We start from the raw sequence: 140,388 nt of genomic DNA, 5'->3' as shown, positions 1-140,388 counted from the left end.
AAATAAATAAACAAAACCTGGTTTTCATTGTGTTTGTCTTAAATCTGGCATTATAGTAGAGTGTTGGCTTCCTAGCCAGTAGTTCTGTGGTGAAATGACATGTATGTTGCCTTCCTTTGTAGAAAATACATTAGCATAGTATATACAGTGGTGTGAAAAACTATTTGCCCCCTTCCTGATTTCTTCTTCTTTTGCATGTTTGTCACACAAAATGTTTCTGATCATCAAACACATTTAACCATTAGTCAAATATAACACAAATAAACACAAAATGCAGTTTTTAAATGATGGTTTTTATTATTTAGGGAGAAAAAAAAAATCCAAACCTACATGGCCCTGTGTGAAAAAGTAATTGCCCCCTGAACCTAATAACTGGTTGGGCCACCCTTAGCAGCAATAACTGCAATCAAGCGTTTGCGATAACTTGCAATGAGTCTTTACAGCTCTGGAGGAATTTTGGCCCACTCATCTTTGCAGAATTGTTGTAATTCAGCTTTATTTGAGGGTTTTCTAGCATGAAGCGCCTTTTTAAGGTCATGCCATAGCATCTCAATTGGATTCAGGTCAGGACTTTGACTAGGCCACTCCAAAGTCTTCATTTTGTTTTTCTTCAGCCATTCAGAGGTGGATTTGCTGGTGTGTTTTGGGTCATTGTCCTGTTGCAGCACCTAAGATCGCTTCAGCTTGAGTTGACGAACAGATGGCCGGACATTCTCCTTCAGGATTTTTGGTAGACAGTAGAATTCATGGTTCCATCTATCACAGCAAGCCTTCCAGGTCCTGAAGCAGCAAAACAACCCCAGACCATCACACTACCACCACCATATTTTACTGTTGGTATGATGTTCTTTTTCTGAAATGCTGTGTTCCTTTTACGCCAGATGTAACGGGACATTTGCCTTCCAAAAGTTCAACTTTTGTCTCATCAGTCCACAAGGTATTTTCCCAAAAGTCTTGGCAATCATTGAGATGTTTCTTAGCAAAATTGAGACGAGCCCTAATGTTCTTTTGCTTAACAGTGGTTTGCGCCTTGGAAATCTGCCATGCAGGCCGTTTTTGCCCAGTCTCTTTCTTATGGTGGAGTCGTGAACACTGACCTTAATTGAGGCAAGTGAGGCCTGCAGTTCTTTAGACGTTGTCCTGGGGTCTTTGTGACCTCTCGGATGAGTCGCCTCTGCGCCTTGGGGTAATTTTGGTCGGCCGGCCACTCCTGGGAAGGTTCACCACTGTTCCATGTTTTTGCCATTTGTGGATAATGGCTCTCACTGTGGTTCGCTGGAGTCCCAAAGCTTTAGAAATGGCTTTATAACCTTTACCAGACTGATAGATCTCAATTACTTCTGTTCTCATTTGTTCCTGAATTTCTTTGGATCTTGGCATGATGTCTAGCTTTTGAGGTGCTTTTGGTCTACTTCTCTGTGTCAGGCAGCTCCTATTGAAGTGATTTCTTGATTGAAACAGGTGTGGCAGTAATCAGGAAACTGAACTCAGGTGTGATACACCACAGTTAGGTGATTTTTTAACAAGGGGGCAATTACTTTTCACACAGGGCCATGTAGGTTTGGATTTTTTTCTCCCTAAATAATAAAACCATCATTTAAAAACTGCATTTTGTGTTTACTTGTGTTATATTTGACTAATGGTTAAATGTGTTTGATGATCAGAAACATTTTGTGTGACAAACATGCAAAAGAAGAAGAAATCAGGAAGGGGGCAAATAGTTTTTCACACCACTGTACATACAGAGGAGTCGGAAGATTTAGAAACTGAGGAGTCGGAGCATTTATCTACCGACTCCACAGCCCTGCTTTTCTCAAGGTAAACTTGAAACAATTAACTAAGCGATAACTGAAGTTCCACACAATGCTTCTCTGTTTTAACCGTCTTGGCGTTAACCCCGAGTGTGACTTGGGCTCGGAATTTAATGTAATTACAGTTTAGACAGAATCCCACTCGGGGTGACGTGTGACGATGCGCTTTTAGAGTGTCAAGGCTGGACAACTCAAGACAGTATCCTGCTGCCATCTAGTGGATGAAAACAAAAAGTCATGCTGCAAAAAACAAATGCAGTACAATCCCTTCTTAACTGGCCTGTTAAAATAAAATAAACTTTTTTTAATCCCGAGTTCTTCTTTATATTATATGTACGCACTTCCTTCTTTCTTGGAAGGTGAGAGTTATTTTAAAACCAGCAAACAACAAAACAGTGTTCAAATTAAATAAAGTGCAGCGTATCAAAAGTCTCTCTATTATTAAAAAAAAATTTGGGGGCAGACTCAGGAAACGAGACGCGATCTTCTCAGAAGACAATCTCAAGTCCCGCGAGAGACACTTTAACTTGCTCCCAGCTCTTAAAACAATGACACGCACAACATGCAGCTCGCAGCAGATGATCCGACCGCTTCTCCTTACGTGTGTTCAGCCACCCTAACCGTTCACAACGCGAGCAGCAGACACACGAAGTGGCAAAAAGGACAGCGGCTGTGCAGGCTTTAAAATGATTGACGCTGCCCCCCCACCACCACGCGAGCAGCGTTATACGTCCTGCGAGAAACATGCAACCACACCCAGGGCCGGAAATCAAGGACAAGTATTGTTTCTACAAAAGTTTTTAAAGGAAAAGTGAAAATAATGCATATGTAACAATTCCCATGAGAACAATAATCTCTTTAAATTGCATATCCGGTAAACACGGGGGTGGGTGAGCGAAGCGAGCAGGGGGTGCAGCCCCCTAGTCTTCGATAAATAAATAATCCATTAACACGAGTGAATTAGTGGAGGTTAAAATCCATTAGTAAAAAAACACAAGTCCTTTCAAAACAACGCAAACGAGGTCAAAGCAATGGCTGGCAGCGGCCTCTTAAAATCCAAAGCACGGTGCCTTCTTCTTTCTACCTGGCGGCTCCCCTGCTTCTCCCATCGGGTTTCACAGCAGGGGGTTGTCGCCCTACCTGCAGGTGCAGCTGCCTTCCACACTGGTCCGGCAGCCCTCTGATCCCTGGACCGAGACTTGGGTTCTTTTCCCAGCGGCCAGGGCTCTCACGCTGGAGGCTAAACCAGCCCAAAGCCTCCACGACTGCCGCTGCCTTTCGACGGCCAGTCATCTTTAATACCCGTCACTCCAGCTCTGAGATCGCTCAGCTGGAGTGACCGCTTTCTTCAGCCCCACCGAGTGTCGGCCAAACACTCATCTGCAGGGGTTCACCTCCCAGCTGTGCCTGCTTTTGCTCCATCGAATCTGCTCTCTCGCTCTCCTCCACCTGCTTCCTTCTCCATTAACCTCCCGTTCTTTCCTGTTCTCCCCGTAGCCGCCTCGCGCTTCTATTTATCACCAGGAATGTGGATCAGATGTGGCAATTTGCAGTTCCCGAGAACAATTGTGGATGCGAGACTCCTCACCTGTGCACTTAAGCTAGGATCGCCCGCATCACGAATTCCGCAGGAACCAATCGGCTGCACATAACACGTCCCCTCGCTAAGCCGCAAGTGCGGCGGTTATTCATTTAAAAAGTGGCCTTTTTGACTGGAGCTGTGGACCCGCTACACCACACTGTCCAGTCGTTGTACGAGAAAAAAACCCGTGTGCGAAATCGTGGAAGAAGCCTTGTGGATATGGTTTCTTCAGGAACGTTGAGGAGGTGCAGCACATACCTTAGAAATATTTTTCTACATGAAAATAGGTACGCGTCGAATTAACCGGCCATGGGTCTGGTCCAGTCCCAAGGTGGCCGGTTAAGAGGGTCTGTACTGCACTTCAATGCTGTCTGTGCCTTTATGGCAGCTCATCAATATTCATGAGTCGGGCGGAGCCTCCAACATGAAACACAATGGCACACGAGAGGCTGTAAAGTCAGTTTTAGAACAAACTGAAACTCAAATCGAGTGACAGCGATGACAACGTGAACTGGTCATCAGCGGTTGACACGGACTGTAAAACTGATGCACACAGCACCACAGAGCCGAACCGCCATGATATGCCCAATGAATTCAATCCCATGAAGCTTCATTGTTTTGCGATAGTGGAGCTGCGCGACAAAAACACAAAATGGCTGCAATAAAGTGCAAGTTCAACCAAGAGGTTAGCCCCCTCCAAGTCCCAGACCCCCTAACCCCAAGTACTGCTCACAATGCAGCAAATGACAATGTTTGTGACAGGAGAAACACGGAAGTCACCAAGATTCGTGTTGAGGCAGCCTGCAATAACACAAGGAGCACAACGATTGTACAGATCAGGCACGGACATTCTACCCTGTCATGTGCAAGCAACAACAAATAAAATTAAGAATTTACAGAAAACATGCGCTATTAACCAACAGACAAGTTAAAAACTCACCAGTACCTTCTTTAAAATTTCAAAAATTGATGCATGGGATGTTATACTAGAGATCCATCCATCCATCATCCAACCCGCTATATCCTAACTACAGGGTCAAGGGGGTCTGCTGGAGCCAATCCCAGCCAACACAGGGAACGAGGCAGGAAACAAACCCCAGGCGGGGTGCCAGCCCACCGCAGTATACTAGAGATATATCACAATAAAAACCGAACATTCCCCAATAAATCTCCTTGAAGAGTACAGGCATTTTCACACTGGTGGTCCTCATCCTCTAAGAGACACTCCCAGACTGTTTGAAAAGGACAAATTTCACACAAAGTCTAAAATGATACCCACGGGCCTCTGGGATTGTGAATCTACGTTATTTTAGTAGAGGTGTAGCGCTCTACGGACTTCCATCGGGAAAGGAAAAATAAGGAAAGTTCCATCACAATTGAGAAGATTTAGGCATTAACCGTTTAAATTGCAGCACACAACTGAATGTTTCAAATATGTGAGGCAACTCTTCTTGATTAATATACAAGGAATTTGCATATGACGGGGGGGACAGATTATGCTAATGCAGGTTGGGCAGCAGGCACTGGTACACCCACCACACGATGAAACCGCTCAGGAAACCCAGTTGGCCTCTGCCAGGTGTTACGTGGGCGTCCCCTCGGCCTGGTCCAGCCACATCGGGTCCTCAATAATGAGGATCACCCTGGGGTAATGGTGCCACAAGGCCGTAGTGCCGTAACAATGCAGGTCATGTGCCTCATTCGGGACCCCGTGAGCAAGACAAAGTCAAACCAGTCACTCCCATCATCACTGGTCAGCATCCATGTCTTTAAACCATATATAGCAGTCTTACCTCAAGCAAAGGGAGAACATGAAACCTGCACACAGTGCCAAGGACTGCGCCAGAAAGTGAGCCCAAGTCCTTAAAGAGGTGCAGCAGACGCCCGAACCACTGATTTTGGTTTATCAGCCCCATTTGTCGTGCATTTAAAATCCTCGTCATGAGTTCACTTTTGGAAGAAAGAGGAGGAGGAGACCTGCGTGTACGAGACGAGTTCGGTCTTTCTTGATCCCTTCCTTCACAAAGCACAGGACCCTCCAGACTCACCACACAAACGGCGTCAACTTACTGTAAACTCCCCGCCATTCTTCAGAAGAGCAGACTTGAAAGAATCGAAGGTCGGGTTCTTCTCCGCCAGGCTTATCACAAACTCCGCTGTGGAAAAAAACAACATTTATTTCTATAGCACATTGTCATACAAACAGTAGCTCAAAGTGCTTTACATAAGAATAGAAAAATAAAAGACACAATAAGAAAACAAAATAAATCAACATTAATTAACATCGAATAAGAGGAAGGTCCAATGGCCAGGGGGGACAGAAAAAACAAAAAACTCCAGACGGCTGGAGAAAAAATAAACTCTGTAGGGATTCCAGACCATGAGACCGCCTGACCAGTCCCCTCTGGGCATTCTACCTAACATAAATGAAACATCTCGGACGTCACTTTAAATTGAACTTCTGCTTCACGTCCAATTCCGAGTTTATACCAACGTAAGTCACGGAGACCAAATACGAACTAAGAACCCGTATAGTGACAATCGAGGCTCGGCAAACAGATACGCGGGACCCGGTCGGATTCGCCAACTTACCCATATCTTTATCGTTAATCCCCAAGTGATTATCCAGCTCTGTGCACACCTTGGACACCAGCGACAAATACTCCAGCTTCTGGAGCTCATCAGCTCCTATGTCAGCCATAATTTACTCTTACTGTAAACCCCGATAATTAATAAATCCAAAAGAAAACTTGTTTAAAAAAACGAGACTCGGTTCCACAAGTCGTCACCTTCGAAGGCCCCGCACCAAAATGTCGCCTCAGTCAGCCGTAAACTCCACTGCAGAAACTGACCAACTAAAACCGCAAAACGTAGCCACTTCACAAAAATACAGAAATAAAAACAAGACAGCGACGATCTGCAATAGCGGCAGCCATCTTGGGAAAACACTCTGACCCTTGACCCCGCTGAAAATGACGTCATCTTCAACGCTTGTCTTTTTTATTATTTTTATTTGCATTAATAAAAAATCGATCTTACGTGACAAATCTTATAATCACGAAACTTCCATTTTCTGTTATTTTTATGCTTTGTGTTTATATTTACGCTTTTTTATTATCCCTTGCGAAATCACTCGTGCGTTTCCGACCAATCTCGGCTCATTTCGTATTCGGCGTATTGGCCGTTGAAAACTGTAGAGCGCTTGTCTGTAACAGCCGTGCAATTTATGATCCATGTAAAGGTTAGCTTTTTTTTTATTCACTTTTCATTCTCTCAGTGGCGCTCAGAATCAATCCATACAACCCCATCTGACACGGCTGTTTTCACTAAAGACGCTATAGCTCTGCAGTGTACCACGATGCATACTAACGCACAATCACCCACCCCCCCTCCCCCCCGGCCCCCCGGTTGGGACACACAAACGCTGGCGAAGCTGCCTTCTTCGTATCTCACCGTCACTTGCTTTTCGTTTTATTGAGTGTTCCTGCCAGTCCCCGCATGTTGCTGTATGCTTTTTCTTTTGTACTCCAGGACATGCAGAGGAGAGAATAGTAAAGAGCAGTAAGTTCGGCGCTATATGCAATCATCAGACACTCCCCATCTGCCCGTTGTTTTGTTATACTTTTCAATACTTTTATACTGCTCAAACGGGCATGCTCAAAAATACACGTGTAATGCCACGAAAAGTGCACGAGACACTTCATTTCGCAAACAAAACAAGTGCAAGACTATCTGTATAACCGAAGAAAAAAGCAAGTTACAGTAGGCGATTGATATGACAGCTTGCATGGTGCAATGCTAAGAAGTTCTGATTTTCATTCCGTGCTATATGAAATCATCACATTCAAATATTAACAGTTCCCACACACCCAAGGACCGTCCTTCCTACATTTACGACATGTGTAATTGTTGCAGTGCACACACCTCTCTGTGCTATGATTTCTATCACACTGAATGAGCACCTGACAGTGTACTTTCTTACACCAATATATGTTCCTGTGACGGTGAGATACGAAGAAGCAGCTCGCCAGCGTTTGTGTGTCAGAACCGGGGTGATTGTGCGTTAGTATGCATCGTGGTACACTGCAGAGCTATAGCGCGTCTTTAGTGAAAACAGCCGTGTCAGATGGGGTTGTATGGATTGATTCTGAACGCGACTGAGAGAGTGAAAAGTGAATAAAAAAAAAAGCTAACCTTTACATGGATCATAAATTGCACCGCTGTTACAGACTGAAATCAAATGTATGCTTTTATCTTAAAACAGTAAGAATAAGAGCAGTTTACTTCTCAAAACGGAGGGGCGCAGGATCGAACCGACCCCTTGATTCAAGCAGGCTGAGTCTATTGAGCCACAGAGTCAGTTACAGAAAACTGGTGTCAATGTCGCATGTTAAGGCGGCTTTTGTTTCTGCAGTTATATGTTTGAATAAAAGTGCAATTGTGTTATTCTTGTGAAAATGTTTCTTTGCTATTTGGACTTCAGGCTTCATACATTATATAGTTTATGCCTACATTTTGTCATCTACTACTAGAATATAAAAAACGTTTCTGTTTTAACAATGTGTTTACACAGATTACTGTAGAAACGGAACAGACATGAAATGCGTGTGTTCCAAACAACGATCTATTATTTCCACTCTAAAACTCCACTTCACTCCCAGATACTCAATCAAGGCATGAGCTGAGAGAAGTTCGTGCACGTTCTAAATTGGTGGGGGATGGAATAGCCGGCTTCTCTTTATCAGCACATTTAGAGAACAAAGGGCGCTGGCGGAGAGGTGTGAAGGGATTTAAAAAGCAGTTTAAGGTGGGACGGAATTACGAGTTTTTTCGTAGGCTCTGGTAATTCTAGTGTTAAAGAGGTGCAGCAGACGCCCGAACCACTGATTTTGGTTTATCAGCCCCATTTGTCGTGCATTTAAAATCCTCGTCATGAGTTCACTTTTGGAAGAAAGAGGAAGAGGAGACCTGCGTGTACGAGACGAGTTCGGTCTTTCTTGCTCCCTTCCTTCACAAAGCACAGGACCCTCCAGACTCACCACAGAATCACAACACAAACGGCGTCAACTTACTGTAAACTCCCCGCCATTCTTCAGAAGAGCAGACTTGAAAGAATCGAAGGTCGGGTTCTTCTCCGCCAGGCTTATCACAAACTCCGCTGTGGAAAAAAACAACAACATTTATTTCTATTGCACATTTTCATACAAACAGTAGCTCAAAGTGCTTTACATAAGAATAGAAAAATAAAAGACACAATAAGAAAACAAAATAAATCAACATTAATTAACATCGAATAAGAGGAAGGTCCAATGGCCAGGGGGGACAGAAAAAACAAAAAACTCCAGAAGGCTGGAGAAAAAATAAACTCTGTAGGGATTCCAGACCACGAGACCACCTGACCAGTCCCCTCTGGGCATTCTACCTAACATAAATGAAACATCTCGGACGTCACTTTAAATTGAACTTCTGCTTCACGTCCAATTCCGAGTTTATACCAACGTAAGTCACGGAGACCAAATACGAACTAAGAACCCGTATAGTGACAATCGAGGCTCGGCAAACAGATACGCGGGACCCGGTCGGATTCGCCAACTTACCCATATCTTTATCGTTAATCCCCAAGTGATTATCCAGCTCTGTGCACACCTTGGACACCAGCGACAAATACTCCAGCTTCTGGAGCTCATCAGCTCCTATGTCAGCCATAATTTACTCTTACTGTAAACCCCGATAATTAATAAATCCAAAAGAAAACTTGTTTAAAAAAACGAGACTCGGTTCCACAAGTCGTCACCTTCGAAGGTCCCGCACCAAAATGTCGCCTCAGTCAGCCGTAAACTCCACTGCAGAAACTGACCAACTAAAACCGCAAAACTTAGCCACTTCACAAAAATACAGAAATAAAAACAAGACAGCGACGATCTGCAATAGCGGCAGCCATCTTGGGAAAACACTCTGACCCTTGACCCCGCTGAAAATGACGTCATCTTCAACGCTTGTCTGTTTTATTATTTTTATTTGCATTAATAAAAAAACGATCTTACGTGATAAATCTTATAATCACGAAACTTCCATTTTCTGTTTTTTTATGCTTTGTGTTTATATTTACGCTTTTTTATTATCCCTTACGAAATCACTCGTGCGTTTCCGACCAACCTCGGCTCATTTCGTATTCGGCGTATTGGCCGTTGAAAACTGTAGAGCCGCTTGCGCTGATTATTATTATTTATTATTATTATTATTGTCATGAATATCTTATGATTTTAATTTCACTTTGATAGTTCATGAAGTTAGGTTAATATCACGTCCTGCACTTTAGCGCTACTGTTTTGTCCTCAGATCATTCATTTTCAAAACCCACTCGCCCGATTCAGTGGGGCGTCAGTCAGGACTGTCTTTAACACATGGGCACAGTGGGCAGTTGCCCCACGAGTCTAGGGGCCCACGTTTTTTCGGATGCCTATCTATATTTCTGTTTTGCTATCAAAACAGGGGTCCCAGTGCTCTACTTTGCCCGGGGGCCTATGATACTGTTAAGACGGCCCTAGTGTTGGTGCCAAATCGTCGAGCTCAAGGCAGAAGGCGCTATAATTAACACCCACTTGGGCACCCCCACCACCTGGCAAACGTAAAGCTGCCACTTAACAGGTCAGTCCGCCTTTGGGTTGTGAGATTAAAACCGCAGCCCCCAAAAGAAAACCTAGCAGAGGTAAAGTTTTTTAAGCACGAAACAAGAAATCAGGTTGAGTTTAGCTCCTTATTCTGCTGGCTATCAATTCACGCAGACCAGTTTACTTGTCATAATATAACACTCCCAAGATTCAATTAATCCACGAATAACCTATCTAAATAATCCATCCATCCATCCATCCATCCGTCCATCCATTATCCTAACTACAGGGTCACGGGGGTCTGCTGGAGCCAATCCCAGCTAACACAGGGCGCAAGGCAGGAAACAAACCCCAGCCCACCGCAGCCATCTAAATAATATAATTTAAAAAAAGTCTCGTTTTCCATGACAAGTCGCCATGTTCATTCTGTGTGGAAGTGGAGTTTAAGCACAGTGTAGTTGCAGCCCGCAATGCCCGTGAGGTCAGTGACTTTAAGACCACAACCCCAGTCACGAAATGACCACCAAATGCTCGCTTATGCTGTGCGTGTGTTTAGGATGTATGAGTGCAGGAAGGAGGGCGGGGTTATTTGACTCGGAAGGCATTCCGTCATCTTGTGGGCGTTCCCTGACTGATATCACACCAATTGCAGGCTGCAGGTAGCATAGACATATATGGTCCAGATCTAATTATACAATTGTCATTACGCTATAACTTATTAAGTTTATTACATAGTAAATCACCCGAAAAATCACAAACCATCGAGAAGTGTGCGAAATGACGACATGGAGATTCGTCTTCGCGCCAAACTGGAATCGTCTCCGCATACATCAAAGTCATGTAGACGATCTGGATCTGAATAATTAGATCTGGGCCACCCTGTATAGCTAGACGCTGCATTCATTGTGTTGCCCAGTCGACACGATATGTCAGCTCATCCTCCATATTGCAAGTGGCAAAAGTGCCTTTTAAACTAATACAGGTAGACGTGGAAACCGGGTTTTCTGATGAAAAAATAATAACGTTTAAAACAGTATCGTTTACGTACTACAGATTTTGGCGAATCGTTTAAATGCAATTATTTACAGATTTTGGCGAATCATTTAAAAGCAATTTCTTATATCCATTTATACACTAATAATAGTGATTATTAAATAATAATAATTATTATTATTAATAATAAATAATTCCTCCCATATAAGTAACATTTCTCGGACTGCCTTCTTCCATCTCCGAAACTTTTCCAGACTTCGTCCTGTTCTTACCCAACACAGTACTGAAGTATCAGTTAATGCCGGAGTCACCTCACGTATAGATTATTGTAATGCTATGTTGTCTGGCATCCCACAAAAACGTATCCATCGCTTATAACCTGCTGTTGTAAATCCACTGAACACGTCACACCGATTCTCTCTCACGTCACTGGCTCGCTGTTCACTACTGAATACGACACACAATCCCGCTCTGAACATTTAAAGCTCTCCACACCTCGCTGATCTCCTCCAGACTGGCACTCCTCTCACCCACTCAGATCCTCATCTGCAGCTCGACTTTCTGTGCCACACGTCAGACTCAGTGCTATGAGATCTCGAGCGTCTCTCCTGGTGCTCCTCAATTCTTGAATTCTCTTCCCTCTCGTATCCGTCAGCTCGATTCAATCACACATTTTAAAACTGCCCTCAAAACTTCTCTTTTCAAACTGGCATAACAATTGTGAATTTTGCACTGTTATTGCCAGTTATCGTTGTTTGTTTGCTAATTATTGCTTTTTGATTTATTCTCTTGTTTTAATTTTACTCATGTTGTTTAATTTTATTGTAAATTGACCTTAAGTGCTAAGAAAGGTGCCTATTAAATAAAATGTATTATTATTATTATTATTATTATTATTATTGAGACGAAAACTTGACCAATGTCTGAAAGTCAAGATAGTAAGACAGCAACTGGCCGTCCGGTCTTTCTTTTAACAGTGAAATGATCCACTCAATGACAAAAATCAACAATTTTATGTATGCAAATTGACTTAATAATTTCTGGAAACATTTCACTCCTTCCTCACTCAATCTCTCTCATGCACACACAAACACACAATGTGGTTAATTAAATATATACAGGATAGGATCTCAAATCCTTGACACAGAACAGTCTTCCATAGCTTTTTCCGTGTGCTGCCACTCTGTAATTTGAGAGGATTCAGTCTGTCAATGTGGTGCGGCCTTAGTTTGTGAAGACAGAGACGACTAAAGACTTGAATATAAAATGGTGGCTGTCAATTTCAAATGGTGTTTCCTCGATGTCTGAACCAATCTCAGCCCGAACAGACTGACTGATCAAAGATCCACTGACAGCTTGTCCTCATGTCGGCTGTCAGATAACACGCTCAGCTACTGTGACCACCTTGACTGGACCCTCCTTTGTTTTTCAATGTGAGCGAGTGGTAGCTTTGATCATATGACACCAGTACAACATCTGTTACCAAACTGGCATGGCACACGTCACAGGACAGCTTTCTCCAAATCCCGTCTAAGGGCTGCCTGACCTCCCTCTGCTTCCTGAGGTGGATTTCTTTGGGAAACCTTCAGAGTTTGAGAAATGTTAACAGCTAACAACATCTACATAGTCAGTGACTAAATACGTTTATCCAAGACGTTGTTTGGAGGCTCACTTGAGCACATACATACATAGCTTTGCTAGTTTAGCCTGGCGTAGCTAAAGTTAAGATTATAAAACGGGATTTTCTAATAGCCAGATATAACCACAATTATTCAGCCTTACCTATGGAATGTAATCCCCAGGATCTGGTTTGGCGCGTACAGCGGTTTGCACAATCCCAAGCAGTCCATGCGTGAGGCATCTTTATCCATCACTTTACTCCACAGCAGTGCCACTCGCAATATGGCGGCGACGTTGACGTACGGCGCTGCTAGTCATGCGGCATCTAGTAATTCTATGTCTATGGCAGGTAGAGCTATCTCGATTTCCTCCGATACCTCTCCTTTTCTCCCATATTCATGAAGCTCCGCGCGTTAAACCTAAAAGGAAAAAATCAGGGACACTGTAGGGGGCGCTCCAGCACCACAGATACGGAGAGCTGCGGCGTTAACACGTTGGAGGAAGGCATTTTCCTACCGGCAGATGGCGCCAAACCTTCCTTCCGTTGCGCTGTTTAATTTTCTTTTTCTTAAACTGCCACGTCTGACCCGGGAAGGCTGAACGAAAGCAAACTGTCCCAACAGCTTTTCCCCGATGGCCATTTCTGTCTCACGTGGCGATGACCTCTTGATCTTTATGACCTCTTGCTTGATTAAATCCATTGATGTTAATTAGGCGAGCAGAAGTAAAGGGCTCGGGGTCAGCGCGTCCATCAAAGTAACGGCCGGCGTTGTGTCACTTTTATTAGAGCAGGGAAAGAAGAAATAAACCAAAAGATCTTGGGGAGGGGGTTAGCGGGGCTGGATAGATATTTAAAGTTCTGTCCAAAGCAGAGGGGCACACAAGTATTGGGAATGTGGCTTTTTGGTAGCTAATTCAGTGTGTTAAAATCCATTCCAAACGAAACGTTCCCTTAAAACACACAAACAGAAGACCCCACATCACCCAGCAGCCCCTCACACAACGGGTGCCCTTTAATGTCTGCCCTGTGGCGTGTGGCTGACCTGGGTGCTGGAGACAGACCACCATGGACCTGCTTACTTGGTCTCATCAGGATCCCAAATGGGGACCTCACAAGACAGCAGAGGCCCAATGGGGCATCCAGTCAAGAAAGGACAATGTGAATGTGGGGTCAGGGGAGTGTAAGGGGGCAGTCTGACACTCCAGACCAGATAGTAAGAGGGGGGGCATCTGAAATACTGGGGGGGGATCCCAGAAATCAACCAAGTAACTGCATACCCAACAGTAGGGGGGGTGGGGGGCTTCGTCCAGGTAAATGACCCCCATGGAGCCAAGCCTGACTGGATGGCAGTGAGTGACAAGGTGCCAGCTGGTGAGGCCCCCAAACCATGCAGGGTCTCTCAAGTTCATTCCAATCACTAAACCATGTTGGGTAAGTATGCCAGGTGGAGTATGTATGGGTGGGGGGGGTCCCTATTTAATTGCCCCCCATTCTGGAGAAGGATCAAGCCTTGTCATTGTTCATCAAGAGATTATGCTGAGGGAGGTGACGTTTCATGTTACGATTGCCCACCTTTAATGAGGGGAGCAACCCTCCTTTTTTATTATAATTTAATATTTGTAAAGGAGACCCCGATGGAGGCCTTATGTAGCTCTACATTAAGTGGCTCCTCCGCGTCTTCCGCCTGGGGGGCTCTGTTTTGTTTCTCTTTATTGTGGGGGGATTGTTTTACAATTCCAGGTCTTCATCATGCAGTGTTCTTTTATTACATGGTAGCGTTTTATGTCTAATTGTTCAGTCCTCTGTGGGGGTGGGGGTGTCACTTTCATTAATTTCTTATTATTATGAGGGGGTGTCACCATTTCAGTTTCTTATATTTTCTTTAATACATGAAGGTTTTGACAAATTTATTTTCTCTTTAAAAAGGTGGTGGTGGGCTTCGTATTTAATATTCAAGGATGACATCATATAGCATCTCACATTATGAATAATTCATGAAGCAGGGAGGGGTCTGAAATCCGAGGGGGCCGGCGAGTGAAATTTTAGTTTAACTTTCATAACCAATGAAGAGAAAAGTGGCAACAAACACTTATTGTTATAATGGAGTATCACAGAACCAAATTCATTGATATTTTATTACCTTATTAATAATTTCTGTTCATTGAAAGTGTAATAAGCTCGTATTGGCCTCCCCGACACTCACCTTCTACAGCACATCCTCGGATGCTCAAGACAGCAGACCTAAACGGCGGATGGAGAAGGTCTGCAGACCCCTTCGCTTTCTGGACGCTTCAATGTGTTGAATTTTTAATTTTAAATCAGGAAAAATGTGCTGTTTTTGCCCCTCAATCTACACTCAATCTGCGTACGTTTCCTCCGACAGTCCAAGGACATGCAGATTAGGTGCATTGGTGATCCTAAATTGTCCCTACTGTGTGCTTGGTGTGTGGGTGTGGGTGCACCCTGTGGTGGGCTGGCGTCCTGCCCGGGGTTTGTTTCCTGCCTTGTGCCCTGTGTTAGCTGGGATTGGCTCCAGCAGACCCCCATGACCCTGTAGTTAGGATATAGCGGGTTGGATAATGGAGGGATGGATAGATCTACACTCGATATCCCATAATAACACACATGTGTTCAGAAGGTTTGCAGATTGACTCAGATTCAGATAAGTCTCTACAAGCTTGGCACTCCTGCGTTTCAGCAGTTGATGCCACTCTTCCTGGCAGATCTGCTCAAGCGCCATTAGATTGGAAGGGAAGCGTCTGTGAACTGCCATCTCCAGGTATCTCCATAGATGTTCTATGGGGTTTCAGTCTGGGCCACTCATGGACACTCCAGCATTGTCTAGTCAGTGAGCCATTGCCCTGGTCTGAAGTGGTGTGCAGTCTGGAGCAGGTTTTTATTACAAGGATCTCCCAGGATTTGGCTTCATTCACCCTTCCCTCCATTCTGACCAGTCTTTCTGTCTCCACAGCCTGAGGGTGCCACCCTCATGATTTACCATAGGGATGGTATTAGGGAGAAACTGAGCAGCTCCTGGTCTTCTCCAGACATGGTGCTTGGAATTCTGCTCAGAGAGTTCAAGTTACATCTCATCAGAGCACAGAATCTTTGTCCTCCACTTTAAATGTCTTTTCCTCAACAGTGGCTTCCATCTTGCTGCTCTACCAAGAACACCTGATTGATGGGGTGCTGCTGAGATGGCTGGCCTTCTGACAGGTTCTCCTATCTCAGCAGACCATTGGGTTCTTCATCACCTTCTTAACTAAGGCCCTTCTAGCCCAGTTACTCAGTATGGCAGGATGGCCAACTCAAGAAGAGTCCTGGGGGTCCCAAATTTCTTCCTTTTCTCAATTATTAAAGTCACTGTGCACATTGGGACATTCATGGCTTTAGAAATGGTTTGATCCCCTGGCCCTGATCTGCGCCTCATCACAGTTTGATCAGGAAGGTCTACAGGGAGTTCCTTGGTCTTCTTGGCCTGGTGTTTGTCCTGACATGCAGTGTGACTTGTGGGACCCTCAGCACACAGGCACACGGGTGCCATTCTAAATGACGTCCAGTCAACTCATTTGGCCACAGGTGGACTCCAGGTAAGTCCTAACATCTCAAGGAGAATGAAAATCAAACAGAATATGGCACCTGAGCACAATGTAGAGTGCCAGCACAAAGGGTCCGAATGCTTCTAGCAATGAGAGATTTCAGCTTTTGCTTTGTAATAAATGTCAGACCTTTATGATTGAGTGATGAATTGGATATCGAGCCTTTGAAATCTGATATCAACTTTGAGGATGTTGATATCAAATTTCAAAAGCGTGATATCAACTTTTAAAAACTTGATAACAAATTTCATAAGCAGGAAAATGGTTTAAATGTTAAAACAGCCTGCCATATTTTAGCATTTATGCTGTCTTTTTTGAAATTAAGCTTCAAAAGCACAATATCAAATTTTAAAAGCTTGATATCAAATTTAAAACTAACAATATCTGATATGAAGTAAAATGGATTAAATGTTAAAACAGCCTGCCATAGCACACCAACTCTGGTCTCCTTACTGCTTACCACTGCGCCACGGAGCTCACTCCACGCGCATACTAAACAGATGCAGACTCAAAACAACTCGGAACGAAAGTGAAATCCCAGCGAGCGCACGTCAGCCCTGAGCTGAGAAATGAGTGCCGAACATTCGTGGTAAACTACAAGTGCAGCCCGCGGCGCGCGGCCTTTAAATGCCAAACGGAGTGCGAGCTGGAGGGACGCGCGCTTTCTACTGCGCATGCGCTTCTCTTGTACCGGTCAGCGGTTGGCGTTTTTAATTGGCCGCTCATTGGGCGAACTGCACTTGAGGGCGCGAGTCTAATACGCGTATGGAGTTCGAAACTGAGCGGGCAGGTGGAGGGTGGGGGCATCACTTCTTAATTCATGCTTATTGTGGGGTCCCCTTATTTAGTTTGTCTTTACTATAACGGGGTGTATGCCTGTTTAAGTTCTCAGTTGTCTCCGTTGTTAGCGTAAGCTCCGCGGGTAGGGGGTACTCGGAGGTCACTTTGTATGAAATCATTTTAAACGTCGACTGAATTGGGTGCACCTTTTCATACTTTAATGTCACAGTCCTGATAGTTGCATGGGATCCCTGTTCTGAACAGTGGGGTCTTGCATTATTTAATTTCACAACTCTGTATTATTCAGGGGTGGCACGGTGGTGCAGTGGTAGTGCTGCTGCCTCGCAGTTAGGAGACCCAGGTTCACTTCCCAGGTCCTCCCTGCGTGGAGTTTGCATGTTCTCCCCGTGTCTGCGTGTGTTTCCTCCCACAGTCCAAAGACATGCAGGTTAGGTGGATTGGAGATTCTAAATTGGCCCTAGTGTGTCCTTGGTGTGTAGGTGGGTGTGCCCTGCGGTGGGTTGGCACCCTGCCCAGGATTGGTTCCTGCCCTGTGTTGGGTGGGATTGGCTCCCGTGACCCTGTGTTTGGATTCAGCGGGTTGGAAAATGGATGGGTGGATGGATGTGTTATTCAGTATCTCCTATGTAAATGTGCGGCGTTGTTTCCCAGCTTGGGGAGGGTGGGGGTCCCCATATTTAATTTCAGTTGATTTAATCTCTCATTTCATTTGTGCTGGGGTCTTCTTATTTCGTTTTGAACAATGGCCTACATCTGGAGGGCATCATTTATATTGAAATGCTCCCGTTTCCATGGCTCTTTATTGTGGGGGTCTCCCTCTTTAATTTTCCAGCTTTCTGTGGTGTGCGTTATGGTGGTGGGCAGGGGGGCATTTTTTGATTATTGTAATTTCCAAGTTCTTTATGGTGGTGGCTTTTCAGATTTCAAATTTCTTTTTTTCTTTATTGTGGTGGTCTTCCAATTTAAAATCCCATCTCTCTATGGGATGTACAGTGGTGACGGGTGGTGGTGTGGTCTTTTAATGTCATTTGTAACAGCTAATTACTTCAGGAGGGAATATTTACTATGATAATGTCCCAGTTCTGTATAACAGCAGTGACTTCCTATTTAATTTCTCTTTATTGGGGGTGTCTCTCTATTTAATTGCCCCTCCTACTATATTCTGTGTGTGTGTGTGTGTGTGTGGAGGGGGAAATCTTTTAATTTGATTTTTTAACAGTGGATTCTTCTCATACAATAATTGATTTTGAAGTTCTATATCATGGGGGGCTTTTCTTCTTTAGTTTTTGTTTATTCTAGAAGGGTCTCCATATTTCAAATCATCTTTTTGTTGGTGGGGTCTTTAATGTCACTTTTAACAACTGGTCATTTCAATTATAATGTCCCAGCTCTGTATGGTTGGGGGGGTCTCTGTATTTAATTTCCCCTCCCACACTGCTCTCCGTGTATGTGTGTGTGTGTAATTGAGGGAGTCTTGTTATTTGCGTTTTCAATAATACACTACGTCACTGGTTTCATTTCATAGTATAATTTATCATCTTTTTACGAAACGGGGGTCCTTTCTGAGCACTGCATATTTTTTAAGGGTGTCCTTATAATCGTCTCTTTTGTTTGAGCCTTCAACCCCCCCACCTCAATCACAATCAGATAATCACACAGCTGAGGTTCCAGTCCTGAGACTTCAGACCCCCACCCCCCACCCCCACTTCCACCCCCACCCTCACAGACGCCACAGCGCGTGAAGAGTTAAGCCCCACCCGCTGGCTCCCGCACCGCCGCACCGCACTGAAGCGGCCTGCTCCTCGGCCTCTGAAGGCGCCGCACCTCGGGGGACAAGGCTGTGAAGTTTGCCCGCAGTCCGCGTATCATTAACATACGTCACCATAGCAACGCCTTGCAGTTGAGACGCCTCAGGCTCGGGCACGCGCTCAGGCTCGCGCTTTCAAGACTGCAAAACATCTGCCGGCCTTCTTACTGAAACGGAGGAAGAAACGCGTGGGTCAGGGTCACCGGGGGCAACGTGATGTCCTTTCGGACTACTTGAATAAAGCCCCCCTAAACCAGACAAAGGGAAGAAAATGACATCCAGCCTTGTTGGCATACTGATTTCAAACTCCTCTTTACCCATCAGGTCACTAAGCACTAGAAGTGAGATTTTAACTACCAGGTTTGTGCGTTCAAAAAGTTTACCTGTCGAGACACACGTTGTCACGTCTTTTTATCTTGTTACTCATTTCCAGTAAACTGGGAGTGTCCTAAGCCTACAGGAACTCACTAGGCCACAGAGAAGCAGACTGAGGTGTAAGTCATGGGGGGAAACACCAGGATTAAAAAGGGACACTGGAGAGGTAAATGGAGGGATGGATGGAGGGAAGAGAGGATGCATGGTTAGTTGGATGTGCATAGATATACTGAACATATGGATGGATGGCTATTTGTGGAGAAGGGTGTTGATATATGGAGGGTTAGGTGGATACCTGGATGGAAACACAGAGAAGAAAAAATAGATAGGTGGCTGGATAGATACAGTAAATGGATACCTGCATGTATGGATGGGTGGGAAGTTAGAGAGAAAGGTGCAAAGACTGGAGGAAGATGGGTGGATGGACACATGGAAGGACTGATGAATAGATACCCGGACATCTATGGGAGGATAGATAGATAGATAGATAGATAGATAGATAGATAGATAGATAGATAAAGGTGAAAGTAGAGTGAAAGACACTATATGATAGATAGATAGAGTGAAAGACACTATATAATAGATAGATAGATAGATAGATAGATAGATAGATAGATAGGCACTAGATAGATAGATAGATAGATAGATAGAGTGAAAGCCACTATATGATACATAGATAGATAGATAGATAGATAGATAGATAGATAGATAGATAGATAGATAGATAGATAGATAGATAGATAGAGTGAAAGACACTATATAGATAGATAGATAGATAGATAGATAGATAGATAGATAGATAGATAGATAGATAGATGAAAGGCACTATATAATAGATAGATAGATAGATAGATAGATAGATAGATAGATAGATAGATAGATAGATAGAGTGAAAGACACTATATGATTGATAGATAGATAGATAGATAGATAGATAGATAGATAGATAGATAGATAGAGTGAAAGACACTATATGATTGATAGATAGATAGATAGATAGATAGATAGATAGATAGATAGATAGATAGATAGATAGATAGATAGATAGAGTGAAAGACACTATATGATAGATAGATAGATAGATAGATAGATAGATAGATAGATAGATAGATAGATAGATAGATAGATAGATAGATAGATAGATAGATAGATAGATGAATGAACATACAGATAGATAAGAAGATAAGTCAGTGGCTGGGTGGGTGGATTCATATGTAGATCGATAGATGAATGGATAGACAATTAATTCCTGGATGTATGGATGAACAGGTGGATGAGCTGATGGATGGAAATACGGATATATAGATGAATAGATGGATTCCTGGGTGTATGGATGTGCATTTACAGTTGATAGGTGGATAGAATGATGTGTGGATAGACAGATAGGTGGACAGATGTATAGGTATATGAATGGGTGGATGGATGGATTGGACTGACAGAGTATGTATAGATGCGGAAGTGGGTGGATAGAGAGACAGGAGTGACAGGTGGATGTGTGTATAGATGAGTAGGTAGATGGACTCATGCAGAGATGGACAGCTAGACGGGTGGATGGATGGATGTATTTGTGGAGAAATGGATGAATGGATAGATCAAAAATACTAGTTGGATGGGTGGATAGATGGACTCACTGTACATAGGGGGGGTAGATGAATGGATGGATGCCCGAATATATAGAAGCACTGGTGAATAGGAGAACATGTGGATGAATAGGTGGATGGATGCATGGATGCCTTAGTGGACAAATGGATAGATACCTGAATGTGTGGTTGGGCAGATGTCCGGATGTATCTATGGATGGATGAATGGATTGACATCTGGATATATTGTTGAACAGAAGGATGGATCAGTCATTGGAAAGATGGATGGATGCCTGTGTGTAATGATAAATAGGTGGACGGAAGGACACGTGGATAGCTATGTTGGTAAATGGACAGACAAATGGCTGGATGCCTCAGTGGACAGAGGAGCGAATGACTCGATGGACAGACAGGTGAAGTCCCAGTTGCTGTGCTCACCGTTTCATTCCCCCCACCCAGTAGAGCCCTTCACTCGACATGACATGAAACACAGTGAAGTCCACTGCAGTGACAGACATGACAATAAGAGAGGTCCATGTAATGACGTGACCCTGGCACAGTTTATGGGCCACAGCCAAGTGACACCCAACCCCCATCCCATGAATCATGGCTGAATAATTTAGTGCCATTGATCCCCCCAGACAGGTCGGCTTTACTGCCGTGTGATGAGATTCTGTCCTGTGCTGGTGGTCTGTGGATGAGGGGTTCATAGTTGGGGGCTTGATGCTTACTTCTCTGTCTTACTCGCACATATGCTGATGGGTAGGCAGGGTTCAAGTTGGGCATCGCACCTCTGGCGCCAGTGACACGCTGCCAGCACTGAGGGGTTTGTCTCTTTCTTTCTGCTGCTGTTGCTCCACAGGACATCTCCCACAGTTGACGCCATTCATTCTGTATGTGTACCACCCTCACCCTTCCAAACACCACACACACACGCACACTCAGAAGGCTGTCGCCATTTCCCCCCCTTTGTTTCTTAATGCCACTTATCCTAATCCTGACACCACTGATGGGGTCCCAGCTTTGTCGGTTGAGCTCGTGCTGACCCTTATGCCCCTAATCTACAGCTTTGGGACATGTTGACGATGACCCCCTCCAGTTCCATCCCCTTAAGCAATCTGAAATTTGCCTACAATGTTTTGAAATATCACAAAAAGATGTCACAATTAATGACAAAAGGGAACAAACGGCTGCGCCTGGGGCTCAATGGGACGGCCCCCCTTCTTTCACTGCACGTGTCCTTGGCAGCCCACCCCATCGTACCGAGTCTCATCTTTCACTGATGTGTTACTGGAAATCCCAGGTCGTCTGCTGAGAATTTTATGAGACCCTCCTGAGTGTGGTGAGGGGGCCGAGATCAAAAGCAGCTCATTACTGATGTGGCTGTGGGAGTCGGGCCCGCTGCTGATCCTGCCGATTCTTCATTGCCTCTGCTTTGTGTCACTTTGATGCCATTTCCCCAGCTAGGTGACGTGGCAGCATTAGAGCCAGATGTCCCCTGTAGTAATGCGGTGTGCCAAAGCCCTAGCACACACCCCCCCTGCCACCCTGTCTGTCTGTGTGAGGATGAAGATGAAGAGACAATGAGGACAGACAGACTTGGGGACACTGAAGAACATCTGAGAGTGACATGCTGACCCCAAGTGGTTAATTAGCTGCCCTGCAAAACCAAAGTGTCAGGTTCACTGACCTGTGTGAGTCACAAGTTTACCATGAAAGGCGCTATAAAGGAATAACAATTTTGTACTGAAATGTCAGAATGAGACTCATATAATAAGGACAAGATGGTGAATGGACAGACAGACAGATGGACCTATAGGCACTGATGAAAGAGAAGAACGTATGTGGACAGATGGACACAAATGAGGACAGAGAGAGCCCAACAGTGACAGTTACACATGGAGACAGAGGCTGAGGGCACAAGCACCAACAGGGGGATAGACTGGCATACAGGACCGTTTCATAACTCGCAAGTATGTGGAGAGCCTTGACAAACACGCACACAGACACAAGTGGGCATGTGCTGCCAGGTCCCCACCGTCCACTGGAAGCCACTTAGTTTGGGTCATCCCACTGACTCCGTACATGATGGAGTCCATACAGCTTCATAGTGGTGCGTCTTGGCAGGGAGAGGACACAGCACCTCCGTTTTGGTGCCACAGTGCCAGCCAGTTAACTCTGGTCATTGAGCACCAGCCCTCGGATGACTGACAGAAGGAACGTCATTCATCTTCTCTGTGGCTGGGGGGCTCCTAGTTCAGCCTCAATCAGCTCAACATGACGGAGCAACTTGCCCAGGCCAGGTAGGCATCAGGCATTTGGGTCCAGGTGAGGAGAGCTGGCTTTAAGTTACAGAGACTGGTTAGGTCTGCAGAGTCGGGTGACCTCGGGGGCTATGGCTGGTTTGTTACGCAGACCTCCTGGACCTCGTCGTCCTGTTAGAGAAATGGCTGGCAGTTTCGATTTAAGCAATCAGTCAGGCCAAGCAGGCTATGAGGAGTCTGCTCCCAGTACAGCCATGACAAGACCAGTTAGGCATTAGCCACACCAATAGGGGGTCTACTAGACCTCAACTGGGTGATATAGACCTGGGTCAATGGAAGGTAATGAACTCCAGGTCAGACCTCAGTCAGACCACTTAGAACTTTAACCAGTGGTCAGTCAGTTCAGAGCCACGGAGTGTGTGACCACAGTAAAGTCTTTTAAAAGGGTCATTTGTCCTTGGCCAGTAATGACCAGTGCACTTCAAAGACGAGTCCAATTCCATTGAGATTTCTTCAAAGCACTAAGCTGACCACCTGGTCGAGATCTGACTAGCAATCGGTTTTCTCATAACTGACCACACGGCACCAGCCGACTTCAATATTGGTGGGGGACTTCTCGTTTTTTTTTTTTACTGGCCCTACTGGTCATCTCCATATCTGACCATAACATTGAACTCAAGCACTGGTCAAGGGTTAAGTGGTCTGACTGAAAGCTGAAACTGGAAGCCCATTGTCTTGTCCTAAAACCACCTGCAGTGACCTGTAGGGGACCAAGTGGCCCATCATGAAGGGGGAGTGCATCCCACCTTAGAGGACATTTGGTCTTTAAGGCCTCAGCTAAAGTGGGCGGCTCAGGGACAATGGAGTGACTCAGTCAGGGGGGCTTTGGCCAGTGAAGTGGGATTAACACCATGGGACACTTTGGCCAGATCAGACAGTCCACTCAGCTGAACGAGATCTGTGTGACAATGACACCTTGACCAGACAGTCTGCTCAGAGCAGTGGCCAGTATAACATAAAGAGAGGCCAGTCCCATATTAGACCCCCACTGGTGGCCTGGTCAGTTCTAGCTGACTTCCTCTTTGGTCAGACCATTTAAGGTCTGAAGAAAACCAGTTAGGCCTCAGCCAGTAAGACAGCACACCACTAAGGTGAGTCCACTGAGATGGTCCATTTTGACCTCCACCAGAGACAAGATCCCATGTAGTGGTCAGTCAGACCATTTAAACTGTAAACATAACCTGCTGGTCAGCCTTGTGTTATTTTAGGACCACTAAGGCTTTGGTCACCAGGGTCAACATGAAGCTGAGGGGATTTTTCTCTTAGTCAGATCGTAGTCACCAGAGGCTGGTCAGCTAGGAGAGAACGGACCCCCAGGTAAACCCTGACCAGCGAGGTCAGCAGGGTGCTAATGGTGGTGTGGTCTCAGTTATGTCTTCACCAGACCCATTAGATATGAGAGACCCCAATCAGCCCCCCAGGTATTCCTCCTCCAGTTGGTCAACTCTGTGATTTAGCAGGTCTGTCCAGTGCATGCTAGTGGGATCTTGGCCAGTATTGGCCAGTACACTACTAGGAGAAGTCCACTGTTCATTTGGTCAGTTCCATTACAGCTGACCAGGAACCACTGGCTGAGGTCTAACTTCACGCCTTATAATGGCTGAGGCCACTGGTCAAGGTCTTAGTGGCCAAACTGGGGTCTTACTGGCAGGCACATCCCCCTGTTCTTGACCTGCATGTACCAGCTGAGGCCCAAATGTCCAGCTGCAGTCTTAACACGACATAAACTCTCCTCGGTGGTCATGGCGCCCTCCTGACCACTCTCTCGTTGTGGTCTTCCTCTGGGTAGACTCTAAAGAGCCTGCAGGTGACCAACCAGCTCCTTTCTGAATGAACAGACCCAGCTATCTATCTATCTATCTATCTATCTATCTATCTATCTATCTATCTATCTATCTATCTATCTATTATATAGTGCCTTTCACATCTATCTATCTATCTATCTATCTACCTATCTATCTATCTATCTATCTATTATATAGTGCCTTTCACATCTATCTATCTATCTATCTATCTATCTATCTATCTATCTATCTATCTATCTATCTATCTATCATTATATAGTGCCTTTCACTCTATCTATCTATCTATCTATTATATAGTGCCTTTCACATCTATCTATCTATCTATCTATCTATCTATCTATCTATCTATCTATCTATCTATCTATCTATCTATTATATAGTGCCTTTCACATGCCGTAATCTATTCTGCAGACCCTTTCCTGCCTGTACTTATAGCCCAGTGGTCCCATGCCTTCCAAGACTGAGATGTCCTCCTGTGTGATGTCTTCATGTTCTCCTGGTGTTCTTGCCACTTTTCTCCATGTGCGGGTCTTTCCTGCCCCATTCCAAAGATGTCCATGCCAGCTTGCCTGGTGACTCTGGGTGAGGTCAGCGCTATGTGAGTGAGGAGCCCTGGCATGCTGGCATGTTGTTCTCTTCATTGGCCACCCTTATGAACTTCTACACTGCAGCCAGCTTCTCCCTCTTGTACACCGCAGGGGGTGTCCTTGAGTGGCCCAAGACCTAACTAAAGGCAAAAAATGTATTTATTTTTTGTTTATTTATTTATTATTTTCAATAAGGAAAATACCAGAAAAGGTGAAAGACAAAATGGAACAAGAAAGGGGAAAAGGACCAAAGACCCTGAGCTCCACAGGACCTGTGACACGAGTGACATCCCCTTACTGCCACGAGGGCGGCTGGTCCACTGAAACTCTCTGCCCCCCCCATGTCCCATGTCTTCTCCTCCTCCCACCAGTTGACCCCCTGCTCATCCCCCGACTCCACACTGACTGGTTTAGAACTTAATGAAGCAGCTACTGGAACCGAAGAAGTCCTTCACTCTCAGGTCCAAAGATCTGACATCATGAGGAGGGGGCAGTTTACATGCGGGGGTCTTTCCTTCAGTATCTTCTGTATGCACTTTGTGTTTAGAACACCCAGACTTTTAAAATGTTTTCTTTCGACTATTCACGAAAGGCGCTATATTAATAATAGCCGCTGCTCAGGTGGCTCCTGCCTTGTGCTGAATGCTGCTGAGACAAAGCCCACCGCCCTCCCCACAACTCCATAAGGGATCATAAATGGATGAATGACTGAGAGCGGGAGAATCCCATAGGTCTGAACATTAAGGTGACACAAGGCCGGTCAGGGAGTCACCAGCTGAATGGGACCACCTGTGAAGTGACCTCAACCATAGGACAGACTGAGAGCTCCAAGCCACTCGAGCGGCGCCCTCACTCCGCCTGGCCAGCAGGTGGCACATTTCCACCGGGGTGGCAGGGCTGCAGTCTTGGCCCGCTTACTCACTTCGCTTATTGCTGTTTACCGCAGGAGGGCTGGCAGCCGCTGCACGATGAGCTCACCGTCTGTGGTGGGTGAGGCGCATCAAGACCCTCTGGGATGAGCCAGCTGCCCTGACCACTCCTCAGTACAAGCTGCTCTGTGGCTCCCCCTGCTGTTGAGCCCCACTCAGGATGCCGAGGCGAGCACTGGGGATGTCTCTAAGGGTCTTGTCAGACCTGTATCGGCGGTCCACGCCACTGTAAAGCCACAGCCAATAAGGAGGACGTGCTCAGCCTCTGCCGGCCCCCGCTCACAACGCCTCGTTGACCCCATTGAAGCTGAAGCAGAGCCAAAGAGGCGCAGCGCACCCCACTGAACGCGGTGGGCCTCCCGCCTTGGGCAGCAGCTGCGTCTCGCTGACAGCCCCTGGGAGTAAAAGACGACTCCACCGCCAGCGCTGAGTCAGCCGCTTAACTCATCCTGAGACGTCCTCGGCGATGAAAGGCCTCCTCACGGCCCGCTTGGCACACTCTGTAATCTGTGGGCTCCTTCGTGAGACAGGACTGTGAGAGGTGAGGGGGTATGGGGGCAACTGTGCATGACCAGAAGAGAAAAGACAGCACAGCAGAAATAATTACACTATGAGCACAGGGAGAGGCGCACAGACGACCCGACAAGGCCACGGTGTGTGGACACCCCTGTCTGTGGGGGTCCTCATCTGTGCACCCACTCTGGGGGCTCCCTACCCCTCTGCACCCACCTGTTCTCAGTGAGTTGGCAGCGCACCTCCACTGGTCACAGCCCCCTGCTGGAGAGATAATGAGGAGTTGGGAATATCCTGGGACTTGGGCGTAAAAAGGAAGATGGAGAAGAACCAGGAAAAGCGCTTGGGAGAGGAACAGGAAAAATCTGGAAAAAGGAAATTGGGGGGTGTGTGTGTGTGGTTTCGATGGTGGGTGTGGTCACGAGTGGGAGGAGCTGGCAAGTTGCCATGCAAAATGATAGCCAATGAAAAATCATAAAAAAGATGTAGCTTATTATGTCCATTCAGATGCCCTTCCTTCATACCCTGATACCCACCCTATTAAAATGCCACTGCTCGGTGCCTGCCTAAATGGCTCTTGAACCCCTGACTGTTAGGTGGGATGGCTCATCCACTTACCTACAGGTAGCGAGACTTAAACAGGAACAGCCAACGGTGACAAGAAGTGAAGAGGAGAGGTCTGACTGGTCACAAGACTGAGGGGCGCCACCTAAGTGACATACCAGCAGTGCCAGCTTGGCAAACAGACGGTGAGGCCAACTTCATCCATCCAGTTATCAACTCATTTAAATAGCAAGCACTGGCACAGCAGTCCCATCACACACTCACATATGCTCAAGCTGGCACAGCTGTCTCGAAGCCCATCTCTCCTGGTATGACTCTACCCAGCCAACTATACCAACATAAAGGGTCTTCAACGCATGATGACCCTGAGTTGGCACACCTGCCTCCAAACATAGAATGGTGTGTCCAGCTTCACACTTAACCTCAGTTTAATAACAAGTGTGGGCACAGCAGCCTGATCATTCACACACACACATAGCCCTGAGGTGGCACAGCAGACTGGTCACACAATTATGTATCCTTGAGCTGGCATACCTGGTCTAGTTCTACAAAGAGAGAGAGAAAAAGAGAGTCTTCAGTAGCTGGCAGGACAGCTGATCATGGGCACCCATATCCCTGAGTGGCACATGTACCTTAAAACATGGGATGGTGGGAACAGCTTTACCACCCTCTTACAACCTTGTTATTAGTTCAATACCAAGCACTGGCACAGCTGCCTGACCTCACCATTATGTACCCTTGGCATAACCAGTCCAATTCTACAAAGCCAGTTACCAAAGCATAGGAAACCTTCAATACAGGATGAAAGCTGGCATGCCAGCCTAACTACACACACACACACACATACACAGACACATAATGGTGGGTCCAGTTACACCCGTCCTTCATGACTTTATACCAAACCACATTGAAATAAAGAGTGCTGGCATAGCAGCCTGATCACACAGTCACGTATCTGTCAGCTGGCACACCTATTTGGAAAAGTATGCCACCTGGTCAGAGCTCTGCACAACCAAATCTAAGAATATCAGGAGCCTTTAGTAGATAAGAAGTGCCAGTATGGCAGCCTGATTTCAAGAAAATTAGGTGAGGTTAACCACATCAATCCAGGTACCAACTCATTTAAACAGCAAGGGTTGGCACCAGCAGCCTCATCACACACTCACATGTCCCCAAGCTGGTACAGCTGTCAGGAGGTTCATCCCTTCTGGTCCAATTCTACCCAGCCAGTTATAACACCATAGAGGGCCTTCAGTGCCTAATGAGTACTGGCATGAACACGCATGAGCCTGAGCCTGAGATGGCACACCTGCCACCAAGCACGTCATGGTGTGTTTAATGTTATACTGTACCTTGGTTCAATGCCAGGTGCTGGCACAGCTGCATGATCATTTACACACACATATTCCCCGAGTTGGCATGACAGCCTGGTCACAGAGCAGTGTATCCCTGAGTTGGCATAATCTGACTGAAAACTTAGTGCCACTGGACCAGCTTTACAAAGTCAAATATTCAATAACTGGCATGACATCTGGGCATGTCCCCTCAGTTGGCACACAAGTTTCAAACCATGGTGGGTTCAGCCTCACCTGCCCCTTTTTTACCTCATACTGACCCTCAGTTCAGTAACACGTGCTGGCACAGCTGCCTGATCATTCTCGCACGTATACCCCTGAGATGGCACAGTAGGCTGATCAAAGGCACCCTTCTTCTCTCCAGACCCGCACCTCCAAGTATGTGGGGATTTTCTGCTCCACTGATCTTCTGGCCAAACATCAGAATCTCATGCAGCATCTGGAGAGGCTTTCCAGGAGTGCCGGGCAACTGTGGAACCCCCTCTTGTGGGTGGCTGGGTGTCCTTGCACCCCTGAGCCTTCCTTTGCCCTTCGTTGTGTGATGGAGTGCCAAACATAACAAACGGACGTTAGGCCTCCAAAAGGACCATGAAGACAGGGCAACAACTTAACCAGCCTACCCAGGAAGGCTCACTCCAAATTCAGTACGTCCTACAACTGCTACCTGCAGGCTTCAACCCCAGCAAGGCCCAAACACAGAGAGCTGTCAAAATGACCCAAAATACATCAAAACCCCAAAAGAGTGAGGATGACCACACACCCCTTGCCCAACTTGAACAATGAAGTATTCAACAAAGAATGTTTATGAAGTGAAAGTTTTATTAGCAGAAGTCAAAAGGCAAAAATCTGATCGTAAATAAACATCAAAGCACAATCCGTACACGACATCCTTAAAACAAAAGAGAAACAGCAAAACTAACACAATGAACTCCCAACCTGAGCTCACGCTGCTCCAGCCTTAAATAGTGAGTGGGAGGGGTCAGGAGTGGTGATGTCACCAGCGTGGCCACACACCCCTTGGGGATCCACCCAAAAATCACAAGGCATAGTGAGAGGCTCATTTAAATGGACAGCAGATAATAAAAGAAAACGAACTGAAATATGACACATAATACCTCAACAAAGTGCATAATACCCGTAACGGGCTGGGCACCCGAGGCAGCTAAGCCACCTCCTCTGGCATTAGGTTGGCAGAGACCCCTTTGGCTATTCCTGTGGCCTTTCTTCTTTAGCCCAGAGCTGAGTTGCTTGCCCCCTAGTGTCCTGGGCTAAGACTGCATGGTGCCATCCATGTGGCATCGTCCTGCCTCTACCTACTGTCCTTCAATAGATAACCACCGAACCACGTACACACAGGTCATACTGCCCCCTACAGGCCACTGTAACTCACACCTCCAGTGTGGCAGCCTCTTATGCATAAAAGTTTCCTGGAGCATTGAACTCTGCCCAGTGCCATTCGGATTGTGCCAGCTGGGCATTCCTACATACTTGCCATGTAAAAGAGAGTTGAGCTTTTCTTCAAAGTTGGCCCCCTGTGAAAGGCGCTATATAAAATGTACACCGAGTGGCCTGCACCTCTGATATGGTCCCTTCACTGAATTTGCCCTCACATCCTACCAGCTGTCTTTGTATTTCCAGCCCATTGCACTTTGACAATGAAAGGCGCTATATTCAGTTAAAGATTTAGCATTTTTTGGGAGGGGGTGGTCTGGTATCAGTAAAAGGAGGCATCCTGCTAGATGAAAGGAAGTCTGGGGCCCTGGCACCCTGTCACCTCAGCATCTGCTGCCCAGCGAGGGTGCCATCAGATGAACACACGGTGACATGTGAGGGGAAGTGCATCAGATATGGCGGCCAACTGTGTGTGTGCGTGAGTGTGAGAGAGGGGGGGGAGGCGAGGCAGATGAAAGGATCAGCTGACTGCCCCCAACCCCCCCCAGAATGCGTGTGTCACTTTGTTGTCCTTTCTCCTCCATTCTGATTTATGTGTGCAGCTCAGCATTTCCTGTGCTATAAAAGAGTGGCACGATTTAGGAGCACAACTGGCCATTTCCTCTTCTTGCCAAATGTGAAAGGCACTATAAAAACGAGAGTAATGATCTGACAGCAGATAAAGCTCCTGGCATCATGATGGCTGGCCTGAAGCTTCTGTGGAGGCTGGTGCTCTGTCTTAGAAGGCCTGCTACCCCTTGCTCGTGACACCCATATCTGGTCACCCCCCCTGGGCAGCACCCCACACCTTCCCAATTTTCGTGTCTGGCTGCTTCTCTCACCTTGCTGCTCCCCACCCTGCGGTCCTCCTCCACTGACCATGGCAGAACTTCACGACGGTTTGGCACCATCTGCAAAACAGTCCTCAAAGGGTTAATGAGTCAGAGGGCGCACTGCGGATCGGGGAGACGCACAAGTAGGTCACTGCGAGGACAGTCTGCTGTCACCTTCATACTCAGCAGGCTAACATGTCCCGACTGCCAGACAAATGCCCCAGAAATGCTGCCAAGTGGAAATAAAAGCCCGCAGTAACCAGGCTGGGGACCTGCCACCTTCAATCAGAGGTGCCCTCTCTGATGGGCCCTGTCAACCAATCACGCAGCCTATAGGGTTCAGATTGGCCACGTCACCTGGGTGATCATGAACATCCCGTCACATACAAGTGACCACGGACAAGAGATATGGATGTGGCAAGTGAGCTGAAAACACTTGGGGAGCTGGTGCTGAGCAGGCAGCCTGATCATACCCGCACACTTGTGCTGGCAAACCTATCTGGAAATACATCCCACCGAGTACAACTTTCAAAAGTCAACATTGGGAGCCCTCAGTATATGATGAGTTCCTGAACTTATTTAAATAACAAGCGCTGGCACCAAGAGCCTCATCACACGCTCACATATTCTCAAGTTGGCACAACTGTCCAGAAGTGCATCTCTCCTGGTCCAACTCTGTCTGGCCAAGTATATCAACTTAAAGGACCTTCAAAGTGTGATGAGGGAAGGCATGAACACACATGAATCTGAGCTGGCACACCTACCCCCATACATGTAAGGGTATGTCCAACCTTCTTACTTTATACCAAACCTTGGTTCAATGCCAAGTGCTGGCACAGTTGCCTGATCATTCCCACACAAATCCCTGGGTTGGCACAGAAGACTGATCACGCAGTCAGTATCCTTGAGCTGGCATAGCTGATTGAAAACTCTGCAAAACCAAATATTACAATATAAAGAACCCTTAATAGCTGGCATGACCTCTGGGCATGAGCACTCATATCCCAAAGCTGGCGCATGCACCTTCAAATACCTCAAGGTGGGTCCACCTTTACCAGCACTGTTCTCCTTTTCACAGTGCTTTAGCTATGTACCAACTGCCATGCACACATAAACCATAGTTGGCATACCTGTCTCAGGCCAAGAAACTAAGCCCAAACCTATCCACTCAATGGCCAAATTCTGCAGAAGTCTGATAAAATAACAAATGGTGGCACATCCACGTGCCCACAAACTCACAAACACCTAAGCTGGCACACCTGTCTGGAAGTGCAACCCTCCTGGTCCACCTCACAGAAAAAGCCTGCAGTACAGGATAAGAGCGGGCATGGAAGCCGCACCACAATCATCTGATTCTGAGCTGGCACACCTGCTTGAAAACCTCACCAGTCCCTTTGTCCCACTTACTGAACCTCCATTAATAACAGGTGCTGGCACAGCCCATGGTCTCACCCTCTCATATCCTTGAACTGGTACATCTGTCTTAAATGGCATCCCAACTCAACCCACCAAGTCATTACAACAAAGAGGGTCTTCGGTACCTGGCATGGCAACCTAGCCACACTCGTGTATGAATCACCAAGTAGTGTGGTGGACAGTGAGACCCCTCAGATGTTCAAAACTTGACTTGATGTTGTGTTGGAGGAATTAGGTGGGTACGACTGGCGAGCTTCATTGGGCTAAATGGCCTGTTCTTATCAAACATTTTTCTAATGTGATCCAAAGCTGGCACACTCACCTCGTCACACGTAATGGTGGGTCCAACATCGCTGGCTCCTCCTTTTCTCCCTTTTACAGAGCCTCCATGAATTAACAAGTGCTGGCACAGCCCCCTGAGCTGGCACACCTGTCTGCAAATGTGCCCCACTTGGTCCAACTCAAAGCACCAGTTATTCCAATAGAGTGAGTTTTCAGAATAGCTTTTCATGCTGGCATGAACGCCATCCACACACACACACCCTGAGTGGGCACATCTGCCTCCAAACATATAAAGGTTTGTCTGACATTACAGGCCCATTATAACCTTGCAGTGCCCACTGTTTTAATAACAAGTGCTGGCACTGCTGCCTGATCATTCATACACACCCACCCCTGAGTTGGCACAGCAGGATGATCACACAACCACATATCCCTGAGCTGGCACACCTGACTAAAAGTTTATTGCACCTGGTCAAACTCTACAAAACCAAATTTTGCAATACAGAGAGCCTTCAATAGCTGGCATCCTGATGTTGGCACACACCTCACCAGCCCCAATCTACAAATGGGATACGTGGGCCTTGAAAGCCCAGTTGGACAGCACTTAGCTGCAGACAGATTACACCACCTAAATGCCAGAAGAATGGCCTGGTCACCCACAGGCGTTCAAGTTGGCATCTAGAATGTGTGCAACCAGCTTGGCTTGCTTTGTACAACAGGGCCGACCCTGGACATGTAGGGCGCCAGCTGAATTTGGATGTCAGCCAATTTGTGAGTACAACTGTGATGGCAGATTCAGTTAAATTCATCTCGACGGGTCATTCCTGCGTGTAGAACTTGAAGGAGGTAATGAGCTCCCATGTGCCAGCCTGACCACATCCACATGTATTTATAGACACAATACCCCAATCCGTAATGCCCGCTGACAGCCACGCCTGATCCGTTCCTCTTGTTTGCTTGTGCAGGCCCACCTGTCTGGAAACAGACCCCTCTTGCTCTAATTATTAACTTGTATCAGAGCTCCACTAAGTAAGGAGGTCTGGCATGCCAACCTGACCACACGCCCATCTTCAGCATTATTGGCAGCCTCTTCAAAAATAATTGGAACGGGGCGAACTATCAATCATCAGATGGGATGTCCAAAGTTATATAAGAAAAGAAAACAAGATGTCTACTGGCATGTAAAAAATGACAGCTGGCATGACACCCCTTGGCTGTGATGGTGGCCGACAGACGTCACCCATCTGCTTCTAGAAGCTTCCTGCACCCTCTCTCTCTCTCTCTCTCTGTTTCTTCCGCTCTTCAACGTTTGCAGGATTCCTTTCCAAAATGGCAGCCTTGAGCTCCTTCCAAAGGTTTACAGTCACCCTGACATCGGGACCCCCATGCTGATCAGTATAACACGGACCATTTCATCCTTTTGGATGGCAGTTCAGGGTCCTTGCCCTGCTGGAGGACCTCCTGATCTTTGACTGCTAAAATAATTTTCAGACCCTGGGTAGCCCGCTCATTTCATGATGCACTTCAAGGCCCCAGGGCCATCTTAACAGCATCATAGCCCCCCGGGCGAAGCAGAGCTCTGGGACCCCTGTTTTGATAGAAAAACAGAAACATAAATGTGCGTCTCTATGCTTGTGGGGCCTGCGGGCAACTACCCAGCATGCCCATGCATTACAATGGCCCTGCAAAGCCCCCCTCAGTACCAGAGGTGGCAAAACAAACCGCCCCCCCCCTCCACCATCTTTAAGTGGAGCTCAGCTGTTCTTCTCCATTGAGTTAAAGAAGTCGCTAGCCAAGGACCCCTGCATTGGTTTCATTCTTCCACAGAGATGTTTCTCTCCAGGAGCCGGTGGGGGACCCCACAACCCTCTGAGAGAAGGTGGAACCCCCAAAACAGGTGTGCAGGGCCCCCAAACAGCTTGGAAACAGCCCTGATGCTTTCTCAGGTTCTTGTCTCAGAAGACCACCTTCACTCCTTGTTCCACTTCCTGATTACTGAGATCCGCGATTTGTTTCCTGCCTCCATCTTCAGCTCTCCTGGGACCAGCGCCATTGTAACGCATGGGCACACTGGGCAGTTGCCCGGGGGTCCCGTGCTAATCTGTGTATATTGTGACTTGCTGAGTGGTTGTGTAGGTAGGGGTCCCAGTGCACTGCTTTGCCCGGGTGGTCTGTAATGTTGTTAAGACAGCCCTGCCCCTTGAGACGGGACCCTCACTGATCTCCATGTTCTTCTCTCTCTCTTTTTCCAGCTCCATATCCAAGTCCCAGGAGGCTAACAGTTTGGTTTAATTAAACAGGCTCTGCTGGAGGACAAGAGGTGACTAAAGGTGGGGGTCCGTTGAGTGGTAAGCATGCTGATCAGTCAACAGATAGGTGCCAAGGTGGGCTCTGCTTACCTTGAGGTGCTTGTTGGTAAACAGAAACTAAAATAATAAGGAAGCCTTCAGTGAAGGGGAGGATGTGGGGGGGCCTGTGAGTGAAAATCACACCAGCTGGCAAATCCTGTAAGTGCCACCTGTCATCACCCCCAGGCCAGGAGGTCAGCCAATCAGATGACCAGAAACAAACAAAGAAATAGGACAAGCATGGGGGTCCACCATGGGGTCTTCACAACAAACCTGTGATGACCCTAATGGGCGACCCTGTTGTTTCAACGTAAAGCGTCCACAAAGGGCACTTGACCCGCTGCGGTTCATTGTATGCTGCTAGACGAGTTCATACCGGAAAAACGGGAAACTGTCGGCCCCGATCCACACGTACGCGCAGCGCTCGCCGACTTCACACCCGATGAGCGTTTCCAGCGCTTTGATCGCAGAAGCCCAGTTTCTCAAATGCTGTGCAATTCCGCGAGGATTCTGCTCGGTTCGAGAAACAGACGTCGATTTCTCAGCAAGTAACCCGTGTCGGCCCTCAGCCGCGCTACCCGTAAGGAATTCGGTTCGAGAAACAGACGTCGATTTCTCAGCAAGTAACCCGTGTCGGCCCTCAGCCGCGCTACCCGTAAGGAATTCACAGTCGGCGCGTGTCCGCTGCACTCTGCCAGCTCTGCTCTCACTTCTAGCAGGGACGGGGAGACGGGAGGAAGACGATGGAAGTGTCCAAAAAACCCATCTGCCTCGATATGTCAGAAGTGACTACATTCGTGTTGATGAGACGTACGTACCCTGCGAAGCTTGGGGGACGCGGACCCCGTGTTTGTTTTCAGGATCATAGCGGCCATTAGCGAGGTGTTTTATATTTTTGACATCGGAGTGTTTCGCTAAAGGAGACCCCAGAGGTGGACGTGCGTGCGTAAAGCGTGGACTCCGGGCCTTCGCCTTATTCTGGTGATGTGTGTGGGCGCCATAACAAGGGCTTTCCTATCATCTCTGTTGTGCCAGCAGGGGGCGTCAGACAGACTGTACCCGGCACGTCGTTACCTTCATCAACAGGGGGGCACTTCACACTGCCTGGCACGGCCATTGCATTACCTTATGCGACTTTGTGCAGTAATCCATTACCATTAACGCCAGCAGGTGGCGCTTCATTCTAGAGATGAATCACCCATATGTTAACGAGCTGAATGCCAACTTCACCACCATAGCAGGGCTTTCTTAACACCTCTATTGTGCCAGCAGTGGGCATCACACAAATTGTACCCCTGTGTGCATTGTAATTTCATTAGTGGGGCGCACGGCACGCTGTTGACTTTCCTGATGTGACTTTGACTGATGGTCATTACTGTTAGCGCCAGCAGGGGGCACATCACTGCACTGAAGGGCTGAATGACCTTTCAATTAGCCCACTGAATGCCACCTTCACCACCATAGCAGGGCTTTCCTATCACTTCTGTTGTGTTGGCAGGTGGCATCACACAGCACATGGTGATCTTCAGGCACTTTCTGCTGCTTGGCACAGGCTCCTGACTTACCTCATGTGACATTGGGTGGGCAGTCATTACCACTATCACCAGCAGGGGGCACTTGACATTTCACTTCAGCAGAGCTGCCTGGCATCAGGGTGGTCACACTTGTGCAGCGTCTCCTTTTTAGGACAGACTGTGCCCGGTGTTCTTTTAATAGACCTCGGCTCCAGCCCTGCTTTGTGTCCTCAGTGTGACTTTGACGGCCAGGAGGAGGCGCCATGGGTGCTGATCATCTCTTCTGCTGTGGGAGTGCCAAGAGCTGCCCTGCCGGGGGACACGATGGTGCCTGCTGCTCAGGTTTAGGACCCCCCCAAACCCCCAGCTTTCTTGGGCAGTGCCAATGAAGGAACATCAGAATCAAGTCAGACAAAATGAGGAGGAATGAGGCAGACCGCCTGGTGCCCCTCGAGGTGCCCACCCCCTGCCCGCACCACCACATTACTCACGGCGCTGTGTGCAGCTGTTTAGAACTTACTCACCTCCAGCCCCCCCGCACACCCCACCCACGGATGAAAGGGCCCATTGTGAAATGCTGCGGGAAAGCAAGCAGCAGACTCCGGGGCGTCTGGTGAAGTGAGGGACGCACCAGCCTTGAAAGTGGGCGTGTCAAATAACAAGGCAGCGCTGATACCCAAATGCCAATTAAAGGGTGGTCCCACACCCCAAAATGGCACAGCTGTTGCTCTCCAACTCACATTGAGCAACACGCTGAGGAGAAGCAGAGAATGCCAGGCTGTCAGTCTTCCTTCACCCAACTTGAAGGGCATTGTGCCACATCACTCTGCAAATAAGGAAAAAAAATGTGCTTCTCTATAAACTGTTGCCCACCCCGTGACTGTGTCCTCTGCACCCTCTGATTCAACTTACTGCTAAATAATCTGGGCACTCAATGGCAGTCACCCAGCAGGCACATTCATGGTAGAAATAAGTTGGGCACTAATGGGATGGCACAGACATGACACAAGCCCACATTAGGATGGTGAGCTGGGCAGCACCAGACCCACCAGATGGCAGCCTTGGCAAGCCTGGCAGTTGAAGGACTGCAGCATGGCACCTTACTGGATTTTGTGCCAACTCCTAAGGGAGCCTTTCAAACTCAGCAGAAATTTATAATCCCAGTTAAAATGCACTTCAATAATTCGAGCTGAGAGCTCACCATACCAATGATGGAGCACGCCCACTTAGGTGCCCACTGCACAGCTGCACTCACCATGTGGGGCCAACAACTTCAAACTGCATGGCACTGGTTATCAGCATGAGCCACATCACTCAATAACCATCTGCCTGTGGTGCCAATGTGCCTATAGTGCCTGTGGTGCCCGTGGTCTAAGCACCAGTCCTGTCCTGGTCACTATGCTGACCTTTATTGTGCCCAGCTTTTGGGAATGCAATCAGCATGATATGATGGGCATGACTTGGGAGACCCAGACTGGGCAGAGATCAATCCCAGGTCATGCCACCTACTGCTATACTGCCAACTCACTGAGATCAGCTGACCCAAGGCAGGTTGACTGGTCACTACAAATGTGGCAGCAGGTGAGGCAATTCAGTGCCACATCAAGGACATCACAGGAAAAAAATAGAGGGTACCAGCCAGGTTTTAAAGGTTGGGCACCCAGAGGTGCCCACTGCACAAATACTAAAGGCAATTCACTGAGGGCAGGTTGGCCATTAAAAAAGAAAGAAGTCAAGGGACAGTGCCACATTAAGTGTCACCAGACTTGTGAAAGTGCCAGATGGCAGGCATAGTGGACCTTGGGCAGCCGGGATGGCATCACCAAGGCCAAGAGGTCAGAATGGCATAGAGGGCAAGAATAGTCAATAGATTTACTGCCAGAGGGGCCGGAGACGTCAGTGTGGAATGGCAGGCTGAGTGACCCCCAAAGTCACAGTCACATGACAAGTGGGTGGACACAACAATTGGGAGAGGTCAGGGGTCATCAGGGTTAGGAAGTCTATTTCACATTGAGAGGGGGATGGGCACTAAGGTCACAGGGCAGTTGTTGTGGTCCCTGAAAAGTGGGGGTTGGGTCACCAAGGTCAGTGTCACATATTGTGACCACGGAGCCTGCCATTCACACATCTCAATGTCCTCCTCTCTGCTCTCTCAGCCCTGAATGACCAGTGACCTGATCTTTCTAGAAGCTTCTAGGCATTCATTCAAATCATGACTTGCAAGGCACTCTTATTTTCAGATCCTGAGGGCATTTGAACCTTAGGGGCACCGTGCCAGGGGCATCTGAACCAAAGACCTCAAGTGTCACCAAAGCATTTGAGAAAGATGTCCACCTGAGCTTCTGATAGCCAGGTGAGAGGACCCCCAGCCCTGCCGCTTTCAGCTGGCACTTGGAGGTCACCTCGTAGGCTCCTCATTGCCACCCTTGTGCCATTTGTGCACACACAGAGTCAGTAGAACTTGGGCATGTCCTATGCTACACATGACATTTAAGGAGCTTTCAGAAATTACCACCTGAAAGGAACTATATAACATCATGCTTTGTGGAGTTTGGCATCAGCCAGAGGTGGGCACACCTCTACGGGGCAGCACATCATTTAAACTTGATATCAAGGCAGTGCCAGGCTGAGATAACAGGATTCATTCCAACTGCCCCTCCCTCTCCAGGCTGTGCCCGCCTCACGCTGTGCAAAACAACAAACGTCACCACCGCGGGGAGTCAAGCTGCCAGCCGAGTGGGCCATGTGCCAATGCTAACTGTATCTGAGCTGGAAATGAAGCAGGCAGCAAAGACCCCAGTGCATTCCTTTTGGAAGTCCACACCACAGCCCACCTTAATGGCTCTTGTTCAACCCCCCCACCCCCACCCCAATGTCCCCAAGGCTTTGAAATGGCATCTTGATTGAACATGTGACACGCCGACCCCAGCACTCCTCAGCATCAGAGACAGCGCCACACCCTCAGCCAAGGTGGGGCCCCTCACTGCAGACCCCACAAGTAAGAATCGCGCTGCCCTCTGTGCACCTGCCCTCCCACCCTAATACACCCAGCTGAATGGTGACGTGAATCGCGAGTTAAAGTGAAATTAGCTATGATGTCCCCGCCCGCCTGCATATTTGACTCTGAGTGACTGACGCTTCCAGAGAATTGCGTGGAGAGCAGCGAGCCGCACCCAAACCCCCCCGCCTGCTAAGTAACCCAGTTACATAACTGCAGTAATTGGGATTCCCTGCTGCTCCCCTTCCTTTTATTTATTTGGATTTCCTTATTTTTGCCTCCCCTGCAGGTCTTGCTTGACTGCATTTCTCTCCTTCATCTGCTCCTGTTGTGTAATACACTGGAGCTTCGTCCATCCTGGGGGCTTCACAGGACACCCTCTGTTCTTTCAAGCACACCAGTAGACCCTGGAATGGGATGGTGGGCTTTGCACAGGGTGGACGGAGATGGATGAGGCTCTCAAGGGACGTCCAAAACATTTGGATTTCTGGGAAATGCCAGGGTGCCCACCCCCCTACAACAGTTGGTGAGATCATTCCTTGGTCCATAGGGGTGCGTCCACAATGACCACCACATCCTCGACCAGAAATGACACTTTACAGAAAGCAGCGCCCACCCCCAGCACCATCACTCTACTGGTGGGGTATCCATGAAGCCCCCCAACCCCAACTGTCCAGTGTCTTCAGTTCTTTCAGAGAATTCCACGTGGATGTCTCTCCACTCTGCCTTTTTTGCACTTCTGCCATCTTCAGTGAGCCTGGCATCGTGAGACTCTAATGAGGAAAATAATAAAGTTAACATACCAGGGAGGCATTGCCCGCTGGGCACAAGGGGCATGGTGCCCAGAATCTAGAAACAAATTACAACTAAGGAAGGATGACAAGGGAATGGCGTCTGGCACATTAAGAGGGCTCTGCTGGCAAAGTGACAGAACCAACTAGCCAGTGCTGAAGGGGCCAGAAATACGGACCCTGCTGGTTCACTGGTAAGTTTGTGGGCACACGACTGGACTGAAACTAGATGGTGGCACAATATGACATTCATGTCAAGTAACTTTATTGCCATACACCACATTGCAGCATACAGGGACATTAAATAACAGGACCCCCGTGGTGCAGAAACACAGGACAAGTGCAACACGGGTGAAGAACGACACCCCCATAAAAACAGATAAATGAATACATAAATAAATAAACAAACAAACAAACATATAAATAAATAAATTGCAGGTAAGTAAATAAAAAAGAAAGAAAAGGTAAGGAAACAGAAAGACATCACAGATGAGACGGGCACACGGGCACGAGGAGACACCAGGGCTGTGACAGGTGGGCACACCAAGCTGCTATAATACATACGGCCAATCTAGAGTGACACTATAAGGTGTCACATGCAGCCACAAAAGGTGGGCAATCACCCACAATATCAGACGGGGCACCCATGCCAAACCCAGGAGATGGCACCGATGACCTGCTATGGACATGTTACATTATAGCCATAATAAGAGAGAGGCGTCCACAGTAAGATGGCAAGGGGGCATATGAAACACTGGTGGGAGAAACTTGGTGTGTTCATGGGGGGCTCGGCATTATATTTGGAGGACTAAATGACTCCCTAGAGTCGGGTCTGAGGCGCTGGTTCCTGCTCATGGGGACAAATACCAAGCTTTTATTTTGCCAACCTCCAGTGACCAGCATGAGACCCCAAGGTGCTGTAAGAGAACACAGCTGGTCCGCATGCCATGTGGACGGGGGGTTCACACGTATGACTTACAATTGGAGTCACCCAGTCAGGGTCCCCTCGGGGGTCAGAGACGTGATGCTGAGCTGTGGTATCGACTGTCTTGCCCGAAGGCTCAGACGGAGGGTCAGGGACCTGAGGACTTAGAGAAGTCTGAAGATGAAGTGGACACCCAAGGGGGGCCACATTCCTAAATGACCGCTAGTGTCTTTATGTCGATGACGCGCCACAGATTGTCCCCTATGCAAACACAATGTTCTAAGTGGGACCAACTGGAATGGGGGGTGAGGACCCACTGGATGGAGATGGAGATGCCAGCCCTGCCAGTCACTGGGCTCCATTCTGAAGACACATATCTGTGGGCCTCAGCTTCTTCATCTTCATCCTCAGTGCAGAGTGCAGTTTATAGCGCCTTACATCATATCCTGCTGCAGTGTCAGACTCACCAGTGGAGACATTCAAAAGAGCTACTTTGACTGGGAGGCGCCCAGTCATTTTGATGACTTTAGGTTCAAGTGTAGGATGGCATGGAGGCACTGTGGTTGGCACCGCAACCTCACCAATCCAAAGCCCTGGGTTTGCAGGCTGCCTCTGCTCCTGTGCAGGTTGCACTCCTCGCTTTCCTGTCCAGATGCCCAAAGATCACAAGCAGACCTACCATGAGGGTGCCCTGCATGTGTGCCCAGGGGGCCAGGATAGCATGTGGGCTTTGATTAGGCACAGTAGGCATTGCTCATTGCCAACTCATATACATTTGATCCTAATAATGGAATGCAAATCTCTGAGGGGTTACCATGGGTCCATCCACCTGCACCCCCTTCCAGCTTGTATAATATACAAGTGACCATGTGCTCGAATGTCCGCAGGGGATACCAAGACCCACCCACCCCTTCCACTTATTATAATGTATGAGTGACCGTACGCTCAAGTCTCCACAAGGGTCAACGGGACCACACACCTATCACCCCCCCACTCCCCACATTCTATAAAGTGCCATCCATATCCCTTAAAGTGCCCTTAATACTCTTTATAGCACCCTTCATTTCCTTTATAGCGCCCCCCATATTCTTCCTTTGCCTCAGTTCTGGCCTGAGCCTTTAATTGCCGCCATTTTATGTTTCTCAGCCCCCTTTCACTCGTTTTTTTCTGGGTGCTCTTTGTCTTTTGGAGTTGATCTTCTGGTTTTTGGACACTTTGCTAATTCTTTGGTTTGCTTTTGCGTTTCATCTTTCGTAAAGTACTGAGGAACAGAACACTGACGTGGGCATTTATATGAGAGAGGGCACACTGCCAGCTCACTGCCACCCACTCAAACAGAGAACCGTGATGCAGTCTGGGACCCTGGAACCCCCAATTGGCTACAAAGGGTGACAGGACAGGGTGACTCAAAACAACTGGCTTTCTCTAATCTGCCTTTGCACGACCACCTACAATGGGCACACGTTATGCCCCAATATCCGCATTCCACACACACAGCAGGAAGTAACTGCAGAGAAATGCAGCACAGGTTGATTTTATATAGTGCCTTTTGGGCACCAGAGCCACCAAGGGCAGGCAGGGTCACACAGCAATACTTAACAAGCAGTGGGCAGCAAATGGCCTCCCCCAGGGATATGGTGGGCATGAAAAGCAGCTCAACTCAGATGAACTGTGCTGGGCATGCCAGTCAAGTGTGAAAACCCAAGAGATGCCCAGCAGGACGCAGAAAGTGAAGTAGCATCAGTGAGCTGTCTGGCAGCAGAACACATGCACTGGACCAGAGCCACGGACATCACCTCTACCATGACGCGAGGTGCCAAAAAGCTCAGAGTGCCACAGAATGGGGGATTACACGTGACGACCGATAAGAAGATTGGCGCTGATCCTCAAAACATGTGACAGCCGGAGGGAATCCACCAGCCGTGTGTCACTTTCCAATAAGGGCCCTTTGACACGCGTATATAGTGCCTTTCATTTCAAAGACCTATGGGTGGTGATGGTGGGCACAGTGACACCCAGCTACTGAAGTGGCTGACCTCAGAGGCAGCTGGCATGAAACCCCTCAAGATGGCAACAGCGCTTCATCCAGCCCGAGTGCCAGGATCAAAGACATAAGCAGGGCAGGGTGTGCCATACCACAGTGACCAGGGCAGGTGGCACAGGCGTTGGGACCCCCTCAGCTCTTTGATTTTTTTATTTCTTAATCCCCCCAATCCCCCCATTTCCTTTTTTCTGCAGGTTGGTACCTGATTTGCTTTGTTTTTGTTTTCTGTGCCCCCATTGGTTGGCACTGTCTTGGTGATAGGGATGGATTATGAACATGTACACCTGGGGGGGGTGGGGGGTTTAGGGGGTTGCATTCTTTCTAGATGAGCTGCATTCCACAGCCTGACCACAGGGGGCGCCAGCGTCTGCTTGATGATCCCCTGGATATGCAGACAAACAGCAGGGGTGCCAACACACGCTAAGGGCACGTTATAGGGCAGTAACACTGTGGCACAGGGTGGCACTGAAGACTGGCACAATGACAAACAGCAGTCACAGATGAAACTTCACAAACATACATGAGCATCAACACGCATGCACCAAAACATGTGGGACCTCAACCACACGTGACACACATTTGTCACACTTGGGTTTCCCTGGCTGGCACACTCACAAGCAACATGTCTGCCCAAACACACACACACAGCTGACTGGCAAATTGTGGGTACAGTATATGATTATGCCCTACAATGGACTGGCATCCCATCCATGCCCATCCTGTTTTGCACCGGGATTGGCCTCCATGACCCTGAATTGGCACTAAGCAGGGTAGCCTGGGTGACTAATGCAACGCCATGCCCCAGGTGGCACTTGCATAACGAGACACGTAAAGCCATTTTGGCACAGCTTTTTATTTCCTTCACGCTGTGCTTCACCTCTGCTCGATGTTTGGGTTCTCAGGAGGGCACACACACACACACACACACACACACACACACACACACACTTTGCCACATCAGTGCCTGTGCTGACTCAGGTTTCCAGGCCATCCATCAACACATGTGCCACGCCAGCTGGCTGCAGGGTGGTGAGTCAGCAGGCTGGATTCAGACAACATGCCACAGATTATGCCACTCTTGCTCTGGGCACACCCACACTGGGTGTGAGCATACAGAACCTGCGCCAACTCAGCATGGCATGTCAAGAGATGTCAGGAGGAACAGCACTACCAGGTTCAAAGAGCAGCCCTATCTATCTACAAGCCTTGAGTCACGGGCGGTGTGCTGCTAAGGTGCCACCCTGGCACGTGTGTCTGCCCTCCGCTGTTGTGGATTCCCCAAGCAGAAGCAGGCATGGTGTGGCTAGAAGAGGTGCTGTGCCAACGCAGACGCGTTTAACCGTCAATTATTAGTAGATTGGTCACATATTTACTGCTTACTGTGACAGGCGTTATATAATAATAGGAAGTCAAAGAGCTGAGATTGGCTGGTGCCCTGATATGCCCTGACAATGCCAGGATAAGCTCCCTGTGTTTTGTTGTAGAAAGAAAAATCAAGACAACCCGCTTTATAAAGTGCCCTGCAGTGCCGCTTGGTGCAAAAGGCACTATATAATGCCAAGAATGGCAGAGTGAGCAAGAAGCTCCGCGTTTGACTGGCATTTCTGCACAATGGCGCTGCACCAATGGATGTCTGGTAAAGTGGCACCGCAGCACAAAATGGTGGCCAAGCTATTTCATATATATATATGTATATATAGCGCCTTTCAGAGTGTGCCATCACAGAGCACAGTCCTTGGGTGATATAGCGCCTTGCTCCCGCTGGCATTAATTGCCTTTGAGGTTTCTGTGGTGAGTTGTCCCATCCCAGGTTGGCTCCCAAACTGGACAGGCCTCGCTTATTCTGTTTAGCGCCTTTCATTAAAGTCTAAACTTGGACACACTAGAACGGTGAGCCTTACTCTATATAGCGCCTTTCATAGGCGAGATGAACAAAACCATGAGCCTGCGTTCTTTATAAAGCTTAACAACCCATCCACTCTCCTCTGCCATGCCTGCCACAAAATCCATATAGCGCCTTTCACAGCTTCTGTCTTTGATGCTCTGAACTACATTAGGTGGCACAGTAAGACAGATCAGGCTGCTGAAGGGCACAGATGCCCATAATGCTTAGCCTGGCATGTGTGGAGCCTGGTGACAGGGCAGCTGTGCCATGTCTGTTCTTAGCAATGGCACCACTCCCAGAGTGCATGGCTGAACAAGATGGCTCCTGTGTAGAGTGCCAGGCGCATACAGACTGGCAGACCTCAGTTTACTTTCAGGGTGCCAGCCTTGCTTCAGCAGTCACAATATGGAGACCCTAGGAGACTGAGCCTTACAGTGTGGCACAGCATGCTGGATGCCAGTCATTGATGGGGCACAAACCCACCAGCAGGAGTAACTACTTTGGCAATCACTGACCTTTCTGCTCCACCTGTGCCCACTTGGGTGAGGCATAAAAAATAACCCACTGGCATTTGACGTTCATGCAGCTGGAAGCGCCACATTCCTCCCCTTGGGTGGCGGAGCGAAAGAGAAAAGAAGGCGCGGTGCCCGTTGTGCGTAAGCAGCTCACCGGGTTTAGCAGGATGCTCTGGCATTCGCACGCATGTGGCAGCCCAAAAATGAAAAGCCTGTTTTGGGACGCAAAGGGGCAAAAACAAATGTGGCAAGGAAACAAAGTCCAATGATAGCAGGAAGGCCAAATATGGCTCACTAAAGAGGGCACGATGAGGTCACAGTGGGCTTGTTGGCACCTCAGAACTGCTCTGTGTGAGTGGCTCTTGCTGTTTGCACCCAATGCTGCCAGGATAGGCACTGCCATCATGAGACCATAAACTGGCATAGTTGTTGTGCCCAGTAAACAGATGACAAGAAAAGGAAAGCCTGGCCATAGCAGTGGCACAACTCAGGAATGCAGCACCAAGGAATGCCTTTATGTGGATGCTGCCCATCCCCCGATCCCCCCCACCTAGTCGTCTCACACCCACCAGAGGAATTTGTCACCTTTGTGCCACTAGGCTGATCAGAGGGACCCTGGGGCGCTGCAACACCTTCAGGCTCATTAAGTGCCTCTAATTAGACGAGAAAGGAAAACGGTCACCAGGGGAGCCATAGGGTGGGCACTGCCAGGAGCAGAGTTAGGGGTCCTAGGCAGACACACAACTGACCCATATGGGTGCCAGGGAGCCATTGTGCGCGCACACAGACAGACATACACAGATGAAAGTGAGCCGGGGACAAAACAGCTCCAAGCCCCCCAGCCTCAAGGCCTGAGCAGCCTGCAATTCCAGTCAGACCCCCACTGTGCCCTGGAGGCCCACCACCACCTCAACGCAGGCAAAGTGGGCTGAGAGTAAAGAAGACCATTAGGGACAATAAAACAACAGACAGGCCATATCACCTGGGGGGGGTGGCAGCATCAGGAGAGTCATACAAGAATTAACTGGACGGGGGCAACGCAAGTGACTGGCAAGTCCACTAGGGAGTGGCACAAGAGGCGGCAGGCACAAGGAGAGCAGTGCACTACCACTAGGGGGCAGCACAATAGAAAGGCCATAACACTGGGCACTCAGGAGCAGCCAGACAGGCATGCATGACCACGGGGGGCAATCCAAGAGGCAGGCAACAGGAGAGGAGACAACACCTGCCAACTGAAGCACCCTGAGGAGATGTAGAGGTTAATATTGGGGGTCCACGTAGCCAGCGGCCAATCCCCCTCCACCCCCCGCTTGCTTGCAGACGTGGAGCCGTGCAGCGCCATAATTGCTGCGTGTGGACGTCTTGGGTGGGTCCGACGTCTTCCTCTAATTACTGTTTACCGAGTGCGGGCACAGCTGCCAAGACGCCCTTAAAGAGACAGGCAGACAAGTCACTGGCATCCCCAAAGGGGACCCCAAAAAATACTCTGAAGGACCCCATCACTGCACTAAAGCAGAAAATTGACCCTCCCAGTCAAAAGATGGCACAAAACCCAAAGCCCCTCAACACTACAGTGCAAGCCCCCAAAAGCAGCTTTAGTTTGTGATAAAAAAAAAAGCCAAACCTCCCCACTGCCGAAACTGGCAAGAAGAGGTGCCCCCTAGTGGCTGTGGCACAAGTCACTGGTGTTTCACCTCACCACCCTCAGTGAGACCCTCAGTAAGAGGCGAGTCCCCTGACATTGGACAACCAACTCGTGCCATGCTCTGTGAAAGGCGCTTTATAAATGAAAATCCCCTTAATAATTAAAACACAAACCCCCCACTACCCCCTCTAACCCGAGAGCAGCACACCTCTCAGCTCCTAACTGGGTACCCGCCTCGCTTTCAGAGGGCATCAAAGTGGGATTCCACCAACCACAGGGCACAACATGATCAGCTTGGACCCCCAAGTACTAAGGAACGAGGGGGAGGCCGGAGGGCACAAAATGCCAGAACAGTCACCAACAGGACTCCCGGATGGACGGCGGGCACCTACCATGACACGAATGCAGCGTGCCACTTCTTGAGAAAGGCGCTATATGAAGTACACTGCTCACAGGTGGACTTCTCTCAGGATTTGTGAAATTTCCAAATAATTTATTTAAACATGAGCATTACAAAAAAAAAAAAAATATCATCCAAACAAAATAAAAAGAAACGGGGGTAAAAAAAAATAAAATCCACGGGGGACACGCTAGTCCCAGCGAGCGCCCACCAGCCCCCCAGGGGGCTGCGAGCCTTGTATACTCCATATGGGAATAGGACCCAGTCCCAGGCTCAAGTGCCCCCCCAGTTCAGGTGGTCCTTGAGGGAAGAGTGAGTGCCAAGCAATCCAGCGAGCCACCAAGTGGCCGCCATCCCTGTGCCAGTGTGCCAGTCACTGGGCTCATCTCTTCCGTTTGCTGTGCCGCTGCATTTTCTTCCTTTTCAGGATCATCTCGTAAAGCTTCTCGAGTCCCGGCTGGAGCCCCTGACCGTCCAGGGCACTGCAGCCTTGAGCGTGGTGCAGGGTGGACGAGCAAAGTTCATGCAGTGCCAGCACCTTCTCGACCTCGGCCACGGACAGGGCGCCTGGCAGGTCCTGCTTGTTGGCCAGTATCAGCACGGGCACGCCCTGGTTCTCCGACGTGCGGGTGATCTTGTGCAGCTCCACCTTGGCTTCCTCCATGCGCTCCACTTCGGTCGAGTCCACCACAAAGACCATGCCGTCCGTCCGGCGGGTATATGATTTCCACAGTGGCCGCAGCTTCTCCTGGCCGCCCACGTCCCACACCTGGAAGGTGATGCACCGTGACGTGCCCATCGCCACCTTGATCTTCTCCATGTTGAAGCCCTTGGTGGGGATGGTCTTGACAAACTCGCGCAGCTTCATCCTGTACAGCAGGGAGGTCTTGCCCGCCAAGTCCAATCCGATGACCACCACGTGAACCGACTGGAAGGTGGGAAGAAAGGAGGTGTTGGGGGCCATTTCTGTCAGCTGGTTTCCCATGGCCCCCTTAGAGTCGCATGTCCTGAAGGGGGCAGTCGGGGTGAACCTGGACAGGAGAAAGAAAAAAGACAGAGGGTGATGAGAATGAGAGTGGACAGGATGGCTGGACCACAATGTTGGAGATGACCAGTCTGAGGAAATCTGGGCCACCAGGGGAGAGCAAAGCCAGAAAGTGGACGACATGACCTCACCATCAGCCCCTCTTTAGCTTTCACCTCCTCAATGCCATCATGGGCAGAAAAAAACCCGGGGGCAGTGGGACTGACCACTGGATGAGCACTAAGGTAGTGAGTGGACTGAATACAGCCCTGTATCAAATACAGCTGGACCACCTCCTGACCCTCCATTCAGTGGGCTGAATAAAGCGCTGTATGAAATACAGAATGACCAATTGATGACCATCCACTTAAGGGTCTGGACATGGCACTATATAACATAAAGACTGACCACTTGGTGACTATCAAGTTAATGGACTGGGCACAGAACCATGTGACATGAGAAACTGGCCAGTGGACGACACTCCAGGTAAAGAGCTGTGTCAAATACTGACTGACCAACTGAGGACTGCACCATTGGTGGAGTGGACATGGCGCTATATAACATTAAATAAATCATAATAACATAAAGTCCGACCAATTGATGACCATCCAGTTAGTGGACTGAATAAAGACCCTCATGACATGTAAACTGACTTAGGGGACTGGACATGGCACTATATATCCCATACCAACTGACCATTTGAACACCACTTGACCTTTTCTCCCCTCATTCAAGACAGACTGACCACCCGATCGATGTGAAGTTAATACTGGACCCCGACTGACGGCTCTGCCCCCTAGCGCTAACCTCAGAGCTGTGTTTCTTATAGCGCCTTTCACCTTCCCAAGGTGCTTTGTTCAATACCGTGGTGGCCACTTGACTGCCCCAATAAGCGACGCTCCTCATTGGTTCCCCCCTTCCTTCTCTTGCACCTAATCTGCATATAAAGCTCACAAGGCCACGCCCCTCGACATTAAGCCCCTAACACGTTCGCCAGCGTTTCGGCTCTTCGGCTCTCCTCGCGTACTCTTTGTTTGTTTGCCATCTTTATCGCCACATTTTTGTCTTTTTTTATTTGTTACTTTTTTTTTAATTGTTTTAAACGAACCCCCACACACACACACACACTACGTTTCCTTGAACTTCTCTCAGTGCTCTCGCATTCAGCTGCAGCCGTAAATCTCCTCGTGCCCTTAATAAAGGCGCTATATAAAGACCGACTCACAACTTCACTTGTGTGCTTAGTGACGAATCAAAGCGACTTGGATGACGTGCTATAACAAATACAACGTGCCGATGAAATCGGAGCAATGGCGCACATATTGGCCAGTACAATAACAAAGCCCAGATGACCGACACTTCGGATTAGGTGACCAGTCGCTAAAGAGAACACAGGCGGCTCGTAGCTGCTGGTGCCCCCCGGACCCCCGTCTGGCTGGCTGACTAATCCCAACTTCTCCTCCATCTGCTCCATTATAACACTGGGGATGGGGGGGTCGCGCTTTCTGCTACTTCGATGCCACCCACATGATAAGAGAACGTGACTTTAAAGAGCCGCTCGTCGTGCACCCTAACAGAGCGAGCGTGGGAGGCGGGTGCGCGCACAGTACTCAGTCTGGCGTACGCCAGCACCTACGGCTCGGCTCGACTTGGCTTGGCCCGCTGCGCTTCGCTTCTTCGCCGTCTATTTGCCTTTAAAGTTGCCCGACCTTCTCTTACGGTGATAGAGTTTCAAATGTCGCCGTGCCAGCGTCTCCCTGGGGGCCCTATTACCATCACCTACTGTGCCCTCCTCACCGAGCGCGTCTCCCTTCCGTATCGCCGCTCCTTCTGTCTCTCACATTCGCTCGCACTCACACACACACCGCAGCCCCTCTCTGCGTCGAGCGCGCGTCTCCCACCCAAATCTTCAGCCTTTTCCTTACCTGGGATGTCGTTCAAGCCCGCCGGCCCTGCTTGCCGCAGGTGAGCTCCGAGCGATCGCGTTTTCGTCCTGAAGCCCGAGCCGAGTGCGCCCTGTTCTGCGGTCCGCTGCGGCTGCTTCTGCGCTGAGCCTCCGAGGGCGCGCCTGCCTTCTGCTCTCCCCCGCCCCCCCGCGTGACGCGCTCGCAGGCGTCCTAAACAAACGTTGGCTTTATGTGCAACTAAAAATAGAGCGGGCGGAGGAGGAGGGTCACTCACACCCCCTGCAGGCGCCTCCTGCCCCGTCCCCCGAGGGAGCGACCGAGTGGCGTGGCGTGGCGAGGTGAATCTCAACATCCAGGACAACACGCGTTAGTTACAGCGGGATTAGCCGTCCGGACGCACTAATGCGGCTTTGGACTGTCATAAATACCGGCGAGTGACACCGAGGAGGTGAGTGAGGAGCCGCAGTGCAGGGCGCGCAAAAACGCATAATGGTGATCAGTTTTAAACTGCACGCCATGCTTCTTCCTCCAGTTCTGAAAACAAGAAAGTGTTATATAGCGCCTTTCGCGTATTAGGCGCCGTCCTCGATAAATAACACAGGGGTCGGATTTTAAAAATGATTCATAAATTATGCACATCATTTTTCCTTTAGTATTAAAATGAACAATTGGTATATAGCGCCTTTCACACATTACGCACTGGTCATACAAAATTACGCACAACTTTACAAAGATTCTTTCCTTTTCAGCTTTACCTAAAGTCCACTACAGAGCCCTTAACTTTACAAAACAAGAATGCTTATATAGCTCAGACAGCACTGCAAAGAAGTTTACAAAGACAGGAAGATGATATAGCGCCTTGAATCTGCAACTGTATCTAAGGTTCTGAACAAGGTATTTAACTGTAGAAAAAGAAAGAATTCGGACTTCATTAAACGCGCTGTTCAGACCGCATTATAAAGAGCAAGGATATATAGCGCCTTTTACACCAACAGTCGCGCTTTAATATCGAACAATATCTGACATTCACAGCATGGCAGTTCCATCCATCCATCCATTTTCCAACCCGCTGAATCCGAGCACTGGGTCGCGGGGGTCTGCTGGAGCCAATCCCAGCCAACACAGGGCACAAGGCACCTGGCATTTCATTTTACACAAAAAGAAAGAATAATATAGCGCCTTTCATAAAAGCGCTGTTCGAGCCGAACTACAAAGACTAAAAAGAGAAAGACTTATAGAACCTTTTAATATCGAACAAGAATGCGCTACACTTACGCAAAACCTTATATAGCGCCTTTCATAAATGCAACACTGTTCAAATAACACTGCCAAGATCTTCACCTTACAAAGATAGAATGACTGCATATAGCGCCTTTACATCCACCATTCACTAAGAATCATTTAAGGTTACAAAAAAGAAAGAATGCCTCTATAGCGCCTTTCAATATAAGCGCTGTTCAAATCGCACCACGAAGAACGAAGCCCTCCAAGAAGAGAACCGTAAGCCGTTCGTATCAAACGCCTTCTGATGCCCACCATAAAGTATTTCCGTTTGCAAAAAGAAGCTTATATAGCGCCTTTTGTTTACTTGCAATAACATAACAAGGTGAAGGGAAAATATAGCGCCTTTCATATCGATGACTTTACCTCGTGCGGATCCGCTCTCTCGTCGTTCTGTCGCGGCCACTTCTTGCCTCCGCCCCGGTGGGTTTTTGTCACGCCGCTCACGTGTCGCTCAGTCCAGTAGGTTGCGCTTTTCAGCTCCGCCAAGTCCGCCGCCTGGTCTGATTAACGAGATGTCGGGGGGATGCGCCCACCCTCACTAAGCCGCCTCGGTTTTTAACACCTCGAGAGACAACGTGACAGGAGAACAAAGGGCGCCATTGTCACCTGCCCCGTGGAGGGCGCTATATTAGATTTTCAGATTAATTTAATCCTTTTTCACAGCTTTGGCTTTGCGCGGCCGGCGCTATCAGCTTTAACAATGGAGGGGCAGCCGCGGCGATGAGATAGAGCGCCTCACGTACTCGTCTTCAAAGCTCTCAAAGTTTCAGATGGCGACCTGACTGCGCTGAGGCGCAGGGGTGCGTAATGGAAATGCGGGAATGTCGGCCATTTGGAATTTCACAGACAACAAACGCCGCCTTTATGAGTCCGCGAGTTTCAACGGAAAGTCCGCGTGGCGCATCGGAAAAAAAAAAGAAAAAAAGTGACGGGAGGAGGAGCAGTGGAGACAAAAAAAAAAAAACGGTATGGAAATGAAGAGCCGCCACCAGAAGTCACACAGGAGCCAGTTCTATAGCGCCTTTCACGGAGCCCCCCACATTAAGTCGTCAGACCCCCTGACTCTCTAAACTCTTTACTGTCCTGTAGATTTCATTATTTTTGGATACATTTGCCATTTTTGCTACACTCGAACACCCAGAATGACAAAGTGACAACTTATGTTCATCCTCGAAGTAGTCAGACCCTTCACTCAGTACTTGCTTAGAAGCCCCTTTGGCAGCCATTCCAGGTTAAAGTCTTCTTGGAGAAGTCTCTGCAAGCTTGGTACTCCTGGATTTGGGCTGCTGATCTCATTTCTCCTGGCACATCCTTCCAGGCTCCATTAGATTGGATGGCAAGTGTCTGTGAACTGCCAACTTCAGGTCTGCCCAAGTTTGGGCCACTCATGGACACTCCTGCCCTGCCCTGGTCTGAAGTGGTGTGCACTATGGGGCAGGTCTTCTTGAAGGACCACTTTGGCTTTGGCTGCCTTCACAATTCCCTTTCTTGTCACCAGTCCTCCTGTCCCCATAGCATAACATGGCCACCATCTTGTTTCACCATATTGATGGCATTAGGAAGGGGATGAGCAGCGCCTGGTCTTCTCCATATATGGTCCTTGGAGTTCTGCTCTAAGAGTTCAATTTCTGTCTCATCGGACCACCAGATCTTTTCCTCCTCTCTCTCTCAGAGTCCTTTACACGCCTTTTACACAACAGTGGCTGCCATCGAGCTGCTTTGCCATAACGGGAGTGCTGCAGAGATGGCCGTCCTTCCACCAGGTTCTCCCATCTCACCAGTTGACTTCTGAAGCTCTGTTAGGGGGTCCTCGGTCACCCTTCAGACCCAAGGCACCTCTTTACCCAGTTACTCAGTTTGGTCAGACGGTCAACTCCAGGAAAAGCCCTGGTGGTCCCAAACATCTTCTGTTTCACAATTCTGGAGGCCACTGTGCTCCTGGGATCACTCAGAGCTTCAGAAATTGTCTTGATCGATGGCCCACCATGGAGGTCTACAGGGAGTTCCTTGGATTCCATGGCTTGGTGTTTGTCCTGACATGCAGTGTGACATGTGGGACCCTCTACACACAGGGACACGGGTGCCTTTCTAAATGATGCCCAGTCAACTCAACTGGCCATCGGTGGACTTGCAATGAAGTTCTAGAAACTTCTCAAGGAGCATCAAAGCAGACAGGAGGCACCTGAGCACAATGTGGAGGGCCACAGCAGAGGGTCCGAGTACTCCCATGAAGGAGAGATTTCAGGTTTTGATTTTTAATGAATTTACAAACCTTTCTGGTTTCGTGTCTTCACTTTGTCCTTCTGGGGATGTGAGTGTAGCTTGGTGGGCAAAGATGGCAGATGAATCCATTAACAATGAAATCTACACCACAGTAAAGTGTGCAGAAGTTGGGGGCTCAATAGTTTGTGACTCCACCGTATATTTAATTCCATCTTGGACTGGGCCAGACCCTGCTTTGAACCCTGCGTTCAACTCATTAATGACACAGTCAAGGTGCGGACCCCCATGTTCTCTCTGTGCCCGTGTGTGTCCCACACCAATTACTAAGCCAGGAGTTGATCTCAGGAGGATGAGAAGGTCCAGGAATTTAGAATTCCATCAACGGTGAAGCACTTGGCACTGCCATTCAGTAGATTTCAGTGGGGGGGCTCAGACTTGAAATCCCCCCGATTACGCCAATGCCCAAAGATTCCTTCATTAGGTTGCCTAACACATCTCAGTTGACTCAGGCGTCCCAGCTAGGGTTGGGTTCAGTCCTGGGCCTGAGACCTCAGCTGGTACAGCTGGCATGGAGTTCACATTTGGTCACTGGTGGTCCCGACTCTGGTGATGCGTCTGAAGGAGGGCAGCATGAGAGAAAGTGGCAGCGTCACCCCAAACAATACAATTCATACAAAGAAAATCAGTGACATGGGGTGGTCGTCTTCATCCAGGTGTTCCCAAACTTCAGGGTCCAAGCTGCACCTTACCCTCTTAGACTCGCCATGTGGTGCCTGATGCCACAGAAGGCCACTGCCAGCTCCACATTCACATGGCACATCACTGCCTGGCACCTTCCAAAGCCTCATTGCACCCTTGCTGACAAGGCGTGAGGATCTCAAGGGGACACCCCACCCATGGTGCCCACTCTTCCGGCATTCACCGTGTCCCATTATGTCATTAGAATTAAGAGCTGGCTGTCCCACAAACGGGTTCGACAACATGCCAGTCTGTCCACTCTCATAGTGTTGGCACTGCTGGTTCGACTTGTTAGCGACAGAAGGCGCGTCTTGACGTGAAAGGCACTATAAAGAGTGCAGGCTGACCCCTCTATTGGCTGGATTAGGATTTGCGACCTGGCCAGCTGGGTCACACGTGTCACTTCCCCGAGTTCTACCAGGTCACATGGCTCAGTCGTCACTCCGTCTCCTGCTAATTATGGCCGACCTTTTAATTTGCCGGCTAATCTTGAGCTCCTTATCGGCTTTGGCGCTGCAGAGGAGCCCAGCTGCTCTGGTGGGGGGGCTGTAAGGGCACAAGGCTGCCAGTTCAATCACTCGCTCTCTGTGGGACCCCCCAGCGCCTCACTTCACTTCACTTCACTGGCTGTAGATGTGAACGGCTGTCCTGTAGTCTTCAGGCCAGTAGGGGGGAGCAGAGAGCTTGCTGTATATGACAATGGGCTTTGTGTGGACATTTTATCAAAAAGTGGGGTTCAGCTGGTCTTTAGGTGGGCAGTCTGAGGGCATCAACATGGCATTCCTGATCCTGGAAGTGAGCTGGTGGTCTCCCTGAAGTCATCAGTCCAGTCAGCTTAGAGTTGGGAGGACAGGGGAAGTTGACCTGGTGGGCGGATCAGAGGTTGGAGGGGATGAAGAGGCAAAGGCGTACATGTGATGGGCACCCACAGTGACCCCCGAAGCAGGGACGGGATTTGCTGCTTAACATCATTCATGCCTGCCGTGGTCATTGGTGTAATAACACCATAAATACATTTTCAAAAATGCTTATCCTAAGCCAGCATCAAGGGGGTACAAGGCAGAAACACCACCTGGGCAGGGTGCCAGTCCATCACAAGGCAAACTCACATACCAGGGGTCAGGGTAGCAATGCCCATCTATCATGTCCTTGGATTGTGGGAGGAACCCCACTGGGACATGGGGAGAACATGCCAACTCCACTCAGAGGGCACTTGGGGCATGGACCCTGGTCTCCTTGTTGTGTGCCAGTAGCGCCAACACTGTGCCACAATGCCATGCATATAATACAAACACTTCTTAAATTTCCCAGGTCTCGCAGATATAGTCAAGAGTGCCCCCTACAGGATGCCCTGTATGTTTGCTGTCACCTCGCCAGCCTGGACTCCATTTGAACAAATAATGTCAGCCTGAAAGACGCCTTCTAACATCATGTCATGTGTGTTTTAGGGTGACACGACTCACGGCCCTACAAACCCGGGTTCAGTTCCTGGTCTCGGCCATCAGCTTTATGTACATAATTGTCATGTTCTCCCCGTGTCCCCAGGGGTTTTATAATCCCACATCTCAAAGATGTTCAGGTTAATTAGTGTAGGTGAGTGTGTCCTGACATGGGACTGGCGTCCCGTCCAAGGATGGGGTCTGCCCTTTCACCTGAGGCTGACAGATTAGGCCCTGGCTCTCTGTAAGCCTTAATAATACACACGACTGCAGACAATGGATGGAGGGACGCGAAAGCACAGAAAGCCCTGGCAGTCCTGCTATTCAGGGACCGAAAAATGGAAACTGCGCTGCAATGAAGACGCAGGCCGCCCCGAGGCTCTCTGACTGGCAAGAACAGGTTCGTTTGTACAGAGCGCCCCCTGGCGTCACTGTGTTAAAAATACTCTGTTCAAACGTCCAGGCAAAAGGGCGGAGAACAAAAAAAAAAATAAAAAAATAAAGTTAAAGTCGCTGACGTTTATTAGGTGGACCGCGGAGATCGGCAAACGACCATCAGGCTGCGTTCACGACGGCACCTCGGCGCTCCCTGGCGCTCAGTTTCATTGGAATCGTTTAGTCGGAGCGGACGAAATGACAGCAACGGGGACAAAAAGGGCGCAGTGGCGACAGTTTGAGAAATGAGGCTGTGCGGTGGATTCGGATGAAGAGAGCAACGGAGGATAGGGGGTTCTGTTGTTTGTCATAATATCAATTAATGAATTTACTGAGCGTTTATAAAAGAGAACATTTGCTCTGGGAACAAAGCGCCAACTATCTATCTATCATTATATAGCGCCTTTCAGATAGATAGATAGATAGATAGATAGATAGATAGATAGATAGATAGATAGATAGATGTGAAAATCGGTATATAATAAATAGAGTGAAAGGTAGATAAGGAAAATAAAATGAAACGCACTGTATAGTAGATCTATCTGTCTAGACGAATATAGTGCCTTTCATTTATTTATCTCTGTAGCAATGTAGACTTATATAGTGCTTTTCATATCATATATTTATCTAGACTTACTTTCATATCCATTTACCTATGTATCTAGACTTACACAATGCCTTTCAGCTGTCTATCATTCTGTTTATCTAGACATATATAGCGCCTTTCACATCTATCTATCTATCTATCTAACTGCCTACCTAAGAAAAGGACCGGACTGGTAGAAACCTGGAACTGGAAGACGGAACCTGGCATATTCTTTCCAAATTCCGGGCCAGCACTCAAAATAATGCAAATCCAAGCGGTCAGGATTGAGGCGGAGGCGCATGCGCGTTGCCAGCGCAAGCCCCCACAGCCCGCATGAATATTCATGAGCGAGTGAGCGCGCTAATGCCATCAGCAGCCTGCTGATCCATCGGACTGCTCATTAAGGGTCATTAGCAGACTGAATGTCTCCGCCGAGGCTTTACTTGTTTGAAGAAGGGCGCGATGAAGGTGTGAATTTAGTCAGCCAAAGGAAACAATAACTAAACAAAGAGAGCCGGCAACCAGATTAGATTATGTCGTCCATCCATTCGAGTTAACCCGATTTCTCCATTACAGCCCAATAATGGCAGCTTCTGGCGCAAGGACATTCATTAAAGGTGACAAAGTGCTTCTTCAGAGTGGTGGCGTCATTGATCCATTTTTGTTCCCAATTAATTAATTACAGTGTAATTGCAGGTTTCTAGCTATTTATAGCGCTTTACGCAGACAGTGGGGAGCCACTTGACCACCACCCGGATGAAGCCACACCAGCCATTCTTGGGTCGGTACGCTCGCCACCCCTTAGCTATTCGAATTGTCCACCTGAGAACTTTTTTTTCTTTAAATTTGTGGCAGCAGATTTTTGAAATGCCACCGGGCTCCTAATTTTCAAAGGGCTCTTGACGCATACACGAAGTCGAGCTACGTTCAGGTTTTCTTGACCTGTCATTGTCCCCTTAGGTCACCTATTAGAGACTTTTGCATTGTCCACCTCATATTCAGAACCTTTTCAAAGATCCAAATTTAGCCTCCACAGAATGAACGGTTCTTTGTTAGGCAAGGAGGACACACAGCACAGTGACGTGCCAAGAAGCAGGATTTTGAAAGGCTGGAGGGTGACAGTCTTGGAGGGGACACTAGAAATGACCAGATGAGAGCCAGAGCCGACTCACCGGACAGTTAATATATTTCCTTAACGGTGGCCATCAGCTCTGGCCGGTGACCTAAAGAGCGCAAATCCCAGGTTAAGGCTGGTTGACCCCGAGGAGTGTTCAGGCTTTGAACCGCAAAACAGAGCCCACTGCTGCTCGGCATTGAGGGGTGCCAGGAGGACTTGCGCGGGCATGCGGTGAGCGCCCCCATCTGGAAAGGTCCACTGGTATTCAAACTGGAACTTCTCTCTCTCTCGCAGGTCAAGAAGACAAAAAACACAAAAGCGTGCTAAAGTGGCCCGACATAAAACACCTTCACTTAAAAAAACCTAACAGTGAATCCTCAACCAGCCTGACCCAAAGTCGGCTTCACCAGAGACGGTAACAAACTGTGGACTGGGGGGGCGCCAGCCATGGCAGACCACAATCACCGACCTGCGTTCAAGTTACTGGACCTGCGAAGAAGCAGCACTGCGCCATCGTGCGGCCATCGTCGTGTCCTTAGCAACCTGCATGCTGAGCCGCTTTAGCTGCAGGGGTGACTACCGAATTAACATGATTTGTCACTTAATGTCATTTATCCGGCGGCGTCAGTTCTTTGTGATCGCGTGATGGCAGCTCGCACTCGCGCCCCCTACAGCCCAAAGCTATGCAGCCGTTAAAGCAAGAATAGCGAATGTACGCGACAGGACAACGGATGGACATTTCTGAAGCCACGCGGTCATCTGCGGACAGTGAGACAAGCGAGGCCTCACCTGTGCGCTACTGTTTGCCCTTCGTTGGCTTCGAATTTCTAGGGTACATGGAGAGCTGGCTCGCTCACGTCCTTCCATTTCGTGATCATTTCATGATAGGCGCGCACCCTGAGGGCCACAATCTAATCGAGCTCGTGCCCGAGGCCGTGAGGCCAGCTGGACCGCGTGCCTGTCTCTGGGGAGCCGCCTCCGCTTGTCTTGTTACCTAGCAACGCGTGTGCTGAACTGGAGGAGCGCCGCGAGACTCGGGACACTTGACGAGTGAACTTTGCGTGCGGTGGTAAGTGTCCTGCGCCGATGACATATGCAAAGACGTCGCTAGCCTTCGTTAACGTCCTCTTGGCTGGTTGAATATGGCACTGGTCGTGCTTAGGCCGCTTTTGCCTGCGCCCGACTGGCAGGCTGGCACCCCGGCTGGCGCGTACATGTGACGTCTCGCTCTGAACTTTTCTCCTTGACTTTTCCAATGGGATCTCGCTGCAGACTTCGGGGTGATGAGGAACAGAATACACATTCACATTCTGCAGCGAGACCCTTCTAGATGTTTCCACGGGTGTTTTGCGGGCTAAAGCGTGATAGTGACCGCAACAACATCAAATCAAACTAAACCGGGGGTCCAGCTTCACGCTCGGAATGTCAGCTTAGTTGAAAGAGAAAGCTGCCGTCATTCGAGATGGCCGGTACCCGGGGGGTACGTAGACCCCTAAAATTAAGAAAGAGGCGCAATCGAGGAAAACGAACCGCCGCCTGCGTGCGAGAACGTGGACTGACCTCCGTTTGGGTGCACGCCATGGTCCGGGGGGCGACGTTGCTTTTTCTTTTTAGTTATTCTTCATTTCATCTGTTACACTTATTTATCTTCTATAAAAAGCTAAAGGTCTATCTGTCTCTCATATAGCGGATTTCATATCTATATATCTATCTATGGTATAGTGCCTTTTATCATTTTGTAATATAGTGATTTTATATATATTATTGTATTTAAAATAATGTAGCATAGTGCCCTATATCTGCCGTATAGCTCCTTCCACGTCTATCAATTAGTGCCTTCTATGTATCTATCTATTATATAGCACCTTTCATCTATCTATCTATCAAACATCTACTGTATACTGCCTTGCACTTTTGTTTATTATATAGCGCCTTTATAGTTTATATGTCTACCCAGCGAGGTAATTAGTTACTATAGTGCCTTTGGATAGTTTCATTTACCAAGCTAGTTACCTAATTTATCTATCATATAGTGCCTTTACAATCTACCTAGTGAGCTAGTCAGCTACTGTATAGTGTCTTTCACATATGTACCTTTCTGCATTTATATAGTGCCTTTGATCTATTTATCTAGTTTTATATAGTGTCTCTCAGCTACTTAATCTTATATTGTGCCTTTCATATAAGTATCTACTATGATAGTGCATTTCGTCTATGTAGTTGTATATAATGCCTACTCTTTATATAGTGCCTTACATCTATCTACCTTTCATATTGTGCCTTTCATCTGCTTATAAGTTTTGAATAGCTTCTTTCTTTCTTTTCTAGTGCAATGACTGTGTGAACCCCAAAGAAAACAGAACCTGCCGACTTTACTGTGCCCCTGTATTGCTCAAGCAGGTTATGATGGGTGACGTTTAGCCGCCGATGCCCGCCACATTGTGTTACTCTCCGTGCGCATTTGCGCGATGCCGCCAGCTGCCGTGTGCGCGCATTTTTTTCTGCTCGCAGGTCGAGTTTCTCCTCCGTGAGTCGCAGGCGCAGTTGTGCCGCAGTGGCTTCTTGTTCAAAGTCCAGGGCTTTCACTCAGTAAGCCACACGTAACGTGCAGGCAAAGCTTGCCAGGGGTGATTTGGGTGGGCGAGGTTTAATGTGTTGGTCGAGAAGCGTGTTGTGCGCTTTATTTAATCCTAGGCTGACCCGCCTTTTAAGTTGACCACTTCTTAAGGCACTTCAATATGTAGATCAATTTGATATTTTATACAAACTCATTCATTTGGTTATATTGCATTTGAGCGGTATTACTTTAATACTCGTAGTTTCTGTTATTTTTGTGATGAAATTTAAACTTTTTTTCTATATTGAGGTCGCCCTTTGGAACCCCTCTGATATTTACTACGCGGTGAGGCATTTGTGCTCCATCAACATTAATTATTTCCAGAGACATAATTGTGTCCATTTTTCCAGCGCATCGCGCACAAAAGCAAGGGAACGATTGGAGCACCAGAACTCTACTCACATCATGTCGCTTCGTACCGCAAGCTGCAAGTAGTAAGTCTGTGATAAGCGGAATACCGCTACACTTTCCACTCACGGGACGGAAGGACAATCCTGACCGCTTTTATATAGAAAGAAAGAAGAAGAAGATATCGCACAGTCTGGAGTAGAAAATCATCTTTTACCTGGAAAAACGAAACTACAAATCCCATCGTGCATTGCAAAATGGACGGGGCGTGTGTGAAACTCTGCGCCTGCGTAGCACTCACGGGACGACAGGACAATCCCGACCGCTTTTATATAGAAGGAATCATAATTTGAAGTGAAGCACCGAGAACTAAATACAGCGATGGACTCCAGCGATGACGCCAGTAATGGTCAACGATCGCTGGTCAGCTGCTGCGCGGCCCTCACCTGTGTGGTTTCCTCGTGGGTTTGACGTTTCAATAGTTCACCTTTTGTGAGAAATTAAAACGATTGTTATTGAGGAGACCGCAGTCCGGGTGCCCCCTGCGTGGCGTTTGCATGTTCTCTTTGTGTCTTTCTTGTATCGGTCTCACATTTTATTGCAATGGCGACACACGCGCTTTCCTTGATGCATCTTTTATAAACTCCAAAGCCATAATCAGCTGAGTGCTTCGGCCGTGAAACAGGAAACGAAAGCGCCATGTCAAATGTGACTGACACGGCCTGTCTTAGGACCCCCCGGGTGCCACCTCGATGAACCTGCTTGAACCTTTGCCTTCTTTGCTTAATACTTTATTTATTGACAGATCTGGACGAAGCGGCTCAAGCATCCTTGTCTTACAGATTAGATCAGCGGTTTGAGATCTTTATTGTCACCTGCACTGCAGGAGCACAGCGCAATAGTCGTGTCACAGCTGTGGTGAAGTATAGATCTATAAAGGAAATAACTAAGAGTAGAAAAAGACAAACAAATAAATAAACACAGCAGGGCGCAGTGGCTCAGACTTTGGACTTCAACCCCTAAGGCTGTGAGCTCAGCCCCTGCCACTGACACTGCGTGTGTGACCCTGAGCAGGTTACGTCACCTGCCTGCATCTCCTCCAACGAGGGAGAAAGCAAACTGAAGGGTAACCAGCTGTACCTGAGATGTTGGATAAAAACGTCAGCCACATAATAAGTAACCAGCCGTGCTACCCACCAAGATGGGTTTAAATCTGAGAAATCACAGAAGACCTCAGCATTAACGTTTGCAGTGCACCACCTGCTGGAATTCATTGTGTAATGCCTGTAGTAATAAAACACTTTGCAATTCAACAGATGGCGCATCACAAACACCCTCCTTAATAAAAATATACTCGTCTGTGTAACCGGTTGCTATGTCTCCGTCATTCCAAAAGAGTCAAGCACTCCAGAATCAGCTGTAGTCATAAGATGGGTTGCAATTGTAATTCCAGCAGGTGGCGCATCACAAACATTTTTAGTAATAAAGTGCACTGCCTTTGTCATTCCAGCTGATGGTGCATCACAAACATTTGTAGCAATGCATTTTATTACTACAAATGTTTGTGATGCGCCACCTGCTGGAATGAGAAACACAATTCATTTTATTACCATAAGCATTACAGAATAACATTCCAATAGATGCTGCGCTGCAAATGTAAGCACTGAGGTCTGCATCCATTATTTAGATTTCAACCAGTCTTAGACGGGCAGCATAGCAAGTTTGTAGCAATAAAATGCATTACTGCAAATATTTGTGATGCGCCATCTGTTGGAATAAAAAGCGCAATGCATCTTATTACAACGCATGTTTGATCCGCCATCTGCTGAAATGACAAACACAATGCGTCTTATTAGCATGAGTATTACAAAATATATTCCAATAGATGGTCTGCGTTGATTACTTAGACTTCAACCCGTCTTAGATGGGCAGCACAGCTAGTTTGTAGTAATAAAGGGCACTACTACAAATGTTTGTGATGCGCCAGCTGTTGGAATGGCATTTTATTACTACAAATGTTTGTGATGCGCCAGCTGTTGGAATGGCATTTTATTACTACAAATGTTTGTGATGCGCCAGCTGTTGGAATGACTGCGACACAGCAACCGGATGGAGACACAGCCACACAGGCACCAACACACACTTTCATGACGGCGGATCCAAGAAAGCCTCAAACACAATTTATTATTTCTCTAAGAAGTTGGGTTAGTGGACATGATGAGAGGCTTGGGCTTAGTTAGTGCTTTTATGAAGTGAAAGTGGGCAGAGATTTCTAATTATGTGTTACTCGCGCAGACCAACCAGCGGAGCCGACTGCTAATCAGTGAATTTTTCAAATGTACAGCAGCGGGCTGTGACAAGGACCCCCTGATTGTGACGTTTGCCTTCCTTCGTGTCCTACACTCTTTATAACAGAAGGTGCCAGGGTGGTTCTCCAAAGCGGCGCCACACGGGACCCATTCTTGGTTTGCAGAAGAAGAGACCCCATGACGCTTCCAGAAAGTTCCTCTACTTTCTAGACGAGTAGCGAGCTCCCTAAACAACTGTGAACAGATAACAGCAGATTTCTAAAATGCCAGGGGGTCCCTGATTGTAAAGGACTTTGTCTGCTCGCACTCACGGGCTCAGTTCAGGTGTTCATATTCTGCCCGCTCGCCTGTTCGACATTAAAGATTTCAGTTTTGTCCGCACATCCTGAAGCTTTTCACTGCCCAAAGACCACCTTCACATGCAAAGACCCCTCCGCAGCGACGGCACAGCACAGACTGGTAAACGGCATTATAGACACATCAGCTGGGGGGCGATCATGAATCAGAATAGAGCGACGCTGGCACTGCCCACCCAAGAAACACGATGGGATTAAACATGAAGAGCCCACGTGACGGGCATCTGCGGGCGCCATATGGACTCCGAGGCGTGTAATCAACACGAGTTCCTCTTTTCAGACGCCAGCGATGTCCTCGTTACGGGGTCAGCAGTTCTCAGGTTTCAAAAGTAAATTAGCGCAACATAAAACACGTTCATTCTAAGAGGATGTCACTCATCAAGTAAAACTGGTCCTTAGGATCAGCCCGGCCCGCCTTGCCATCCTCTGTTCACCCTTTGTCCTGTAGTTGTTGTCACCTCATGTCACACAAAGCCACCCTTCTGTTCTCATTGCAGGAACCTGGAAGAGACCACCAGAGAATCATTGCGATCGAATGTCGGCCCTGCACTGGGAGGCTCGCCGTAGACAGGCCATACTGGACAGGAGGCTGGCCAGCAGGAGGGAGGTAGGGGGACTGCCCATGTTTAGATAATGGGGGACTTTGTGGAGCCGTGTATGGCTGGGAAGCCACTGTGGTCACTTAACGTGCCATCAAACCGTCACAACACCTCCCAGCATAACAAAAGCGCACAAAGGATTCACAAAGTCCTCAAAGCCTTTCAGGTCCTGCATGCGTCATCGTGAAACGGAGCCCACCGATCTGCACTCAGTAACTTGAGAGGTTTGGAAACGGATTCAAAAATCAAAAGTTGAAATCACAGAAGTATTCGGACCCTTCGTTCAGTACTTTGCAGAAGCCCCTGTGCCAGTCTTCATGGCTAAGTCTCTACAAGCTTGGCACTCCTGGATTTGGGCAGTTGACCCCAGTCCCCCTGGCAGATCCTCTCAAGCTCCATTAAACTGGAGGGGTCGTGTCTGTCAACCGTCATCGTCAGGTCTCTCCAAAGACGTTCAATGGGGTTTAAGTCTGGACCACCCGAGGACACTCAGGGATGGGTCCCAAAGCCACTCCAGGTCATTGAACCTTCGGCCCACTCTGGGGTGATGTGCACGGAGGACCAGCAGGTGTTATTCAAGGACCCCCTCCTGAATTTGGCTGGATTCATCCCTCCCTCCCTGTCCCTGGACCCCCACAGATTGATGCGGCCCCCCAGACAGATGCCAAGCAGTGCCTGGCCTTCTCCAGATGTCGTGTTTGCAGTTCTGCCCAAAGACGTCCAATTTGGTCTCGTCAGATCACAGAATCTCCTCGTCATCCTCTCGAGTCCTTTAGATGGCTCTTCCTCAGAGGGGCTTCCGTCCAGCTGCTGTGCCATATTGTCGGAGGGCCCGCTGAGATGGCCATCCCTCTGGAGCTCTGATTGAGTGACCATTGGGTTTGTGGTCATCCCCCTGACCAACACCTTCTTTGCCCAGTTACTCAGCTTAGCCCAGATGGTCAACTATAGGACGTGTCCTGGTGGTACCAAACATCTTCCATTTCACAGTGATGGAGGCCACTGAGCTCCTGGGACCACTCAAAGTCTTCCAAATGGTTTGATCCTGATGTCCTGATCTTTGCCTCACCACATTTTGCTCATGGTGGTCTACAGAGAGATCCTTGGACTTAATGGCTTGGTTTTTGTCTGGAGATGCAGTGTGAATTATGGGACCCTCTAATACTGTACATAGGGGCCCGGGTGTCTTCTTAAAAGACAGCCACTCAATTCAGGTGGCCACCAGTCACGTTCTAGAAACATCTCAAGGAGAGTGAAAGCCAACAGGACGAGGCACCTGAGCACAATGTGGAGGTCAGAATATTTCTAGAAGTGCGAGATTTCAGGTTTTGATTTTTTAATAAATTTGCAAGCCTTTCTGCACACGGATTTTCACTTTTTCATTACGGGTTCTTGATGGTCAATAATGGCAGATTAAACCAATAAAAATGAAAACTACAAGAAAAGACCATAATAAAGTGTGCAGAGAGTGAAGGACGCTGATGACTTTCTGCATCCAATCTAAATCGCTTTGTGCAAAAGTAAGAAATCTAAATTCGATCTAAAAAAAAAAAATGAAGCCCCCGTCCTGCTTTCTGCCCAGTGCTTCTAGGATAGGCTTCAGCTTCCTGGATAACCAGGATAACAACATGGACGGACGGATGAGGACACTTCTAGCGGTGGCCATCTTGGCTCCTTCTGGGTGTGAAAGCTCAAACTGCACAGTGTCGCCCCCTAGTGGCTCAAGCGGCTCTCACTTCAGTGCCCATTTCTCCGTCTGCGGCCCACTTTGATACAAATCGCCGGAGGTTTTCTAAGTGAAAAGGCTTGGCTGACTATATTGAGAAATGACTCCATGAATATAAACCCGGACCTTGTTTTTATTTTTGTTTCATTTCTCACCGTGTGCCATCGGTCCATCTATTGAACCCAAGCTTAAAGTGCCATGAGAGAGAAAGAGAGAAAGGTTGGTTGCTTCACCCACCTGGATTGGGACCCAAGTGCAGCAGGTGGCACTTCATAGCCACACTGGAACAGTGGGAGGCTTTTATGGTGACAGGAGTGCCAATCCTGCCACCAACCCCCAAGTTTTTTTCCCTGACGCAAATTAACTGTCACAACCTGCCATTGATCCACCCTGGGTAAGGGCGTCAATTGCCAGCCAGATCCCTAATCCGATAGAAAGCCCCTCGAGATGGCACTCGCCGGTCACATCAAGTGCCAGCCTCTCTCCATTAACGCCTGGCCGAAGGATACCATGACCCAGATTGCCCACACCACCCTCCCCAGCTTAGCTGGCCCTTCTATCTCCGTAGTGCTCTGGCTGCCCAGCCTGGCACACTGGGTAAGCCGCGACTGGGTGAATGTGCGGGAGAAGCCCTGCACCCCAGCTCAGGGGGCTCTGGTTCGAGCGCCGCACTTTTTATTGTCAGACGCCTTTGCTTTTCTTTTCATTTCTCAGTTTTCAATTAGTGATAAGAACGGCAGATTAAAGACCTCCGCTTGATCCGCGAAACACAGCAGCGGCTCGTTCTCCTCCGCAAAGTGAGCCGTGAGCGGATTTGCATTGATCGTGCCGAAAAATCGAGGTCAGGCCAGTCAAGGAGAAGAAAAGCGAATTGTCTTTCATGTTGGCACGAGCCGGCGTCATTCCCGAGAGAAGCCAGCCGCCCTCCTGCGAGGCGCTAAGCCGTCTTTGGTGACACGTTTGAAAAGGCGCTCTGTGCAGACGGAGGACGCGCTTTATGGAAGATTCAAAGCAGCTGCTGAGAGACGAGTCGAGGGGTGGTTGACGGGGAGAAACTGGGGGGGTCCTGATTTCTTTTTTTTTATCCCCACTGCAGATGGAGAGGCAGTCAGCTGTGCAGATGGCAGGAGACGGGCTGAAAGAGCGAAGCTGCGTGAAATCTCAAAGCGTAGGTATGTGGCAAGGTTTGGGCATTGGGGGGCATCCGAGTCCACCTGCCCCATCTTACTGTCAGTTGAGGCGCAGGGTGAAGGCACCCATGGATGGGCTCATCCTTGACTACGCCCCCTTTTTGCCGGCGGTATTTCTTGTTGCCAGGCTACGCCATACCCTTTACACCCAAATGTAACTCGTTTGCCCTCAAGTTTTCTATGGCTGCCCTTTGCCATCTTTGATAATCCCAGTGTCTAAAGTGGGGGTTCTTTCTCATCTAGACACTTGCCCCCCTTTTTTTGGACCCCCTTTGTGCCCAGTGGTCTCTCAGCCTGTAATGACTTGCATTCAGATTTTTCATTTGCTGCAGGTTCTCCTCACTGACTACTGTCCTCCGCTACTTGTTCCCAGGTGGCCTTTTGTGGATTCGATTAAATACATTTTGATAATCACAAGGGTGTCGCGCTGTGTTAGCCATTATGAATGTAGTGCGAAGTCACGCAAAATGACACATTTTATTGGTTAACTAAAAAAGATTACAATATTGCAAACTTTCGAGGCAACCAGACACTGATAGGCCCGGGGTCTCAGCAAAGGTGGTCGTCATTCACTTCTTCTCCTTCGTTTCCATTTAACAATGTCCATTTTGTGATCCTACAATGCCGTTCCTTAAAATGCTTCCCGATTTCAAACATCTGACTTGTGTCCGGCTCTGCTATGGCTGCGACAAGACATGGGGTACTTTGCAGAATCCGTTTTCTTTTTTGGCACTGAATTCGGGCGAGCTCGTTTCCAAGGACGCACAATACCTACAACAGTGACCCCTGCTGGATAATTACACTTCTGACTGTTGATATAAACTCGGCAGATCAAAGGAGATAATTAGACCCTCGCTCTGTGCTCAGGTGACAAGACATTAGGCCGCAGGTGACGCTGCTGTCAAGGCTCCGCCCCTCGCCGGGCCTCACTGTCCGGTAATAAAAGCTGCTAGAAGCTTCTCCTCATATGGCAGCCCGCGGCTTTGGTGAAAATCCCGAGGATTTATGGTGCACTTTGTTGTGGTATTTCAGGTTTTGCTCGAAGCCGTTTTCAACCTGCCAGGCCCACTTCTGATGCCCCCCCACGTCTGCTAGCGGTGCATGCCTTGTATTTCAATTTGGCTTTTATTGTACTGCTAAGTAATTGTATATGGCAGGGGTCGGCAACCTTTCAGTGGTGCCATGCCGAACCTATGTTACAATGTTATTCCGCGTGCCGAAATAATTCTACCCAGTTTGTTATATATGGTATCAAAGTTGGTCCGGTTATGATGGGATAACCGGATCTTATATTATTGCTCATTCAATATTTTAAAACAAATAGGATAACGTGGAAATAATGTCAATTTTTTTTTATAACTACATTCGGTGGCTTTATTTTTGGTTCCAATTATTTGACTAAAATACGTAGTTTGTTTCTTAAAGCTTCACTTCTCTCAGAGGTTTTTTAAACGTGGACTGATGTTTAGTTTGATGATGGATGTCTTTGTACATTTGACGTAAGACACACGACACTTTCACAGTATAACGAACGCACACACGATCTTTTTGTTGTACAAACCCACATTCATTCGTACAAGAGTCTTGAAAAGAGCGAACGTCAAGTTTTTGTCTTTTATGAGTCATTTTAGGGCATTAGATTACTAATAACAACGAGGTTTGTTTTAACGTTTCACGGCCTGCACTGAACACATGGTTTCCATTTATATAGGAGTCGCATACGCAAAACGTATAGGTGAGGGCGCGAATGCGTGCGCCGTAATTGGATATGAATTATATTTTATTATATTAATTATATATACAGGGTGGTTCAGATCTAATTATGCAGATCCAGATCGTCTGGATGACTTTGATTTATGCGGGGACGATTCCAGTTCGGCGCGATGACGATTCTTCATGTCGTCAGTTCGGACACTTCTCGATGGTCCGGGATTTTTCGGGTGATTTTCTATGTAATAAACTTAATAACAACATAATAAAGTTATAGCGTAATGAAAATTGCATAATTAGATCTGGATCACCCCCCCTCTCTCTCTATTTTATATATTACTATATTTCCAATTCAAATCGTTCCGCATGCTACTGTACTCCTCTTAGCCCTGTAAGGCACTTTGTGACGGTGCAGGTCGTGCCTGGCGTTTTATAATGCAAAGGAGAATTAAACTGTGTTTGGAGATGCAGGCTGTTTCAAATTTGAAGCATCGAAAAAAAAAAAAAAACTGAATCGGCCCAACGAAATACGAGGCGTTTCGAAAGGACTGTTGAGGGACACGTCGGAGGTTCAGTTTTACGCACGCAGGTCAGTTCAGAGGGCCGCCTGTGCAAAGGCAGGGATCGGATATAATCGTGCTGGTACGTAAACGTTTGTATAAATGACACTCGTTTTTAAATTAAAATCAAACCGACACCTCGGATGTACATTTTTTTTTTAAATGTCACCGTCCCTATGAGCTGATGTTGTACCATTATACCCTGCTGATTAAAACAAGCCAGTCAAAAGCTCATTTGTTTATGACTAAACTACGTTATTCATATTTTTTTATATCACAAAATGTGCAGCAAACCCTTTTCTAGCAAAAGATGCTTTTTTTCAGACTAAATCAAATAGTTTGTACAGGCAGGACAAAGTAACAGGATAAAATGACAGGACAAACTCATTACCAGGGTGCCCACTGCTGGACATCAATGGTAACAGCTTGAAACATGCTGCTCGTATAACTGGCACAATACGGTTTGAAAGGTGCCCTCCCTGTCTGGAGCCAAGACAATCTTTCAAAACTCCCTCTTGTGTGTTTCAGATGCGGCGCCCGCTCCGCAGACTACATGCACGCCGCCTTGGCAGGACAATTACACAGCCAAGATAGACAACCGATACACAGTAAGTATGGGCAAAAAGGCTGGCAATACTCACCCAATCTTATTAATGGAGTTTCAAAGACTGAGGGTGGGCCACTTTTCGGTTTGGGAATGGAAGTAAATACCATTTTTGCCCCATTATTCCCAATTCCCTCTAAAGTCAGCAGATTTCTTTTCACCTCTTTCTGTACATTAAGAGTATTTTAATATTCTGGGTGTCTTTTTGACAAGACTGTGTTACCTTTTATTTTTCTATACACTTTATGGCCACAATTCTGTAGACACCCCTCCACATGACTGAGTTCAGGCGCTTCTGCTGCACCCATCGCCAGGAGGTGCCCAAATCAAGCACGCGGTCCCGTAATCTCCATTGACAAACACTGGCGTACTGAAGAGCTCAGTGACTTTAAACATACAGTAGCACTGTCATAGGGTGGCACCTTAGCCACAAGTCCGTGCATGAAATGTCCACCCTGCTAGATCTGAAGTGGAAGTGTGGAGAAGCAACAGCGGCTAAGCTCCAAAGCGGCAGACCACACAAATTGACACAGTGGGACCACCAGGTGGTGAAGCACATAAAAGTGGCCTGTCCTCTGTTCCACTAACTCACAACAGTGTCCCAAACGTCCTCTGGAAGTAACATCAGTATGAGAACGGAGCGTCAGGAAATTCATGAAATGGGCTTCCAGGGCCCAACAGCTGCAGGCGAGCCCCAGATCACCATGGGCAACGCCACGTGGCCCCCAGATCACCATGGGCAACGCCAGTGGCAGCCCCAGATCACCATGGGCAACGCCAAGTGGCAGCTGGAGTGGCGTGAAGGACGACAAAGGGCCCGCTTTACCACTGCAATGGAAGGAGTGCTCATTTAGCCAAGGGGCAGAACGGGTGGCTCAGTAATCCGAGTTCAATCCCCACTGCCGCGGCTGAGCGGGGTGGCATCTCCCCGACACCCCACATCTACTCAGGTTACCAGTTTTACTGGGGGAGCCCCAGCATGGAAAGTGCGCACCCCTTCTTTAAGGCAGGAGGAAACCCAAGCTCTTATAATGAAGTTGTGAGGGAAAAGGATGGATCATGAAGGTGGATTTATTCACGTTTTTATGTTTGGTACCAAAGGGTGCCCGAGTCAAGGAGGACCAGCCTGTCAGCAGACACCTTAGAGCCCCATGAACGACAGCCTGCAGGGTTTATGGAGGTCCTTGTTGCTCTTTTCGAGTCAGGTGACTAAACTAAAGCATTTACAGTACAGGCACAAACGTAAGGTAAGGTAATCAATCCAAGGTTACAAGCGTTGAGCCGTCCGGTACCTCAGTCAGCCTGGCTGCTCCCCAGCAGGTCCTTCCTTCTCCAGCTCAGCCTTACTGTTCCTTCTCTTTTCCTCCTCAGTCCCTGCAGTATTCTCAGCAGTGGTGACGGACCTACAAGACAAACAGAGGACATCCAGACACGAGAGCCCCCCCTTCACACATGGGCTGCCTTAGAGCAACTGGAGACCCGACAGACTGACAGGTTCTAACTTTCGATGAAATAAACTGACATGGAGACTCTCGACTTTGGTGCTTTACTGGGTCTGTTGGTGTCTCAGACAGCACTGGTGAGGAGAAGCTGATGGAGCCTCCTCTGGGCACCTCCGCGTTTCCGGGTTCTGCTCCTCTTGATTTACACACTCGCACTTCTTTTTATTTCCTGAGTATCATTGGCACGGCTGCCTCACAGCTTCACAGTCCCTGTCCCTGGCATTGCCTGCACAAAGTGTACAAGTTCTCCCAGTGCCTGTGTGGCTGTGTGAGTGGGCTTAATGGGCATCGCTAAATTGGCCCACCAGAGAGTGTAAATGGACCCTGTGGTGGATGAACAGCCTGTCCAGAATGTGTGCGTGCCTGGCACCCAATACCGCTGGGGTGGGCTGCAGCTGCCCATATTTCAGAACTGGATAAGTGGGTTAAAAAAGGGTGAACAATCGGGCATTTAAACAACTGGAACCTTAATACAGGGTGCCTACACGTCCAGGGCTTTAATACCAAGTAATATTTAATTATCTAACAGGCAATCCGTTAGAAAAGTACCGACAGTTATACGAGGAGAGAACACGATAATGTAAAGAACAGGCAGCAGGGTTTGATCAGAGGAGGAGAAACCCACAAAAACAAAGAAGAGGCTGCTGGAGGAGCTGAAAGAAAGACAAGCATTCAACATCATCGACTCTGCCTTTTATTGGAAGCGGGCTGCACCGTCCTTCACTATAAAGTCAGCGTAAAGGAGCGGAGCCACACCAGTGTGAACGCGCCCAATCCAGTACTTTGATGGGGAGCCCGCCTGGGAACCCCGAGTGCTGTAAGCGCTTAGCCATTACCGTTGTACTCGACCTGGGCATCAGGGTATGGCTGGGAAACGCATTTACGGCCTTTCTACTTTGGCTCCACCGTCCTTCACTATACACTGCGTGCACAATTATTAGGCAAGTTGCACTTGTGGGATTCATTTTAATAAGAAACAAATGCAGTGCCATCAGTCAGTCCAAAGTGTTAATAAACCTGAACGGGATGCAAAGAGAATGTGAGCGTGAACATCATCAGGGGAACACACGTGTGGGCACAACTATTGGGCAACTAAATCAAAAAGACAGCATTTCCCGATCTCCCTTGTTTATTTTCATCCGTTAAAGTGAGAATAATAAACCTTTCTGACATCAGTGCCTATTATGGCGCCCCTTCTTTTCAGTAACAGTAACAAGTCTGTTAGTCTCTTGATCTGCTGCTGATCAACTTTATGTGCAGCCAGACGCTCTTCAGAGAGGTGAGCTGTGGATCCTCCCTGTAAATCTCCCGTTTCAGAAGAGCCCACAAGTTCTCATTAGGACTTTAGGTCAGGTGAGGAAGGGGAGCCATGTCATTATTCTGCCATCTTTAAGGCCTTTACTGGCTGGCCACGCAGTGGAGTACTTTGGTGCATGTTATGGAGCGTTGTCCTGCATAAAGATCACGGTCTTCTGGAAAGATGCAGACTTTTTCCTGTACCACTGCTTGAAGAAAATGTCTTCTAAAAACTGGCTGTAAGTTTGGGAGTTGAATTTGAGTTCATCTTAAACCTGAAAAGGTCCAACTAGGGTTGACCATACCAGTACCCCCAGCTTCATCTTATTGGCGTCTGAGTCGAAGTGGAGCTCTGTGCCAGCCACGGGCCCATCCATCAAGTGTCCCTCTCATCTCATCAGTCCATAAAACCTTTGAAGAGTCTGTCTTGAGCTACTCCTTGGCCCAGTCTTGACGTTTCAGTTTACAGTCCCTGACACAAGTCCTGTCGCTTCTCTATTTTGTAGAAACTCCTGCTATTAACCTGACTTTTAATGAATCGACTGGCATTAGAAAATCGCTCACATGAAAAGCTAAAGCCCCCCAAATGATGTTTAATGCACTGAAATAAATGAGTTTCACTGAAAAAAGATTTCTCATTTCATCAAGACAGAAAGGTCCAATTTGGGCAAGACAAAAGTTTTGTCGCCCGTACAGAAAATGAACAACTTTACTGCAAATCCAAAAATATGTCAGCAAATTAAGTAGTGGTGCTGTGAGATCCAAATTTAATATCTTGTATGACTTCCATGAGCTTGAAGGACAGCATCCATCCATTCATCCAATTTATTGATGAAGTCATCAGGAATAGCCAAGACAACAGTCATGCATGCCTCCCAGAGCTCATCAATGTCCTTTGGTTTCCTCTTTCATCCTACCCCACATATGCTCAATGATGTTCATGTCTGGTGACTGGGCTGGCCAATCCTGGAGCATCTTGATCTTCTTCGCTTTAAGGAACTTTGATGTGGAGATGGAAGTATGCGATGGAGGACCATCCTGCTGCCGAATTTGGCCTTTTTTATGGTTGGCAATATAAGAGGTAGCTAAGATTTCTTGATATCTTAGACTACTGGCGTTGCCTTCCACCCTGCAGATCCCTCGCATACCCCATACTGGATGTAACCCCAGACCATGATTTTGCCTCCACCAAACTTGACTGTTTTCTGGGTAAATCCATGCGGGTTCCAGTAGGTCTCCTGCAATATTTGCGGTGACTGTGGTGTAATTCAACAGAAGACCTTCTGCCACTTTTCCAGCGTCCATCCTTTTAGCAGGCTGTGGGCCTTGGCAAATGCCACACGGTTTTTCAATTGTCTTTTGTTTAGTGCTGGCTTATGGGCACGGATTCGACCATGGAGGCCATTTCGAGACAGAATCCGACAAACTGTTCTGGTTGACACAGGGACTTCAGGTGACCAGGTCTCGTGGAGCTCTGCTGGCCTTGGATTTTCGAGCCAACAAACGGTCCTCTCGAGCAGTTGTCTTGCGGGGGTCTTCCTGACGTGGGCTTGTCAAAAACGTCTCCAGTCTCTTCAGATCTTTTTTTTTTATCCTCTGAACTTGACGCTGAGACACACTGAAGTTGTTTGCCACATCAGCCTCTTGATGATCAGCACTTTAGTCTCCGGGTGAGTCTTAGGCCTGTTTGCGGAGCTCTAGTTGCAGTTGATGTGAAGGTCTAGTGTGCTGGGGTTCTTGTTATACACACCTGAGACCTCAGTGATCCATTATTAGTCACAGGTGAAGCTCCTATGACAAAGCGACAACACTTACGTCTGGACTCAATGGGCTTTACCAAGCTGTGAATATTAGAATACTTTTTGTCAGTTTCGTTTTGCACTGAAACATTATTACAAAAGCTGATGGGATTGAAATGAGCCATTTCTTGTAACAAAATCTTGATTAGAAATCTATTTTAGCGGCACTTCAGGTCAATTTGTACACAAGCGACAAGACTTTTGTCAGGGACTGTATGTGTCTTGTTCATTGGTGGTCGGGTTTCAGCCTTCCTTACCTTGAGCACCGAACACCTCGTACTTCTGGGCCCTCCATATAAGTTGCAGTTCTAGAATATCACAGCACTGGAGGATAACGGGTTCCTGGTTGCTTCAAGTTTGATTCTTTTCAAATCTGTGGCAGTTCATTTGCGTCTGTTTTTCTCAACACATTTCTTGCGGCCCTGTTGACTATTTGCAACAAAACGTTTGATGGTTCTGTGCTCACGCTCCAATATCTGCATCCCCCCGAAAGACTTTTTACAATTTCTGACTTTTCAGAGTCACTTAAATCTCTTGTTTGGCCCATTGATTGTGCCCGAGGAAAACAAGCTGCCTAATAATTCTGCACACCTTGATAGAGCGTGTTGGTCTCCTTAGGCCACACCCTCCCTCATTACACAAATGCACGTCACCTGACGTGCTTAAATCCAATAAGCATTCGAGTCTGTACAGCTCAGAATCGGAATACATAAGTAACAATGATGATATGGTCAAAGTCCTCACTTGCCTACTAATTGTGCGCACAGTGTATAGTCAGCGTAAAGGAGCGGAGCCTTCATTTACAGCCGCACCAGTGAAAAAGCACCAAGGATCAGATCTGAAATGGGAAACCATTGGCATCAGAGGAGACGTGAAAAGCGCTGCTGGATCAGCAGGAGGCAAAGAGCACAGATAAGAGGTGAACGGGGTGAGGACATCAGTGGGGTCCCTCAGGGTCCCGTCGCGCCTTTTCTTCTTTATGCTAATAGCACCGACTCCTGATTAGCAGTCAACTTGAGACATTTGCAGGTGGTACTTAAATTTGAAGAACAGCACATGACACATCCGTTATCCAACCCGCTCTATCCTAACATCAGGGTCACTTGGGGGGTCTGCTGGAGCCAATCCCAGCCAACACAGGGCGCAAGGCAGGAAAATTAAAAAAAAAAAAAACCTGGACAAACACTTGAAAAACGAAGAGTTTACTATAGAAAAGTGCAAAGTGCCACACGTGGGCAAAGGAAACACTAATTAGAAACGTAAAATGAGGGATGCTAGTAAACAAGAAAAGGATTAAAGTATTCTCATCGTGTAAATAATGTTAGGTTAAATTGTTAAACTGCTGAATATTACATTCAAGGCACATTACACTGAGACTGTAGGTGGCGCTAGTGAGACTGTGTGCAGGTCTGGTCACCATTCTACCAAAAAGACTCAAAAAAGGCGCCTGAAGGGTTGAAGAGAGCAGCGAAGTGCATCATGGGACTAAAGGGGGCGTGTCCTACTGTGACCCTCAACCCGTGTGTGGACACCCAGTTCAGGTCTTCAGACTTCTCAGAGACGCTGATCAAGTTAAATTCGGCAGAATTCCTTCAACTGAACTGCAAATTCGTGTACTTGAGGTCGCCACTGGAACTTGACGGGAGGCGCATTTAAGGCTGAAACAAGGAGGCTTTTCTTCCCTCAGCGACTTGTGGGAACTGAAAACAAAAACTGCCAAGTCATGTACAGTAGTGGAAGCAGAAATCCTGACAACTTTCCGAAAAGGGATCTGGGCAACCGAGCCATTAGCCGAACAAGCGAGCAATGCATGGACTGAATGGACTCCTTCTGCTTGTCAGAGTTTGTAGGTTCTTATAGCGCCTTTGAACATTCATCAGCGATTTCACAGGCTAAGCTACTGATGGCACTTACAGAATTTTTCAGTTGTTATGTTGTCTGTCCTCAATCAGCTTCAAAGAGGAGTCACTGGTCCAGAGGTGTAGAAAGATCACAGTTAGCCCAAGACATGGCGGGACTGGACTGAGGGAGAGTCACAGAGTCGACATTCCTGTTGTTTTTCTTTTGGAAACAATAAACGCTAATTTCAATAAAATTACAGCAGACATCATGGAGGACTGGGCAACACATTTTATTGAACATGTTTCTTGCTTCCATCTCTATACATAAAAGCATCCCAAACTCTCTTTGCTGAAGACTACTTCTAAAGCATCGCACACCTTCATCATGCCAGCTGGGAATTGAAGATGTGCTGCCCACTTGATCACAGATAAATCCGTACGGATCTCACCGCCAAGGTGGCAAAATGCAGAAAATAAAATGAGCTTGGTACGTCTCCGCTCCTGCTCTGCTAACTACAGTGCGATATGATGGGCTGTCACGTAGCATGAAGCATGTGATTAATATACAACAGGTCGCTAGACTTCGTGAAACATGTGACCAAAGAAACCAAAGTGAGTGTAGGCAGGTGAAGACGCAGTCAACCATCTAAAGACAGAGCAGGGGTCCACATGGTGCCAGCACCCAAGGGATCACAACAGATACCAACCACTTAGCAGGGGCACTTCAGGGATGAGGAGGCAAGAGGGTTGTTATTAAGACTGGGACATCATCTGCCACAGTTTAATAACGCAAAGACAAGGAGACGAGTCAAGTGCATGATGGGTACGACACGGCAGGTACGATCGCTGAAACAGCTACACGACTCGCCTGCAGTGCTAGCCCACCGACGCCTGCACTTCCTGATCCTAGAGGTGTGCGGTGCGTGTTTAGTACTGAATACACAATCAGTAAGGGCCCGGACATGACAAGACACTGGGACTTTACGTGCAGCTCTGGCCTTTGAGGGCCACCGCACTTTTTATTTCGGGGATGGCACTCTAATACTGTGAACGACAGCAGAATAACGAGAAGGTGATTCCACTCCATTTCTGCTCCATTAAGATTTTGAAATGAATATATTGTTTAACACAGGTGAACACCAGAAAATGTGCAAAAGGCTCGATAATACGATCCTTTTGGTGACTACAATGGCGTACGATCAACAGGAAGGAAGACCTCTGCAGTGCTCAAAGACTGGGGTTTGCCATTTCCAACAAACGTCCTAAAATAATTAAGAATAGTAATAAAAATACACACATCCCACGTAGCGTAGAGCAGCTCACCGCAGGACTAAAAGCTTAGATGGGCGTCACAAAACTGTCCGTGTCACATTAGAGTTGCAATTTCAGGAAGCACAAGGCCTCAACGGCTCGTGCATCATCAGCGAGTTCAACGTTTAAAGACCAGGAGAACCATAAAGCGTCGAGGCTAAGACCCCCTAAACCAGCGATACACAGCCAACTGGCTCGCCTTAGCGACTTTCGGCACAGCCACACAGGATGCACTCGGTAGCCATTGAAACAAGGGTCCCCACTGGTGGTCACCCAAAACCAGTAGGGTATACCTTTCTGTCAGACACTGTGGAGTTTTTAACTGCCAGTTGAGTTAATACAAATCACAACAGTAATTGGAAGAGAGGAAAAAAAAAAACAATAAAAAACAGAGCGTCGCTTCAGAATGAGAACTTCAGAGATTGGCCATCACTTGCAGACGAGTCCCTTTCGTCACAGCTCACGAGAGAAACACAAAGTCAACGTGAGGTGTGGTGGTGTTCGCTCCACAATCGATATACTGGTACGTTTCGAGTGGCAGTTCTTCTGTGCGGGTCACGTAGTTGGCAGTCATTGAGCCCCTGTGCAAAACACAATTAGGAATGTTTGACATAAGTGGGCAGAGTAGGACAGGCTTTAAAAATAATCAAGCAAGGCAACGCAGCCAAAGCAGGCTAACCAACCCTCTAAGGTGAGCAGTACGTTGAAAAGATTACAGTAAACTCCCACTGCCCCATTCTTACCAACCTGCCTTCGCTTTTCAGTTGCGCAAAATAAGTCCGATCTCCGAGGGAAGAAGCAGAAATAATGAAATCTGCTAGCACTGCCATTTCACCGAGCAGGCGGTACGGGAAGTGGGGTCGTTATCTGTTATGTCAAGGGTCTCGTGACGACACTCATTTTGAAATGGCTGTTTAAGGGATTAGCATCTTTGCCAGGTTCACAGTGGGCAGGACTATTCCAGGATCACTAAAGCCGGAATGGTCTAAGCTGGTATCCCGAAGGTTGCCGGTTCGAATTCCCATCACTGCCAAAAGAGATCCTACTCTGCTGGGCCCTTGAGCAAGACCCTTAACCTGTAATTGCTGTACAATGGCTGACCCTGTGCTCTGACCCCAAGGGGCATGCGAAAACGAACCAATTCCTAATACAAGAAATTGTACAAGGCAAAATAAAGAACCAAAAAAAAATAAATAAATAAGCCCCCAGTTCTCCTCCACCCTGCCAAATACTCTGCATGAACGAGTGATTGTCTGCATCACGCTGTGGTATCTTAAGATCCCTTAAACCGCGGGTGTCGAACTCCAGCCCTGGGGGGCCACAGTGGCTGCAGGTTTTCATTCTAACCATCTTCTTCATTAGTTTTTGCTGCTAATCAACTTCACTCAGGTCCCTTAGTTGTCTCTTTTTTCTTAATTAGCAGCCAAACAATAATGGGACACAAAACAAGCCGCCACGTGACCAGCTCACCTGTGCCCGTCACACAATATGTGAAAATAAAGAAAGGTGATGGTCACGGTAAGGCCGATCAACTCTCAGGTCACCAAAACATTTTCACAATGTTCTTACAAAAATCAGCTGTTTGGGAAATGTCTGCTGTGGCAGAATGAGAGCAGCAACAAGCCATGGAATTAAATAACGGCTTTAATTAACGGCAAGAATCAGCTTCTCATTAAGAGACTGGTTGGAGTTTGAACTCCCAGTTGAGCTGGTCATCTGTTGTCTCGTTTCACATCTCATTTCTGTTTGGCTGTCATTTACTGAAGAAAGGAATCAATTTAGAGGACCAAATCCCTTCAAAACAGAGCTATTTAAATGAAGGGAAAAGAAGTCAATCAGCAATGAAAACTGGGCACGGATTAGGAAAAGGGTCAGAATGAAAACCTGAAGGCACTGCGGCCCTCCAGGCCTGGAGTTCGACACCCCTGCCTTAAACACTTCTAACAGAAGGCACCGATACAAGGACTGGTTTACACTGGAACACTCTCCTCCATAACTGGCCCTCTATTTGATGACCCTGATGAATACAATGACTAACAAACCAAAGGGTCAGAGGTCTCCAAGTTGCAGCACTGTGTACACATCAGCCAGTCCCCCAACGCTGTCGTGTAACATCAACTGTAGTGAAACGTCAAGCAAAATGACACTTTTATTGGCTAACTAAAAAGATTACGATACGCAAGAAGGGGCCTGAGTTGCCTCAAAAGCTGCCATATTGTAATCTTTTTTGTTAGCCAATAAAAGGTGTCATTTTGCTTGACTTTTCACTACATTCATGATGGCTAACATGGCACAACACCCTGGTAATACAAACATCAACTGTGAAACAGCACGTCTGCAGGATTAACTTCACAAGCTTAAAAAGGTGGCTTAACAGCTCAGGCCTGAAGTGAAGGTAAACGCTGACTGGCCAGAGTGTGGGCACAAGGCAGCAAGTGACACGTCACATAACTAATCTTTAGCTGGCCAGCTGTTTACTTCATCCTGCTGCCTCAATGTGCTCCATTACGCATTTTCTTCACGTTTTCCTCTTTGGAAAGCTGCTGAACGACTGTTTTCATTGCATTCAATTAAAGGAATTCATACAGATTTTCCATCACTTTTTGAAGCGTCCCGTTCCACAGAACTGCTCCCTTTTTGTGTGATAGTGATTACCCAGGCGCACGCTGCACGAGGAGCGCCAATTGCTGGCATTGCTGCATAGCATGATGGTGCTGAGCAAAGTTTAAACTGGCACATCAAACATTTCCAGTCTTGCTCTCATCTAAATTCCAGTCAAGACTGCACATAACCATTATGCCCAGTGTGTGTGTGTGTGGAACACAGTGCTGTGAAAAAGTATTTGCCCCCAACTGATTTCCTCCGTTATAAATTTGTGACACGTCATTTTCCACAGCAAAGTTCAGTGTTTATCGCTCAGCAATCACAAGGACACTTCGGGGTTGGTGGGAGAATTGGGTTTCACTCAGAGGAGCAAAACAGACACCACTACTCACCAACTCTCATTCAACAGCAGGAGTTTTCAGGAGAAAGCCTTATGGATAGAGGAGACAAATTTGAATCATTTAGGACAAAATGGGCCCTGTTAAGTCTTACATAAAGCAAACAAACCATTTGGCAGCAGCGATACACTACCAATAGTCAAATATGGCGATGGTTTAAGTGTCATGGTGTAGGGATGCCTTGCTGCCTCAGGACCTGGATGATGGACAGAACCAGGAATTCTGGTAACAGAATATGCATAAGGAGAATGTCTGATCATCTATCTGCACATGATCTGAAGCTTAAGCAGAGTTGGTTTGTGAAGCAAGACGATGACCCTAAGCACAAAATAATTTCCACAAAAAAAAGACAAAATTAAAAATGAAACCCAATACATATGTTATGTCAGGGCCTGAAACAAGCTGCTCATACTTGAAAACCTATCAAGTGTCCATCCATCCATCCGTTATCCAACCCGCTATATCCTAACTACAGGGTCACGGGGGTCTGCTAGAGCCAATCCCAGCCAACACAGGGCGCAAGGCAGGAAACAAACACCCTGGGCAGGGCGCCAGCCCACCGCAGGGCGCACACACACACCCACACACACACTAGGGCCAATTTAGGATCGCCAATACACCTAACCTGCATGTCTTTGGACTGTGGGAGGAAACCCACGCAGACACGGGGAGAACATGCAAACTCCACACAGGGAGGACCCGGGAAGTGAACCAAGACGGGTCTCCTAACTGCGAGGCAGCAGTGCTACCCACTGCGCCACCGTGCCGCCCACCAACCAGTGTTTCATAGTTAAAGCAGTTCTACAAGGAAGAAGGGGGACCCGAGTTGCCTCGAAAGCTTGCAAACTGTAATCATTTTAGTTAGCCAATAAAAGGGGTCATTTTTCTTGACCTCTCACTACAAGGAAGAGGAAGCAAAGTGAAAGACTGCAGTTGAATTATAGGAAGTCATTCAGTCATTGCAGCTAAAGATGGCATAACCAGTTATAAAGTGTAGAGCAGGCTTACCTTGTTCACACCATACTGACGTCGGGTAAGCGATCATTCAATAAATGACGTAAATGAAATAATAAGACGTTACTCTGGTAACCTGTTAGCTCAGGTCCCCTTTAATCTAATATTTGATTTTGGGTGATGATCTAAAAAAAAGCCAAGTGCCAAAAATTTGTAATAATTAAGAACACGAAGAATGGGCAAACAGTTTTTCATGGCACTGTATATGGATTTTGAACAAACAATTACACGGAGAGTCCCATTTAACCCTCGCGGACATGACCTTCAGCTGTGTGCCTCCTGGCACCTGATGGTAAACAGTAAGTAACGCCTGCTATCCCTCAGCTGCCTTTTATACACTGAACATTGTGCGCTGCACGCCACTGCCAGTATTCCCAGCTGACTCTATGCACAACCGTCAATAGGTACACAGTGATTGATGACCAGGGCACAGACAAAGTCAGTTTTTAAGAGATTTTAACCTTTAGATGGAAAGAGTAAGTCTACAGGGCAGATCACTTCAGAAGATCAACATTTTACCCAAAAACACAGCAGTTGCACTCCAGAATGCATTTGGTTTAAATGCTGACAAAAAGAAGTGTTACTTACTGGATATGGAAAACCACCATGTGAATTTTAATAGCCTGCATGGTGCAGAAGTGGCTAGAAATGAAGGGGGAAAAAAAAAAGCAAAATTAATAAAATGCAAAACATTGTTTTAACTACAGAGACACTGAAAAAAGAAGTTCACTGTGGTGGAGATGAAGGTGCTGGAGACCAAAATGAGAGCTGAAGATGACATGAATGGAAGTCACGCATGATATCTGAGACTTCTTTTCTATCATAAGAATGGCCAGAAGCACAAGTTGCGGGGTGACACCTGGGTAAGCCCATCCAAAGGCCGCTTATCTAACCTCTTGTAAGATGACCTCTGAGGTCGGTCCATCCATCCGTCCACCGCTTAACCGAGGTCGTGTCACGGGGGCAGCAGCCTAAGCAGGGAAGCCCAGACCACCCTCTCCCCAGCCACCTCCTCCAGGAGGACCCTGAGGCGTTTCCAGGCCAGCGTGTCCCGGGTCTGTCCTGTGGCCTTCACCCAGTGGGACATGCCCGGAACAGTCAGCCTGCTAATTGACGACCCTCAGCTTTGAGATTGGTTACCTCTGAAGCACAAGTTTAAAAATCATTGTAATTCAGTCAGTCTCATATTCTCATACCCGCTTAATCCAGATTGGCAGGAAACAGTAATGGGGACCTTGATAAACTAAATATTAACTGGAAAAATTCTAAAAATAGTAGAACTTAACAACAGGACGTCATCAAACTATGACTGAGGACACCCAACACAGTGTGTCATAACAACAATAAAAACAGATGGCAGTCTCTATTATTCTACCATAATCAGGATAGAGTTTAAGGGGTAGAAGGCGATCTAACCATTAGGATGTAGTGATCATAATATAACTTTCACAGTACAAAAGCCTGTATTCAAAAACAAAAAAGTGTTAAATGTGTCTACAAGGCAAATATTGAGCTTACAGTAACATCTTGTTTATCCGTCACGCCAGCGCCTACCTATTACTGCACTAATACTGCCGTGTGGTGGGCTGCGAGGCTCTCCCTTCTGCTAGCGCGTTGTTTTGTCCCCAGCACCACGTGTCAGGTCACATTTTGAAATCACAGTCACTTTTGATAGCCTTTTATAGCTTTTCTCTTTTATTATAATTGAACTACTACACCGTATCTCACAAAAGTGAGTACAACCCTCACATTTTTGTAAATATTTTATTATTATCTTTTCATGGGACAGCACTGAAGATGTGACACTTTGATCCAACGTCAAGTAGTCCGCGTACAGCTTGTGTCACCGTGTCAATCTGCTGTCCCCCACACAGCCATTGATGTCTAAACTGCCGGCAACAAAAGCGAGTCCACCCCTAAGTGACAAATGTCCAAATTGTGCCCAAAGTGTCAATATTTTGTGTGGCTGCCCACCATTATTTTCCAGCACTGCTTTAACTCTCTTGGGCATGAAGGTCACTGGAGCTTCACAGGTTGCCACTGGAATTTTCTTCCTCTCCTCCATGACGACATCACAGAGCTGGTAGATGTTAAGAGACCTTGCGCTCCTCCACCTTCCCCACAGATGCTCAATGGGGTTTAGGTCTGCAGACATGCTTGGCCAGTCCAGCACCTTTACCCTCAGTTATCGCCTTGGAGGTGTGTTTGGGGTCGTTATCATGTTGGCATACTGCCCTGCGGCCCAGGCAGGGGATCATGCCCTGCTTCACTATGTCACAGCACATGCTGGCATTCATGGTTCCCTCAAACAACTGTAGCTCCCCAGTGCCAGCAGCACTCCAAACCATGACATTCCCACCACCACGCTTGACTGTAGGCAGACACTTGTCTTTGTAGTCCTCACCTGGTTGGCGCCACACACGCTTGACACCATCTGAACCAAATAAGTTGATTTTGGTCTCCTTAGTTCCAGTAATCCGTGTCCTTAGTCTGCTTGTCGTTCTTGTGCATCATCTTTAGAAGAGGCTTCCTTCTGGGACAACAGTCATGCCAACCAATTTGATGCCATGTGTGACGGGCGTATGGCCTGAGCACTGCCAGGCTGACCCCCCCACCCTCCTTCAACCTCTGCAGCAATGCTGGCAGCACTCGTACGTCTATCTTCAAAAGACCACCTCTGGATATGACGCTGAGCACGGGCACCATGGCGAGGCCTGTTCTGAGTGGCACCTGTCCTGTTAAGCCTGTCGCTGTGTGGTCTCGGCCACCGTGCTGCAGCACAGTTTCAGGGTGTTGGCCATCTTCTTATAGCCTCGGCCATCTTTATGTGGAGTAACAATTCTTTTTCTTAGATCCTCAGAGAGTTCTTTGCCATGAGGTGCCATGTTGAACTTCCAGTGACCAGTATGAGAGAGAGGACACCAACTTTAACACACCTGAGACCTTGTAACACTAACGAGTCACATGACATCGGGGAGGGAAAATGGCTGATTGGGGACAGTTTAGACATTTGTCACTTTGGTTGCTGCCACCGGTTTAGACATTAATGGCTGTGTGGGGGACAGCAGATTGACACGGTGACACAAGCTGTACGCAGACTACTTGACTTTGGATCAAAGTGTCACATCTTCAGTGCTGTTCCATGAAAAGATAAAATAAAATATTTAGAAAAATGTGAGGGCTGTAGTCACTTTTGAGAGATACTGTACATTGCTATGGCTGATAAACACAAGCATGTGGTGTTGGAATTGTCGCAGAATACTGAAATTATTAAACATTTACAAAATGACAAGTGCTTCAAGTATTGCTTCAATGTACAGAGTACGAAGAACAACAGTGAACGTTATAGTGTGTGACACCGACAAAATTGAAAAACGGGTCGAAAATGGAAACCACCGACAGTAATGTTAATGTATTAATGTTAATGGTCTCCTGTATTGTAATTTTCTTTTTACATTCTGTTATATCATTTTTTGTTAATATATTGTGACGTGCAGGCAGCTTGTGATGTGTATAAAGAAATCGTTAAGTATAAGTCAGGGCGAAGGACTTCTGTCCTGTAAGGGGCGGACACGTCTGTCAGGAGAGGAGTGAAAAAGGAAGGTGCGGTGGAAGGAGTTTTGAGTTGACAGTCAGGAGACAATAAGCAGGAGAGAAAAAAAAAAGAATACGAGTGGCAGGAGATAAAGTGATTGGTAGGGAAAGCTTTATTGTTTTCGAGGTGAGCTCCATAACCCAGATAACGGCATATAAGATTCATAACAGGAGGTGCCCAAACACAGGCTCCAAGTAAAGCGCACACAACTCCAGTATCTCTGAGTTGTGTTTCCTTATCACACTGGTCATTACAATATTATATAGTATAAGTTAGTTCATTTTGTTAATATACATTATATTTTGTTTTGTAAATAAATGACTATTTGCTAATCTACAGTATATCATTTTTAAAGTTGCTGTTCTGTTATCCGTCATGGCTTCAGTCCCAACCCCTGATGGATAATCGAGGTTTTACTGTACAACAATAAACTGAGACCAAGTTTTTCAAGCGAGGAGACAGTCGATGAGCAATGGAGCAGGTTTAAAGGCTTTTTATATACAAAACAGGATAAGCTGATCCTAAAATGTCGAACTTTAAACAAACTAAAGAGGACTCCACAACATGCAAATAAGGAGCAAAAAAGAAAAGGCAAAGGGAAAAAAAAAAGTATACAAGACAACTAACTACCAGTAGTGCCAACCTTGGGGCTTACGACAGCACAGCAGCAACAGTTTAAAGAACATCAGGAAAGCTAAACGCCAGCTAGAGAAAATATTGTAGAAAACGTGAAAGCTGACCAAAGAGATCGTCGTGCCATTTTTTAGTCCTGGGTTAGGCAGAGTGGTGGCTCTGAGGCGAAGGATCCGCACTGCAAATGCCAAACGTGATTCCTAACCTCTCTCTCTCTCTTAGTCCTGAACAGGATCAAGGGGGGTGATGGAGTCTAACCCAGCTAGCAAAGGGCACAAGGCAGGAACAAACCCTGGACAGGGCGCCAGGGAGAACACACTCCAAGGGGCACCACTCCACCTAACGTACACGTCTTTGGGTAATTGTAGGAAAACAGAGCACCTGCAGGAAACCCAATAGACACAAGGAGAACATGCAAACTTCATGCAGGGAGGACCCGAGACGCACACCCTGGTCTCCTTACTGCAAGGCAGCAGCGCTACCACTGCACCACCGTGCCGCCCCCCCAGAGAGATTCCGTTAGCATTTTAGTAGTAAAAGAACAACTGAAGACGTGGACAAAGTTAAATATACAGATCATGAAGCATTACTATGTTCTAAACACACACACACTTTAAGTTTCACATACACAGAGGGGCCAATAACTTCACAGCAGCTACAGAGATTATTAATGATGTACTCGGTCATTCAGAAATTGTGGGCTGTTTAGGGTCTGAAATCAAATCGTCAGGAGTAGGTAATGTTGACGAAGTGAGTAGAGATATAAACTCTTAAAATGTATTATATAAAGATCACTGCATACTGGGGCGATCACTAAAGATTAGAAGAGAAAGAGCATAGTTCCCGTTTTATTTAAAAAAAAAAAAAAATGTAATTGGGCCAGTTAAAGTAACCATTAGCCAAGAAGCTCAGCATGCATCACAGGTAAATTGATGGAAGAAACTCTTAAGGAAAAGATCAAGCATGAGGTGAATTAGCGCACAGCCTTTGAATAATTTGCTGCAATTCTATGAGAAGAAACAAAAAGGATACAATCCAAAAGATACGTGTGACTATTTCTGATAAAGTGCCACATGAAAGGCTTGTGATCAAAGTGAAAGAAGTGGGAGTTCACAGCACAGCGTGTGTGTGTGGATGGGAGCAAAAGAGGCTGAAAAACAGGAAGAAAAGGCAGGGTGGGTTTTTTTTTTGTCAGATTACAAAAAACAAAACACAGCAACACTTGAGAAAGTCAAGAAAAGAACAACAAGAATGACTCTAGGACAGCAAAACAGGAACTAGGAGGGAAGACAAAGAGGTGAATGAAGGCAAATGGAGAATAAAGACGGATTTACACTACTGTATTCAGCCTACTTCTTTAATGACCTCTTGGGCACGGCCATCAGCAGTGTGTCGGTCTGCGGTGAGAGTGTCGACCTTGTTGAGAGGTTTACCTGCCTTGGCAGTGACATTCATGACACTGGTGACTCTTCCTATGAAGTCAGTAGACGGACTGGGAGAGCATGGGGGGTCATGAGGTCACAGGAAAGGGGTGTGTGGCGCTCCCGATATCTCAGGTCCAAGACTTTAGAGTCCTGGTGCTTCCTGTCTTGCTATATGGTTGAGAAACATGGATGCCATCCAGTGACCTGAGACCAAGACTGGACTCCTTTAAAACTGCGTTGGTTTGACTTCGTGTTGCTCATGGAGTCCCAAATGAGGCACATTACCTGCATTGTGAGGGAGCATCAGTTATGGCACTACAGCCAGGTGGCACGTTTACCCGAGAGTGATCCGGCTCGTAAGATCCTCATTGTTGGGGACCCAAGTGGCTGGACCAGGCCAAGGGGGTCGCCCACGAAACACCTGGCTGCGGCAGATGGAGGGTAGGACTGGACCCACGTGTCTGCCTGGGGGGTTGCCTACCAGGATCCCGAGTTGTTTCGCCGTGTAGTGGATGCGGCAGCGCTCTGTACCAGTGCAATGCTTCCCAACTTGACTTGTTGAGCCTACTTCTGTATTGCGCCGCCCTGGAGGCACATGTCTGAACACTAGCTGGTGGAGTTTGTAAGCACACAAGAAAAGTCAACGATCCATTAAAATGCAGGCGGTTTTTACCCTCCAGGAACACTGGCTCCTCGTGTTGTATATACAGTACATTTTCTTCCACAGGCGAACGTCTTTGTTCCTCATATTTTTGCACTTCTTCAAACTTCCAAATCAATGTTAGATGATATTTTATGCCACCAACTTGTCGCCATCTGATTGTCTTTGTAGTGTTATGAGTTACCACATAAATGTGCATCTTTTCTAACTTATTCAACCTACTCCATGTTCATTTAGAATAGCAGCAAAGACCACAAATGTGTTTCAGAAAATACAGTTATCGAACTGGCCAATCAGAGTCACAGAGGTCTGCTTAACGTCCGCCCTGACGTCACGCAGAGTCACAATTTTGTAGAGGTGGACATCAGGCTATCCTGTAGTTACGCCACTGGTACAACGCAGACGAATAAATCAGCCATAAGAGGTGAAATCACAGAAGTGTTCACAACTAGGAAGGCAAAACTTTACAGTGGATCCTGAAATAACTTCTGCAAGAACAGGGGGAAACCGATGAAGGGTACATTCCTCAAGAGAAATTTCACACAGAGAATCACAAGATAGATGGAAAAAGTTAAGCAATACTGTGGTAGAAACCTGTCCTTCAAATCTCAACAATCATTTTCGTAAGAAGTTTGGAAAGCAGAAACTGGAAAGCTGTGTTGAGCTAAATGGCCTGTTCTCGTCATCTTCATTGTTCTAACGTCAAGCAAGGTTACCTGGGCTTGTGCACAAACTACAAAAAGCCATAAAGCTATGAGGTAAATCAGGTAAAACATCACCACATAAAGCAGACTCCCATTAACGGTTGTGAAGCAATCATAAGAGACTCAAGAGATGACAAATCAAGGCTTACGATCATCTCATGCAAGGTTGTTATTTGTTGGGGAATCGAACATTTTACCAAATGTTGACGTGAGCTGCGCAGTCACAAGTACAGGAGTGAACACGTTCAGGGAGCAGTGAAACAGGGGGTTTAAAGAGACCGTCTGGTGGGCCATAATCCAAAGTGTCAAAATGTAATAGCATTAAATCTTCACCGCCTTATTGCTTCACATTTGAATCTAATGATTTTCATATTCCCATCCATAGACTTGTCATTGTCTTTATAATTTAAATTAGTACGCAATAAATAAATTACTTATGACCTTTTTCATATCTCTCAGGATCTTAATACTCAGGATTGAATGTGATTAATGCCTTTGGTCTGGGAAAATAATTGGGTCATTCTTGCACTTACAAATGAACAAATCCCAGTAAATTCCTTTTAAGATTAATACAGGAATTTTCTAGGATCCAATTGTGGAGTCAGAATTGTATGGCATTAAATGTACAAGAGGCTATAGGCAGAAAGTAAAATAAAACACCATGAAAAAGCTACCACTCCACTTAGAAGACATTTCCAATCCTCTCCACAAGTTCATAATGAATCAGGCAAAGAATGTTAGGCAAAGCCACCTTCACGTTAACATTTTGTTTTTACTCGAAACGCACATCTCTGTACCCGTCTTAATGCCCATCATCATCAAGCTTCTCTCGTATGCACCTCACTGTCTAGGATTTTGTCTCAAGTTTCTTTCTCACCTGAAGAAGGGGCCCGAGTGGCCTCGAGAGCTTGCATGTGGTAATCTTCTGAGTTTGCCAATAAAAGGTGTCATTCTGCTTGACTTCTCGCCACATTCATTGCTTAATAAACAGTTATTTGTATCCCATTACTACATACTTCAGCATACTGTGAAATGTAAAACAATGTCCGACTGGGATACTTACAACATTCCTGGGTCATTTATAACGATGTCCACTTTGTAATCAAGCTGTCAAAACACGAAGAAAGGCAAGTAAGCAAAGAGAGCACAATAACGTAACAACTGAACTATCAGCAAGACTCCACAGATGAAGAAAGATTATTTTGCTACACAAGATATAAAAACATACAGTAATTAGGGGGTCTTTTTCCGACCTCAAGTAAACAAAATAATGTTATGTCACTGTTACAAGCAAGAGATGTTGACATTTATTCAAACTTTGGTTTACTTACACTTACAGTTGCTATCTGGGACTACAGTCATTTGGTTGACTAGAGATTATTTCTGTACATATTTGCTCTGCAAGTCTTGGCATTTTCGTATGAATAATAAAACTGTGTAAAAAAGGGAAACTTAGAAATGCAAATGATGTGGTAGGTGTCTGCGGTGGGTTGGCACCCTGCCCAGGATTGGTTGCTGCCTCGTGCCCTGTGTTGGCTGGTATTGGCTCCAGCAGACCCCCATGACCGTGTGTTCGGATTCAGCGGCTTGTAAAATGGATGGATAGGTGGATGGTAGGCGTTGTATAAGAATATCGATATTTAATGAGATAAAAGAAAGACCAACAATTGACAATGAAGAAATGTAAGTTAAACACCAAGGTGTGTGTGTGTGTGTGTGTGTGTGTGTGTAGGAGTGTAACAGTTACTGCTAAGGTTTGATTTTGATTTTTTTTTATTCATTTTGTTTTAATTTTGTTTCTGGAGGTTTCTTGTTGCATGATTAACTGACGATCCAGACTGCATTGTCCTTATTACAGTATGAATGCAGGGAATTCTTCACTTGAATGATGCCAGACACACAGAGCACAACCCATTAACACACTTCATATGCAACTTAAGCCCTATTTCCATTCCTTTCTGCAAGTGGCTCGAGTACTTTGGCTCATCGCTGTTGTGACTGTATTACAGACCAACATACAATCAGTTGAAAAGCCGATTCGACCCCCTAGACAAAGTTTAAATTTCATGTAATATTTTTCTTTGAAAATGCATCTTTAGTTTCATACTGTTAGATAGAAATGAGGGCCTCTTGGGCAATAAACTTTCATTAAAAAAATCTAATTATGCTGCAACGATAAAGAAATGTGCTGTTGAGTAAGTATTCGAGCCCTAATAGCTTGCCGACTGTATGATTGTTAACAATGCAATAAGGGTAATGAAAACAGGCGTAAACAATCAAGCAATTCATCCTCTAGCTGGATGACTGGTCTATATGTAATTATTTAGGTCGGTTCTTACGAACATACAACTGAGAAATCACTACAAGTGGCTTATTTGGTGAAACCTCAAAAACTGACAAAATGAAGGGCGCTTTCTAATGAATGGAGACTCACTGTGATTAAGAAGTTTAAAGATGGCAATGGTGCCAAGAAGACTGCCAGGCTCCTTAGCCTCAGTGTGTCCACTGGGAAGGCCATCTGCACAGAGAGGGGCAGTACGGCAGTGTTGCCAGAAAAAAAGCCACTACTAAAAAAAAAATGGCCTCTGAAAGCTCAATTAAAATTCGATAACGGACATCTTGACAAGAGTCCTGCACTCTGGAGTCACGGACATTGGTCTGATGAGACCAAAATTGAACTTTTTTGGCCTCAATACAAAGGTGTTTGTCTGCCAAAGATACAGTGTAATAAGAATATAAGTTTAATGTAATTGTGCTCTGTACAATAATTATTTTATAAATCAACTCACATGTACAGGCCAGGCCAAAGTTAGCACACAGGGGCTCTCAGCATTTAGAACTGCTAGGCAAGCATTTGAGGAGAGAAGGTACTACTACGAAAATGGGCCTTGTACTTTTTCTGTATGTTAGAGATGACATGGAATCCTCTCATTCCCTTGTTTGGGACCTTAGTAAGGGCCTGCACATGGAGAAAATAGGATAAAAAGACATGGACAGCAGCCAATCACTTTGAAGCCGACGGACGGATGGGTTATATATCGTCATCCGTCCTGAAAAGCCTTCCAGCGCAGCGAAGAAAAATGGCAGACTGTATAGATCAAGATTCCACCTCGATATTGTCTTGCTATAGGCTTCCTGTCTGTAATGCCGCGTAAATCGTCAGTAAAGAACGCCAAGTTATTTTCTCCTATGTGATTTTTACCGCTGTATCACTATGGGAGGGATATCGCCTTTTTTACATTATATTGATATAGTTTTGGGTGGTGCTGGGCGATATGACGATATATATCGTGGGGACGATAGAAAAGTGTCTATCGTCCTATTTCTCTTCTATCGTTTCTAACCTAATTTTATCAATTACTAAAGAAAATATTGCATTAAATAGGCTATGACAAATGAATGATAATGTCTTGTCGCTATGCAATGCATACTCTACCCTTTATATAAGTGATAATCAAGAATAAAAATAAACTTTTTCGCAAAGAAACTCCCATCTTGTGGTTTTGTGACAGTTCAGTTAAATGTCACTTCAAAATAAAGTTGCAAAAAAAAGTATGCAATGATATTTTTGTCAAACTTTTCAGAGAATAACTGGAAACGTACTTTATTGTGGGTGGTATATCGTGATATATATCGTTATTGTGATATAAAATAATCCATATCGTGATATATGATTTTTCCATATCGCCCAGCACTAGTTTCAGGTTACTTAAAACGCCGCAATTACAAAAGAACTTGTTCCAACTAGGGAGCTAGCGCCCCCAAAAGGAACATACGACAAACACCATACCTACCATCAAGTACGGTGGGGGTAGCATGATGCTTGGGGGCTGCTTCTCTAGGGCAGGCACTGGGGTCCCTTGTCCATATTGAAGGAAGAATGGATAGTAACAAGTATATCCAGATTTTGGAAGAAAACCTTCAAACATCAGCCATAAAATTGGGACTCGGACGACGTTACCACTTTCAGCTGGACAATGACCCGAAACACTGTGGAAAAGTAACCACAGCATGGTCTGACAAGATGGAAATACGGTGGCTTTCCAGAGGGGGATGAAAACTTTTTCAACCCACTGTATCAGTTCAGTGGCAGCAGTGTTGTGGATGTTGTGCTACACTGTGAGGATGAAGAGGGAGAGAAGTCTTTTAATTAAGCAGACACTCTACATTCTATTCTCACCCCGATTTCAATGGCCAGTGATTGAAATAATAAGAGAGGTCACGATGCGGTCCCTGTGCTCACTCAACGTGATGACTCGGGTAATAAGTGACTCAGGGATATGTAAGGTCCTCAGAGTAGAGACGCAGCTTCTCTGGATTGAGGCAAGTCATTAGAGATGGTTTAGGCTTGCAGTAAGGCTGCTCTCTGGGCATCTCCTTCTAGACTTTGTTCACTGGGAGAAGACCAAGGGCCAGAAAATGGACCACTATGGACCATTTTATCTCTCAGATGGCCTGGAAGCATCTGGGAATTCCCCTGGAAAAGCTGGAAAGAGTTGTGGAGGATACAGTGAACGGGTCTTTCCAGCACAAGATGTTATCACCGAGATCCTCATCAGTATAAACTGAGTGAAAGTAAACTATCAACAAGTAACCGTCAATATGCAGTGTAAAGCGGATTTATATTTCCTTTACCCTAAATACGCCGTATAGTACTGAGAACCAGGAAAGTTTGGTAACTCCTCTCATGTTAAAACATTTCAAAAAAGTCATTTTCCTTCAATTTCTCACAACGAAACAATCATTGGTGTAAATATTGTGCAGTTTTACTCTTCACTTTTCATAGCAGGAGGTGCAACTTAACTCTTTTAGTCACCACGTAAAGCACTTTGAGCTCCATTATTTGTATGAAAATGTGCTATAGAAAGAAATGTTGTTGCTATTCTCAAGTGCAACTTAACTCCCTTCCAGCTGAACGTTGCTGTACGCATGTCAGCTACATGAACCTGTTCAACAACACGGTCAGCTGATGCCGATACCTCACATTCGTTTTCAATCGTTCGTTTCAAAAAAGACGTCTGACACCTTAGGAGTCTAATTCGCCAATAATATGAACGTCATCTGCAGAGTATTTTGGTTACGCATTCGCTTCAAATCTCTTGCCAGATATTGATGCCATGTTTGCTCCTTGTTTCTCACATGAGTGTGGAGGGAATCTCAGTCAAACCAATAAAGCTAACCTTCCTTCTAGCAAACAGACTCCAACTAAAACATAACAGTGGATTTTGTCACCATTTACAATTGATTACCACCATCAGGCTCTCCTTTTGACCGAAGTCGACATCCAACCTGAAGGAGTTCATGTAAAAAGTAAATCGTTTTTTCCAGGTATGATTGCATGTTGATGTACAGTACATGATGTCGGACATAATTTGAACGGTGCATCTTGTCAACTTTTTATACTTTGTAAAAGAAATGCATGAATATCAACAAGCTGATTACATTTTCTACAACTCACCGAAATATTTCCTGCATTTTATGTGAGGTTTTCCTCCACAGTTCCTATGTCAGCTGTATAATCAGAATATAAAAACTGATATTCACAGGAGTATCGCTGGTTTAGCTGAAACCATTTCTTTAGCACAGCGTCTCACTGCCACAGATTCAAACACTCTTTCTTCATTTTCTTTTAGTTTATAACAAATACTGTGCATCTCTGTGCATGTGTGTATCCAATGCTCTGCGCACTGAGTGCTGATATATCAGACCTTAATTTCATTAAGACACGTACACTTCCCGCAGTTGCAAATGACACTGGCTCCTCTGATGTGAGCACCAGAACAATTCTGCTCTTTTCAAAACCCTCGACACTTTCGACTGATACAGCACATTAATTGTGTGGCGACTATTGGTCTGGATGCTTCCTTGCTTTTCTTATCTTCCTACTGCCTTGTTCTGCACATTTCCAGGGTCCTTCTAGGATGTGCCAAGGTCTTTTTTACAAGACTGATTTCTATTATGTTCTTAAAAAAGAAAATCTGAATAATGCGTAGCAATTATTGGCTGCATTTCCTCCCCTGCAGTATGTCTGACGCATACAGAGTACGCAATCAATTCATACAGGAAGAGAGTCTCGAGTTTACGTACAAGGTTCAGATTTACTTGTGTATAAGCCTTTCATTGCTTACCGTATTACTGTGGAGAGGAAAGAACGTGCGGTGTGTGGAGAAAAAGCAAACGTACGGCGAAGGGAATCACGCAAATGTGCTGCAGCAGTCAGAATATGTCAAGTACACGTATTCAGGATTCGTTTCATCCCAAAGTCCCCGACTAACACGGGTGTTGCGTCATTTGCTAAATCTAACAAACCATGAGCACCAACATCGGCTCTGACAAACTCCCTCTTTACATTGAACAACAAAATAAGAAAAAAAAAGCAGCAGAACACAACAAAAGACCCCATGACTTGGAATAAAAGGTTAAAATACAGACAGAGACACACACACACAAAAAAAAAAAAAAAAAGATGAACATCTGCCCACAGCATTGATCAAACTATTAGGTCTCACCTGCATCTTTCCAAGAGGTTTAATAACGGTTTCATTGTCACTTTTAATTCTGCCCACGACCGTATCCAAGAGTAGGACCTGCAGGTTAAGGTTGGAGATGTGAATGCTGTAGAAGTTATTGTTGGTGATGTTCACCATATTCTAGAAAGAAAAGGAAAAAAGAAAACCTGTCACCCTCACATGTGGGAAAGTGCAAGATACGTGTGTAGGTCAGCTTCTTCAATGCACACCTCTGCTTAGGAATTGAAATTAGAAAAGCCAAATATGAACCTTATGGAAACGGTTCAACTCTTTATCCATGCTGAGCATTTAGAAGCATTAAGCCAGGTGCTGAGATCCACACAGCATGCAGGACATAGTTTATAAACTATTTCTCGGCGAGTACAAGTTATATTTTATTAAGACAACCAAAACACATAAAAGTGCACAGACTGAAGTCAACAGTAGAGTACAAATATCATTCAAGCAATGTAATAATATGAACATTGTGTTAAAAAAAAAAAATCCATTAAAACTAAGATTAGCTTCTCAAAGCTCCTAAAAGTAGTAACAAGTAAATAGAACAGAGTAAGGCCACCTATGAATAAAAGACAGGAACACAAACTTCCTGTTTATTCAAATTTCAGAGAAAATAAAATTTCTAAGCTTCACCATATTTAAGAAAAGGCAAGGCAAAGGCTATCTGGCTTTTGGCTCAGATCAACCTGGGATGAAGCCATTACTACGGGCTCTGTATCCTCTAAAGGTCACAGTTTCCTGAAGTCCTGCTGGTGTCACTTACTGTCACGTTCATAATGACAGCGGAATCTTTAGGTGAGAAATAAACGAGGGATGACTTCATTCCACTCTGCTCCATGGTGATTGTTCGAGGGTACAGAAAGAACATGACCAGAGCCGAGGCCAAGAGGCAGAGTAGCACAGACAAAAAGACGTACAGCTTCCTGTAGTGATGAGAAAGTGAGACAAACACACCATTACTTACACAAGACAGCCTGCCTGCTTCACCTTCAACCACTCAATTTATTTGGATTCTCAGTTTAGGCTCCAAAAAAATACCCTACTGCTTAAGATCAGGAACTGAAATAGCAGGAAGTGTCCGGAAATCCACCAAAAAAAATAAAAATTTTGGGTGGCCACACAAGACATGCTTCTTTTGCTTGAGAGACGATAGCGTCAATTAACTGACTAATGGCCATTCCGGGTCATCACACTGTTCTGAAGGCCGGGTCTCAATAATCCTGTGTTTCAATGTCTGCCATTAGTAGAGATTACAACCACAGACTATCAGAAGCACATTTCAGAGACTGGGAATACAGGCACAGAGAGGAAGCCATCTGTGCTGCAGTTTTTTAATGTTTACTGTACAAGACGAGTTCCCGAGCAGTACTCTTAATGCATGGCAGTAAGAATGACAAGGCATCCTATCAAATAGTGTGGTGCTTCACAAACACATCATTCAATTTCAAAGGGGATCTTCTTTCATGTTTTGCAATTAACACTAATTTAAATAAGTCTTGAAACAAAACTGGCATAATGAGCAATCTATGAGACAGCTAGAAAGCAGTACGAACATCTAAGGGACTGAAACACAAAGAATGTGGTGACTTAAGGTTTAGTTCACACTGTTAACTCTCTTAGAGACCATGAATAAATTCACCTACCTGGGTCCCATGTTAAGAAATGCATAAACAACTAAGCTAGCGTATATACTCGCGGATAAGTTCTCTCGCAGAGAAGTAGGGACTTGATTTTATTTTATAATTTCTGGTGTTTTATAATGTCGGTCGTACAAGTCGAAGGCGGAAAACTCATGCTACTAAGGGAAGTGGTCCCCTGAGGCAGAGCAGGCTCTGAGAGACTGGAACTACAGACTGGGATATCCTGCTGGGGTCACATAGTGAGAACATTGAGGAGGTCGTTGACTGCACTACTGACGACATCAACTTCTGGATGGACATTGCAGTTCCAGTAAGAACAGTATGCTGCTATGCTAACAACAAGCCATGGATTACAAGTGACATCAAAGACCTTTTGAACCAGAAGAAAAGGGCTTTTAAAGGCGGAGATAAGCATGAGCTCAAACGCATGCAGAAGGAACTCCGAGTCCAGCTCAGGGCGGCAAAGGAGCAGTACAGGAGAAAGCTGGAGCAGAAGTTGCAGAACAACAACATGAAGGAAGTGTGTAACAGGGGAGAGTCCCAAGATTTTGGAAAACATCTTGCATCACCCCAGTCCCAAAGGTATCACGTCCTGGTGAGCTGAATTACTTCCAGCCTGTCACCCTGACGTCACATGTGATAAAGACCATGGAGCAGCGGCTGCTGTTTCACCACCTGAGGCCACAGGTTTGCCACGCCGTCGACCCTCTGCAGTTCGTATACCAGGAGAAGGTGGTAGTGGAGGATGCCATCATCTATATACTACACCGATCCCTCTCCCACTTGGACAGAGGCAATGGTGCTGTAAGAATTATGTTTCAGGACTTCTCTAGCGCCTTCAACACCATCCAACCTCTGCTCCTTGGAGACTAGCTGACTGAGATGGGAGTAGATTCATACCTGGTGCCATGGATCGTGGACTATCTTACAGACAGACCTCAGTATGCGCGTCTCGGGAACTGCAGGTCTGACATTGTGGTCAAAAGTTCACTGACGATACTGCTATGGTGGGCTGCATCAGGAGTGGGCAGGAAGAGGAGTATAGGAACCTAATTAAGGACTTTGTTAAATGGTGCGACTCAAACCACCTACACCTGAACACCAGTAAAACCAAGGAGCTGGTGGTGGACTTTAGGAGGACCAGGCCCCTCATGGACCCCGTGATCATCAGAGGTGACTGTGCAGAGAGTACAGACCTAGAAATACCTGGGAGTGCAGCTGGATGACAAATTGGACTGGACTGCCAATACTGATGATCTGTGTAAGAGAGGACAGAGCCGACTATACTTCATTAGAAGGCTGGCGTCCTTCAACATCTGTAATAAGATGCCGCAGATGTTCTATCAGACGGTTGTGGCGAGCGCTACGTGGTGGTGTGCTGGGGAGGCAGCATAAAGAAGTGGGACAAACTGGTGAGGAAGGCAGGCTCTATTGTAGGCATGGAGCTGGACAGTCTGACATCCGTGGCAGAGCGCCGGGCACCGAGCAGACTCCTGTCAATCATGGAGAATCCACTGAACAGGATCATCTCCAGACAGAGGAGCAGCTTCAGCGACAGACTGCTGTCACCACCCTGCTCCACTGACAGACTGAACTGAAAAGACCCCACACTATGCGACTCTTCAGTTCCACCCGGGGGGGGTAAACGTTAACATTCTACAAAGTTATTGACCGATATACCTGCCTAGCACTCTCCATCTTGCATTTTTTGAACTTGCACTGCATTGTTATCACTCTTTAATTTTATATTATTTTTTAATCAGTATGCTGCTGCTGAAGTATGTTAATTTCCCCTTGGGGATTAATAAACTATCTATCTAAGAGATTATGATATGCTAACGCCCACCTGAGAGAGTAACCATGGAGCACACAGCCTTATTTTTCCTATTTTGGTGTGGTAATGCACTGTATCAGTGGGTGCTCCTCTCCATCTCTCTATTGAGCCTACGTGACCAGACAGTAAAATCCAAACTACTCCAAAGCAACGTTTGCACTGATTTGTGTTTTTTGCATCTCACAATCTCATACACCTTTATCGACGATGGAGCGTTCGATCAGAAGGAAATATGAAGCTGGTTCAGTGGTGCAGTGGTAGCGCTGCTACCTCGCAGTAAGGAGACCCTTAAGGGTTCGCTTCCCGTGTCCTCCTTGTGTGGAGTTTGCATGTTCTCCCCGTGTCTGCGTGGGTTTCCTCCCACAGTCCAAAGACATGCAGGTTAGGTGCACTGGCGATCTTAAATTGTCCCTAGTGTGTGCTTGATGTGTGGGGTGTGTGTGTGTGTGTGTGTGTGTGTGTGTGAGCGCCCTACGGTGGGCTGGCACCCTGCCCGGGGTTTGTTCCTGCCTTGTGCCTTGTGCTGGCTGGGATTGGCTGTAGCAGACCCCCATGTGATCCCGTGTTAGGATATAGCGAGTTGGATAATGACTGAATGTTTTTAATTAAATGTCGTTGAAGTAGCAAAAGAAATTGGTGACTGTGCTGCTGCAGCAAATTTCGATGTGTCTCAGAAACTGATGTGAGATTGGAGGAGGCAAGAAGATGTAAAAAAAACACGCAAGTGTTGCATTTTTGAACGGGCGTTTAAGTCGGGGGTCTCATTTTATGATCGATTTTTCGTCTCTGACAGAGAATCTCATAATAAGTAATCTTAAAATACACAGTCTGAAATGACCCAGTCTGATGTGCAAATGCGACAAGCTGACCTTGCAGTAATGACCAGCTAAGAAGTGACCACCATTACATAATGTAGCTAGATATCTTTAAAGAACATGCGGCTGTAAGTGTTGACTATTTTGACACTTAAAACAAACCACCAGCCCTTAGATTATAAAAATTAGCAATCTCTTCTGTATATTATTTGCAGGCTGATAACACAAGAAGATTATTAAATGGGTACGGTGGTGATACCCTAAAATGTACCAAGAAAAATGAGGGTCTAATGGAACAGAACGCAAAGGTCAAAACTATGAAAATCAAGATCATGTCACACATTTACTGAGGAAAAATTTGTCTGCCTTTACTGTGGCAGGACGACCAACTTATTTTTAATGTATGATTAATTTAAAGATAAAAAGTTACACATTTACATAAAGTATTTTGGGATGCTTGTTATGAAAGGTGTTCCATAAAATAAAGTACAGTAATCCCTCGCTATATCGCGCTTCGACTTTCGCGGCTTCACTCCATCGCGGATTTTAAAATGTAAGCATATCTAAATATATATCACGGATTTTCCGCTGGTTCGCGGATTTCTTTGGACAATGGGTCTTTTAATTTAGGTTACATGCTTCCTCAGTTTGTTTGCCCAGTTGATTTCATACAAGGGACGCTATTGGCGGATGGCTTAGAAGCTACCCAATCAGAGCATGTATTACATATTAACTAAAACTCCTCAATGATATACGATGTGCTTCCCCGAGCGGATTGTTTGCTTTTCTGAGTCTTTCTCTGACATTCTCTGCGCCTGACGGAGGGGCTGTTTGCCTAGAAGATATGGACGCTACTCTAAGAAATGCCGCTTTATCGTGGTGGCCCAAAAGCACGTATTGATTTTTTGATTGTTTGCTTTAATCTCGCTCTCTCTCTCTCTGACGTTCTCTGCTCCTGACGGAGGGGCTGTTTGCACAGAGGGTGTCTGTTTACAAGATACGGAGGCTACTCTAAAAAATGCTGAAAGACTTCCTTCACATTGCTCCCCTTCTTTGCGGCTGCTTTATGGCGGTGCTCATACTTAAAAGCCCAACAGCACGTATTGATTTTTTGATTGTTTGTTTTTCTGTCACGCTCGCTCTCTCTCTCTCTCTGACATTCTCTGCTCCTGACGGTGCTCGTTTGAAGAGAAGATACGTTTGCATTCTTTTAATTGTGAGAAAGAACTGTCATCCCTGTCTTGTCATGGAGCACAGTTTAAACTTTTGACTAAAGGGTGTTATTTCATGTCTAGAGGGCTCTAATAATGTTAGCAGGGTGGGAGAGTTTATAAGGGCTTAAAATATATAAAAATAACCATACAAACATATGGTTTCTACTTCGTGGATTTTCACGTTCCAGACCCCCCCGCGATCGAGGAGGGATTACTGAACACTCACTTTGGGAATTCTGAGGCTCTCAGTGGAGGGGACTGTCGATCACCTCCTCTTCCTAAAATTACAATTCTATTAAACTTATGTGAATTATTTATCCCTTAAAGATATGTATAAAGAAAAGCAACATTTTTGAAGACAGCAAAACTAAAGATAGCCGATAAGAAAACTTACGTGCGGCTGGGTTGAAGTCTCTGGTCGCTGTATGGGATCAAAGCTACAAGCTGCTTCTCTTGACCTAAGAGACAGACCATAAAAAAAAGCACGTGACGGACATATGATCTTCATGGGTACACGACAGCCTTTTATTAGGGGTCAGTTTTTATCCATAAGACATAAAGCCATTTAAAAGGCACTCAGACAGACAACAGCTCTCTTTCTCGTATCTATCACCTGATGTCCTATTCGCTGTCAGTTAATGAGACGCTCTCTAGCAAGTAATGCACTGTGTGCACCTGACAATACATTTGAACTTGAACTTCACTTTAAAAACGTGCACATTGATATTTGTTTCAAAAACAGACAGACAAAAACCAAAAGCGAGGAGGAGGAGGAGATTTGGTTGCTGCACCCACCACACGACGAACAACCTCAGGATGTCAGATTAGGACCCGAGCGCAGCCGTGCAATGGGCGACACCTCAGCACCACACTAGTTTGAATGCAAAGGCAAGAATCTTAATATATTTTGTACTATTTCTTCAACTTTAACTACAGTACTCAAAACAGAGGATTTCAAATCCCACGAAAGCCAGCACAAGAAATACACTTGTAGGCTGCCCATGTACTCCGAGACCACCGAGACCAAACTGTTCATTTCTGTGTCACACGTGACAAGATGTAAACCCGATGGCTATTTAACTAATCAGAAAGTGAGGTCTGCTATTAAAGGTCCACTGAATTCAAGCACATCCCTTCATCAAGATCAGGGGTTTTCAAGTTCAGTTTGGGGGTCTGATCACAAATCAATGGCTCAGGCGTGCGTTTAATTAGGTGGTCTCTCTTTTTCTTCTATTGTGCATTCAAGCAAAATGTGCCAGCTTGAAAGGAACATTTACAGCAAGTGATTCTTAACCTTTTTTGAATCTCGGACCCCATTAAGAATCTGATGAAAGCTATGGACCCCCTTCCCCAGAAATATTCACTTAAACACAGCTTTGCATGCAATGAATATAATGCACTTTATTTAAAGAGATTTGATTGTCTCAAACACATATGACATACACAAAGTATTATTAAACTTTGTGCTGTCAGCAGTGGCAGGGTGCGTTTCTTTCATTTCTTTCAACGGGAAACCGTCGTTTGGGACAAGGAGGGGGGGCCGTATGGTGACCGCCATTTCTCTTGTGCGATGTTTCTTGATGATTTTTCTCACGAGTATGTAACTCATGCATTAGGCTTAGGTGAAATAAATACTTGCGAGAAAATGAATGGCAAGAGACGTAACGCACGAGAAAAATAACGTGAGAAAAACCAACAGTACCGGGCTGTATAGTGAATATAAATGTTCATTTTTTATCGGACCCCCTGAAACCCATCCATGGACCCCTGGCCCTCAGATTAAGAAGTAAATTTGTGTTTTATGCCATAGCTTTAAAAGCTTCATTTCTTTTTCATTTTTCTTCACAATTCACTTTAAGTGGAATTTGCTCCCTTAATTGGATCCATCCTACGTCGGCGTTCAAATTCATTCCAACCATTGCCAGGACTGTTATGGGGAGGTCGTTTTGTTGTCGGGAGGAAGCACAATATCACCAGTTACTGGCAAGCACTCTGACCCCGACACTGAATGGTGCAGCAACTTAAGTGTCACCTACTTGTGTGTTAATAATGAATTACAGGCTTAAATAACCAGAACAATAATATCAAAACGGCAAAATCTTATAAAGGAAGAAAAATAAGTGTGACGCACAGAAATGCTCGCTACTTTCCAATGACAAAATAGAGCAGGTTGATATCATGAAGTCATTTTGCTAGAGGTACTGCCTACGACAAAAAGAGCAAGCGGTGGATCGAGATGACCAACGCCATTACAATCCATATGGCTAACGTGTCAGTGGACAGAGATTGGTAACATGAACAGAAAGTGGAGTTGGTGTACAAAAAAATATTGACTATTTATTCCTTTGCCAAGACATGTTCTGTGCAATACAACTTTTGACAAGCACCTCTGGATATTTTACGAAGTCTAAATGCCTCTTTGGATGGTTGAAAATATGTTTAAGTTGTTTGCAAACTTTATTTAATAAAAATGTTCTACACTGTGACTGTAACTGTCATGCAGTGCGATTCCTTCTCTTCATTAGTGCCACCCCCTTGACAACTATCACTTTATGGGGCCATGCAAACCTGCATTGATATTTGTGAGCACATTAAAATGTTTTTTGTACAATTCTCATGACAGTGGAACAGGTTCTTCTTAGCCAGTCTACTGCAGTAATTGCTGTGGAAAATGAGGTTAACATCCACTCATGCATGGGAAAAAAAATACCGTCGAATACTGTGAAACTGGGATCATTTAGAAAAATACCGTGATATAGAATTTGGTCAAACCGCCCAGCACTAATCTTATCTACATACAGATTCCAAAAAAGTTGGGACACTAAACAAATTGTGAATAAAAACTGAATGCAATGACGTGGAGATGGCAAATGTCAATATTTTATTTGTAATAGAACGTAGATGACAGATCAAACGTTTAATCCGAGTAAATGTATCATTTTAAAGGAAAAATATGTTGATTCAAAATTTCACGGTGTCAACAAATCCCAAAAAAGTTGGGGCAAGTAGCAATAAGAGGCTGGAAAAAGTCAATTTGAGCATAACGAAGAGCTGGAAGACACATAAACACTAATTAGGTCAATTGGCAACATGATTGGGTATAAAAAGAGCTTCTCCGAGTGGCAGTGTCTCTCAGAAGCCAAGATGGGTAGAGGATCACCAATTCCCACAATGTTGCGTAGAAAGATAGTGGAGCAATATCAGAAAGGTGTTAGCCAGCGAAAAATTGCAAAGACTTTGCATCTGTCATCATCAACTGTGCATAACATCATCCGAAGATTCAGAGAATCTGGAACAATCTCTGTGCGTAAGGGTCAAGGCCGTAAAACCATACTGGATGCCCGTGATCTCCGGGCCCTTAAACGACACTGCACCACAAACAGGAATGCTACTGTAAAGGAAATCACAGAATGGGCTCAGGAATACTTCCAGAAACCATTGTCAGTGAACACAATCCACCGTGCCATCCGCCGTTGCCAGCTGAAACTCTACAGTGCAAAGAAGAAGCCATTTCTAAGCAAGATCCACAAGCTCAGGCGTTGTCACTGGGCCAGGGATCATTTAAAATGGAGTGTGGCAAAATGGAAGACTGTTCTGTGGTCAGACGAGTCACGATTCAAGTTCTTTTGGAAATCTGGGACGCCATGTCATCCGGACCAAAGAGGACAAGGACAACCCAAGTTGTTATCAACGCTCAGTTCAGAAGCCTGCATCTCTGATGGTATGGGGTTGCATGAGTGCATGTGGCATGGGCAGCTTGCATGTCTGGAAAGGCACCATCAATGCAGAAAAATATATTCAGGTTCTAGAACAACATATGCTCCCATCCAGACGTCATCTCTGCATTTTTCAACAAGATAATGCCAGACCACATTCTGCATCAATCACAACATCATGGCTGCGTAGGAGAAGGATCCGGGTACTGAAATGGCCAGTCTGCAGTCCAGATCTTTCACCTATAGAGAACATTTGGCGCATCATAAAGAGGAAGGTGCGACAAAGAAGGCCCAAGACGATTGAACAGTTAGAGGCCTGTATTAGACAAGAATGGGAGAGCATTCCTATTTCTAAACTTGAGAAACTGGTCTCCTCGGTCCCCAGACGTCTGTTGAGTGTTGTAAGAAGAAGGGGAGATGCCACACAGTGGTGAAAATGGCCTTGTCCCAACTTTTTTGGGATTTGTTGACACCATGAAATTCTGAATCAACATATTTTCCCCTTAAAATGATACATTTTCTCAGTCTAAACTTTTGTTCCGTGATTTATGTTCTATTCTGAATAAAATATTAGAAGTTGGCACCTCCACATCATTGCATTCAGTTTTTATTCATGATTTGTATAGTGTCCCAACTTTTTTGGAATCCGGTTTGTAATATCCACAGTGCAGGATATCCAGAGACGACAGATCACAGGAGCACACACGCATAACCGTACCTCTAGGGATGCGTCCAGTCCCTTGGCAGGAAGGGCAGTTGGTGCTGTTCCGCCCAATGATCTCCACGTAAGGTGTATAGTCACCTTCCACCTCATCACCATTACTTTGTTCACCAGTGTCTGTGCTGTTGCCCTGCTGTTCAACGATGGACTTTCTGTCACTGGAATCAGAACTCTTTGATAAGGATATGGAAGAAATTGACCCACCCATGATGGGACACTCTTGTCAGGTCGCCTGGAAGAGAGAAAGGAATACTTGGGCTAAAAAATAATTACAACTGTGGTCTGGTTAGAAGGCTCTCACAGTCAAACCGCCATGCAACATACCCTGTGGTTTAGCTAGAGAGCGTGTTGGACTGACAAATCGCCATTTTGTGGCTGCTAACGCTTCCTTTAAACATACAGTGAGCTGCTTTTTGGCCCAAGTTGCTGAGATAAGCTTCAGTGAACTGTGAACTCTGTCACCTACAAATTTGAACCGTAACTTACAGATGCTCCATACTTGGAGCAATGACCAAGGGTACTAAGCATTTCAGTTTGATACATTATGTGTATTTTATCTACACTACAAGAGATTTTTGTCTTGGTGTATAACTCGCATTATAATCCTAGGCTAGAATGACCAGTCACTTTATAAGTCAAGGCCAAATGGGATGCGTCCATCCTTAGGGAAGAGCACCCAGTGGATACAGACGAACATTCTTGACATTCTGCACATACTGCACCTCCATGATTAAAGCATCATCAGAGTGGCCAGTCATTAATCTGTAGGTAACATCATAGAGAAAGTGGCATAAATTAAGGATCACCCAAGTCGTCAGCCATGCCTTCCACGCACCAGCCTGGGTTCTGAATGCAGACGAGCCACCTGAGGATCCTCTCTTTCTTGCACAGATAACATCCCTTTAAGACACTGCTCATCAACTTTCATGTCCTTACTAAAAGTATCCATCCATCCATCATCCAGCCCGCTATATCCTAACTACAGGGTCACGGGGGTCTGCTGGAGCCAATCCCAGCCAGCACAGGGCACAAGGCAGGAAACAAACCCCGGGCAGGGCACTAGCCCACCGCAGGGCACACACACATCGCCAATCCACCTAACCTGCATGTCTTTTGGGCTGTGGGAGGAAACCCATGCAGACACGGGGAGAACATGCAAACTCCACGAAGGGAGGACCCGGGAAGCGAACTCGGGTCTCCTAAGTGGGAGGCAGCAGCGCTACCCACTGCACCACCATGCCTCCCCTACTAAAAGTATTTTTCTTTTAATTTGACCTGTGAAGCTTTTTGGCTTTGAGAGAGGGTGCATTTCTATTAGGACTTGGCACCAAGGCTTTGCTATTATTCAGATATTTTTTGTTTCTATGATTTATTTGATAATAAATACTGCTTTGTATTAAACTCCAAGACGTAGTCTGCACATCTTGGGCGACTGAGGAAATCAAGTAACCCAGGGCGTCACTTCTCTCACGCAGGCTCAGATGGCTTGGAAGGGACGCCTCCAATAGTGAGCAGCACAGGAAGGAGTAACACAATGCCAGTATGTGACAGTAAGTGAGATGATGGACTGGCCTGCTTGGTCTTCAGGGCACCCGTTTGCCCTCCTCCTGCCTACACTAGTGAGCCCCCATCACTCACAGCCAAGTGTTTTGTGCTTATGTGTCTGGTTTAGTAGGCCCGTTAAAAGCAAATCTACTGAGCTCCTCTCACCCCACAGTAATACAGAGGGTCGTGCATTTGTGTGCAATGGCTTTTTGTAAGTTTCTCTCATTTTAATATGAGTAAGCCACTCAAGTAGTTAGTATCAATTTCAACACCACCATTTCACACGTTATTAATCTATACTAATAAAAGGCAAAGCCCTCACTCACTCGTCACTAATTCTCCAACTTCCTGTGTAGGTAGAAGGCTGACATTTCGCAGGCTCATTCCTTACAGCTTACTTACAAAAGTTCATTTTGAGATTCTACGCGTAACGGTCATAACTGGAACCTACTTTCGTCCATATACTGTATACGGCCATAGCCTGCAGCTCGGTCGCCGTGTGAGGCGGAGTTGTGGCTGCCCATATAAGGCCTGCCGTCAGCAGCTACCCAATAGACACGCTGCCGTGAAATATTCGCGGGTGAAGGACTGTGCTTACAATTGAGAAGGCAGCAAAAGAATATGAAGCGAGTGACGCATACAAGCATATTCATAAGTGCAGCTACTGCGGAAACAAAGCACACGGTGTAAACCTAAAGTTTAAATTAAGTTCATAGACAGGCTACCGCTGGCGTTTGTCATGCCTACGACGAATACAATATTCACGAGATACAAGTTTAATGACAGGACGCAGGGTATAAACGAGACTTTTCATCACTTTGTAATGGAGTTAAAATTGCTGGTGAAGGACTGTGATTATGCAAACTAAGATGAGATGGTCAGGGATAGACTAGTGTTTGGCACAAACTCAGCAAAAGTGTGACAGAAACTTGGCGGGTCTGAGCTAACATTACATAAAGCCATGGACATCGCGAGATCGCACGAGATAGCACAAGCACAGCTGAGAAGCTTCGATGCATGTACTCCGAGCGGCTAACATCAACTGAATTTTGCAGGACTGGGAAAGGCAAACCCGTGCATGCAGTGTGTGACGTCTCAGGCACACTACTTCTCCGCTGCAAAGCGCGGGTATTTTGCTAGTATCCAATAAATGATTGGAGCCAGTTTTTTTTTTTCATTTTTTAGTCTACGGCACAGAAAATGAAATGCATCTCTCGTCGTCATTAGTCTGCAATTCCTCTGAACACCAAGCAATGGCCGACTCTCACGTACCGCCTGCCTCCTCAGCTGGGCTCTGTTGTGGAAAGCGAACATTTCAGCAAAAGGTCTAGCAGCAGCCGCAGCACCAGTTGAAAAGTGACAAATCATTACTCCCATGAAGACCAGTTAAGACAGGACATTGGTCTCCCATTTTGTGGAAAGTGTGTGACAAGCGATGACCTTTATAAACTACAACACTCTCAGTTCTGTCCTCGTCACAGGGGACTGTGTGACCTTCAGCGAGTCACTTTTCACTACTTGAAGCATACAAAACATCTTGGTATTAAAGTTATGTCCATGTAGATTGCATTTTATTGGCCTTCATTGCAGGAATATGCTACACAGTCAAAGTAAAAAGTACGTGAACCCTTTGGAATGATCTGGTTTACTGTATGAATTGGTCATAAAAAGTCATCTGATCTTCATCTGAGTCACAGGTCCTGATATACACAATGAGCTTAGGCCAATGACACACAAAACATTCTACTCTTTTATGTCTTTATGTTACAAACGCATTCAACGTTCACAGTGGTAGTGGAAAAAGTAAGTGAACCTTGGAATTGAATAACTGGTTGACCCTCCTTTGGCAGGCGCTTCCTGTAACTGCAGATCAGACCTGCACATCGTGCGTTTGGGGGGATTTTCACCCATTCTTCCCTGCAGGACTGCTTTAACTCTTCCATATTCTTTGGTTGTCTTCTGTGCACGGCTCTGTCTCTCTTCAAGTCATTCAAGAGGATTGAGATCTGAGCTCTGACTGGGCCGCTCCACAAGGCCGAGTTTGTTCTTCTGAAGCCATCGTGCAGTGGATTTGCTGCGATGTTGTGGCTCGATGTCCTGTTGCATCACCCAGCCTCTTCTGAGCTTAAGCTGACGGACAGACACCCTCACGTCATCCTGGAGAATTAATTGATAAACTTGATGATGGCAGGCTGTCCAGGCCCTGATGCGGCAAAGCAGGCCCAAATCCTGATGTTCCCTCCACCATACTTTACTGTTGGGATGATGGTTTGATGTTGATATGCGGTGCCCTTTTTACGTCAAATGAAGTTCTGCTTGTTCCTCCCAAATAGTTCAATTTTGGTTTCATCACTCCACAAAACATTTTCCCAGTACCGTTGTGGAGTGTCCAAGTGCTCGTTCAGCGATGTTCTTGTTTGATAGCCGTGGCTTCCTTCTTGGTGTCCTGCCATGGACTCCTTTCTCGTTCGATGTTTTGTGTATAGTTGACTCGTGAACAGAGATGTCAGCCAGTTCTGATGACTTCTTCTCAAGTCCTTTGCTGTCACTCCAGGGTTCTTCTTGACCTCATTGCTGACTCTGTGTTGTGCTCTTGGGGTCATCTTAGCAGGGCGCCCACTTCTAGGCAGAGCAGCCACAATACCAAACTGTCTCCATTTATAGACAACTTGCCTAACAGTAGACTGATGAGTATCTCAAACCTCGGAGAGGACTTTGTCACCCTTTCCAGCTGTATGTAGATGAACAATTCTCCATTGTAGCTCTTCAGACAGCTCTTTTGTGCGAGGCGTGATTCCCATCTGGATATGCTTCTTGTCAAAAGCTCAAACTTAAACTTTATTGTGTTTTTTTATTAATCAAAGTCATTCTGAGCCACCACACCTCTGAACTCGTCTCATTGAATGGACTCCACGTGTGCGAAATTCGGACTGCAATGAGCTTTTTATAATGTCTTTAGCTTAGGGTTCACTTACTTTTTCCAACCTTCAGTTTCACAGTTTGAATGATTTATTTGATACGGTCAAAGATTCTCTGAAAATCTGAGTATCTTGAGTTCTAGGAGACTGTGTGTGTTCATTATTGGGACTGACATGAAGATACAACCAGGTTTTATATGGGAATTAGACATAAATTGAGAGAATTCCTAGGGGCTCACATACTTTTTACTCTGACTGTAAACTCATTCACTTCATTGTTGTGTATTTCAAAAAGAGATGGTGACTCTCAAAGCCACCAAATCCAATTCGTGGACTGGGGAGATGGGAGTCTCTTCTGACAGCAACAAGCAGGAGTCACAAACCAACCATAAGTTAGCACAAGTCCACCACAGGGCCATGTGGTATAGCGCAGGGGTTCCCAAGCCTTTGGACGTCAAGTACCACCTGAGGTTCAGCGAGTTGCGTTGCGTACCACCCGCAGCTTGTTGAACGGGAGGGAGAGCTGTAAAGATCAGAGTTCGGGTCTAAACCGCCCTGAAATCTGAATAAAAGTTAAAGAATTGGAACAAATTATACATAAAATTAATGAAAAAATGTGTGCATGTACATAAATTGATAAATTCCGGCCCGAAACTAAATCCTGCCTTCGGCCTGTATGTGACGCTGTTACTGAAGACAAAATGGTATCGGCTTTGTGCTTAGATCTAGTGACTACGATGCGATAGAGCCGCCGGCAGTGCACGTATAACAACAAACGCGAGTGGCTTCTGTGAGGCAGAGTTACCGAAGACTAAATGTAAGTGTCGGCGTTGTGCTTTCATCGAGTGACCAAAAGCCCAAACAGTGAAGAAGCAGAAGTTGACTTCCACGAAACGGAATTACGGCAGCGTTAAATGTACTAAAAACCGATTCGAATAAATAGGTTTTATTTATTTAGATGACGAAATTTCACACCACACTAAATTTGGGAATCCACGTATTATTGTATTCAAACAGTTTCATTGGTTTTTGCTCACAACAGGCTTGTCATAAAGGGTTTTGCACAGATAAATTTAATTTCAGGGACCGCGATGCGTTCCACCAGTGGTTCACGTACCACCGTTTGGGAACCGCTGGTATAGCAGGTCCACAGCTCCCGTCAAAGGCCAGGCTTAAATAAATAAGCACCGCGCTCACGGCTTGGTGGTTGTGTGGCTGAAGCGGTTCTCGGGGAGATTCGCGACATGGGCATTTCTCACCTAAGTGCACAGGTGGGAAACAGTCCGCATCCGTGATTGTTCCTGGGGCTGCTGATTTGCCACAGCTGCCATGCCCTCTTGATAAATAGAAGAAGCACGAGTCGGCTAAAAGGGGAAAAGAAAGAATGGACGGGTGGTTGCAGGAGAAAGGAGTGGAGAGAGAAAGCGAGCGAGTGCAGGCTTGCCTTGCAGCTGAACAGTGAGCCTGGGTGTTGGGCCAACACCCGGGGAATAGTAGTAGTGGTCACGGAGCAGGACTGACCGGAAGGCGGATGACTCTCTGCGTAAGGCCTCGGGAGTCGTGGGCACCCTGGTCGCTGTGGGTCCCAATTCGCTGTCAGGAGGAGCCTACCGGAGCCAGGGATCGGAGAGGCGAACTGAACAGCTGAAGTAGGCAGAGTGAAGGTCAGCTGCAAGAAGGGCGACTCGACTGTTGAGAAGCCCAGACGGGGGAAGCAGGGGAGCCGCCAGGTAAAAAGTCACCGGGCTTCCTGCAGTATTTTAACCTCGTTGTTTTTAAAGGATTGTTTTCCTATTTATTGGTTTCAACCTCCACGTGTCACACCTGTTTTTACGGTTTATTTATCTGAAGACGTTTGAAGGCACTGCACTTGATTTCATTTGAACATTGTGTTTAATAAAAGCACTTTACACTTTTGCACCATCCCCTTGCTTTGTTGCGCCTCACTGCTAAGCTCATCGGTAACATTACCGACGGTGTAGGGTTCAAGGGCTCCCGGACAGATGATGGGAGCATGCAACCAACCCGCAGCGTCACAGGCCAGTCCAGGATCAATCTGATCACAAACCAACCTTTAAAACATTTCACCAAGTCCCCAAACACAACTCAAGGTCGCACCACGAGGACATTTTCTAACTTACTTCATGCTAATCATTAAACTGCACAGGTCCAAGTGCAGCTCTACACTGTATGTTTGCATTTTAACAGTTCACTCAATAACTATGTTAATTATTGATTTTGTACTTTTGTTTTGTTGGGCTCATCTGTGTGGTGCTCAACACAAAGTCAACCTTAACACACCTGAAGTACAAAAACCTAATCAACCAGCTGGCTGACTTACATTAAGGAGACGAGCACAATTGGACTCTTTTGTTTATAAATCTATGAAGCAAGACGTACCAGTTTAATGTGCAAAGTGCGTCCGGGACAGGCGTCTGCAGGGAACTCCGGCTGGACTGCGAGTTACATCAGGAGAGGATGAGGCCAACAGCTGAAAGAGAAGATGGAGAAAAGATCAAGCTGACAAACCACAAACCACTGAAAGTCCACAGCTAGAAACCCAATCTCCATGGCGCCATGTTTCTCCGATCTGCTCCATCTCAGTGGTCACCTCCTCCACTCCTTTTTCTTTCACTTTCTCTGCACTGTCACATAGCCTAATGCAGGGGTGGCCACACTTTTTCGGCTTGCAAGCTACTTTTAAAATGACGAGGTCGAAATGATCTACCAACATTAAAGATATACACGGAGTATACTTTATACATCAAATATGTGTTGTCATACCTTGCATAACCGAATAACCTTTAGGGCACAATAACAATTCAATACATTTATTGTCCCTACAGTATTTGGATTTAATAATCGTCATGTGGGTGAAGGCTGACTCGCACAAATAAGTAGAGCCGCATAACGCAGTCAAGGAGGAAGCTCTTGGAAGGACTTCTTCTGCTCACCCTGAACGATGTTTCGGTGTGTCTGCCTTTGCTTTTGAATTCAGCCGAGTGAACAATGACGGCTGTCCGACTAACTGCGATTTTAGTTCCCTCTCCTTTCTCAGATCGCTTTTCGGAAGGACGTCAGTTTTTATGAACAGTTCCAAAGTGCCTTTCCACATTTTCCTTCTTAGGAATAGCAATGATAGATTGACAGATCAGACAAACGCACTTCGATTGTGACATTGAGAGAGAACAAAAATCCTCTTCCAATTGCACATCCAGCCCATAAACAATATATTTTTTTAAATCCCTTCTTTACTCGCTATAAATTGGAAGGCTAACGAGATCACAGCCGCAGTTTTGCAGTAACTCGCGTTTGATTGTGAGTGCGGGATGACCAGAGTGTTAGAAGAGAAGAGATCTCAGACTAGCCGCCCTGTATGTCAATCGAGTGGCAAATGTCATAGGGGGGATATATAGAATAACGTTTAAAAAATTTTTTTTGAACGTAACACAATCTACCGGTCGATGGCGATCGACGTCTTGGGCCTAATGTTTCATTTGATTTTCTTGAATGTCCGTGGCCTGTTGCGCCTGGCTGGATTTGACTCCCCAACCTTTTCCTTAGTAATGTTAACATTATGCTGTAGCAGTGCTACTATTAGTTAAAACTACATTTCCCAGCAGTCCCTGCAGGGGCTGTTGGGGTCAAAGATGGTCAGAGGGGTTTAAAAGGAGGGCAGGTGTCCGAAAGGGGAGAAGTGTTTTTTGTGTTTCGTTTACCTGTCGGACTGCCTTCTGTTAAGTAAACCGTGTCCTGGATTGTATTCGTTGTTGGGGTCTGGATTGTCTTCTGTGTACCTGTGTGTTGAGGACCGATTGTGGATTCATTGGCTTCCCCGCTCGTGAACCATCCATCCGTCTTCACCCTTACAGAGTCTACCGGTAGGACTGTTTTTTCATTCCCTTCCAGCGTGCAGATCTCTGGACTTATTATCGTCATCTTTCATTTAATCCGGTGTTGTTTCCATGGACTCTGCTGTGTGGAGTTGGTTGTCTTTAGATGTTTAATGTAATCTCGCCGTAGGGGTATAGGAGTGCTATTATTGTTTTCATTTATATTATTTAATTTCATTATTAGGTGGATTGGTGATTCTAAATTGGCCCTAGTGTGTGCTTGGTGTGTGGGTGTGTTTGTGTGTGTCCTGCGGTGGGTTGGCACCCTGCCCAGGATTGGTTCCTGCCTTGTGCCCTGTGTTGGCTGGGATTGGCTCCAGCAGACCCCCGTGACCCTATTCGGATTCAGCGGGTTAGACAATGGATGGATGGATATTCCTTAATTGCTGTTAGCTCACAAAGTGCTTTATTTTGTCTCTGTTTGCGAGTGTGTGCAGGTCGGGCCAAGGCTGGCAGCGTCCCTGAGATCCTCTATGAAAATAAATAAATCACCAACATCTTGACGGTGTGAATCTTAGCGGCGCCGGACCGCTACAAGGCTTTACTCCTTCACTCGCCTCCGAGATGCCATCTTCTGTCAACTCACTCCCCAGTCTTACTCATGAAGTACCACAGCTCACAATTAAACTGTGAATGAAGCCTCTCCCCATTTATGTTTTACCTTTCAGATATGATAAGCTTTTACTTAATCCTTTTTCAAACAACTCTGCTCTACCAATACTGCCACTAAAAGGCAACCAATCAGTTCCAATGGATATTCAGTTCAGTGGGTGACAGATATCTGATTTCATATCAGGACAGAAGAGGAGACAACAGAACAGATTATATACAGGTAGTGCCCACGTTACGGACATTCCGATATTCAAACGGGGCAGCAGCTGCTCTGGGGGACTCGACGCGGGCTCCTCAGTAACTGCCGCTCCGTCACCTTCAGCCTGGGGACGCTGCAAGCAGTGGGTGGACGGAGGCGGTTTCACTGCTCGTGTAGTGTAGTGTCCCTCAGGCGGCTCTGGTTGATGAATATGGCGCGGGGGGCCGTGCCTCATACATTCTCAAGTGGGCACCTGGGTGCGTGGCAAGCACTCGTGTGCAGAACGGAGGCTTGATGGGGCAGTTCGCTGCCCAACCACCACGCTGACTGGACGGAGACTGGATTGGGCAGAGGGAGGAGTTTCACTGCCCGCCCACCACACAGCCTTTCAGTGTCCCTCGAACGGCTGCCCTGCTCCTTCTCAGTGGGCGGCTGGCGATACTCCAAGCGGTGACCCGGTTGTGGCTGAACTGGGTTGGTTGGGTAGCACTGTAGTGTGCATTGGATGGCTGCCTGTTGAATGGGGGCGATTCACTACCCGCCTTTGGCCGCACCCTGTTCGTTCTCGGTGGGCGGACGCTGCAGGCAGCATACTGTATGCAAGTGGAGGTGACTGTGTGGTGGGCTGGTGGTGAACCCCCCCCCTCGCTGCTCCCATTCATTCTCAATAGCAAGCCTGCTTGTTACGCACATAGCAGGAAGTTGTCTCTTGTCAGTACATCAGACGTGTTGACGACGGGTGCCTTCCTGCTGTGATAGGGAGTACAATGCTGTGCAGAAGAGCTCATCTTAACCTTTTGTCTTCACCCTTCAACAATGAAGCACAAATCTGATGATACAGTAAAGAAGAGAAAAACCATCACCATGGAAAATAAAGTAGAAATAATAAAAAGGTCAGAGAGACGTGAAACTCCATCATTCATTGGCAGAGCACTTGGTTACAGTCGGTCAACAATAACATTTATTCAAATAATGGACCTGTTCTGACTTACGTACAAATCTAACTTGAGTACAAACCTACAGTCTCTAACTCGTATGAAACCCGAGGACTGTCTGCACTGTGTTCTTGTGTCTGCTTCATTGATTCACTTTATCAACCTGCTCGGTTAATGCAAAGGTCAATGCAGCAGCATCCGGCACAAAACAGAAGCCAGGCTCACTTACTTGGCGCCACTAACTAATTAAACATTAAATATTTGAGATGTGAGAGGAAGCTGGAGTCCACTGGGCACTGCCAATGTAAACAACAGTAGAACACGAGAGGCACATTAAAGCAGTTAGGATGAGAACAAGCTGTTCGGCCCAACAAAGCTCACCAACCCAGGATTCTGGTGCAGTGAGTCTGTCTCATGTCTGCTTCTGTCCACGGCTTTCTAACGTTTGTGAATTTCTTTACCCAGAGAAGCACAGATTCTTGGAGTAAACAGCCAAGTAGCGTGGTAGACAGTAGGACTTCAGGGACTTTCATTATTAGGAGAATTAAGTGGACAGGACTGGTGAGCTTGTTGGGCTGAACGGCCTGTACTCGTCTCATGTTCTAAAAATGAAGAATTCATTTGAGCTGGGATCCACTGTATGAATTTCCTCATCATAATTTTAAACTCTCCAATCATGTCACCTCATAAATCTCCTTTTGCATACGCCATCCAAAAAAAATATGACATCATACCATATATGAGGGGTCGCCAAGTCCGGTCCTGGAGGACCACCGTGGCTGCAGGTTTTCATTCTAACCCTTTAATTATTGAGTGCCGTGTTTGTGTTGCTAATTAACTTCTTGTTACTTCATTTTAATTGATTTGCTTTTTTAAGATTTGCTCCCCTGAATTTCTCCATCGTTCCTCTTTATTGCTTCATTTCTTTTCCTTAAATGGCACCCAAACAGAAATGACATGTGAAGTGAGGGGGGGGGTATTCTCCGTACGTCACTTAAATCATCCGAGATCAGCTGCCTCATCTTGGATGAGTGAATGCCGGTGAAGCTCATCCGTGAGAAGTCGGTTTTTCAAACGCAGCCGTGTAGTAGATTAGTCGAGCTGGATTTAATCACCCGAGATGATTGCGCGCGCCCGCGCCGATTGATAAGCACATATATATTGAGTCTAGAAAACATGATCTGCAAATCTTTGGTTTGCTGCAACAAAATAACGAAAGAACGGGCGCATTTTTTCACACAAGCGGCGTGGGACCTTTTACTCGAAGGATATGAAGAATTTCAAGAGTTAATACGCAGAAGGGGCAACACTGCAAAAGCAGCCCAAACCAGAAAAGACAGCTGGCAAAAAGTGGCCGACAATTTAAACGCAAAGTAATGTGCATTGTACTTACTGAATGAAGCGTTTCATTTCTGTAATGGAAGGATTTTTCTAAAGAGAGGGGGGGATCAAGAGAGCAGATGGGCGTTGGTCGCTCAGCGCAAAAACCAGCTTCAAGAAGGAAAAGTACTCGGAATATGGCCAGAGGGTCATGCTGACTTGTTTTTCACTTCAAAGGGCTTCACTACGCAATTCTTATTTTTGTGTGCCTCCTGGTACCAGGTGTCGTCATCATCAGGACCAAGTGCAAAACAACACCGCGTCCCGTGGAAAGGTGTGTGTGCTGAAACTAATCACTTCTGTATACACTGCTTACACGTAAGCCGCTTTGGGCAAGGACGCTCAATTAGTATATAAGGGAAGGTTCCGCCCTCAGTTTCTTTGGAGGCTCCACCGTGGGGACAGCGCACCGCCCGTAAATGAAGGGCAAATAATAAGTTGATCCTCTGACAAGACTGACAAGCGGGCCCCCTCAGTCTACTGGTCTGGGATGATGGCTCTGTGCCTTTTCATATGTTTGTAAGTATTGCTTTGTTTTGTATGTCTGCATTATATTGCATTAGATGTGTTTGATTATTATAATTAATTAAGTAAATAAAATAGAAGTATTGGACCTCTTCTCTCTGATTCTTTGCCTACTTATGTTCATATCCCTGGAACCATTTTCCCGTAACAAAACATTTTGGCGTCACTTGCAGGATTTTGGGGAATCTGGTAAAATATTGAACTATTGAGTGAGGCAAAAAGAAATCAGAGATGTTTAAGAAGAAGAATAAAGACCCTGAGGCAGCTCCTTTACCTCTTCCCGGTTGGGAGGAAACGGTGTGGGAAGACTGCGCCAGAGAATTGAGATGTGGGGGGGGATTAGCACAATATTGGCAAAGTTTAGGCCCCCCAACACCAGTGAATGTACTAGCCGCTTAAGAAAATGCAAATGGACTTGGTGGGTGCGTTAGGGCGGCCTCGATGGCCGAATCCCAGGTAGCTGTATTATTGCCGCGGGTACAGCGGGCCGAGGGGATGACGGAAAAGGCAGCCTTATGCATAGCCAAGATAAATACCTGGCTAAAAATTTGCGAGCAGCTAGCAGTACTCGTAGCAATGTATAAAGAGAATGCCATATAGAATAAGCAACGATCGCTCAGTGTTATAGTGTGTGGTGGCGCAGTAGTTAGCACTTATGCCATGATTCGAGTTTATTTGTGATTTATGTTGAAGCTTACATGTTGTTTGTTTTGAGTTAATATTCTCAATGACAGTTTAGTCTTTTTGACGAGAGTGCCGTCTTGCTGTAGTATCGAACCGCGTGATTTCTTGATAGTTGGATTTGCCCTAATTGGCGCAGGAATGGATCGCCACGGAAGCAATTCCTCGTTGTCACCGAGTCATTTCGCCAATGGAGTCTCCTTGATCTAGAAACCAGCGCCGTTTCGAGCTGAGTAGAATCGTGTTAGAGTTAACATCCGTTAACGTCATGAGAGGCTGTTTTATATTATAGTCTGATAAGTAAAGCAGCCTTCAGAAAAATGTAGGAGGATAGCACCAAAAAGAATAACAAGCGTTGAGAAGAATATAATGCGAAAAGAAAAAGTGCACTGTATTTAACATCAAAGGTACCTGGCCGCTAATGTTTGTGTATATGAATATGTCTGTGCTGAACTTATTCAATGTGTGTGCCTGTATACTATGTGTATGCCTGAGCATTAATTGTTCTCTGTGTGTGTGTAAATATGTTTGTGCTAAAAATGTGTGAGCGTGCCTGTTGTTTGTTCTGTGGGTGCGTGCGTGTGTTTGGGAGTAAGAAAGCAAAAACATGGAGACTTCTGGGTAATGTAGTTCAACTATGATTTGCTGAAGCTGCCGTGTGCATATAAACGCCCAGAGCTCTGAGTAAATATGGGTTAAAATAAATGTGAGTATGAGTAACATTTGATAAAATGAAGAATGCAATCACTTTTAGTAATAAGTGATAATAAGTAACAAAACTGAGGTAAAGTTGAATGTGTTAAAACAATGGTTTTGGGTGATTTTGTGTATGTTATATAGTGTATTAGAGGGATCCCTATGTGTGTGTATGTTAAATAGGTTTCAGTGTGCTTAAAAGAATGTGTAAAAATATGTGTTGTTTGCAAGAATTAAATAATTGGTATTATTGTGAATGTAAATGTTGAAATTAAAAGAGCTCTTAATTCTAAATTAAAAAAGATTTGAACAGGTGGTGTAAAAGGTCTCCAGATTAAGCATATTATATGAGCACCCCTTTTATTTGAGTACTGGCCAGACTCTGATAAAAGGGAGGATTTTAATTAAAATGAGTAAATTTCGATTGAAGGAGACATTCTTTTACCAAAATGAAGCAGGTTATTGGTAATACTCCTTTCAAAGCCTATGTTGATTAGTGCTGCTTAGAAAACAAAATTTACTGTATATTGAGAGGCAGAGCACAAGGAAAGCTGCTATAATGTGAGGGTTACTTGTATGTGGTAATGAAGGTAAGTGTAAGTGACAATATGGTGTGCATTTGTTTGGTGATGGTCAAATGCGACAATGGTATGAAGAATGGCATGTGGCAGTATAAAACAGCCAATGCCAAACTGTAAGTGAAAGAAAGGGAATAAGGAGGGTTAACTAAGAGGAAAACAGACTGCTCTTTGGAGTCAACATTCTGAAAGACGTGTAATAAAACATCTGGAAGATAACAATGAAAGAATGTGCAAGATCAACTGTCTTTGACAGAAGGTTATGGGGAAAAGAAAATCAGTGTATATAATTGAAGTAGATTTGAAGTATTTTCTTAGTTTACCTGATAAACAAGTGGGTTCTTCATTCTAAATATGGGTAGAAATGTGCAAATTTCTTAGAGGGCTTTATAGTAAATAAAGACACATTTTGCATTATAGGGCATTTTGATATATTGATTTCTTTCCTCATTTCCTTTGTGTGTAATATTGACATGTTTGTGTGAAATACAGTGGAATACTGGGATCACAACAAAACTAATGGAAGGCTCACTTTTATACATGTATAGAAACTTTAAAAATGAACACCTTGTGTAAAAAGAAAAATGTTTTAGGACTTTGCATAACTGAACAATGGTTTGTGATTAGATACATGGGGGAAGAAGTGTGGAGCCTAACTCTTTTGTTATTTAATGTCACCAAGGAAAAGATTAAGAATTTACCCGTCTAGATTGTGGATTTCTTTCTTGACTCTGCTTGATATGTTATGTTTAATTTTGTTTAAATTTTACATTTTGAAACCAGTTTAAATCTTGGAACAAATGCAGATAATTTGAATATTATGTCAATATTATTGGGACCAATTTTTGTAATGATTTATTATTGAGTACTTTTCCTTTTGTAATACATTGATTGACTTTATTTTAATAATGACTTGGGACATGTTTTTTAATTGAGTGGAAATTGCAACGCAGCCAAACTGGAAACAGCTATAAAGGAGGACTTGAACTTTGTGCTTATCAATCTAATTTTTACTCTGACTGTTTAAAGACAAATTGACTCAGACAAGCACAGACTGGATTGAACTGACCATTTGTTTCACTGCTAGCAATATTTTTAATAGGGGTACCCCCAACGAAACAGATCTGACATCTTATGACATATTGTTTTTTGGATCCATAAGTAGCTACCAATGAAGAATTAATATGCTGACTATTTAAATGAGCGTTTTTAAGTCTTTACATCTGCAGGTGAAAGCTGTTTTTTCCTAGTGCATCGTAGATGACAGCATTTGAAGTTGAACCAGAGATTGGGCTGTGATAAAGGTCTGCAGATAAACTAATTATCTGACTCCAAGGAGAACCCAGCCATACCAAAGAGGGAATCAAGTCATGAATCAGGCCATCGATCAGCTGACTACTGGACAACGACTTGATTCCAGTTCCAGACATCATGGATACCTGCTGCCAAGAGCTCAACTATGCTGGTGATGTTTGAGCCCAAAAGATCATCGTGGATTCCGAATCATAGATGACATCTGCCTACTTGGGTCCTTTTTGCTTGGGATGTTGGACCCCAACACCTGCTTTGGTCCTTATTAGAGAAGAAAATCTGTCACACTTTTACTCTGCAGGGCTCAATGTTCTTGCTGGAGCCTGCTTTGACTGTCCACTTGTTTGACAAATGGCAACATCTTTTGGGTTAAAAGTATTTGAACTGTGAAAGATATAGAAGGGAAAGCTAATTATTTGTAGACAAAGCAGAATATAGGGATTCCTAAATAATATGTATTTAATGAATGTTTGCATTAATGGGAATACTATATAATTTGTATTTTAGATAAATGTTTTGATATGCCTTCTGATATTTTGTATGAGATAATAAGTCACCTTTAAGGACCAATGATTTGGTTATTTGTAAAGTTAATCAGAATTGAATCTAATCTAACATAAGGGATCTATTAGAGATTGTTAAGTGATTGTCATTGAAGGGACAATGCACTATTACTAGTCAGGGTCAGTCCAGTTTAGATATTCTAGGTTATTGATTGTAGTGTTATAGCAAATAATGTAGAACTTTACATTTAGGTACATTTAATTAATTGAAAAGAATAATAGTAAGCATATGGGATGACACACATGACTAGTATTTTGGGGATAAGGGACACATACTATAGGTCAGGACATCTATAGCTTTTAGAAGAGGATAAAACAGTTTAGGCTAGCATGTTGATGGTGATACAGGTCAAATGATTAACATCATGGCTTGATGAGTATATGTGTTATGGAAATCAGTGAAATGAAGTAATAATTTGGCCCATAGGAGATGGAGTGTCCTATACATACAGAGTGTGAGGTCAGTGAATTAAAAAGCCCAAATGAAGTTTGAAGATCTCTGAAGATATGAATCCTTAATAAGAAGCTTGGGTACAACCCTTGAAATTGAAATTGAAATAAATGTGACCTCAAAAATGACCCAGTGATTTGCATTTTGGAAGTAGTGCTGACATCTTCCGAAGGGAGGATTGACACCTACTGTCCACAAGATGGTTGCATTAATGTGATAAAGGTGGCTCAAGGTTGAGACCACAGCTGGGTGTATATTTGGGCAATTTTATGAATGAGTGTATTAAGATGTGAGCATGGTGAGGTGTGTAAGGACTTTATCTCCGATTATCATTGTGCACAGCGGTGGCAACCTAAAACTGAGAACTTTTGAGTTATTTAAGATAAATATTTATGCCATCTGTATCATCACCAATAATATTAATTAGTATTAACTTTATTTGAACCTGGGTATCATGGGGGTTCATGTTAGTGAAGCAGAAATTACTCTCTTAATAGTACGTTGTTGCTTGTTACTAGTTTCCTAATTAGTTATTGCTAGAGTTGCTGTCAAACAGGTGTGCACCCAATTTCTTGAACCATGGACACCTTCAGTTAAAGATTTTATTCTTTTCTTAATGACAATGTGGATGATGAAATACCAAATCAGAAGAAACTCCTTGGGTGAAGTGCTAGTAACCGCTCCCCAGGAGGTGACCCTCTACGTGCAAAAGTACCTGGGTTGAAGAAAAATTGTAATTTCACTGGAAAAATATTTCTCCAAGCGAAGAAAAAGCATTTATTATGGACAATTGTTTTATTATTATTGCTTTAATGACTATATTTAACTGTTATGTATTTTGTGCTTTACTAAAAATTGCAATCAGAACAAGAAGGGCAAGAGCGCTGGGTTTGTGCTGAGCGAGGGGCCGAATGTAATGGAAGGATTTTTCTAAAGAGAGGGGGGGATCAAGAGAGCAGATGGGCGTTGGTCGCTCAGCGCAAAAACCAGCTTCAAGAAGGAAAAGTACTGGGAATATGGCCAGAGGGTCATGCTGACTTGTTTTTCACTTCAAAGGGCTTCACTACGCAATTCTTATTTTTGTGTGCCTCCTGGTACCAGGTGTCGTCATCATCAGGACCAAGTGCAAAACAACACCGCGCGTGGAAAGGTGTGTGTGCTGAAACTAATCACTTCTGTATACACTGCTTACACGTAAGCGCTTTGGGCAAGGACGCTCAATTAGTTCCTATGTGTCAGATGAATTATTATTTAATATGTCGTAATTCCAGATCAAACGTGAGCACAAGGAGAACATGAGAACAGGTTAAAGTGAAGTACAAGAATATACTTCAGACTGGTAAATATTGGTATATAACTATTTAAAGAATTGTTGACATAAAGAATCATATATAATATAAAAAACATTCATTTTAAAGCTAATAAGGCAGACAAGCAAAAAACAGGTGGAGGTCCATGCGGTCCAGACCTAACCCCTGCAGGTGAAGGGGCCACCGACTGTTTCTCTGCCCAGGGCCGCCACGAGCTTAGAGCCGCCCCTGATCATACATCCTCCCTATGGCATTTGCCACTTGATTGGCATACAGGGCGGCCACTCTGAGATCTCTTCTCTTCTAACACTCTGGTCATCCCGCACGCACAATCAAACACACGAGCTACTGCAAAACTCCGGCTATCTAAGTGATCTCGTTAGCCTTGCAATTTATATCAACTAAAGACAGGATTTAAAAAAAAATTAAGTTGTTTATAGGCTGGATGTGCAATTGGAAGAGGATTTTGTTCTCTCACAATGTCACAATCGAAGTGCGTTTGTCTGATCTGTCCATCTATCATTGATATTCCAAAGAAGGAAAATGTGGAAAGGCACTTTGGAACTGTTCATAAAAACTACAAAACTGACTTCCTTCTGAAAAGCGATCTGAGAAAGATAAAAGGAGAGGGAACTAAAATCGCAGTTAATCGGACAGCCGTCATTTTTCACTCGGCTGAATTCAAAAAGCAAAGGCAGACACACCGAAGCATCGTTCAGGGTGAGTCAGTCGATCATTAAGCAGAAGAAGTCCTTCCAAGATGGAGAGATGATAAAAGAGGCCTTCGTTGAGGCAGATGGCGAGGGAGAAATTCCTGCTGAGAATTCAAGACCCCTAGCCGGAGAGAAAGGAGTTTCTCCTCGTCGTTAAACATGCAGAACACAAGAACTTAATAACGATCAATGGCCGCTAGACTTGCCATTTTTTTCCCATCTGACCAACATGTTGAATGAGCTTAATTTATAGCTGCAAGGAAAAGAGAAAACCAATCTGGTCAATGATTAGCTCAGTTAATGCTTTCAAACGAAAAATGCAACATCTGTCCTCAAAGCTGCAGCACCTTGATTAGGAGAACATCGAAAACCTCACATCAGAGCTGGAGACGCAATGGAAGGCGCGTGCGCAACTTGACAGCATCCGCTACACACAGCAGATTGAAAACTGTCTGTCAGACTTTATCATAAGGAAAAAAAGTAACGAGTCGAGTGTCGACCAATGGAGCGGAGTAACACAAATGTACTCAAGTAAAAGTAAAAAGTACGGTGCAGTAAAACTACTCTTAGAAGTACAATGTTTTAAAAAGTTACTCAAGTAAGTGTAACGGAGTAAATGTAACTCGTTACTACCCACCTCTGATACTCATATATACCTGTATGTGTGTGTGTGTGTATATATATATATATATATATATATATATATATATATATATATATATATATATATATATTTATTATGCTAGCCAACCCGCGGCGTAGCATACGCCGCATAATCAGGCCGCTGTTTAAATGATTTTTAAGCACAGAGGGAAAAATAAACATTTGAAAAATCCGTAATTTAATAAACCACCAAGAAAAGTAACATTGCAACAATGCACGCTACGAAGCAACATACAATTGTCCGTGACTGAAAACCAAAGTGAAGGACGGGGTTGAACGGCGCTCGTTCAGTACGCACTGCCCGCTTATGTGCCCGCCCCCAACTCCATACCTGTGTACAGTCCACACGCACCTGTGAGTCACGTTGACTGTTAATTTTCCAAACACCGTCTCAGTCGGTTTCCACGTTGATTTTTCATTGTTCTTTGCGGTTCCGGCTGCTTTTTTTTTTATATATAATCCACCCGACCATGGGGGGGCTTTACAAAGGGCAGGGATGTAATCAGTGCGAGCGTATCACCCGCACGTACGGGGAATTTCTCATTCGTGGGGAACAATTGGAAGCCACGGTCTCCATCACGAATGGGGTTCAACGGCTTACGCACGGCTCCCCGCGCCGGGTAGACACACGTTGATCCATTCAGTGTAGCGCGCGTGCAGAACCGGACATACAAGTGCATCACAGACCTGTTAATGCTCAATCTCACATGGCTGAAAGCCACTTGTCTCTCTTAAGAATTTGGACGCCGACTGCTGTTGGGTCGTGTAACTATTTGGCAGGCGGGAGTCTCGTTCGTTTTCGGAAATAACCAGCCAAATCGCTCCACCAACTAAGAACTGCCATGCACCACCACCCACAGACTCGAGAAAGAGCTACCAATCTGTCAATCCTGTGCGTGTCCGGGCCGGGTGAGGTTTCCCGTGTTGAGTCAAATGAAGCGAAAGACTTAACACCTGGTGGTACCCTTCCGTCAGTTCCTTTAAGTTTCATCTTTGTAACCATACTCCCCCCTGAACCCAAAGACTTTGGTTACGCGGTTGGCTGCCCTGTTGTGGGGCCTACATTGGTGAAGCAGGTGAGACGGTAATGAAGCAGAGGCACAGGGCTTATTGGTTTTTAAAGACTGATTGCTTCATTGGGTTTTAACCAATGCACGGAACGAACCAACACACAATCGTCCGTGCAGCGCTCAGGATGGAACGGGAGGAGAGGAGAAGGACATCCACTCCGCTCCCTCCGTCATGCTAGTCTGCTGATTTCTCGTTCAGTATACACTGCCTGCTCTTGTGCCCACCTCCAATTTGTTACTTGAGTTGTCGTCTTTGTACAGTTCAGATGCACCAGTGACTCACGTAGACTTTTCATTGCTCTGTGCGGTTTTGGCTGCCTTTCTATATATAATCCACCAAGACACCCGACCACGGTGGTAGCGAGGGCGGTGTGTACAAAGTGCAGGAGCATCTAAGACGACGCATGTTTGTCGCGGATGCGAATTGCTGTATGTAGCATGTAAAACAGTTTTCAATGGTGCACGTGGTCGTACGTCATAACCGAAAACTCGGTTTGTAAAGACTGCTCACTTCATTATGTTTTAACCTCAGTTGTAAAGGAACGTTTTAAGGATCCCATGGGATACCCCTCGCAAAACAGTTTTACACGCCGCATGTGGCGATTCACCTCCGCGAGAAACATGCCTCTATTAACAGCGTGGGTCGGAGCTGAATGTGACCTCTACGACAGACGAATATAAATGACGCCGGTTTTTCTGTGTCGTCGTGTCTGAGTTGGTGGGCGTGGCTCTGCGAGTTGTCGTCGTATCCAATGGTCTTGGAGTTGGTGGGCGTGGCTCCTTCCTGCGTGCGCCATAGGTGTCTCACTTGTCGGCGGCTTAGTGAATCTACGCTCCTTCCGGCGTGCTTTCCATGGTCGTCTTGCCTTAGTGAATTATATATATATATATATATATATATATATATATATATATATATATATATATATATATATATATATATATATATATATATATAGATAGATAGATAGGTAGATAGATAGATATATTTATATACAGCATTTGTAATGTAGGTAGATCATTTTGACCCGATCATTTTAAAAGCAGCTCGCAAGCTAAAAAAGTGGCGCTTGCCAAAAACCTCAAAGCAATGCCTACTGTCTGTGTGGTTGTGAGAGCCCGACTTCGCCTAGTTTGACTTCAAATATAAGGTGCTAATAAATCTTTGAGGTACAATATCCCAATAAGGGCTTTGCTGGGGGGCTTCTTGCCAATAGCCTGGCTTCACAGAGGCGTCTTCTAATTGTAACTCACTTTAGACCTTCTTTGATCTTCCTGGAAGGAATCACTGGCCGAGTCTTTGTCATTTTGGCTATTCTTTGATGCATTCTGTGGCGGACGGCCAGGACGCCCCTTCAACACTGGATCCGGGAGGGCAGACAACAGATCGACGCTATGTCCCCAGGAACACTTGGTGGCAGACCCTCTGGGTTGCATCGGGGCCACGAGCATGGGACTTGGGAGCTCATCCCTGTTGGGTTCTGTGGCCAGCGCCAGGGGAAGCTGCAAGGACTTAACGAGCCCGTCTGGGTTGTGATGCAGCCTAATTACCACCAGAAGCACTTCCGGGTGGGCTATAAGAAGAGCCTGCAGCCACCACTCAGGGCGCCAGAGTTGGGAGGAGAAGGACGAAGCTGCACTATGAGGAGTGGAGGAAAAGAAGAGTGTGATTTGGGGTGTGATTTACTTTGGGTTATTTTTGGGACTGTGTTAGGGCCAGTGGGACACGCGGAAGAAAAAAATAAATCTTTTTTGTTTATTTTACCTGTGCCTCTGGTGTCAGGTCGGCGCCAATAAAGCGCCTTCATCACAATTCAAATGGCAGCTTTCCTATTTTCTTCCACGTCTTTCAGGTTTTGGTCACCATTTTAAAGCACGGCCAATCATTTTAGCGGAGCAGCCTATTATTTTCTGCACTTCTTTATAGGTTTTCCCCTCTCCAATCAACTTTTTAATCAAAGTATGCCGCTCTTCTGAACAATGTCTGGAGAGAGCCATTTTACTCCGCTTTTCAGAGAGAAATGCACTCTAACCAGCATGGACGACATTTGCTGCCTTCCTTCATTAAATGAGGGCCGTCATTGACACCGAATGAGTGGATAACCTCACTAATTGAACTCCACCCTGCTGTTATTGGGAACTTCACTTTCTGTAAAGGAATAACACACATTTGATAAACCGTTCTTCTTGTTTGGATTTGGAATAGAAGGTGCAGTGTTCCCAATAAATCTGTGTGTATAGAAATAAAAGCTTTTGAGCTTTCTTCACATTTTCAGACAGATAGATAGATAAGGCACTATATGATTGATAGATAGAGATATGTAAGGCACTATATAATTGACAGTGTTTCCTGAAGAGGTATTAGCTCTCCGGAAATGTGTTCTTTTGAAATTGCGGCACATTAAGTAACTAAACAATATAGTAATATGACAGAGAAGGCGATATCCCTCCCATCGTGATTACAGCGGCACAAGAATCACATGAGAAAAATATACTTTAGCTTACATTTACTGACGGTTGACGCGGTTACTGACGGGAAGCATATGACAAAGACTTTATCCAGGTGGGAATCTGGATCAACACAGTCCGCCATTTTTCGTCCCCACACTGGGAGGGTTTTCGGACTCTGCCGACACGTGCCTCAAAGGGTCTGGCTGTTGTCCAAGCCTTTAAAAAATGTCTGCTTCACTTGCTGGTCTTCTCTGCTTTCCACACAAGGGCAGGAAAGACGTAACCCCACCTCCAACAAGAACAGGACAATGCTCACACTGCAGTTCTTATTCTCCAACAAGGAAAGAAGATTTTGTGCTGACAGGGGACAGCAATACACTGTTCTGTGTTTAGGCTGACTATACAATCCTCCAGTTGTCTTTGGCTATCTAGTCTATGCCTGGCTAGAAATTCTAAATGCTGAGCCCCTGTGTGCCACACTTAGCATACACATGTGAATGGAGACTTCAACAGTGTTGTTCAGGACAGTGACATAAATATTAAAGAAAAATCTATTTAGATAGATAGATAGAGTGAAAGGCACTATATAATGACAGACAGAGCTGAAAGACTAAAGATTTGTTCTGTGGCGCAGGTTTTAAGAGAGCAGAAACAACAACAAAAGGGGGCAATCTGAGCCATCCTTGTCAGCTAGGCAACCGTCCCTGTTTTGCACCCTCAGCCCCCTGTGACTCTAAACTGAATAAGCCGGTTAATAAATGGAGGGATGGCATTAAGATTTGAAATGTAAGAAATGAGCCATTAGATAGATAAGTGACGCCATGCTGCTCATCTGCCTGCTGACATGCCTGGCACTTCAGGGGACAACATTTAATTACACTTGTATGGGAGGCGATGGAGCAGCGGCTTTGGGTCTCAAGGTCCAGTGCATCTGAACTGCTGGCCTGACGGAAAAGGACCAAAGGAGGGGATCCAGCCAGGTGGACCGGTCAGGCTGTGGAAATATCACTGGTGGGGCACCATTATGTTAACAGGAAAGGAAACTGCTTAATAACTGTGCCCAAGTGGGGGGTGTTTAATCAAGAAAGAAGCAACTTCCATTAACACTGCTGTGGGCATCAGCAGGGGGACACTTCTCTGCTGGACGCCTTCTGCTCTCTGCAATCACCGGAAAAATCTGAAAATCTCCACAGCCCTCCACTGGGAAAAATCCCACCCACAAAAAAAAAAAAAGCAGCACATCGACTGACCTGACGATCCCTCATAGTGAGGACCTGGGGACAGGCAGAGGTGGCATTGAGGGGCACTGACAAAAGGGGTGGAGCGATCTGACCACCCAGTGGAATTGAGAACGTCAAGTAGAAGGCAAAGGGGGCAAAGACTGGGGTGAGCGAGCCATTTGGAAACAGAAAAAATGACGACAAGCATTGTGGTCACAGAACTCACCAGTCATCCTTATGTGGGATGTGCAAGTGAGGGATGAGCAATGTAGGTAGGTAGGTAGATAGATGTGAAAGGCACTATATAATAGATATATAGATAGATAGATAGATAGATAGATAGAGTGAAAGGCACTATATAATGATAGATAGATAGATAGATAGATATGTAAGGCACTATATAATTGAGAGATCTTTATTGTCACTTTTACAAAGGGACAACGAAACTGAAGGTGCAGTCGACTCAGAGGCATAAGAGTTAAAAAGGAGAGAAAAAAATAACAAACCAAATAGAAATAAAAGTACATTTATTGAATGATATGGTGCAGTTTTATTCCGAGTTCAGGGCCATGATTGCTTTTGGACAGACGCCGTTTTTAAGGCGGTTTCTCCAGGTTTTCACTGCTCTGTATCTCTTGCCCGATGTCAACAGCTGGAAGAGGCAATGCCCGGGATGTGATAAATCCTGTGATAAATCGGGAGGTGCAGATTTGTTTTACACACACTGCTATTATACTGAACACAACTGTATGTCATTTTTGGAGTTGTGCTCCTTTAAACTCCTTCAGCCTTCCCTCATAACTCAAACCCTGCAGCCCATTAATCAGCCCAGACGCTCTCTTCCAGACTTTCTCTAGTGCTGCCAAGACTCTGAGATAAATTGAAGATTTTAAACGATCGATCTGCAAATGCCAGCACTTATTTGATTTTTATATCCTTCACTCCATATAATATTCACAAACTCTCTGCTGCTGAGGGGGGGAAAAAAAATGGGCCGAGGGTCAGAGGAGCAAAAGTTGAAATGGTTTGGATTCACCCTGGAAGAAACCGCGTACGGCGTCCCAGTTTGCAAACTCAAATCTCTTGAACATCTCAAGATAAAACACGCGGCTGCGTATGATGAAACTTCCTAGGAGGTGCGTGCAGTGGTGGAAACGTTCACAACTGATCTCACGAAATGAACAGAAAGAAAAAAAAAAAACTTGGCACAACTCAATTTTCTTTTACCAACAAACTTGCTTCCTTAAAAACCTTGTGAAGACAAAATGTCAATGTCAACTTTTTGTATATAGCACATTTAAAACAACATAGGACTGTTGTGGCCAAAGTGCTTTACAAACCATAAACAACATAAATAGAAATAAAATGAATGAACATAAATAAAATAAACTAGCCAACCCGCTGTGTACCATACGCCACATAATCAGGCCGGTTTTTTAATGATTTTTAAGCACAGGGAGAAAATTAACATTTGAAAAATCGGTAATGTAATAAATCAGCTAGAAAAGCAACATTGTAACAATGTATGCAACGAAGCAACACACAATCGTCCGTGACTGAATTCCAGTGCCCGCTCACGTGCCCACCTCCAACTTGGCACTCGAGTCGTTGTCGTCTTTACACAGTCCAGATGCACCTGTGACTCACGTAGACGTCTCAGTGCTCTGTGCGGTTGTGGCTGCTTTTCTATATATAATCCACCAAGACCCCCGACCACGGTAGTAGCGAGGTGGGGCTTCGTTGTTCCCTTTGCATGGTTTTCCATGGTGGATACGGTCGGGTGTCAAAACCGAAAACAATAATGAAAAGTCAACGTGGCTCAGACGTGCATGTGGACTCCTAGCACAGATGAAAGGGACTAACTGGGTGGTCGGTGAGTTTTTGCGTCCGGGCACATGGGCAGGCAGCGGGAATGCCTAGAGAGCGAGGGTAGACGCCGGCCGGTAAAAAAGGAGTGTTAGTGGGCAGGGAAACGTCTTTCGTGTTCCTGCAGGAGCATCTAAGAAGACGCATGTTTGTCGCGGATACGAATTGCTGTATGTAGCGTGTAAAACAGTTTGCTATGGTGCACGCGGTCGTGCGTCGTAGCCGAAAACTCAGTTTTTAAAGACTGCTTACTTCATTGTGCTTTAACCTCAGTTGTAAAGGAATGTTTTAAGGATCCCATGGGATACCCCTCGCAAACCATTTCACACGCTGCATGTGGCGATTCACCTCCGCGAGAAACACGCCTCTATGAACAGTCAATGTGGCTGAATGAAAATTCAGAGTGGTGAATATAAATGACGCCGGTTTTACTGTGTCGTCGCATCTGAGTTGGTGGGCGTGGCTCTACGAGTTGTCATTGTATCCAATGGTCTTGGAGTTGGTGGGCGTGGCTCCTTCCTGTGTGCGCCATAGTTGTCTCACTTGGCGGCTTAGTGAATCCACGCCCCTTCCGGCGTGCTTTCCATGGTTGTCTTGCCTTAGTGAATTATATATATCTATACTAATAAAAGGCAAAGCCCTGACTGACTGACTGACCGACTGACTCATCACTAATTCTCCAGCGTCCCGTGTAGGTAGAAGGCTGAAATTTGGCAGGCTCATTCCTTACAGCTCACTTACAAAAGTTGGGCAGGTTTCATTTCGAAATTCTACGCCTAATGGTCATAACTGGAAGGTATTTTTCTCCATTAACTGTAATAGAGTTGGAGCTGGAAAGACGTGGGGGGCAGAGTTTCGTGTGACATCATCACGCCTCCCACGTAATCACGTGAACTGACTGTCAACGCAGTGCGTAGAAAACCAGGAAGAGCTCCAAAAAGCGCTGAAGAAAACATGCATTATATAATTGAGAAGGCAGCGAAACAATAAGAAGCGAGCGAGTGGCATACACTACCATATTCATGAGTGCTGCTACTTCGGAAACAAAGCACGATGTAAACCTACACTTTAAATTAAGTTCATAGACAGGCTGACGCTGGCGTTTGTCATCCCCACGGCTAATGCGGGATACAAGTTTAATGAGAGGATGCAGGATATAAGCGAGTTTTGATCACTTTGTAACTAAGTTAAAATTGTAGGTGAAGGGGTGTGCTTATGCAAATTCCGAGAGACTGTGTTTGTGGGGGATTGACAATTAAGGCGGGTGGGGGAGTCACGTCATCATCTGCCCTCCCATTCACCTCATTTCGCTCTGAGCAGAGCTCCGCGGCTAACGCAGTCTTACGACTTTGTGACGCTGCCACCAAATCCTCACAGACAAATCCACAAGTTGATACACACGCTGTCTCTAGAGTTTCTCCACACTGAATCCTCCAGGCACTACTTACAAAAGGTCACATTGACAATCGTGTTACGTGATTTTTAAAATGTTTCCTTTTCTTACCACCAGCACAGCTGAGAAGCTTCGATGCATGTGCTCCATAACGCGTTAAAAAATCATGCATTTAATCACACTTTGCATTCCAAACAAAGGGGAACTTCTCTCAATGCAGGATTACCTGGTTCACCGATTACTTTGATCAGCTCTTCCCGATTCATTGTATCCTCGCACCCCCTTGGTTTGAGAAGAAGTATGAAAAAATATGAGCTTAACACAGAAAATCAGATCACCAATTCAAGCTTTATGAATAATCGATTCGCCATCACTAATTGTTTTGGTAAAGCCATCCTCCGTGTAATCCTCCTTCCATTTTATTATTTTTCCGTCACTAGCCATCATTAAATGAACAGTAATAAAGTAAGAGCGAAGCGAGGGTGACTTATTCAGGCAGGCAGGCGACAGCTCAATAGCTCGAATTTGGATAGAAGTAGCTTCTATTTAGTCGCCAGAAATATCTTTGGTAGGAATGGAAGTTGAATTCAGTCTTTAAATTTCTATGGTGAAGAAAAAGTTACGCAATGATGACTACATTTAACTTACATTCCTACTAAACATATTTCTGTCGACTAAATAAAAATTCCTTCTATTTAAAATTTAAATAGAACTTGAACAGATACGATAGTTCATAATACCCACGCAGCACTAAGTGCACGTAAGATTAGGAGTCATCCATTTTAACAAGCAGCGTATTGCACTGATACGAAATAGCCTGCCCACTTAATTATTTAGGAATGGATAGATAAATTAAGATTTTGTACAAATAATGTTTTTATTTTTCTTCCTCGATGGATTCTGGCACCCCCAGCAACAGTTAATCGCACCCCAAAGTAGATATGTATATATATAGATAGATATAGATATGTATGTATGTGTGTGTCTATATCTGTGCCAGCAACATGCATGACAATGACAACACAATTACATTGACGATCATGTTACGTTATTATTAAAATGTTTCCTTTTCTTTTTCATTACTTCTTTAACACACTACTTCTCCACTGCGAGGCGCGGGTATTCTGCTAGTAATAATAAACAGAAGTAATGTTACATAATCACAATGAGGAAACCATCGGTATTACTGAAGGTCAGGGAATGCAAGTGAATAGAAATGAGTCTTTAATATCGTTTTGAGTTGTCGACGACTCCTTTATGTGACGAGGTAAAGAGTCCCACAGATGAGGAGCCGCAGTCCTGTCTGTCCCAGAAGATCTAAGCACTCTGGATGGCTGGTGTAAAGCACACAATTCAGATAAATAGACAGGAGTGAGCCTACGTAATGATTTAAAAACTAGCAACAAGATTTGAAACTCAATTTGAAAACGGACAGGCAGCAGCCAGTGTAAAGAAGCTAATATCGGAGAAACACAATCAGACTTTCTTGCCCCAACCAGAAAGCGAGCGGCAGCATTCTGGACCAACTGTAACCTGCGTATCAAGGACTTGCTAATCCCAGAATACAGTAAACCCTCGTTTATTGCAGTTAATCTGTTCCAGAATCTACCGCGATAAATGAATTTCTGCAAAGTAGGAGCATAGAAAACCTGTTTACGACCTTCTAAATACATTTAACATTATTAGAGCCCTCTAGACATGAAAGAACACCCTTTAGTCAAACATTTAAACTGAGCTCCATGACAAGACAGAGATGACAGTTCTTTCTCACAATTAAAAGAATCCCAAAATATCTTCCTCTTCAAAGGAGTGCGCGTCAGGAGCAGAGAATGTCAGAGAAAGTGAGAAGAGAAAAGCAAACAATCAAAAATCAATACGTGCGTTCGGGCTTTCAGGTATGCGAAGCACCGCGCGGGAAGCATTTCGTATATCATTGAGGAGTTTTATTGAATACGTAATACGTGCTCTGATTGGGTAGCTTCTCAGCCATCCGCTAATACCGTCCTTTGTATGAAATGAACTGGGCAAAAAAATTGAGGAAGCATGTACCATGAATTAAAAGACCCATTGTCCGCAGAAATCCGCGAACCAGCAAAAAAATCTGTGATATATATTTAGATATGCTTACATTTAAAATCCGCTAAAGTCGAAGCATGATATAGTGAGGGATCACTGTACAGCGAGTTGCAGTAATCAAGGCAAGAAAAGACAAAAGCAGGAGTAGCTTTCTCAAGTGAGGAAGGGAGTGAGAGTGCGTCTGTGCGTCTGTCCCAGAAGTGAGAGGTGGAGTCGGGGTGAGGGCTCCACCTCCAAGGACACATGAGCGATGCCAGCACGTTGGCAATACTTACAGACAGAGAGACGCTCAGAGGAGTTCCTTTCAATTTCCTGACGTCTCTACGTTTCCATTTTTTTTCCTGACGATTTCAAGACTTTCTAGGACCGATGGGCTTTTTACAACACGGCCTCACACGGTTAGTTGCTAACAAGGAGCAACTCAAAACCGAGAATGCAGCTGTTTAAGACTGAAATAACTAATCGGGGTTCAAAATCTTGACCCGCGAGGCAACTAAAATGAGGTGCTACTGGAGCATGAAGGGCTTCTTACTAAGCAACTGGATTGGAACAAAAAACGTACAAACACTGAGACCCTCCAAAATGACTTTGCCCACGCCTGTCTTGGAGGGTTCAACTCCTTCGGTCATTCCCAGCGCTCATCGCTGCACCTGCAAGGCACCCTAAAATTCAATCAAAGTAACAAACTCAACATTTCCTTTAATTGTGGTAAAGGTTTATGAAAGATCTGACGAAAACTGGAAACTGTCATTAGGTATGTGCTTCCTGTACATCTCTCTATATGTAAAATCCAATGTCTGTCTGTCTGTCCTTACGAGAGAACTACTTAACGGTTTGAGATCTGTTTTTTTTTTCTATAATTTGCTTGAACATTCCGGTTGATTTTGCGATTTCTCTCCTCACGCTAAGGATTATAGTCCGATTGCAGCACCAATTTATTTGCAAGAATCCAAGACGGAGACTGCGGGCCGAGAGTAGGGGGAGGTGGGGCGGGGGCTTCATTCACACACCAGCCTCCGTTCCAGTCGCACAACATCTCGCCACACCACGTGTTGGAGCGCACCTCGCGCCGCTTAGCTAGCCATACCTGTTTGTACAGCAGACATTATCACCTTCAGAGTGTTAAGGAGTAACGTTAGAGAGAGAGAGAGAAAGAACAGAGAGAGAGAGAAAGAATAGAGAGATAGAGAGAGAAAGGAGAGAAAGAACAGAGAGATAGAGAAAGAATGGAGAGGGAGCGTGGAGAGAGAGAAAGGAGAGAAAGAACAGAGACAAAGAACGGAGAGATAGAAATAGAGAAAGAACGGAGAGATAGAGAGAGACAGATAGAGATCAGAGCTCCTTGTGTTTTAGAGGGTAGCTGCTCCTTGGCAGACATCACGGCCACCTGCTCTTCGCTCACCCGTCTGACAGAGTGCCAACGTTTGATGTGGGAGCGTACCCACCTTCCGCTTGGCCAGAGATACATTGCCAACTTTTTACTATTTTGGCAAGATCACAGCTACATTCTCACTCCGATAGCCTCGATATCCAATATTTTTAGTTTTGCTATCGGATATGAAAACTATCGATATAAATTCTCCTCAATACAAATTATCACATTTTTTGTATTGATTTTTAAAACGTTTCACTACTATGCGTGCAGAGCAGCAGGGGGACAGTTAGCATAAAATAAAATGGGCAATTCGCGTGTTAACTTGTTGAAGTGTGCGAGTGAAGATTTTGAGGAGCCTGCTGTCCTCCCCACCACCAGATCAATGACGCTTTGTAACACGTCTGAGAAATTGACTCCTAATTTGCTTAGCCATGTTTGTTCTTCACAACCGAACTGTTTTATGAACTATTTTTTTCTACTAGAATAGCACAGGTTGGCGGCAGCTCACCGTGGTGCTCATCCCAAATTGACAACCAAAAAATAAGGACTGCAAGTGGAAACCCCCCTCCACATGGTGTGAGGCCATAAACTGAAGCCTGCACTCTGGATCCTGGAGAAAACAGTTTTAATGGAAGACCCCACCGCCAAAATGATATTTGTTTCTGTGCTACTTACTCCACATAGTTTGTAGTGATGATCTCAAGTTTTCATGCATACCACAGATGCTAAACACTGACCGCTGCAGTACAAGAAGAAACAAACAATCTGAGAAACATTTAAGGGGGGCCATTTAACTTACCCAGACTTTCCGGCCCTTCTTTCAGTTTCCCCTCTTTGTCCAGTGGCACAGGATGATTTGTGTTGGCATTACAAATTGTGTTACTGCTTCATGGTTTTCTCATTGTGCTATTTTTGCATTTCATCCTGATTTATTGGGTCTGTTTTAAAAAACATTGTAAGTCTTGTATGTCTCTTTATGTGGATATTACTGTAGTTGTTACATGTCCTGTTCTTCTTTCTGAATAACTGTACAACACTCTGAGCATGACCGAGGCACTAAATAAGTAAAATGCATTATTATTATTATATTTGTCTTTTTTCCCCAATCACTCTTCATGATGATCTCATCTGATGCAAAGAATCTTGGTGTCACTTTTGATTCCTCCCTTTCTTACTTCCATTACATAAGCCACATTAAGACACTTTCCCACTGTCACCTCCGTCTTCTCCTTTTCCAATGCTGAGACACTCGTCCCTGCTTTTGTCACATCCATTACTGTAACTCTCTGCTGGCAGGTGTCCCTTCTAATCCTCCATCACAGCTCAAGTTAATTTAATAAAAACTCTGCTTTGAGTGACTTGGACCAGCAACAGCGAGCACATCACAGCCGTCCTGCTTTGCCTCCACTGGCTCCCCATCTCTTACAGAATTGAATGATTAACTTCTATTATTAACCTACAAAGCTTTAAATGGCTGCACAGTGGACCACATCAGTGACCTTCTCCATCACATGCCAGCTAAGGTCTTCTGATTCCTGCCATCTTGTTGTGCCCCCCACTAACCTGCACTCTATGGGTGACGACAGCAGGGCCTCTGAAGGCAAAACTCTGGAATGACCTCCTGAAATCAAACAGATCAGCCGACTCCATTTATTCTCTTAAAAAAACAACTGCAAACTCATCTGCTCAGAAGGGCGGCAAACTTCACCTGACATTGTGTCTCCTCTTTCAGTTCAGATGCTAAGGAAATGTGTATGGGTGTGTGTTTTATCACAAATTATGTGTTTTAGGCTTTTAGTACTGAATTTAGTATTATACTTTGTTTAGTTTCCTTAATCTATCTGTTTAATTGTTCTATTCAGGAAACCTCTGTATCCAATGTTACATATACCTGCTGTTTCTTTATGATGTGAAGAGCCTTTCCTTGCATAAATAAAACGTATAACAATTATCATTATTAGTAGTACCCGAGATGCCACGATTATAAGATACCCTGCGTGGCAGCAACAAAAAGCAATAAATAAAATAAGAAAAAGTAATGATCTGGAAACACAGCAGGGAACACGATCACAAATACTTAACACACCCATAAAAGTAAAAGATTTACTTGAAATCAGAAAAACCACAGTACTTTACCAGACTGGCACTAAACTGTGCAACTGCGGTAAAACAAAAAGGGAGCGGCATTACGAACACTAAGCAGGTGTGTGCCCAGCGGGCACTCGCTGCAAGACCATAATACGTAGAAGACGACGGGGCTATGAGGTTTGATCGCTACATGGGCTGGCGAAGTCTTATTCTGTTTATAATCACAAGTAAGAATCCATATTAGCACACATACATACCAAACCATGACTGGGCACGAGGACAAAAAGGGGGGCGCATGCCACTTCTGTAAGAATGCACCACTTTGCCACAAGAAGACGGGGTCTTGATACGATAGGAAGTTGACAAGATAGAAATCCCCGCCGCCTTGATTTCGCTGCACAACAAGACGTAATGCCCCGCCGCAGCCCGCACTCACTGAGACACGCTGTCCTTTACACGGTGACACACACAGACAACCTTTAAAAGTATACAACGTGCAATGACGCCGTAAACCAACACTGAGAGTTACCAACACGACTGCCATTCAAGTACTTGAGTCCGAGACAAGTAAACAGCGCGAGAGCAAAAAGTACTCGCGTGGAACAACAAAGCCGAAGGAGCCCTGAAGCGAGGCGCTTTAGTACGCAATGCACACCGCCCGCCCCGAACCGAACCCCGCAGGGGCCTCACATATTCACCCACCCGGCGCTGCCGTATGGCCCACAGCAGTTTCGCCATACCTGTGCACAGTTGACGAAGTTGCCATCTACTGCGTAGACGCCACTTGCTTTCCAGGAAGTGCAATGTCCTCCTCGCTCCGCCTCTCCACATCCCCGCACCGGCGGAGAACTGCGAAAGGAGAGCAGGTGACCGCCTCGCGCTTGTGTCACGCCCCCATGGTGTGACGTCACGCTCACGCGAGAGGTGTGAGTAGGGCGCAAACAGTGAGCATGCAACGCAGCAGCGGAGGCGCGGAGTTATTATAATAAAAGGGTGTGAAAAATATAAGGCAGCGGTTGATTACATTGTGTATAGAAGGATTTTAATATTGCAGCTTTAGTGCTGTATATATATATATATATATATATATATATATATATATATATATATATATATATATATATATATATATATTAGGTAAATTACTGTGATGTTTAAATAGCCCTAATAACAAACAGTGTGAATGAACTAAGCCGCGCTAATTCCGTGTACAGTATTGACAGAAAATATAACGATTTACTTCATGAGGTACAAGTACAAAATAAACAGCAATAGTTGCGTCTGATATTTGAAATATTCAAATGTGTGCTTCAATTTAAACATTTAAAGTCTAAATATTCTCGATTAAAATAGAAAGCTGTCGTTTGTCACCCTCTGATAGTGGTCCACAGAGGGCTAGTAAATGAATCAAAAATCAAAACTAACTTCATATTCGTAAGGGGGCGCTGACGCTAACGGTCTCTCTTATTCCCTCCGCAGCACAAAGAAGACGCCCAGCGAGGACAGCTGACTCCTCCCCTTCTGGTCCCTGAGCGATATGTGATGGAAAGATAAAGAAGGATGAGGAGAAGGAGAAGGAGAAGGAAAAGGGCGAGGACAGCTCCGACATTTGGAGACCAATAACATTATTATACCAGGATTACAAAATGTATCACACAATTTGCCGTCATCTGCTTTACATGGTTTCTAATAATAATGACCTCGCTCAGCAGCTTTCCTCATAACAATCACCTGCCATCATAAACTTTCTCATAACAATTTACCCTTTATTATCCGTTTCTTCATTAAAATCCCTTTGGCTCAAAGGACGTATTCGTCACCTAATCACTCCTCCCTTACCCTGAGCTGTTATAAGATTCAGGGCCTTTGATTAATTAGTTCTCACCAATACTTTGGACTCGGTGGAGCCCACCTGTGAAAAACAGGCCGACTTCATTAATAATTCAATTAATGTTTACTTGTTGCACTGGC

The 140,388-nt window shown here is 45.8% G+C and overlaps 2 protein-coding genes across 4 annotated transcripts; both read right to left on the bottom strand.

The window, feature by feature from the left end:
• Positions 1 to 47,950: 47,950 nt before the first annotated feature.
• On the bottom strand, positions 47,951 to 52,959 carry arl4d (ADP-ribosylation factor-like 4D). Of its 2 annotated transcripts, none has more exons than XM_039740698.1 (2): positions 52,463 to 52,959; positions 47,951 to 48,915 (listed from the first exon to the last, which is right to left on the bottom strand). In XM_039740698.1, the coding sequence occupies exon 2, from the start codon at positions 48,867 to 48,869 to the stop codon at positions 48,267 to 48,269; it is 603 nt and encodes a 200-aa protein (XP_039596632.1). In that variant the 5' UTR covers positions 48,870 to 48,915; positions 52,463 to 52,959; the 3' UTR covers positions 47,951 to 48,266. The 2 variants fall into 2 exon arrangements, with proteins under 2 accessions (XP_039596632.1, XP_039596631.1); XM_039740697.1 differs by lacking the exon at positions 52,463 to 52,959 and adding an exon at positions 50,834 to 50,986.
• A 24,406-nt stretch (positions 52,960 to 77,365) lies between these two features.
• On the bottom strand, positions 77,366 to 139,283 carry tmem106a (transmembrane protein 106A). Of its 2 annotated transcripts, XM_039740692.1 has the most exons (9): positions 139,158 to 139,283; positions 112,769 to 112,859; positions 105,903 to 106,137; positions 101,863 to 101,926; positions 96,729 to 96,888; positions 95,948 to 96,088; positions 90,502 to 90,545; positions 83,010 to 83,063; positions 77,366 to 78,986 (listed from the first exon to the last, which is right to left on the bottom strand). In XM_039740692.1, the coding sequence occupies exons 3-9, from the start codon at positions 106,111 to 106,113 to the stop codon at positions 78,866 to 78,868; spliced, it is 795 nt and encodes a 264-aa protein (XP_039596626.1). In that variant the 5' UTR covers positions 106,114 to 106,137; positions 112,769 to 112,859; positions 139,158 to 139,283; the 3' UTR covers positions 77,366 to 78,865. The 2 variants fall into 2 exon arrangements, with proteins under 2 accessions (XP_039596626.1, XP_039596627.1); XM_039740693.1 differs by lacking the exon at positions 83,010 to 83,063.
• Positions 139,284 to 140,388: the final 1,105 nt, after the last annotated feature.

Source organism: Polypterus senegalus, chromosome 17, assembly GCF_016835505.1.
Source record: "Polypterus senegalus isolate Bchr_013 chromosome 17, ASM1683550v1, whole genome shotgun sequence".
NCBI lineage: Eukaryota > Metazoa > Chordata > Cladistia > Polypteriformes > Polypteridae > Polypterus > Polypterus senegalus.
The sequence above is the reverse complement of the archived record's forward strand: the minus strand, read 5'-3'. Positions and strand labels throughout refer to the sequence as shown.

Coding starts and splice junctions, on each gene's coding strand:
- arl4d (XM_039740698.1), bottom strand. CDS start 48,869: ATGGGAAACCAGCTGACAGAAATGGCCCCCAACACCTCCTTTCTTCCC.
- tmem106a (XM_039740692.1), bottom strand. CDS start 106,113: ATGGGTGGGTCAATTTCTTCCATATCCTTATCAAAGAGTTCTGATTCC. Junction 101,927..105,902: donor GACTGGACGCATCCCTAGAG/GTACGGTTATGC, acceptor TCTGTCTCTTAG/GTCAAGAGAAGCAGCTTGTA. Junction 78,987..83,009: donor ATGGTGGTTTTCCATATCCA/GTAAGTAACACT, acceptor TGTTTTGCACAG/GGGCTCAATGACTGCCAACT.